At 36.2% G+C, this 144,179-nt stretch overlaps 2 protein-coding genes and 2 long non-coding RNA genes across 4 annotated transcripts; all 4 read right to left on the bottom strand.

Annotated features, from left to right (window-relative positions):
- Positions 1-1,394: 1,394 nt before the first annotated feature.
- LOC144450602 (uncharacterized) lies at positions 1,395-2,282 on the bottom strand. Its single transcript, XM_078141245.1, has one exon. The coding sequence runs from the start codon at positions 2,280-2,282 to the stop codon at positions 1,395-1,397; it is 888 nt and encodes a 295-aa protein (XP_077997371.1).
- A 26,634-nt stretch (positions 2,283-28,916) lies between these two features.
- On the bottom strand, positions 28,917-113,617 carry LOC144450600 (polycystin-1-like protein 3). Its single transcript, XM_078141244.1, has 20 exons — positions 113,557-113,617; positions 112,977-113,278; positions 112,703-112,849; positions 46,360-46,404; positions 43,930-44,073; positions 43,087-43,201; positions 42,889-42,965; positions 41,582-41,818; positions 40,076-40,508; positions 39,571-39,674; positions 38,166-38,396; positions 37,311-37,484; positions 36,286-36,446; positions 34,795-35,467; positions 34,214-34,361; positions 33,166-33,386; positions 32,268-32,391; positions 31,145-31,834; positions 30,118-30,447; positions 28,917-29,023 (listed from the first exon to the last, which is right to left on the bottom strand). The coding sequence occupies exons 1-20, from the start codon at positions 113,615-113,617 to the stop codon at positions 28,917-28,919; spliced, it is 4,524 nt and encodes a 1,507-aa protein (XP_077997370.1).
- LOC144450458 (uncharacterized) lies at positions 48,975-51,747 on the bottom strand. Its single transcript, XR_013482247.1, has 3 exons — positions 51,680-51,747; positions 50,123-50,377; positions 48,975-49,013 (listed from the first exon to the last, which is right to left on the bottom strand). It is a non-coding gene; the product is annotated as an uncharacterized LOC144450458 (long non-coding RNA).
- A 560-nt stretch (positions 113,618-114,177) lies between the features above and the next one.
- LOC144450459 (uncharacterized) lies at positions 114,178-116,970 on the bottom strand. Its single transcript, XR_013482248.1, has 3 exons — positions 116,903-116,970; positions 115,334-115,588; positions 114,178-114,216 (listed from the first exon to the last, which is right to left on the bottom strand). It is a non-coding gene; the product is annotated as an uncharacterized LOC144450459 (long non-coding RNA).
- Between the last annotated feature and the right edge of the window lie 27,209 nt (positions 116,971-144,179).

Raw genomic sequence — 144,179 nt, 5'->3', positions numbered from 1 at the left:
TCAATTTTCTTTGCTAGGCTTTCACCTATTTGAGTGAAAAAGTCGTTAAACTGTTCAATAATATCCTGCGGTTGAGTGATAAATTCTGTACAGCTTTCAGATTTGGGTTTTATTTGATTTGGTATTTTCAAATTTTTGTGTTTTTGTTTCCCTAATAGTTCATGTATAACGTCCCACATCTCTTTGGTGTTGTTCTGATTTGTCATGAGAAGATTTGTGTAATAGTATTTCTTGGCTTTTTTGAGTAAGGAAGTCAGTGTATTTCTATACTTTTTGTATCGAGTGAACAGTGGTTCTCTAAATTTCTCTTTGATTAATTTACTGTACATTTTGTGTTTTACTTTTATCGATTTTTTTAATCCTTTTGTAATCCAATGTTTACTTTTCTTTCTTTTTCGTTTGCCATTAGCATGTAGAGGAGCGTGTTTATCACAGATACTCAAAAATATTTTGCTAAAATTTTCATATGCCTCATTGACATCATGACAATTCAGAACTCCTTCCCAAAACTCTATATGTAGATCATGATTGAAATTTTGGACTGTATAATTTGAGAAATTTCTCGAAGATGATAAGGGAGTTTCCGAAGGCAAAGTACAGAATTTATTTACAAATACAAAAATTGGTAGGTGATCGGAAATATCGGCGATAATAACACCTGCGTCAATGTGCTTATTACTTAAATTCATATAAATATGATCGATTGTGGTTTGACAGGTTTTGGTAATACGAGTTGAATTTTGAATCATTTGCTTTAAATGAAAACAAGAAAGTGTGTTAAGTAATTTCTGTGAAGTGTTAGATTTTTCGATGACATTGATGTTAAAATCGCCAACAATAATACAGCCATAGTACTTGTGATTAACTTGATTTAGAGTATTTTCGATACCATCTATAAAGGTATTTTCATCAAAATGTGGTGGTCTATATATGACACCGAGAATGTAATGTTTCCCTCTATCAACAAATTCCAACCACATTGATTCAGCAGCTGGCACTGTTATATCTGGAATAACAGTATAGTTTATAGTGGAATGTACATATGCCCCTACACCGCCACCCTTACCCCGGTCTCTACATTGAATTTCGAGAGAGTAATTTTCCAATTTATACATATCTGTATTTTGTATTTGCCAAATTTCTGTAAGAGCGATAAACTTGAAATTGGTGTTTAAACTATCTTCATATACAGATTTCAACTCTTCAAAGTGTTTACTTAGTGATCGGGTATTGATGTGGGAAACAGAAAGTACATTGCCACTATTTGAAAACTTGTCATTGAATTCTGAGATTGAGTACGTACCGTTAGATACATGAAAAATATCTGTTTCTGGTAGTATAGTCATCATATTCGTGGAAAGATGAATACAAAGAGAAGCTTACATTCGTACAGTTTATACAATTTTGGGCAGATCTGCCTCATTTCGGATAACGACCGACATAGAACTCTGGTCTTTCCTAGTATAAATGTTACCATTTTGTGTCCATAGAAATTTATAGTTCAGTGTCTTCCTTCTGTCGTTTGCTTTCTTCATTAGATTTCGTTTACGTGGTGTTAGATTCTCGTTGATGTAGATGTTATTCTTAGTTTCGTACCCAAGTTTATCTGTCGTGGTGTGCTTCATCCTTTTTCTGTCCTTGTACACTTTGTCTCGAATTCTTCTATTTAGAAATCTGACTATGATTGGTCTGTGTCTTCTTCTGTCTTGTTGTTGTTTCCCAATTCTATGTGTTACTTGGATATCATTGATGGTAATACCGGGATAGATTGGTTGAAGAACAGCTAAGGTGATGTCGTCTGTCCTTTCATCTTGGATTTCAGGGATGCCGTGGATCTCGATATTTTCCCTCCGACTATACTGGTCTTGTTCGTCTTGCGATTTCTCAAGCTCTGTGACTCGCACCATCAGACTGTTGTTTTGCTGCTTTAGTTGGTTGTTTTCACTTTCCAAGTTTGATATTTTGCCGCGCATTTCTTCAACGAGAGTGTTGAAAAATTCGAGAGATGCGGTAATGGTGGTTTGGGATTGTTGGATCTCATGAATACTATTTACGACAGATGGTAGGCAAGCTAGTTTACTTCGTATGTCGGCAAGTTGTGTTTCCAGGCTACCATTTTCATTTTGGTTGCTAGGAGTCATTGGCACTTCTTCTCTGTTTCCATGGTGGTGTTCTGCTGGTTTCTGAGGAAAACGTTTTTCTTTGCAGCCTTTGCACAGATGCAAGTCGCCTTGAGTAAACGAAACTCCTCTAGTTTTTGGGCAGTCATTGCATTTCGGCATTGTCTTGTGAAGTAATTAGCATTAATTTGCAACTAGACAATAGGTTTGTGTCCACAGAGATGTTGAATGTCAAGTACATTCGAAGGTCAAGTTGAAATCTTCAGTTCTACGCAAAAGTTACAACCATTTCCACTAAAGAGGGTTTACACCCTTACCTTTAGTATTTACGAAGATGCTGCTTAAAGATGAAGACTTCAGCTCCTTCCATAAGGTTGGGAAATCTGTCAATTCTGGAGACGATGTAGCCGCTAGTCTTGACCAGTAACAGCGCCCTCTAGTGTTCTACACACAGTTCACAGTAGTGCGATGGTCGATGTTGAGCTTGCAATCAGAAACAGACATCAGAATTTTTCAATACAGGACTCCACATCATACTAAAGCATAACAATTGTTGATCCATCACATACAAGATATTGCAGTGCAGTTTACAATGTCATTTGTATACTAAGCATATTTAACATACAATTTTGCCATAATATGTCCTTCTAATATGCTAATCTTTTGCTAGTTGATTTATATTTGACGTACACAACCCAGCCACCTGATAATATAATATGATAATTCACTAAACACTCACTGATTTGCATGCCACGTACGCACGGTCAATGTCCAGGTTAACATGTCTTCTCTTTGTGACATAAATACATTTCCGGCGAATGTAAAGTTTGATGTTGCCAACACGACGGTTTTATAAGATATTACGTCTCCTGAAATGATAGACGTCTTGCGCTGGCTGGAATGGTTCTTTTAAGAAAACTTTTTTCGTTAGATAAATTATTGTGTGAAACTTTTCAATGAATATGCATGTATTACTGTTTCTCTCATCGAAAAGGTAAATCTTTACTTATAACTGGTGCAGTAAAACCACAGCCCTATTCACAACACTCCAAAGTGCACCGCCTCAGTGGGTAAAATACGTTGGCTATTGGGAGTATGTCCATTAATGACTCGCTTGTCATTGTTGGGTAAAAATTTTTTTTAGATTATCAAGGCATATCAAAGCCATACCAAATTTATGTTAATTCAACACATTTATGCTTAGCTACTGCATAAACACAATTCCTATTTAATAAGCGAATTCTAATAACATTGAAATCTAAATTCCTAACTGCACACCAGTATGTGAGCCAGTACACCTTTATTCAACATGGTATATCAACTCGGTGAACTGCAACAATGGCTTCTAGAAACTAAGCAAAATATTATATCAACATTCCTGCACGTACAGGCAGCGATAAATAACACTCCCTTCTGAAATAATTCTTAACTTATGAAGTGAGTATGTTTTCAAACGAAAAACCAAACAATGTCACATATTAATTAAACTGTGGAGTAAGCTCATCCCTCAGGGTTGAAATAGTATACTATAGCCATGGGGAGAAAATTGAACTGTTCACAACGAATATGCCCACCATAGGCTTCTAACGTCAGTGTACATTGTGAAATTTTGCTTCCTCCTCCTTCGTTTTGTTTAGTTCAAGTGTCTCTTTTCTCATCTTTCTGTTCCGTTATAAAGTTTATGTCAGCATTTTCCATGACGGTGATAAGTTCGATCATGTATCACTCATGTTAATGTCAGTCCTTCACCGTCGATGTCGTATTTCAAACTTTTACATTTTCAGTCCATGTTTAGAGTTGTGGTATTTTTTGAGATTTTCGTCATTTTTCCGTTCGTCGACTTACTGTTGAAAAGTCCGTTCACATATTGGTGTAATTTCTCAGACGTAAATTTAACCATTTCCGAAGCGTTTCGAGCCAAAACATTAACTAGACATATTTAGCTTGGCTTTCAAGCCGTCAAAATCACTCTATTTCCAGTCAATATGAACATCACATTTTCGTAATCATTAAGAATTACAACTATGATGGAGGACATGTACTTCCTTTACTATGGTGTAAAGCATTTTTAGATTAGTCAAGGTCGTACTTCTTTCAAATTGCTGAATACCCAGCACACGTACTCTACACAGAGCAAAGATGAAACCTTTACTTTCAAGTATGGAAAGGTAAAACGTTTACAGGTAATTTACACTTAACAATATATCAAGTGTAGCTGTTTAAAATAAAATGAAAACAGCATTTAAATTGTTATTTTAAAAACTGGAAAACATTAAAAAAAATATTTTGGTACTATTACTAACGATTTAATAATAGTGGATGCTGTGAGCTGACGCTGAACTCATATATGCATATAGATAAGGCCGAGGGATTGTCAAATATGCAATATGTAGTTTGTCTTACCTTCAGTAGGCACCACAAATACCAGTGGTCCAAACAATTGAAGTATCAAAACAATCAACCCAATCATTGCTGTAGAGATTTAACTCTCTGTTGCAAAATTGCGAATCTTCTCTGTCTGTCCGTAGATATACAGGGAAATGCAATATTTTACATATGTCTCCAATAATGTTCTTCGAGAAACTGAATTATGTTTTCTCTATTACTCTGTTAAAAACTGTCAATATTTAATTAAACATATTGCACCACGGGTAATTATTTCTCACCTGATATCGAGCATGACGGCAGAGTTGATTATAATTGTATTGGGATTAGTTTCAGAATAATATTATTGAAAACACGTTGACTGATCACCATGACAACATCATACGTCTGTTTCCTCAAAGTACTGTCAGTAACCTGCGGAAACCTCTACTTGTTAAACAGTTTGTGTTGGGGTAATCGAGAACCACCACCCCCCCCCCCCCAAAGAAAAAAAAGAAGAAAAAAAATATATAATGGATGATATTGCACATTGAGATCAGTCAACATGTGTTTATAACACTACATAATTTTCAGAGGAGGTGGACGGAGGGGACGGCAACAAGTACAGTTTACAGAAAAATAAACGTTAACAAAAATTACGAAGGTAATACAAATGTATTTCCATTTTCACACTACAATAAATGCCATAATATACACAATCTCAACAACTGTCGGCTATCAGAATCGGTTTTTACAATGAAGTGAGGTTCAGTCCAATTACAAAATGGCGACACTTAGTACTGGCGCATCTTGAGGAATGTAAATAGGTTTGTAAGTGAACAAGGCACAACTTCTACTGCTAAGATCTTTTATTTAATTCAAATAAAGATATTAACAGTAGATGTTGTATCTTGTTTACTTTCAAACCCTTTCAGAATTGTGGGGTGTTTTTCAAAGTTTTTTGGGGACTGGAAGTTAAATTGTACACTCAGATCCTTGCCGCATTTCATAAACTAACAAACAAACAAACAAACATAATTGCAAAGACAATAAATTATCAGTCTTCAAATGGAAATTCACCTGTGTTGTTAAACAAAGTACTGAACTGTACTGAACTGTTGTTGCAAACACATATGTGAAAGTTTACCTCAAATTTTGACTGTACATTTAAGTCTTTGTCAACAGATTGACACACTATTCATGATCAGTACACATGTCCTGATTGACACGTTGACTGTAGCAAGTCTGAATATTACAATTTCGTATAGTTGCTAAGAAGTATCACGTGTGTACAACAAGGGAATGTAGAACATTTGATTATAATATGCAACAGATACTTATGAAAAGTGAAATAGAATTATGTATTTTAATTTCTTCGACGTATACTGACACAAGAAACTCAATTAGTAAAGTTAGTCAAATGTTTGTAATCATTGCCTAGTGGTCGTTCCATAAGTCGTTAAATATGCTGAACCTTGGAAATACACATGAAGTTGACTTTCACCCCTAAACAAACTAATATAAATTTGATTCAATTATATCATAGTTAATAAGCTATTTTAACAGACACAGTCACTATACGATATCGTAACCATGATTCATATGATTTCAGAAAAAATAAAGTCAGACACCAAACAACATTTCATATGTATGTACAGCTCATCTCAGGATAATATGACTGATAGTACACTCATATTTGAATACAAAAATATCAAGTACGGCAGATAACAAACAGTAAATGCTAGAATTGAATATCAAGGCATATCAACGCCATACCAATATTTATGTTAATTCAACATAATATAGCTACTGTATAAAAATAATTCTTATTAAGCGAACTCTAATAACATTAAAATCTACAATCCTAACTGCATACCAGTATGTGAGCTAGTACACCTTTATTCAACATTGTATTTTAACTCAGTGAACTGGAACAATAGCTTCTAGAAACTAAGCAAACAAGTATATCAACATTCCTGCACGTAAAAGCAATGATACACAACACACCGTCCAGAAATAATTCCTAACTTATGAAATGAGTATGTTTTCAAACGAAAATCCAAACAATGTCACATATTAATGAAACCGTGCAGTAATGTCACCACTTACGGTTAAAATAGTATACTATAGTCATTGGGAGAAAATTGAACGGTTCACAACGAATCATATTTCTGTGTCCACCACAGGTTTTTAACATTAGTGTACGTTGTGAAATTCAACTTTCTTCATCGTTTTTGTTTTGTTTATTTTATAATTAGTTCAAGTGTCTCTTTTGTCATCTTTGTGTTCCGTTATAAAGTTGAAGTCAACATTTTCCATGACGGTGATGAGTTTGATCATGTGTCACACATATTAATGTCAGTCCTTCACTGTCGATGTCGTATTTCAAACTTTTACATTTTCAGTCCATGTTTAGAGTTGTGGTATGTTTTCAGATTTTCTTCATTTTTCCGTTCATCGGCTTACTGTTGAAAAGTCTAGTCACATATTGGCGTAATTTCTCCGACGTACCTTTAAGAATTTCCGAAGCGTTTCTAGCGTGGCTTTCAAGCGCTTTTTTTCCAGTCAATATAAACATCACGTGTTCGTAATCGACAAGAATTACAACCATGATAGAGGGAATGTTATTCCTTTACTGTGCTGTAAGGCATTTTCAGATCAGTCAAGGTCTCACTTCTTTCAAATTGCTGCATTTTGTCAAAAAAAAATGAACTTACCCAGCACACTCTACACAAAGAAAAGATGAAACATTGATTTTTCAAGTATGAGAAGTAAAACGTTTATAGGTAATTTACCCTTAGGCATACCTAAATGTAGCTGTTTAAAATAAAATGAAAACAGCATTTATTATTATTATTTTTATTATTATTATTTATTTATAAACGGCAATGCATCCATTAAATGGCTTTTCATGCAAATGCAAGATAAACAAATACAATACAGATTTAAAATACAAATATACATAACAGACACAAATTTAAGCACTGTACAATAATGACCATCTTGAGGAAAAAGTACAAAGGGCATTAAATTTATGAACTATTTGCAGCGATGGATGCCCTGTATCTGAAGGAACGAGAGTGGGCTTTCGGAATGTGGAATTTGGTCCTTGTATTGTATTGATGAAACGTATCATTGGTTGAAATAAGTTCAGAAAGGTACGATGGTACTTTGTTAATAATACATTTTTTGACAAGTTTATTGAAGTTGTGGTTATGTCGCTCTTGAATGGTTGGCCAATCAAGTCTAAGTCTGGCGGTAGTGACATGTTCAGACTTCTTTAGCCCACATTGGATGCGGACAGCGAAATTGATTATACGTTGCAAGCTGCATTTTAATGTGATACTACAGTTTGAATAAACAGTGTCACAGTAGTCCAGGAGTGAGAAAACTGTAGCTGTGATGATATTCTTGCGAATTTTTTCAGGAATACAACGTCTTGCTCTAGCAAGGGTAATAAGTCGATAACCACAAGCTCGACGGAGGTAGGCTATATGGTTTGACCATTTGAGTTCAGGGTCAAGTCTAAGACCCAAACAAGTCGCACTGGTGGTTGCCTGAATAACATGATCGCGAGTAGAGAGGGTTTTAATGTGATCTGGTATTTTCTGCAATTGTTGACGAGTGCCAAGTAACATGAATTGGTATTTAGAAATGTTGGGTTTGAGAGAGTTGGAGTGAAACCATGTTGTGAGATTGTTGATTTCATCGATCAACTCATCGTGTAAGGCATCTAAGTTGGAGATAGGAGCTGCTTTTAAGATGTTGATATCGTCAGCATAGCCGTACATTGGTGTATTAGATTGGAGCCAGAGTGGAAGGTCGTTGATATAGAGGGAGAATAGAAGTGGGCCGCAGACGCTTCCTTGAGGTACCCCGGTTTTAACAGGAATGTGATTTGAAGTGTAAGAATCAAGTTTAACACATTGAGTGCGATCAGTCAGGTAGTTTTTAAACCATGATATGGTAGTGGGGTGGATGTTATAGCGTTGAAGTTTTTGAAGAAGAATAGCATGATTCACAGAGTCAAATGCTTTTGATAAATCCAGCATTAGAAGACACGAGATTTTCTTAGTATACATGTTGACAAGAATGTCATCAGTTACACGTTGCAACAGGGTTGCTGTAGAATGTTTTGGTCGAAAACCTGAGAAGGTTGAGTGAAGAACATTATTTCTTTCGAAAAAGGAGCTAAGTTGCTTGCAGACTAGACGTTCCATGACTTTTGATAAGGTGGGCAGTAATGAGATGGGACGATAGTTACAAATGTCTTGTTTGTCTTTCTTACCCTTCTTGAAGATGGGGACAATTGTAGCCTTTTTCCACTGTGTGGGCATAATGCCTTGGGTTATGGACATATTGAAAATACGAGTTAATGACGGAACAATCGCTGGCATAGAAAGTTTGATCAGGCGCGAGTCAATGTCATCAGTGGAAGATGATTTATTTGATGGCAGTGAGGATAATTCCGAATTTACATCCTCTTCAGAGACAGTCGAAAGTTGGAATTGAGAGCCAGGTGTTGGTATGTGATCTATCAAGGGGTCTGTCGGTTGAAGTTCATCCTGAACAAGCACACCAACATTAGCAAAGTAGTTGTTAAAGTTATTTGCGAGAGGGATGGCATTGTCGTGGACAGGGAGAGTCTTATCTGATGGTTTAAGAAGTTCATTCACCTTCTTCCAAACTTTGTGGCTATTGTTAATATTTTCAGATAGCAGTTCTTTGTAATAACGGCATTTGGCAAACTCAATCTCCTTCTTTACAAGGTTACGAAGTTTTATATATTCGCACCAGTAAACATGAAGACGAGTGCGGTGGTGCATTTTACGAACCCAGTCGCGAAATCGCATTTTTTTCTTGATGGATGTAGTTATCCAGGGATTGGCTTTCGGACGAATGCGTACTTTAGTTATTGGAGCATGAGAGTCGAGAACTTTGTAATACAGGGAAGTCCAAGTGTTTAATGCTTCGTTTACTTCACTGCAATGATCAATGTTCTCCCAGGGTACACGCTGGAGGTCATTTAAGAATTTAGTGGTGTCTATTTTCTTAATACAGCGTATATGGTGGACAGTTCGGGGAGGACGTCTTCGGCGTCGTTGTAGTGGTAGAACTGTGTAAATCATGTAATGATCACTTAATGAAGAGTGTATAACTGATGATTTAATTGGTTGCAGGGATGTAGGAGTTATGATGAGATCGATCAATGATCTTGTATTGGCAGTGACACGAGTAGCATCATCAATATGTTGGGTTAAGTTGTGGATATCAAGAATTTCACGTAGCTTTTTTGATTCAGGTTTGTTACTTAATAGGTCGCAATTAAAGTCGCCGAGGATCGCAAAATTCGAGGCGAAAGATTGATATGCGTATGCAATATTTGCAGAGAGTTGTTCGAGACTTGAGACGGGAAGACGTGGTGGTTTGTACACACAACCGACTGTGATTTTGAATGGTTTACTAATCTTGACCCACAGCTGTTCAATCTGATGGGGATCATTGTTATCGGAACATAAATTAGGTATTGTATTAATGACGAGATCATTACGGTAATAAATTGCAAGACCGCCATGTGAAGAATATCTTCGATCATGTCTTATGAGGTTAAATCCATCGATAGCTAAAGAATCGGAGCTTGTGTTTTCACAAATCCAAGTCTCAGTGACTAGCAGAATATCAAAAATCTTTGAGGGGTCCATGAGTTTTAATTGATCAAGTGAGTTATTTAAGGATTGAATATTAAGATGACCACAGGTGAGGTGAGGATTGTCTCGTAGTTGAAGATTGATATCTTCAGGTGGCAACAGCGAATCAGCATCTAGCATTGAATAGACGTCATCAGGGTTATCTTGTGGAATAAAATACGCATCACTAATTAAGTCAGATCCAGGGCCTGGATTTGACTCAATGTCACCAGCAATTGACAGAAACTTATAATTGAACGATGATATCGAATTTGGATAGTAACGAATGCGTCTGTGGCTGTATTTTTCTTTCACAGAGATATAGGTGGATAGCTTACTCACTGTAGTTGCAGCTAGGTCAGGTCTTGTTGTGCTTACAATGAGAGTTGATGATATATGTTGGTAATAGGAGTGGTGACAGGTGGTGGATGTGACCAGCACTATCAGGATGAATAACGAGGGCATTCTGGAGTAGTAGATATTAGCATAAGTTGACGAGGTATGGAATGTCAATGAGTCTATGTAAATTACTATACCATAGAATGGGATTATCCTACCATCCTGGACAGGTCCAAAAATTGGCACAAATTGGCAAAAACCACTTCAATACTGTTCAAAAGTCAGCGGAAATTGGAATGGAGGTTCCTCAAATATTCATGAAACAAAGTCTGATAAAATTGCGGAGTAGGAACACCAAAATACAAGGAAACTCGGCAATTACAGGAGAGCTGACATTGACAACTGTTCACACTGCGATATGACGAGTGTATATTGTTGTTTTTTAAAAAATGAGAGATTTTGGCTACTGTTACTATCGCTGTTAATAATGGATGTTGTGACTTTACGTTGCATTCATATAGGCATACATATAAGGGTGGGGGGGGGGTGCGGGGGCGCAGCCTAAGCTTCAGTAGGTACAACAAATACCAGTGGTCCAAACAATTGAAGTATCAAAACAATCAACACAATCAATGCTGTAGAGATATTTAGCACCTGTAGCAAAATTGCGCATCTTCTCTGTCCGTCCGAAGATATACAGGGAAATGGAATATTTTACATACGTCTCCAATAATGTTCTTTGATCAACGGAATTTATTACTGTGTTAAAAAAACTAATCATCAGTTTAATATATTGCACCACAGGTAATTATCTCTTCCCTGAGATCGTGCATGAAAGGAGAGTTAATTATAATTGTCGTGATATTAGATTTATTGAAAACACGTTGACTGGTTACCATGGCAACATCATACGTCGGTTTCCTTGAAGTACTGTGAAATACCTGCGGGAACCTCTACTAAGGGAAAAATGTGTTTGGGTAATCCACGGGCCCAAAAGAAAAGTGATGGGTGATATTTTACATTGAGATCAGTCAACATGTGTTTATAATAGTACCTAATTTTCTGAGGGGAGGGGGGGGGGGGTCATAAAGTACAGTTTACACAAAAATAAACGTTCAGAAAAATTATGAAAAATTTATTTCCATTTTCACACTAAAATAAATACAATAATTTACACAATCTCAACAACTGTCGGCTATCAGAATCGTCTTTTATAATGAAGTGAGGTTCAGTCCAATTACAAAATGGCGACACCTAGTACTGGCGCATCTTGAGGAATGTAAATGGGTTTGTAAGTGAACAAGACACAACGTCTACTGCTAAGATCTTTACTTAATTAAAATAAACATCTTAACAGTAGATGTCAGGTCTTCCTTTCAGAATGGTGGGGTGTCTTTTTACGTTTTTTTTTTTTTTTTTTGGGGGGGTGGTTAAATTGTACACTCAGATCCTTGCCGCACTTACTAAACAAACAAACAAACAAACACACAAACACACAAACAAACAAACAAACAAAATAATGATAATTAAATTGTTAAATGACTTTGTAATATTGCACATACATGTTTTATGAATAACATATAGTGGATTAATTTACACAACACAAATTATTGTCTCTAATTTCAAAGCTTATTGATTTTACCCGAGGACAGGAAATGTACGAGGTGAATTTGGATAATATATATGGTTTAAATCCATTGTAATGAGAATGTTCAAATTAAAAAATTAATTCATAACTTGAAACAAAGGTAAATGCTCCTGAGACAGTGTTTTGTATATAACCTAATGGAAAGACTTTAGGATTGTGAGTAGCAGCAGAAACTGAGTAAACCTAATAAACTGATGTCTTACACTAGTCTGTGTTTAATAATAATGATCATATTGCAAATCTATAACAGGCCTTTCCTCCCGATAGCTCAAAGCGCTCACAATTATTACCCCTGGAACAGATCAATGGCAGCGCAATGTCCCTTTATACTTCCTCAACTACCTGGGGAGCATGCAATCTATTGAAGCCTTTATAAGCGCATATGATTTAAGCACTAACATTGCAACCTCTATCCTACCAGGTCCCCAATTATACAGCTTGGTTGACTTTAGCACAATCATGGTTCAAATCTTGCCCAAGGACTTCAGCCATTCAGAAACAAACATCAGCGAAGGGCCTGTTTAAGACAACATGTATTTCATCATATGTTGGGTAAAAAGACAAGTGAATCCACGAAAGACATCATTATGTTGCTTACTGGTGTATATGTATAAAAATTCTGATCCGAAATTCAAATAAAAAGATCTCGTAGAAGACATCCCCTAATAATTCTTTGAGACAATTGGATGACATAAATGCCTGACAGTGTGTATTTACTTTGTTTATTTAATGTGCCCAACATAAAGTCAAAAAGGTCACACTTAAATAACACTGTCTGCAATATGTATTTGAGTTATGTATCAAATATCTAATTTAACCACAAATATGGTCACCATTCACTAAATAGTTATATGATCACTAAAAGTAATGCTAGTATATATTTTTTTTCTGTATTACCTACAAACATGATAGGAAATTAGTAGTGAGATACATACAAGGAAGTGTCGATGATATGGAAGCAATGGTTTGATTTTGGTAATTGACCCTACAATATGCCAAGGTCAATGTCTCAAAAGAAGTATTCTACCTGCAGGGGCGCGCTCGATTTGCACAAACATGATTGTGATTAATCTGATGTCAATTCTGAAAACGAGGTTGTAAACAAAATGCTCAATCACGACCATGAGTTTCACACATTTCATTTAAATCAAAGTATTTTAACCGAAAAGAATAATTGCAAAGACAACAAATTATCAGTCTTCAAATGGAAATTCACCTGTGTTGTTAAACAAAGTACTGAACTGAACTGAATTGTTGTTGCAAACACATATTTGAAAGTTTACCTCAAACTTTTGACTGTACACTTAAGTCTTTGTCAACAGATTGACACACTATTCATGATCAGTACACATGTCCTGATTGACACGTTGACTGTAGCAAGTCTGAATATTACAATTTCGTATAGTTGCTAAGAAGTATCACGTGTGTACAACAAGGGAATGTAGAACATTTGATTATAATATGCAACAGATACTTATGAAAAGTGAAATTGAATTATGTATTTTAATTTCTTCGACGTATACTGACACAAGAAACTCAATTAGTAAAGTTAGTCAAATGTTTGTAATCATTGCCTAGTGGTCGTTCCATAAGTCGTTAAATATGCTGAACCTTGGAAATACACATGAAGTTGACTTTCACCCCTAAACAAACTAATATAAATTTGATTCAATTATATCATAGTTAATAAGCTATTTTAACAGACACAGTCACTATACGATATCGTAACCATGATTCATATGATTTCAGAAAAAATAAAGTCCGACACCAAACATTTCATATGTATGTACAGCTCATCTCAGGATAATATGACTGATAGTACACTCATATTTGAATACAAATATATCAAGTACGGCAGATAACAAACAGTAAATGCTAGAATTGAATATCAAGGCATATCAACGCCATACCAATATTTATGTTAATTCAACATAATATAGCTACTGTATAAAAATAATTCTTATTAAGCGAACTCTAATAACATTAAAATCTACAATCCTAACTGCATACCAGTATGTGAGCTAGTACACCTTTATTTAACATTGTATTTCAACTCAGTGAACTGGAACAATAGCTTCTAGAAACTAAGCAAACAATTATATCAACATTCCTGCACGTATGAGCAGTGATACATAACACACCGTCCAGAAATAATTCCTAACTTATGAAATAAGTATGTTTTCAAACGAAAATCCAAACAATGTCACATATTAATCAAACCGTGCAGTAATGTCACCACTTACGGTTAAAAGAGTATACTATAGCCATGGGGAGAAAAGTGAACTGTTCACAACGAATCATATTTCTGTGTCCACCACAGGCTTTTAACATTAGTGTACGTTGTGAAATTCTACTTTCTTCATCCTTTTAGTTTTGTTTATTTTATAATTAGTTCAAGTGTCTCTTTTATCATCTTTGTTTTCCGTTATAAAGTTGAAGTCAACATTTTCCATGACGGTGATGAGTTTGATCATGTGTCACACATGTTAATGTCAATCCTTCACTGTCGATGTCGTATTTCAAACGTTTACATTTTCAGTCCATGTTTAGTGTTGTGGTATTTTTTCAGATTTTTCGTCCGTTCGTCGGCTTACTGTTGAAAAGTCAACTCACATTGGTGTAATTTCTCCGAGGTACCTTTAACAATTCCCGAAGCGTTTCGAGCCAAAACATTAACTAGACATATTTACAATGTAGCTTTGCTTTCAAGCCTTCAACGTCGCCCGTTTTTCGTGATCAACAAGAATTACAATCATGATAAGGACACGTACTTCCTTTACTATGCTGTAAAACATTTTTAGATCAGTCAAGGTCGTACTTCTTTCAAATTGCTGAATACCCAGCACACTCTACACAGAGCAAAGATGAAACCTTTACTTTTAAGTATGGAAAGTAAAACGTTTACAGGTAATTTATACTAACAGTATATCAAGTGTAGCTGTTTGAAATAAAATAAAAACAGCATTTAAATTGTTCTTCAAAAATCTGAAACAAAACCTTGAGATTTTGGCTACTGTTACTAACGCTATTAATAATGGATGTTGTGAGCTGACGCTGCACTCATATATGCATGCAGGTAAGGGTGGGTGTGGGGGTCGTCAAACATGCAATATGTAGTTGTCTTACCTTCAGTAGGCACCACAAATACCAGTGGTCCAAACAATTGAAGTATCAAAACAATTAACCCAATCATTGCTGTAGAGATTTAACTCCCTGTAGCAAAATTGCGAATCTTCTCTGTTTGTCCGTAGATACACAGGGAAATGCAATATTTTTACATATTACGTCTCCAATGATGTTCTTCTATCAACTGAATGATATGTTTAACCTATTACTGTGTAAAAAATATGAATAATTAATTAAAACATATTGCATATTGGAAATTATCTCTCCCCTGGTATCAAGCATGACGGAAGAGTTGATTATAATTATCGTGATATTAGTTTCACAATTACCATTATTGAAAACACGTTGACTGATCACCATGGCAACATCACACGTCTGTTTCCTCAAAGCGCTCTCAATAACCTGCGGAAACCTCTACTTGTTAAACAGTTTGTGTTGGGGTAATCCACACCTCCCCCCCCCTACTAAAAATAAATAAAAATATAGTGGATGACATTCCACATTGAGATCAGTAAACATGTGTTTATAACACTCCATAATGTTCTGAGGAGGTGAGTGGGGGGGGGGGGCGTCATGAAGTACAGTTTACAGTTTACAGAAAATTACGCGTTCACAAAAATTACGAAGGTAATACAAAAATTAATGTATATCTTTTTTTCACAATAAAATGAATACCATAATTTACATAATCTCAACAACTGTCAGCTATCAGAATTGGTTTTTATTATGAAGCACGATTCAGTCCAACCACAAAATAATGACACCTAGTACAGGCGCATCTTGAGGAATGTAAATGGGTAGGTAAGTAAACAAGACACTACTTCTACTGCTAAGATCTTTACTTAATTGAAATAAACATCTTAACAGTAGATGTCGTATCTTGTTCACTTTCAAACCCTTTCAGAATGGTGGTGTTTTTTTTTTTTTTTTGTTTTTTTTTTTTGTTTTTTTTTTTTTTTTTGGGGGGGTGGTTAAATTGTACCCTCAGATCCTTCCTGGATTTATTAAACAAACCGACAAACGAACGAACGAACGAACAAACAAACAAACAAACAAACAAACAACATCACAATTTGCCTTTTTACAAATTGTGATGTTGTTCTAAAAGTCTTGTGAAAACGATGAGGGCGCAGTACATGGTATCTGAAGAATTTCAAAATTTGTCCCTCTGGCCATAATGTCGTCAAAATTACTTCGTCAACTGCTTTTGAATGATTCTCAACACTTGGATAAGTTGTATAAATGGTTTTTGTCCCTTCGAGTAGTTCATTTACATAACGATGAGAATACTAACCTTGTATGGAAAAGTATCAACACAGTAACTAGAGAACTCAAACTGCGTGAATTCGAATGAAAACTACTTCACAGGATTTTACTATGTAAAAAGTATTTGTTTTATTGGAATAAGGTCGATTTTATTATATGTAAATTTCGCTCAAATGTCGATACTAAATCGTGATACCAAATAGTCTGCGGTGTGAGGGCGCTTTATAGAAAAAAAGGGTTCATAATATTATAACATTAGGATTCCTCAATTTAACACTGTCCTACGCATCGACAATAACAAACACCCTACATTTATTATTTATTGTTATGGCAACGAAGGTTCTTTTTTACCCATGTTGAGTTGCACGCTGCGAAGAATTGAAACCATACCCAAAGCCAGCAACCAGGGAAGCCTGATTTCGTGTACAAAATTGTGACATTGGTCAGTAAAATGTCTCAGCATGCTACACCAAAATACCAGCAGCATTAACGACCACAAGTTTTTGTCAATTTCACACTAGTACCTTTTAGCAAAAACACTTCACTTGTACTCCAGATTGCCTGCTGTGCCTCCCTTGGGACAGTTTGGTGTCAAGCTGAGCCAAACAAAAATAATTCACAAAAAATAATTGTGGTCTGTATGACTATGTACAAATTAGTATCGCTGCATGGCCGAATTTATATTTGTGTCCAAATTTTAGCGCTTTTGTAAATTCTCTGTTCACCATCCATGTTACATGTCATCATGCCGAGAATAAATGAGGTCATTCAGGTATTGTTAGCTACCGTTCCTTTGGAGCATTACTCCAAAGATCTAATTCGGTGCACGGTGCGTGGTAAGTGTCACCATCCCAGCTGTCAATCATGGCTGTCGCAGTCCATCCCCTAGCTGGATGTGGCGCTAATACAATACTGCGCTTTTCTTGTTATCTTGAGACTGTATTCGGTGAAAGAAAAGCACCCGGGCTAGGCTGTCACCATTCCCTTGGGAGGTTTGTTTAGGTCTCATAATCAACAAATGTTTTGAATTTGTTATTGATTTCAAAGTCTGGGAAGGATAATGTGGTCACCCCCCCCCCGTTACAAGTAGTCTCAATGGGCTTAGCCTTCACCCGACTGTTCGCAATCACTCACTCAGGTCGCTATTTTGCACAAATGGACACAATTGTGTGACGAATAAAGAAAGAAAAAAAGCCTAGAGACTTCAACAAGTCTACACCCTACCATTATCTATGAAAGAACTGAAACTTTGACGAGCTCGAGTTTTCAACAATGCCTTTACTGTACTCATACTACACCGTCACACATACCAGTCATGTTACTGGGCACACCGTAGTGGTGACTACAATATCTAACAATATTAAAGAGTGGTACAGATTTGCAGAAATGGTTGCTATAAATAGAAACCCCTTACGTTGGAATGAAAATGACCACTCAGTAACTAAAATGCCCAGTTTAAAATTATCTAGGCAACCGCTAAGTAATCTGATTACCAGTTCAGACTTGATTATTTTTTGTTAATATTTTTTTACAGTCCACGAATATAAAGCGATTACATTGACGTAGTACCACTTGCTTACCCCTCTTATGCCTCTTGTCATACAGCGCATAGCAGGATACTGTTAACTCACGCTGTTTGACACAGTCACGCATAAATTGATAAGAAACTGTACATTCTACACTTTAAGATAACAAGATTGAAATTCTTGCTACATTTAGTCTGAATGGAATAAATATACTGCAATTAGGAGCAGACATGTGGATGGACAGACAGACGTCAGTATTTTGATATACATGTATGTATAATTGAATATGATTTTTGCATGCTGGTATGTTAGCTCGTTCTATTTAGACAAAAAGTAACAAGACATACTGATATCTTAAAGTGTAGCATGTGCAGTTTCTTATAGGTTTCTGCATGGTTGTGTCAAACAGAACGAGTAAACAGTAACCTGCAGCACCCTGTACTTCATTTTCTCTTATCCTTAAACGTACCATTCCATTATTGTTGCAGTCATTCCTTTGTCGGCAGTTGTTGTATTGTTCCGATATAATTGTCCTTGACTTGAAGTACAGTTTCACTGTGTTGTACTCCATGTTAACGTTTCACGCTGTCCGGGTTAAAATACTCTTTGTCCACCTTTGTTAAGGCTCACTGTTCCCCAATCACTCTCACCATCCCGGAATAATCATATTGACACTTGAGAGAACCACAGTAAATTCCTTTGAGATGTTGCTTTACTTTGCTGAAACAGTTTGAACAAGTGACCTGTATTGGCAAAGATTGTCACTTTTATTTCTGAAAGCTCCATGTTGGGACGGACAGCGAACGTATACAAATTAGGGATGAAAGCGAGACAGGGAGCGAGAGAGAGAATGTGAGCGAGAAAGCAAGAGAGAACGGGAGCAGGAGAGAGAGAGAGAGAGAGAGAGAGAGAGAGAGAGAGAGAGAGAGAGAGAGAGAGAGAGAGAGAGAGAGAGAGAGAGAGAGATGAAACTTTAGCCTGTGGAGGTATAATAGGAGTGAGGACTATACTTCATTCTTTTGTACAATATCCGTTGCTGACGCAAATACACGCCAAATCTCAGACTCTAATAGCAGGCTGGGTCAAAACAGATCTATACAATATTCTGTTTGCCGTCTAAGATTGCGAATACTACGCAAGTCACCATGAACTGACTATGATTAAAAGCACAATGTGTAGTCCAGTAATTATTTAACCATTATGGTTTGATACAATGCATCAGGACTCGTTTCTACTATATCAATATACTTAATCAACATGCTATTCGTTGAGCTTACACAGAACTTTCTTCTCAAACTTTTAGAAACTATTTCATCTTTGTAAGTTTTAGTAACTCTACTCAAACATTACACACGTACACAGACAAAAAAATGAAAGGGAAAAAGAAACACTAACAAATTTAATACAATCTATCTAGATTCTCTATTACCATATCATTATATTATATTTTCAATCGATCAAAGTACTATACATGAAATTTACGCATAAACTCAGACCACGCAATCTTAGACATAAAGTGGAATTTTCTCACCCTTGCTCTTTCAAAGACTTTTATTTATGTTTGTATGTTTGACTAACTTTACTACCCAAACCAGAAAGACTATACCGTTTTACATCTCACACAAAATGTTTTGTTACGAATGACATAAACAACATACAGCCAGGCACTGATACCGTGAACGCACTTGGAATGTTACATTTTATCTCACTGTGAACACAAATAAAGTTTTGTGTTTGAATCTCTCTGACAGTGATGTTGATTTGTGTTTACTGTGAGATAAAATGTATCATTTTAAGTGCTTGCTCGCTATCAGTGTCTATATTTTTTTTGTAATTTGTAACAAAACACCTTGTGTGAGACATACAACCCATCATGCCGTAATTGAAAATGTATTAATTAAGTAGTAATTCGTCAACACGGAATAGGGATAGAAGCGAAAAAAGAAATTGTGCGATGAGCAGAAATGTATTTTATGTAAAGTAAATCACAAAAGGAAAGAGAGAGAGCGCGCGAGAGAGAGAGAGAGAGAGAGAGAGAGAGAGAGAGAGAGAGAGAGAGAGAGAACTAAGCAAACAGGCAATGGTAGATAGATAGATAGATAGATAGATAGATAGATAGATAGATAGATAGATAGATAGATAGATAGATATAGACGGATAGATAGATCGACAGACAGACATATCGATATATAGATAGATAGATAGATAGATAGATAGATAGATAGATAGATAGATAGATAAATAAATGAACAATGAAAACTAGAATATACACTTTATATTGTCTTTTTACTTGGACTGATTTCTTTCCCATATTTTTAGGCGATCTAGAGTATATGCATACTTTGGTCTATGTATGATATATGACCGCAAGACGTAATTGTATAGTTTGTTATATTATGTAACTCTAAAGTGAAAGCCCCCTGAAAATAAGTGAACATAACATTATACAAGACACATCAAACCCTATATACCTTGTCTGTCTCAAACGAATACAACAGCACAACATAGGATACACTTCTAAGGCAAAGCCACAAATTAAAAAAAAACCAGCAAAATTAAACAAGCAAAAAAAGTAGCGACACTTCCAAAAATACCACTTTATAATATCAGAAATTGAGGACACTTTTGACAATTTCAATATATTTACTTGACATAGATGTGTCACTTATGACAATAAAGAGAATGAACCACCGAGTGACGACACGCCTGGTCTTCAAACGTCGTGTATATCGTTATTTGTACAAGTTACAGTACATGGTCAGTTTGACCTCTGTAACCTTCCACATCAACAATATCAGTGTGTTTCCAATGAAAGAATCCGATGGTGACAGTTGCTAGGGGGAATCCTGTCAACTGCTATTTAAACCTAGCCCCTTTCATCTGACCGTCTATATGCATTGACAGCGCCGCAAGCGAAGATTTGGAAGAGGATAATCGATCGAATCGGATTATTAACGAAAAGTTTACGTCGGAACTCAAAAAACAGCTTCCAAAATGTTTGGGCGATATCTTGTCATCACTTGGTTATGTTGGTACAATGCAGACTTGTCTTTTTCTGCAGAGTTAACGTGCGATGTAACCCTAGATGGTTCGTTCGAGGGGGAAATCACATACTACGACTACGCCGACGATGCAGCGAAAGGTAGCGGTGCCTGTATGATCAACACCGAGGGAGATCAGATGGTCGGAGCGATGAATTCACCAGATCTTGATGATCGAGAGGTAAGCATGAAATCGCAATGATAAACCTTATCACGACTATCCTTAAACTGCTGTCACAGTAGTTGAACTAAAATACTCGACAAGATTATCAATTAAATTGCGTCCGTGCTGACAATGCGGAAAAAAGAACGAATTTTTTTCATATACAAATGTAACAGTGTCAAGTTATGATTCGGTATAAGTATACATTTTACTGTTTTTGTCTCTGATTTTTTCATGAAATAAGTTTGTCCCTGATGGATCATATACAAAAGTCTTGAAATTGCAGTGGCGTATGACGAATGAACGATGAAGAATATAAACACTTGGTATGCGAGATATAAGCTAAAGTAACTGTGGGGGAAATATTTCGTCAATTTCTGTAAACGTCACTAAAGTCACTAACTCAAGGTTACAGCCACCTAGCAAGAGAAAGAGTATCTCATTTACTAAATGAACTGACAACTGTAATGCAATATACTTCCCCTATATGTCGTGTACCCTGCGGGACAAAATAGTCTGAGTGACAGACATGTGAATATATCTCAGTTCAAACAAGCTCGGGTCATTCTCCACAGAGCATAGAGTAAAATTGAAAAAAACACACAGTTAATATCCTTGGGCGAGATTTGAACAACGATTGTGCCTCAGCCAACCCAACTGTATAATAGGTAGGATAGCGGTTGCTCTGTGAATGCTTTGATCCTATACTCTTATAAAGGATATATTGGATTGCATTCTCCCTAGGGAGTTTCAGAAGTCAAAGCGCTATTGCGACGTAACGTTATAGATCCATACTGGGGGAACACTTGTTAAGTGAGCGCCGGGAGCTCCCAGGAGAGCAGGCGCATTATAAATACACCACCGTTATTGTTATCAAACTTACTCTACCTGCAACTGGGACATTTTTTCATCATATAGCCAAAAATATATTAACTAAAAATTAGCCAAGTGCTTAAAAAAAAGACATTGTATCTGTTAATTAGTGGTGAATTTTATCTATGGGGATGTAGTCGCAAGTTTAAATCTTGAGCGAATGCTCGATTTTAGATCTGTCACTATCGTCAAAACTGTACTAGGTGTAACTGGTGTATCATTTTACAATTGTTATATACCAATAATTAGACATTGTACATGTTAATTAGTAGTCGATATTAGCCATAAGTAGTACAGAAACAGATTCAAATAATGATTGCCATTGAGGGCGCTAATTTTTGGTGTGGACCCAAAATTTAATTTGATTTGATTGATTGTATACAGCTACAACAATACGATTACCCACAGGTGATGCAATATTGTTCACACTGTGTGTACGATTATTAGGAGTAAGTTATTGTACCTAAGCAAAATATTTTCAAAAAAACCCGTCCCAGTTGCAGCTAGTAGCACAGCTTTATAAGTTCATATTATTTAGGAAATTCCGTGGTAAAAGTTGATTGTTTGAAGTTTTAGGCGTCTGGATGTGATTATTCATTCCCTCTTTGTTCCATGTGCAGTGTATGTTTTCTCTGGATACAAGTTTTCTGGGCTGCTTACGACCACATGGCTTTTCTTCCCTAACTCCACTATAGTACACACTTATAAGATTAGACAGGAATGACACATTCAATTCGTCCTAATCAGCTCAGCTTAACTCGTGCCAAATATTGATATTTGACAATTCAAAATTGTCATTTCTACTGTTTCCACCGAGATGGGTTTTAAAACAGGGAGAGTAATTAATTAAGTAGGGCGACTTCTGCGGGAGAGCTAGAGATGTTGGTACTAGAGTTGCGCATTTTTGAAAAGTGACTTGTTGGTAGCTAGCTTGCATTGTTGGTATTTAATGTTTGCATACAGCCCTTTATGGTGAAATGAGTCTATGTAACATAGCTGGCGGTGATAATGCATCTATAGACTATATATAAGCCTTTGATCACCACTATATATGTACTCCGAGCTGACGACAATATGGTCAACCAAAATGTGGTCAAAGGGAAACTGACCGACTTACTACTATTCATTAGAGCTGAATGTTACAAACGTTCGTACAGAAATAGTGGACTTTGTAATTTTTATTCAGGAGAGTTCCGTGAGAGCACAGGCAAGTCTTACATGTCTGTGGACTGAGAACGCGTGATAAATGAATGTAGGCATGTCACTCAATATGAGTTTCATCAAGTGTGTTTGAAGAAAAGCCCAATCGATTTGGTCAAGGTGATGTAAGGACTGGGCGTACATGTACAGCGCGTCGCAGGTAACTGTTCACTCACTCTGTTTTATTACAACATTGAGTGAACTAATAAGAAACTGCACATGCTACACTTTAAGATTGCAAGATCCAATTTCTTGCTACATTACATTTAGTCTGAATGAATTAACCTCTTAAAACACGCTGCAAGTAGACGCAGACATGCGGGCACCAATTTCTTTAAGCAAAATGTAGACAACATGTAGCAAGAATCTGAATTCATGTAATCTTGCTATCTTGATGTGTTAGTATTGTGCAGTTTCTTATCGGTTTATGACCTGGTTGTGTCAAAGACAAGCAATGGACCGTAACCCGCACTGCACTGTAGGTGAGCGTGGAACCAGCTAAGCAATATATCGCCCCAATGACAGTGAGATTAGTATCATCGGATTAAATCATTGAAATAAGTCGGACAGTTACAGTGTCCTTTGGGATTCGTGATATTTTGTGTGTTCAATTCGAACCTCACGGTACCACCACCCAGTCGAGACGTAATCTATATGGACAGCTATCATCACAGTCCACATAATTCATAATACATGACTTACACAGGTTATAAACCCATGGCCATGTAGAAGAAAGGCAACTGTAGCTGTAAAAACAGTTACAAACTATACACCCCGGCCTCCCCAAGACGATCTAGTCCATCCACGAGATTTGTACTAAAGACTGTGATCATAGACAATGGTGGGACTGTCTATGGTATGATGCATGCAGTGTCACAGTTTCTACCTTCCACGAGGCCTTTTACCACATTCCTTACCAGAACATACCATCACACCATGCCACGACTGCTACAGTACCTTGTTGCCAAATAGCTTGCAATTGCCAATACATAGGCGTAATCAATCTATCATGAACTTTCTGCTAGAACTATACCGCTTACGCTGCTGTTTTTTGAAATATTTTGCTAAAATATTTGTCATATTGAACTTGAAAACTGATTAACCTTCAGGATTTGACATGATATTTAGACAGACAGACAGACAGACAGACAGACAGACAGACAGACAGACAGACAGACAGACAGACAGAAAGACAAACAAACAAATAGTGAACAATACTGACACGAAAAGATAGCTAAATAAATAAATAATTTGAAGTGCAAAAACCAATCACCCATTAACGAAAAGCGTCTAAAAGTGTCGTACTTAATTATAATGTTTCTCATGACCCGACCGACATTACATTTCACCAATCTGACGTAAACAAATGACTCTTTGTACGGTAGGATTAGAAAAAATCACACCGTCAGACTGTTAAAGTACGATTATGAAATGAAAGTATATCAAATATGTGAACATACTCTTACTTTTTTTGTACTTTAAAAAATAATTTTAATAAACCGATGGAACCATCATTTAGAGGTGTTACTGTAGAAACATAGCAATCAGAACTGGCTCGCCAATAGACAAACTCAACTTTCACATTCATTCATTTATTCAACATTATCACATTTTTCAAAGTACGGTGGTCGTTCGATACGATATTAATTAAATTGAATTAAATTCAATTCAATAACACTTACTAGTACGTACGCGTCGATAAGGTTGCCATATGAAATAACAGCCATCAACAACAAAACAAATCAAGTAATAACGGTTCTGTAGTATTTCCCTTACACTCTCAGACTGCACTTGTCGGTCACACGATATTTTGTAATTAGTATGAACATCAACAAAAAAGCATGTTGTTATATGGCGTGTTACTTTAATTGTTACCTTACTGGGTGTGGTTCTGAATTCATATTCAAATATTTATCTTTCACCGTGTTAACTTAAAGTGTACATGCAAAGGTACATACTTTTTTTCGTAATTATGTTTATTTTGCAATAAAAATAAAGGAAATCGGGTTTGTAATAGTACAATATAATTCTAACACGAGAAATTGCGCGAAAAATGAGGCACTCTTGGCTCAGCCACAGAGTACCTTCAGGTAAGTACCTCTCATTTGCATATGGATAGGACAGGATTTGGAACTTTATGACGTCACTTCGGGAACACAAACGCATTCGTTAGTGTATCTTTACATGCAAAGCCATTATGGTCGAACCAGAAGGTCAACTTCAAAACCCGTTTTCGCCAGAACCCGACGTTGAATATTGATCAGATTCCTCAAGCGTAGAGCAATACACTCCAGCATTAACATCTGATGGTGTGATTTAGCCAAATTCATTCGAACCGACCGCTAGCAGTAACGATAGTTCCTCTGGCAGTGAATGAGTATGTCCGTGTTGTTTACATAAAGTGAATGCTGTTCAGCGTCCTTTGTTGACATAACTATTCAATGGGTGGAAAACAGCTCCTGCAGACAATGTAATCGAAACGAAAATTATGTAATATTTCCATTCCCATCAAACATACAGAGAATGAGAATGGCTTCAAGAGTTCCCCATAATATTCTCTCAAGTTGTTCAAATGTAGCGTGTTGTAACAGTACATTCAATCTATGACCATTCAAAATCTTCGCGAAAGTAGACCCACAAATTCGTTAGAGCAGAACGTTTTGTTGGATAACCGTCCCTCTTGAAAGCTATGTGTACACGTACTTTATTTCATTTTTTACTGCGTTCATTACCATCCACACAGTGACATGAAGTGGTTTCATCTTCTTTCAAAGCACGGCCCATGTTCACTGAAGCCGACCGTACTGTGGTGTATTGTGTATTGTCTCCGACCATTTTTGTTTGAGTTTTTTATGGATAGACATGTCTTACGTTGTTGAAGTTATTTGACCTGGGAGCGTGATGCTTAGTGCTGACTGTACTTTGCTGTGTCCATCCACTTTTGACATGTGATTGGCATGACACAGTAATTGTTCATGTAGACAAAACAATGGAAACAAAAATAGCAACATTATAATGAGCGTTGCGTCTTTTTACTTTGATATGATTCCGACGATGTATGTGATGTATCACAATGAAAACGATCGACTCCCAGCAACATGGAAATCAAAACATACAATCGGACTACGCATTGTTTAAAAACAAATGCTATCGTAATGAAAATATTTTATGAAGCTAACTTGCTTTCTTGAAAACATCATTTCAAATTATTTTATTTGTCTTCCTTTTTTCGCTTTGATCATGGCTACACCGGTGGCGTGGAGAACCCCGGCCCCGGTAACATTTACCGACTTTCACTGTATGGCGTCACTGTCCAGTTTTTACGTGATTTCAACTGCCTTCACCCATTATTACCTACTCAGTTATATCACTCGGAAATGTGTGTAGGGTGATGTTTCACTGCGGGTGCTGCCGACAAAACACCAAGGAACCATTGTTGTCGGAAGACTAAACTGGTACACCACAATATGTACAGTTACAGATAATACTATAATGCAAGCGTAATTAGTAATTCATAAGTAAACATTACACAAAGGCTTAGAAGGCTTTTGTAACACGTGGGACCTCGACACCTTTCGTGAGCTGGTTGCGGTGCCGAAGTTAGTCGAAGCACAGGGGATTAAGGGGGCAAGTATTTTTGCGACTTTCTTGCCAATGCGCGCAATATTTAGAGGTATGAATGCAATTTCATTTATTTTTATGGCAAAATAAACATAATTACGAAAAAAAGTATGTACCTTTGCATGTACACTTTAAGAGAGGTACAATAATACATGCAACAGAGAAACACATTACAAGGAATTGACGGATAACAATTTGTCAAACATGGTTATTATATTTCTATCATGCATTTCAACCACCCCCCCCCGAAATGATGGCCATATGGTAGAGCCAATAATAATGTCACTTTTTATATTTATACCACTTCTCACATTGCGCTCAAAGTGGGAAATTTTATTATTACAGATATTATCCCTGTCACAAACCTATCACCACAACCTATGCACTTCCTTATCTCCCTAGCTGAGGAGATACAATCCATTGCAACCTCTATACTACCAGGTCCCCAATTATACAGCTGGGTTGACTGGGGCACAATCATGATTCAAATCTTGCCTAAGGACTTTAGCCATTCAGAAAAACGACCACAGTGAGGCTTGACCCAGCAACCTGCAGAATCGAAGCCAGCCACTCTAACCATTCACCTATCATGACTCCTATATGTTCCTTATAGCCATTTGTCAGGGTGTATACCTTTAACTTTGCAATGTCCATTATTGACTCTGGTTGTACTTGTCATAAATGTGACATGGTACTATTTGCTGGTGCATTTGCACATTACTTCAGTTCATGATCTGATCGAAGACTGATGCCAAAGTAAAATGCCACTTTGTCAGTTAATTCCTCATATTGTAACATAATCATGAAGTACAACACATACAAACACAACCAAGAACATATAATATACTGTAGCCTGCATCCTTTGTGACAAAGTCTGACTTTAACTAACGTTCCTCTGTAGAGGTGTTTTCGATAATTTACTTTAATGACGCATTGGGGAAAAAATGAGCAAATTTTAGAACTATTTATTTATTGATCTACCCACTGTATCAGATGATGTCAGTGACATCACCATGTGAGCATGCACAGAATCAACGAGAAGGGTGGAGCTATGTGAGGAATAATCTGCAGAGAGACGTTTAGTCAAAATCCAGATCTAGGCTAAACATACTTAAAATAGACACAACTTACATGTATAATTTCAAAAGTGAACTACATATTGACCAAAACTGTGCTGGTGATCAGTGTCCCCGCTAAGGCTTATTAGCACGCTACTTGTACAAAGTCTCCATTTTGCTCTTACAGTCAAATTTCATGTTTTGCACAACCTTATATCCAAGTATCAAGAATGCAATGAAACTATATACAAATGAAGTTAATCAATGATGAAATCAAATGTTGTCAGAGAGTTTTATTTCTCTCTATTCGGCATCGAAGAGTAGGTAAAGAGTTTTGCTTTGTATTCCGAATAAATATATGATTTTGCTTCTGGCCTTTGGCCAGAGGAGGGGGATACCCAGCTTCTGAACCCCCCCCCCCTCCCAGTTGCACAAACATGGCCACCATGTCAACTTTTCCATTTCTTTCCTTCTCCTTAAGTTGCTCAGTCTCAAAAAACTTAGAGGGAACACTGCTGGTGATACATAATGAGTAAATCAATATTTTCAAAGAAGTGAACTTTACGTTGACCATAACTGTTATGGTCATACATGGTGCATACATTGAATTTTCAAAACATGAACTTTAGAATGACCACAATAGCTATGGTTATATGTCAAATGACCGTGATTCCATGAATTGATAACAACTGAATATATATATATATGACAATAAAACACACACATTATTATCATCTTAAAACAGCAATAAAATTTCAGCCAACCTACAAAACTATTCAGAGCATAAACTTGGTTGACTGTTGTGAGGGTCGAGATTGAGTTAAACCCCTTAAACATAAACCTGGTAAAGTACGACAGGACCATACACACACTGTATGCCATCCTTATTTCATTTTGTCAACTCTTTCTTCTATCACCTTCAGACGTTCTTCTAGTTTGTTGAAGGCAGACACCTTCTTTGAAATCTTTCGAACCCTTTTACGTTTGAACACTGAATAAAAATGATAAAATTATGAATGTAGTAATTTTTTATCTGTATGATATAGAATTGTAAAATCAAAAGATTAGCTCTAGTGTACTAACCCATATTAATAGATCAAAAATCTTAGTACATTTGACGAAGAGAGCTCTAAAAGGTCAATGTCAAAAAAACTTTGAACTACTTGTGCATTATACATTTTGCATAACCTGCGTAAGACATTTGATTATGACTACCAAGTTGATGATCGTTTTTGGTCCTAAGACTAGATTTTCATGACTTTATAATTACAAATACTGCTTGGTGTAGAGATTTGAAATACATGCAAGCAACAATTTGATGTATTAGCATTGGTATTGATCTTGATAATGTCCTTTCAACTTACTGGTTGAGTAGATATTGTCAAGATCAACCCTGTAAAGGTTCTACGCTAAACCATGTCTATCTTTCTGTCAGAGAAGAAATTTTTTGTCATGTAGCAATTTCAACATCTACATTATTTGATAATGTTAAGATAGTTCTGTCGTAGGATACTTCAATACAATACAAAGTAGCAGGATGTTATACAGAGCACATGAGAAGTACAAAAAGCAAAGGGACACTGAAGGCCATCAATTAACAATTCCTCTAGTAAAGCTACATTAGCTGCAACTGGAATTTTTCTTAAAACAAAACTGTTTTCAAATTGTTTGATAAAATGACTTATACTCATAATATCATACACCTTGAAAAGTACTCAATCACCTGTTGCGATACATATTAGTGCAATGCCATCAAATTGATTTTAGTTCTGCAACCAAAAATTAATGCTCCCGATGAATTAAGATTTCAAGTTATTACTATATAGTGTTACAACATAGATAAAATAAACAAAATTGACGTGGGCAATATAAGATTTTTCGCATATTTAACAATTTTGTAAATATGATGTCAGTTGTCTTATCCAAAAAATAATACCCCAGTTACAGCAAGTGCAGGTTTAAAGAAATGAAGGATTTGAAAATGCTTGTCGATAAAATGTTCCTTTTCTTTTCGTCTTTCCTTTTATTTGACAAAACTGAATAACATTTATTAAAAAGAAAAAAGTGTTGCCCAGGAATACTTGCCTTTTCTACTAGTATCTTGTTTCCAAAGAGAAATGTAACGTCTATAAATCCAACTGTTTCGAAACCAATGGCGAATCTTATCCAGCAGGTTGTCATAGGTATTGCGTCTTTCACCCATTAGTCCTGGCTGGAGATGTGCTTCTTTGAATGCAGTATTGACAATAGACATAACAAGCACCACATAGATACAGTTCTTCAGAAAGAGAAGTGTTGAGATCATGATCTGTGCAACTACAGAGTCAGCATACTCACTGTGGTGTGAAGAAGTCAGAGGGAGAAATAACAGTTGTGTCATTGTGTCATACAGGCTAGCATATCCTAAAGTTGGTGCTATCAAGAAGTAGAACAACTGAGCATATGCAAAGAATATAATAAAGAATAGTGGTGTGAATAAGAGAAGTCGTCGCACAGCAATACCAATACATATGCCAAGAATAGACGTGGTTCGATTCAGAGAGATAATATTAATCAATCCAATAATTGAAACAAAAGATACAAGTGCAAGGACTATTGTATGGATGTCATCAATAAATGTCAGATATCGTACACTTCCATAGCAGTCTGAAATAAATATATGTCATTGCTTGTTAAAGGGGAATGACACTACAGGAGTTAAGACATTTTTGTAATTTTTGATCCTGGAGAGTTGTTTTGTACTGTTACATCACTTTCATTACACATAATTGCCAAGTAAAACCTAATTCAACCTCGCTCCTCGTTATGATTTTGGCTCGCTCCTGTGTACTGCAGAAATATGCAATGGTAGAACATGAATATTCATGAGTAGTTCATTTGACGGTAATAACCATTTGGGGGTCATGAATCTGCTAACTGAGGAGGCTGTGGTTCTCTATGTTTTTCATTGGGAATAAGCATCCACCTTGATCAGATTTTAATTGTTTATTTGTTTAATGTGTAGTAATTTGTGTACAAACAAATACCCCCTTGTAGACAGGGAGAGGATAATCAGATTGATAAGAACCCCAAAGCAGACAGTCAAGTAAATTCAACTTGGCATGTAAATTACCTTCACAGTGGCTGAGTTCTTGAAGTACCCATTTCATCACGACCAATCGTAGAATCAGCATGGCGGTGGAAATCATGCCTAAAGCCGAACCTGTCAAGTACCATGCGTTCCAGAAACTCCATGCAACTTTACAACCACACACACCTGCATCAGAGAGATATCTGAACAACAAATGTAGTGTGAGAATGCTGAACAGGGCATGACATATTACCGGAAAGACTGTGTCGTTCTTGGCTTGGAATGGATCCATTAAGACCACAGTAGAAACCTCAATCATGGTAGAGATGATACTTGTACTACGACACTCTGCTAGGAATGTTACCGCACTGAGGAGATTCGCATTTGGGTTGTATGTGGTGAACTCCAAGATAAGGACCCGTGTGTACCTATCGACCCATCCGTTATCAATTAGAGTGTCTATGGAATCTCTCGCTGCACGCCCATCTTTACCGAGTGGTGCAATGAAACCATCTGCGTTGTATCGCTTGCCACTTGGTGCCCAGACAGAGAGTGTGTACTTTAGATGGTTGTGGTGATGACTACTATGCACCCATGGCGAGTATGTAAAGTTGGTTACATTGTCTGCTTGTGATGTCGTCCATCCTGTTCTGTATGCCCCTTTATCCATCTCTTCATGAGAAATGCACTTCTCATGAATTGCTTTCAGTACTGGTTTATCTGAACAGAGGTCTGAAAAAGTATGAAATGATAGGAACAAAATGAGACTATGACATATGAAAAGGAGCAACTCTAGTATTGAAAACCTGAAATCGCTATTAATAATGTTTACTCATTAATATAACATAGTACCCACTTATTGCCTGGCTATGAGAACTAGAAGTGTCTCTTACTTTTAAAGCTATGTTTAGTTTAAACAATGACTATATCATTAAGTCTAAATGAGTTTATAGTCTAATTACTTCACATTTGTAGGAACCATGCAAAATTATACTAAGAAGATCAAATGAATGCAGATCATGTATGGCATTCAACAGCCCTGAACATGAATAAATATCTTGGTAATGTGTGCAGGTTAGCTAAGGAAGCCAGAAAGGAAATAAAAAAATTGAAAATGATTATTTTCATGTCAGAATCAAACTTGTTATCGTTTTTTCATTCCTACCTGTTGCGATACGTTGCTGTCGCAAGGTGATGTTGCTGACAACATAGGACATGTCTGTGATTTCTTTGTCAAAATATAGTGCCCGTTTGTTGATCCATTCTAGAATACAGCTAACATCCCTGCACTAAAAAACACAGACAACCACGGAAAGACGTTACATATCCAAATTAATGGTATGTAGTAATACTACATTGTAGTTTCACAAATTGAATACACAAATATAGCATTTGATGGATATAACATGTGACCGTCAGAGCTGTGGCTGGCCAACAGTTGACCAGCAATGAATTATTCTGGATGATCTGATAGATAGTCTTCTTGAAAGTGAAACTGTAGCGTGATTTCCGAGGCCTAACCCCAGAACAATAAAAAGCTAAGAAACAAACAAAATAACTGAAAAAACACTACAAGCCAGCATTGCTAATGCAAACACTCATACTAACAATCACATTACATAATCAAACATATAAACAGAACACGACAGATTATATTGGCCATATGGATGACAAATAGGTATTTAAATGGATTTTTGATCAAGAAAACAACTTTACTATTTTATTCTGCTTGAAAAATACCAAATGAGGAACAACATGGATCAAGTCCGTGTTTGTTACTTATTTATTGTAAAAGACTTGTTATTGTTTATATAGGCATAGGCATTGGAGAGCTCTCCAACGTCATAGGCAGTGAATTTTAGTCAAACATATCATTTGGGTTTTTTGCAATTGTCTTACAAATCCAGACTTGGTCTAATTGTTAACATAATAATTGTTTTTAAAAGTATAGAAACAGGATAGTAATACTTTTCATCTTTTAAACATTTTGCTCAAATAAATAACAATATCTCATCTATATGACCACTTTAACAACACAGCCTGACAAATATGTATTAAATTACCTGGAGTGCTTCTCTGCGCCCAATAGTCTGATACATGGCTTTGTTACTATAGTAATGGGATGGAGATCTGTACACTTGAGTGATCAGTACTGTCACCACAAGAAACAGTATCCAAAATATCATGTCTTTCATCGTTTTCATCAGCTTCCTATGTTTGATGTAAAGTTGTCTTGCACTCTTTATCTCCTTTGGTGTTGGGGGAGAGGCAAAGTCACTTGTGTCTGATTGGTGAAGGTTTGGAAAATAGAAAAACAACACAAAATGATATCAATAATGAGAATCTTGAAAGTTTTAGTATAAACTATAATCTGGGCAAATATCTATAAATTCCTACAGAAATAAAATACCACTATGGTATTTTGATAGTCTCTCTGAAATGTCATTAGTCTTGTAGAATAAGTAATGAAGACGGTGTCTTACGTTAAGAGAAGGGGGAGTAATTTTCTACCTTGGACATTAGAACCATTTCGTTCAGAATTAAAACAGTGTACAGTCATTCCCATCTAATATATCTTACACACTTACAGGCATGTACTTGGTTGATGTGCATGGTATGTTTAATCTAGTCAGTGCATTGATTGCTTGCAATGGTTCTAGGTTTGGTTCACCAATTTCAAATGCTCACACGTCAGCCAGATATCATTGACATTGAGCCGCTCGATCTTGCTTGCTAGAAAACATTTGTTTAAACTATTTTGTTCAAAGACATATTTAATCATTCTCACAAACCAGAGCTGTTATTTCGTCCGCTACACTTCCAGTGGGGCAGTTAAGAATTGTGCCGTAAAACAGGCCGTGGTTTGCAACAATGTATTTAATATTGTCTAAAATGACATCGATTTACTCGTACTATTGTCCCTGTTTAGTAGCATAGAACATTACATCCCATTGGATTTTGGTGATATAAATACAAATTATTTGGTTGATTGATTGATTGATTGATTGATTGATTGATTGATTGGCTTTCTTATCACCTCCAATATAAGTAGAAATATGGTCTCTATTTACATTGCTTTAACTGTATGTATACTACACATAGATTACTCACCTTTTAGTTTGCAAGTTTCTTCCACTTTAATGGAATCAAACTGAATGGGTTCTTTAATACCACGTTTATCACTGCTGTCTGGTTCCGCTTTGGTTGGTTCTTTGAGCAACTTGAACTTCAGTGTAAGCACAAAGGCTATTAGGATTGCCTGTATAAAGAGAACATGAAGAAGGATAATATAATCAGTGACATTTCCTTTTGTTAGCATTAGAGAAATGAGATAATTTGACAGATAATGTATGCTACTCTAAAAAAGATCACGTCAATAAACTGTAGCTATAAAGTTACTTATTACACTATGTCGCATAAGTCAATAAGTTGAATGTTAGAACAAAAAGGCGGTGTTTATGTCTACAGACACTCCATTGAAATGTATGCAGAAATGGATAAACAAAATATTGTACATGTATATGTGTATCATACACAATGACAATATTACATTTTATATTATTTTTAGTATGCTTACGTGTCACGTTCATTGTATATAGTATACTTGGTATGTATACAGTAATTAGGGTATAGCAGATTTACATGTACTTACACTAATAATGATACAAAAATGAAATGTTTAACTTGCTTACCTTTAATGGGTCAATTAGCAATGATGACAGAAACAAAGATGAAAGTTGAGATGTTAACCATTCCTTTGAAACATCTGGACCCCATTGTAGGCTGTACAGTACAACAAAGAATGCTGACAGAAGTACGCAAATACAAACTAAGAACCAAGCAATCCATTTACACCACCAAGGTAACGGGAAGTTTTTGTCATCGATGTCCGAGAGATTGTCTGCGGTGTTCAGAATAGTTGCTGAACCATGCCTTCTCTTTACACCATGATAAGGCTTGGATTTACTGAATAGATACACTGTGATGATGGATACTGGTAAGGTTACCAGGCAACTGATCAATCCTGTATAGATCATGCCAAGAGGAATCTCTATCGGTCCCAACTGTATTATCTTTGTTGACTGAACTCTATCATCACTGTTGTAAAACATAGCATTTGCCAACATTGTTAAAAACATGGCAGTCAGACAACAGGATAGGCGTTCGACTCGTGTAAAGGAACTTGGTATTTGCCTATTTACGACGGAACCCCATAGGTAGTCATCGGTCATTTTATCTCGACCATGGCTTGACATCAAATGCACAAATTTCGTCAATTGGGGTTTGCTGCAAACTGGTAGTACTTGTCGTAAAGTGCTGCTAGATTTGTCAATAGCAAACCATTTGTAACAGGTGAAATGGAATCTATATGTCAAAATCAAAAGATGTTCATTATGACTTCAATAGGTAAAATCAATTAGTAAAGAGAATATGAGAGAACTTCACATAATAATACTCAGTTACTAAAAATGTAAGTATGTGTACCTCTTTAAACGTATCTGCCAATCTCTTTACAGTTTATCATACTTTCATCGCTGCTAATTAGTTTAGCTTCCAGGACAAATCCTGGAGGAGCCTATATCTTTTGTTTTATAATGTTTATGTTTATCATGTGGCTTGTACATATTGTGTACATTAAGACTTTATGACTTGAAGAACGGATTGTACGGAAGGGCAAAACTTTAAGAAGGGCTGAAAACAAATACTAATGAGGTATAAAAACCCATCGTCCTGGCCAAAAAGGTATACCCAATACCCCTACTTTATGCACACATGTTTGGCATTGACAATACTATATAATAATGTTGGGCTGATTGGCAAAGGTATTGAAAACTTTGTCAGTCTTTCAAACATTTGAAAAGACAAGTTAAAGGCATTATCACAAAATGGGTTTAAGTACAATGGGCAGTGTACTGGGACACGCTATGGATAATTAGTGCATGGCATCTTGATCTTTTCATTGTAATACACAACACATTATTATAGATACATATGATAACTCACTGCAGCACATAATATAATGACCCTGATTTGAGACATGCATGGTCAACAAATAAATATGCATTATAAATAGAAATAACGAAAACAAGTTTGAAAATTACTATCTCTTGCATTGAACTTATTCAAGCATGGACTCTTAGAATGGATAATTCACTTGAAATATATCGAAATGTAACACATACTTGTGTTTCTTCTGAAGATCAAGGACTTCAATTCTCTCCAAGAACCAACCATCAACCAGCTTGCCCTTAGTAATATTCAACCAGATGTGAATGTACAGCAATGGACCAAGACACTTGGGCACTGACATAATGAAAGTTCTCACTGAACCAGTGGACAGCTTCTGCAGGAGAAATATTTCAAAAATGATTAAAAAAAGTAAAAACTGAAAATTCCAAACGTTTGTCCAGAAAAGTCGATGACAAGTTATTCTGTTTTAGTAGATGGGTCATGCCTCTAGTTATTCTTAACTCCTAATATCCTCTATTGAGAATGACATCTTTCTCATAAATTTTATGAATAAATTGGATTCTGAGATAAGAAAGCAGAAAAATCACTGACACCACCATGATATAAAATTACATACGAACATAACAAAACTAGCATATAAGACAAATACAATTTAAAATAAGAATGCTTTCATTATTATTTTGCATCAGAGATTCTCCACATGACTGTTTAAACTATGACATCAAAGTTGCAGTTCAATTTATCACATGACATTTAACAGGTGAATTATGTTGAGGCAAAAATGAAAAAGGTTGTTTCTGATAACATGACGTCACAAAATAATGTAGGTATTTTACTTTATTTTTACTGTGAGATGGTACCAATAACATGATTGTACACATTTATGCAAATGAGTGTATGTGAATATTCCTTGTATACCAAATCATGTGATTACACAGTATGATTTTTAGAGAATTTGTTGTTAACATGATTTGGGTAAACAATAGTACCACAATAGTTCCAGGGGAGAAATTAGGCTGGACGTGTGATGTGTAAGTACCAGAGCAAGTACTTTGGGGTATTTGCACTAAGTGCTTGTGGCATTTCCTGTTGCACTATCACTCACAAGGCTCGTGAAAATAGGACTGTAGAGAACATAGTACGCACTCATGCAAATACCCTGACTATTCATCGGAACACTTTTACTTATGCGTCATTGGGTTCTATCTTTAGTATTGAACAACATACAACATATTACCACAATTCTTTCCTTATCCTTGAGGAATTTGACCCCACTTTGATCTTGTTCACCAGTTATTTCAAATGAAACATCACATGTTGTCCCTGCATTTGGTCTGAGTCCAGTGTAAACAGTTATCTGGTACAAATAGTTGTCTTCAGTCTTGTTCCCAAATAAAGGAGGCGACAGCCACTGGAAAAGTAAATATTGAAATAAATATTTCTGAGCTATCACTGAGCATAATATATGACAAAACATATATTCAAAATGAGAGACACTGTCGTAAAAGCGTTTACTTAAGCGCACAACTTGGGCTAGAAATTCTGAACAAAATGATGAAAAGAAAATGTGAGAACGTCCTATAATGAAGTATACTGGTTCATACCATGCTTTAATATTGACAAACAAGAAATGCATTATAACTAAAATTGGCACAAGCTGAGTTATCTTTTTTTTCTGGGTGGGGGGGGGGGGGCATGAAAATACTTCAGCCATGATTAAATTCTAAATGCTTTTGTTGATCTGTATGCCTTCTATGATATTCTGGCTTCTGGCACTGTGGAATATTTACAATTGCATGGTAGTGGTTTTCTCAACATTTTAATAATACACGTAATATACATATAGTAAAGTATGTCAGTGATTCCATCATTATGTCTAAATACAAATTTAAGGTCAATTGTTTGCATGTGATGGTGAAGTATGCATCAGTAAGTAGAATACTATGAATGCCTAAATATGTACTGTACATTAAATTACACCCAAAGTGTATAACTCAGCTAATAGTTCCCCTTTAAACAAAGTGGATTGCACTGGATTTATTTTGCTATTACTATTAGACTTTTAGTAAGCTTAATATATAATGAAACGTACCTCAATCAAGTCATGTTTGTCCTTTCTTCGCATCCACATCACAATCAATATATAAACGATGAAGAAAGCTGATATCGTTAACAACACCACCGAGTTGTCAGTAATACCTTTAGTGAACACAGTACTGAAGTCTATTGTATTCACAGGGACAATAATATCAGCAGCAACAAATTTGGTCAGATGACTGCATTCACATACTATGGTGCCATCACTGGTTACAAGATCACTAGGCTGGAATAGAATGCAGAATCTTTGTGAGACGTCGACAAATTACGCATATCTAATATTCTTTCATCCTTTACACGTTATTTTCAAATTATTTTCATCTCCGTACAATTGGCCACATATGTAACAACCTTTCCAAAAATAACTGCTATAAGCTTGTTCAAGCATAATGTTTTTTAAAACTTGACTTTGGCAATTCTCTGCTGTATGGATTAATATATTGAGTATATTAAGCCATTGCAACACAGAGAATTCAGCTATACCTACTGGTATGATCATTACACAGTTACAAACATGAACACCAGTTCTTAAGGAACTTCACTAAGGGTCACTGTGCTAGTTAGTACTTCAATTTCCTGTACACCAGCTACAAGCATTACATGGCCAATTGCCATGATCATACTTGTTAGATATTACAACCCATAACACCAAAGTAAAGCATTTTCTGTAGATACCACAAAAGTCGATTTTCCAGTTCCAAGATGCATTGCGTGAGAGGACGTTGGTTAATACTTTGTTACATTTAGTCTTGCTTTGTCTTTATTACGTTTGAAATAACATTTACATCAGGAAATGATGGAAATTCATGTTGACCTCTTTGATTATGAGTGATGTATAGAACAAAGACTAAACACCATCATGTACTGTTTAATTTGCTAATTGACCACACAGAAAGGCCACATGCTAGGCTTGTAAATAAACCAATTGAAACAGTATACTTTTATACTTGATATGAATGCTATAAATGAGTGTACCACATACAGAAATTGCTTTTTTACCTCAGTGTTACTTGTTGTATTCAGGCTGAATGATCAGCAATGCAAAGCTGTCAAACTCTGTCATGGTTAACTAGAATCACACCCTTGTGGTCATATTCCTAACTATTTTAACATGATATAACAGCAAAAATTTAACTTATCAATTATTTCTTAGTAATATTACATCACACTGCATTATTTCAAAAGGATAATGAGAAAATCTCTCAAAAAATTTGGTGCCGACAATAAAAAATAATCACAAAACAAAAACATTCTTGATATTTGCATACACCTCAGTATAATGTTATTCATAAACAAAATTATCAGAGTTTTTGTTAAAACTAAAATACAGATGATAAATATATGATACTACAAAGTGATATTGTATTAAAATAGAAAGTGAAGTATAAACTTGTACTTACCCAGCATCCATCCGATTTCCATTCCTCATCAGTTTCATCCCAATATCGGCAGATTTTAAACCCTGCATTCAAAGTTACTGTTTGAGTATTTTGTGTCCAATTTCCTAGACATGCAAGGGAAGAGATAACAAAATTTTATTTTGTCAAATCTTATTATCATCCTTACTTTAATTCATGGAAAATACAATAGAATCCCTCTGGCGATAGAGTATACTTTTTGAGAAACATTGATATGAAGTCCAAGTCTTTAAAAGTTTGTCTGTTTTGTAACTACATGTAGTGAAAACTATTTAGGATAAATATGTGTAATAAGAACACAACCCCATCCTGCAGGAGTGTCAGTGTGAGTACTTCAGGTTTATATGTATATTTGCAGTGTTTTGTGCCTTTCAATCACTAAGCTCATGAAAGTACAACCACACTGAACACTATACACACTCATGCAAATACCCTGAGTATGCTACACATGCACTCACTCACCATGGGGTTTTGTCATATAACTCACCGAATGTAATCAACAGATTGTATGAGTGGATGTCTTTGTTATCATTGTTGTAGAACACTGTCATTGGATAGTCTCCAGTAAGTGACCACTTGTTGTCATACATGGTTTCATTAGGTAAGACATCGGTCATGACGTAGACGTCAATCTCTGAAGTCGGGTCGTCTGAATCAATGGTTAAAGTCAGTAGGCTCTCTGGCTCTGATTCGTTGATTTGAAAGTACAGCCTTTCCTCAATCAGCAGATTTGTCTCAATTGTGGTAATTACTGATTTACGTTTATCACCTCTTTCTTGACGTTTTATCTCAAGAACATTAGTTCCTGGCAGTGGATCAGCGGTTCTGGTTTCATCAAGCACTTCCAAAGACAGTAAAGGCGAACCTATTAATGGTTTGGGGGTGTTCCATGTGATTGGGTTCATGGCAACTCCTATGAACTATGACGAAAAGGGAGAAACATATTAGAATTCAAGAAAAATGAGCATTTGGTAAATGTAAAATCATTCAATTGAAGAATGTATTCTACAAAATTTGTCTAAGAGCTCATCCTAGTACTTTTTGTGTAATAGTATTTACTTGAATATCTTAATTTAGTCTCAATACTGTAATGAAAGGACGACAATGATGATGGTGATGATGATGATGATGATAATGATAAAGATGATGATGATGATGATGATGATGATGATGATGATGATGACTCGTTCTGTTAATGTGATGATGGTGATGATATTGTGAGATGGTAGTGAAGAAAAAGAAAAGAAAAAGTTTAATCGAAAACATAGTCCCCGACAGTTTGAATATTCTGAATGGCTATCGTTCGGTCATTATTGCGAAGGTAATTAAAAAGGTGATGTACATAAATTGACTACAGTAGCTGACAGCTGTGCCAGGTTTGTCCACAGGAGCTGTCACTGTTGCTAAGTTCACCACCTGAAGGGTTGCCTAGTGAGTACGAAGCACGCTAATGCTTCGCACTCGCAAGGCAACCCTTCAGGTCACCCTCTAGTGGTGAACTAAGCAACAGCGCCAGCTTCTGTGGGTTTGTCCATTCATGTCAATGGCATACATGAACACTTGGTATATTTTGGGTCATTTGAATTTAAACATAGAGTCCAAGGTCAAGGTCTCATTAAAACATTCACCATGGATAACATGGTCTGGACACTCAAATGAGGTCACTATCTATTAAGATTCCAAAGTTGGAGAGACAAACATTTAATGATACATGTGAATTTTTATGGCAGTCATTCATGCAGCGATACATGAAGGTCAAAAAATCAAAATGAAGCAAATATGCACAATATTTGATCAGAAATTGACTCATACATTCCAGAGATACATGTGGACAAGGACGCATGTATGCAAAGTTGGACAGTATGCCTTTTGCATATACTAATGCCCAAGGATAAGATGATAATTGGAATGACAATTCTGTTCCTAGTACACATTCTTCTTCTTTTGCCTCTTCCCCACCAACTAATTGTCAAATCTTTCATTTGTATCCTACCTTTACAGTCATGATTTCGATTTCATTATCATTTTCATTGCCAGAAGGAAGAGTGAAACCGCCAAATTCAGATGTTAGCTCGCTACCATGGAAATCACTTCTACTACGTCTGTCGGCCATGGCAACAATCCATTCATCTTCGTACATAGCCAAGTTATTACCAATGTCAGCTGCCATCACAGTAATATCAAGGCATGTACTAATTGCATCAAATAGAGTAGTTGTAGGTTCCTTTATCTGGATCAGAGAAAAGTGACATATATTTAGTAAAGGAATACTTCATAAATTAATGATTTGCAAAATTTAATAATTACAAGTGACCTATCATTGGAATAGCACTGCTGGGTTTTTTGGGTTTTTTTGTAACATGTGTAGAAGTGGTTCTGCTGTTCAGCTCTTCCACTATGCAGTTTCGGTTTAGCAAAGTAATAATTTAAAAGTTGTTATAGTGGTTTCATATGATGACACACACACACACACACACACACACACACACACACAAACATACACACACTATAGAACACATTTCACACAGAAAGTTGGTAAACTATAATTGTACTTTTATATTATAACAAAAAAATTCTGTTTTTACCCCTAATTTGCATATTGATAACCCAATCAACTTGTCTTGAACAAACATATCTGCTCATCACATGACACATACACACCAAATTTCAGGCCAATTGACCATCCAGTTTTAGAGGAGAAGACGAAAGTAGGGAAGTTGATGGATGGACGATGCACAGCGGAGAATAATCCTAACCCCTAAGCTCCTTGCAGCTTTTACTGAGAACGGAGCTAATACTTTGTCCGCTATCCACATAATGCATAAAAAGTTTGGACCGAGAAAATTCACTTCCACAAATTCTACATTGCTCGACTGCTCTAAATTATAGTTACACACAAATTGGGAATCTGACTTAGAAGAGGTCTACTGTAGACTGGGACCAGGCACTATGGGAATAAACATTCCACATCACTCTACTACTCTAAATATAGTCAAATTATGTTTAGGGAACCCAGAAAAGTTATTTACACCAACTTCTACATGGCTTGACTGCTTTTAAATACAAATTGGAAATCTGACGCGGAAGAGGTCTACTGTCCAAAAGGGCAAGGCATTATGGGACTAAACATTAATAGCAGCTAAACATCTACAAAATTCTCCCCATACTGACACTATTGTTGTATGCATTTTAGCTCCTAACTTTGTTTGTTTCCCCTAATGCCTTGCTCCAGTGTATAGTTGGCCGTTTCTATTAAAAACTTGTCAGATTTTGCTGGACGGCTAGCCTCTGTTCTCATACCTTGTCAACTTCACCAATATCTTGTACAGTAGAATCGAATACCACATACAACATATTTGAAGATGAATGAAGAAGATCTAAAGATAAGTGAGAAAAAAGGAGATTTGGTAAGAGACCAATGCTATCAGTAATTAATATAATTCAGCATAGCAGTTTCACTAATATAAATCTGGTTTGTACAGATATTTGATGACTTACCATTTCTGATCTTTCCTACAGCTGTCTCGTTGCTATAACTACCAGTGTTGTTTTCCATGAATCTCTGCAATGACTTTGTAGCTGTTCCAATCACGTCTGATGCTCTCTTTATCATCTATGATATAAATGATTGTTTTTGTAAATTGTATAATTTTTATTAAGTTACATGCTAGACTAGCAGATATTTTTAAATTGGGAGTTGTAAGTTAGTGTTTGTAGTGTCTTTTATGATCAAAATACAGCAGCACTTTCAGCGACTCTGTTTGATACAACCACTCAGAAATCAATATGAAATGGCATGTTCTACACTATAGCAAGATAGCAATTTCTTGTTACATTTGCCTAAATGAAATAAACCATTGAAACATAGTGCAACTAGACAGACACATAGGCACCAATGTTTTGACATTTGTTTTGCATTTGATGTCTGCATGGTGGCACATCAATTTATTTCAGTTAATAAACAAACTGTAGCAAGAAACTGTATTAAATTTTGCTATCTTAAAGTGTAGCATATGCAGTTTCTTATTGGTTTCTGCATGGCTGTATGAAATAGAGCCACTGAATGGTAAATTGGAATGGGTTGCATTTGCTCCATTTCTCACTTGATGAGGCATAATCAATGTATGGAAACATAAAATACTAATATGAACGATGGGTACAATGTACATGTAAATACATGGCATTTCTATAAACAAGAATTTATAGTAATATAATAAGTGTAATTAAACCAAAGAAAGGAAAAAGAAAACAGAGGGATTCATAACTAGACAAGTTCAGACAACTGTGATTCACAGAAGTAGTTTACTTTACATTCTTATAACTCATTTAGCTTTTACATACCTCACTTTTTGAAGTGAATCCGTCTGAAGTAAAAGTAGTTGTTATGACGGCTAAGGTTTGGGCCACCAATTCTGTATCCTGTATACTAAATTCCAAGTCAGTGCTCATGACATCTTCCAATGTATCAATTATCCACCCTGCGCCCTGTATTAAAGTGAAATGTTCTAATTTAGACTTATTTTCAGATGATTGATGACACAAACTTGTGTTGGTCTTTCTAATACTCTATTACAAGAAGGTTTCTAAACTGAGAATTGTCCTGGTATTTTCTTCATGTGTGTTAGTACTATTTTAAGCTCTAAACCAAGCCAAGACTTTGCCACTGTAGGAAAGACAAATGTTTATAATTTGAAATTACCATGACTAGCTGTGATAGTGAACCCATATTACTTGTAATTGCATTGACATGTGACTACAGGGATTAGTCGAGTTTTATCTTATTTTTAGTTGCATCATGATTCAACTGTTACTATAAAGGCTCTTAAAACTGTACAACTGGGATGGGTTTTTTGTAACCATATTTTTTTACCTATTAACAACTCAATCACGATTAATGCCAATACATGATGACTCAGAGACAAGATGTGCCGTTAAAGAAGGGGGGGACGAGCTCCATGTGCAGGTATCGTAGCGAACAGCCATGTTGTGAAGCCACTCACCTGTTTGAGTGGCCTCACATCATGGAAGGCATGACACCCAAGTGTTGCCAGCCACCAGCAGGGGTGTGTACTGCAAACAGGGCAGAGCATATCGGACGGTGCAGGTTCTGCATTTGAGTCTCTCACAGGTGTGGTCCGTGTCCCACACACCTTATTACAGCCAGCGAGCACCATAGGAGAATTGGAGCAGATAATTTTTTTTATAACTACCTATTTTGCATATTGTCCCCAGACCTTAACAACAGCACATGTTACGGCCGATAGCGGCTCTCTCCATTTACTATGTAAACATCGATATCCAATCACGTTCTCGGGAAGGTAGTTAGAAAAAATTCTCCTACATGGCATCAGAAATCGGTTGATATCTTTGGTAGGTATGGTCCGATTGTAACAACGACATGATTTATCAGAAGATTATTAAATTTGGGAGCTAGGAAGTGACAGAAGGTACAATTTTCGAAATGTTTGCTGAGTAAAAGAGCCGGGTGAAAGTTCATGTTGACGTACGGTAATGGCGGTTCTCTTTCCTACCTTGTGTTTACTTCGCGGTGAGTGAACTTGCGCAATCACAGAAGCAAGTTTAATTTTACCCCTTTCATAAATAGTTGGCTAAACACGTCTGAATTATTGATATTGTCGACATTTTATTGTATTCTGATAGAAATATTCTGAGACATATCCCGAGAAACAAGTGCCTGTGGTCAGGTCTATTAGGTAGAGATTCCTGGAATGTGGACGTTAGCGTGGTGGGATGTGTCCGGGTGTGGTCCGGACCGGTCTCCGAGGTGGGAGACAACAAGAGCGGATCCATTAATGTACGGGGTGATCGGCCGCGACCGGTGGAATTTCGATCGTGATTCCTAGAATGGTACATATGGCTGTGTCAATCCTCGCTTGTATGATGGCTTCTAATTAATCCCGGCTGATCGTAATGGTTCCGCTCAGACTCGTAGCATTACTAGTTGCTGTGGAGGGATCGTTGGCTGATGTCTGGCGATCATTTGAGTTTCTGGTAGAGCCAGAATTGTAGCGTGCAGGAATTTTATGAGCTCTCTTTGGTCGACTGCGAGCGTTACATGACATCCTGTGTGACAGTATACAGTAGGACAGGCTGGATAAGCTGGGTGGTAGGCCAAGTAGTCTGGCAAATAAAATGTTTGCCTAGAGTTATGGTGCTTGTGTTCACTGTGTGAACATTAGCAGTGAAAGGCTGAGTGGAGATGTTAGTTAGTATGTACATGGATCTATTCTCAATAACAGACCATGGTATATATATTAGTGTAACAGAATACCAGTGTTTAATTTCTGATTGCAGCCCGTGAAGTTGAAGGGAGTCATCCCCTGGCATTAACCGTGATTATATCACTTTGCCATAATCCTAAAATTATATCATATACGCTGATGGTATTGAATCATCGGTAGGCAAATCTAATTGTGTAGTTGATGTACACATGATATAGTATCATTAAGAAACTTGATCAAATTTATTTTCTGTCCACATCCTAAAACTGAACACCGCAACTCAATCATGATTTCTACAAAAAATATTGTTGATTGTCCAATTGAAAAATAATATTCCAGTTACAGCCAGTACAGTTTTAAAAAAAAGTTCAAACTGTAATTGTGTTAGATTAACAGAAATTAGATAGTGCATATGTCTGTGAAATGACATATTACGGGTGGATGCACAGATGGACGTACATTGTATGGACAGATGGTCTCCCCGCCTTGCTTGGGGAGGAGGGGAACGACGACTAAAACAATACGTTACCTTGGTCAACAGTTCAGCTTCGGCTGATTCCTCCATGCATGATTCCTGAAATTATAAACAATTGCAGTTTAATTAAAATTATACTTAGAAACAGACCTGATTGACAGTTTTTAAAAATTAATTAATGCGAATAAATGATGACTAGGAGACAAGACAGTGCAGAGCATTGGGTGTTGCAAGGTCTGCATGTGAGTCTCGCATGCCACCGTGGTATGTGCCCTACATGCCTGGTTACATCTCGCAAGAACCGTGGCAGCAGCAACCCTAACTGTGTTTACTGATAACATTTGCTCATTCTTACTCTTTTATTTGATTCTGTGGGTTTTTTTGTGTTTTTTTTCTTGTCTGATAATTGGCAGGCGTCATAGCAGATAACCATGTCATGGAGCACGCCCTAGGCGCGTGTCCTGACGATGGAGTACGTGATGCCCATTGGTGTTAGCCTGTGGTGCATATGTGAGATCAGAGCATTGTGTATGAGTAGAGTATTACATGTAGACATGGGTATGGTACATGTAAGGTGTGTATTTAGGAGTGGGTGGGTGGGAAAATTGTTTTCTAGAGTTATGGTGCTTGTGTTCACTGTGCGAACGTTGGCAATGAAAGGCTGAGTGAGGATGTGAATTGGTATATACTAGTATATTAATATTAATGTAATATGAGAACAGTGTTTGGTTTCGGATTGCAGCCCGCGCAGTTGATGGGAGTCATCCCCTGGCATTAACCGCGATTATATGACTATGCTATAATCCCAACATAAATGCCAATATGTGATGACTCGGAGACAAGATGTGCTGTTAAAGAAAGGGGGACGAGCTCCACATGCAGGTATCGTGGCGAACAGCCATGTCGTGAAGCCACTTGCCTGTTTGAGTGACGTAACATCATGGAAGGCGTGGTACCTGGGTGTTACTAACCACCAGAAGGGGCGTGTACTGCGAACAGGGCAGAGCATTGGGCGGTGCAGGGTCTGCGTGTGAGTCTCGCACCGCCGTGGTCTGTGCCCCACATGCCTGGTTACAGCCAGCGAGTCCTGTGGTGACAGACCCCAATCAATCGTGCTACTCTTCTTGCTATATATTTTGTTTTAAGAAATGTTATTTATTGAGAAATAAAGAGATTAAGACCTGAAAACATTACCTCATTACAAGTGTGGATGATATCAGCTAAGATGTACAAAACATTGTATATCAACATCTTGTCATCATTTTCCAATATTGTGTTCAGCATTTCACCGTTTCTAGCAATTTCCATCACGATTTCTGCATTAGTCATGGGTAAATTGACCTGTGACAAATCAAAATAAAACATATGTTATGTAGTAAAACTTGTACTGGTCCTGCTTCATCAAGATTTGTAAAATACATTATTATGATCTTGGCTAACAAAGCATGAACATATGATGCATACTGACCTTTACAGCTAGAGTGAAGATATCAAATGCTTGAAAAACGTCAATGACTTTGATCAGAACTGCAATGGTAAAGTTTGATTCCTGTCGACCCTGGGGTAACCATAGAGGAGGTGACGTTGAGTTGTTGGATGTGTATATAAGTTGTCCATGAGTTTCATCACCAGGAGTCTTTGCTCTTATTTCGTATGTTAAACCATTGGTGTTATTGTTGATGTCAATATTCTGAGCAGATATCGCTTTACTGTAGCCTTCATCTTTCCATCCAACACAAGTGACTTTAAATTGTTGTAAAAGATCAAAGTCTGCTAATCAAAATAAAGATCACCAAACTTTAGATGGATGCTTAACAGTTTATTCTCTCTGTGGGATGCAAAGTGTTCTATTGTAAAGTTTTGATTAAAGGGGAATATAAACGAGAGTGATTTTGTCATAGCTCTGGTCCTTTAACTGATGTCCAGTCTGAGTCTCAAAAATTCACTTTCACAACTCTACATAGCGCAAGAATAAAATTATTCAAATTTGCCATGAACTGGCCCTCTGTACACTAATGTAGGGAATTATGGGATTGGCACCCAAATACCCATGCTGATGTCACCAGTGTCCCAGTCTATCACTTTGAATTGTTTCCGCTTCATTAGCATGTAAGGTGTAACTATTAAACATTTTACATACAAATACTGTATTCTTGGTGACATCAGCATGGGTAATTTGGTGCCAATCCCAGAATTACTTACCACAGCATAGAGGCCACTTAACGTTATGACTAATTTGAATACTTTCATTTGTTTTATTTTTAGAGAAGTCGAGCAATGTAGTCCTTGTGATGAAAGTGACTTTTGAAGACTTACTGGATACCAACCAATGCAGTTAGTACAAGATCAGTCTCACCTGTGTTTTCTTTTTAAGTAATAAACTAAAGTATTACTCTTGTATCACAATAACATGTTAAATTTTGCACTTAGTTGTGTGCTTTGAGTTTTGCACACACATACAAATTTCACCTGGCAAAATGTCGCGAGGATAGTGATGCTAATTAAGTCATCTGCCATTTCTGAAAGTGTTTTTTAGGTATTCAGATAATTTATTTGGCATTTCAGTGAATAATAAACATGGAATTCAGTGGTGTATATTATTTTGTAAATTCTAAATATACCCACTTATGTTCCATATGGCCTCTTCTACATATACCTCTTACCTGTTGCTTGTATGATACACCGTCCACCATATGGCGCTTCGTTAACTAAGGAAAAAGAACATTTTTCATTAATATGAGAGAGAGAGAGAGAGAGAGAGAGAGAGAGAGAGAGAGAGAGAGAGAGAGAGAGAGAGAGAGAGAGAGAGAGAGAGAGAGAGAGAGAGAGAGAGACTCTTATTTCTTAGTTTTTTTCTGTATTCATTTCATGATTTCTTCCATCATGTAACTGCCACGGCAAAAAACGCGTCTTTGTTTCAAGTTGTGCAGTTAAGATAGAAAGATAAGAGATGATGTGAGGCCAGCTTGATTACCTTTGGAAGTTAAATTACAGTTTGACATATGCCTTTAAGTTATCACATTTCAATAACACAGCACTTGTGTGACAGCATTTTTCACTTACAAGCTGTGCAACAATCTCTGTGCAGAAACTGTGCTGCTAACTGCACAGCTGTATGCACCCAGTACAAAACCTGTGGGATACTGTGCCGATCCCAGAATGGGATACCATGTGGTAAATTTAAGAGGAGCACACATAATAAAAGCGGTGTGAATTTATCATAGCTGCGATTTTTTTAGGTTAAGTCATTTTCCCTGCCTGAGATACCCAACCTAACTCTAAAATTGATTTATAGGAATAGGCAAATCTGGCCTAGAAGAGGCCTGCTGTGAGGCATTCTGGGAAACAAACAAAGTTAGGAGCTTCATACCTCTTGAAACAATAGCCTCAGTACTGTTAAAAAGGTGTTGACTCAACTATGTATATTCGACCTCATCAATGCTCAAATTTCTGTATAAAATAGCCTAAAAAATTGTCAATTTTTAACCAACGCCAGATTATGTCTCGTGTGGAAAACATACTCGAGAAACACTACATAAAATGGCATCTGAATATACTAAAGTATCAACAACAAAAGCGACTTAAAAATTCAATTGTCAAATGGCTGTAGAGGAATCAAGGTGTGGCACGTCCCCCTGTTTATATACATGTATGTCCTTGATGAACCAGAGAGGTGCAAATTCCATGTGACCCATCCAACACATATTAGCTTTACTATGTTATTCAACTTTGTTGGCCTGGTGCCTTAAGCAGAAAGTTTGGGGACTATTGCGGGGTAATTTTGTTATCTAGTTATCAAGCTTAAATGAGAACTTACTTTCAACTTCTATGTTGAAAGAACAACTTGCAAGATAATCCAAACTTGTTTCATCCTGTACAGTATATGTTACAGTTGTATTGCCATGTGTGAAATTACTCCCTGGTTTATGTGTACATAATAATTTGATATCAGTCTGGTTGTAAGTATATGGTGGTTCCCAGCTGACTGCTACATATGCACTCTCTGGTGTAGTGAAGATATCAGGTACAGTTTTCCAAATGTTCTCCGGGCAAATCAGTTCCAATACTATACCTGATAAGAACCATAAAAACATCATTGAAAGTAAAAAATTATATTTGAAGAGTATTTGAATGACTCTCTTTTTCATCATATAATCAACTGGTGAAATAGGAAAGTTTGCTTGAACCAATCACGTATTAAGTATTCGCATCCATCATCCATACGGCCACTTCTATGTATACCTTAAACCCCATATTTTGAACAAGGTTGTTTCCACGGGTTGTTTTCAGTCATCTTTATCGGAAATAGGCACCCCCGGCAGCCAATGACCTAGCGATGACTAGAGCATGCACGTGTCATGTGAAAGTGTATCAAAAGTGTTCAAACTCATGACCACTCGGACGATTGGAGCAGCGCCGTGAATGTTGTAGTCGGTTAAATGCAGAGTTTTGACCCCCGTTTCTGGCTAAAATGTAGACTTTTGACCCCTACTTTTTGATTTTTTGTAGTATTTGTGGTTGTAAATTTTGTCCACCAGGGTACATATGTACCCATTACCCACCCGAGTACCCCCCCCCCCCCCCCAGGGCACATGCCCACATGTGACTTGGGTACTTGACTTTATTTTATGCTACTGAGGTTAACTGATTTGTACAAGCAAAATTTATAAGAAACACACAAAAGCACAAGAATACCTAAAAGAAGTTTACCGAGATTGGTGAAGAAAATGAAGGTAAGGCTGCACATTTTTCTGAAACTTTAGTACTAGATATAATGACTTAATTGTGATATCGTACAGTATTGACACATGTGTGGATAAACATATTTGTGTAAGTGATCAAATTGATTTTCAGCACCCCACCGAAACACGATTTCACCTTTATACTACATGTACATAATAATATTGCCTCTAATTAACATATACAATGTCCAATTATTGGTATTTGAACAATTTTCAATGAATATAATGTTGATCATCTGATCAAAAAAATAACACCCCAGTTACAGCTAGTGCAGCTAGGTTTAAAGAATATTGATTTCAAATTAGTATAGAGTCAAAGTAATTCAAGTATCATATAACTATTACAAAACTCATCAGCAATATTTAAGGAAATGATAGACCACTGCTGGTCATTTGATAAAAACAAGAATAACTAAACCCAACCACTTCAGCTCCAACGCCACCACCCCCCCCTACCCACCTAAGATGAATTACGCCATAAAACGGACAGCTTGACAATGCCTTCCAACACGAAGAAGCAAAACGGTACAAACACGTAGTCATAGAAACCTTGGTCGTTTAACAAGAACTACATACTGCAAGAATAAATTAAATTGAAGTAAATTTAAAGTAAAGGTCAGTGATTCACCTACCTGTAACAATAAAGTTACACTGATAAACATTGCTTGATGGGTCAGTGAAATCGCAACTGACAGGGGTGTCACCCTCAGCAAACTGACTACCTTCTGGAGGAGCACACGTCATTTCGATATCAGAATCGTCGTAAACATTGTCACTGAAACTGATGCCGCTATAGTTATTATATTCAGCAGGTAGTTTGAAACGTGGTATGCTTTGATCAACACACATCACAGTTGGCGGTTCGTTATCTATCCGAAGAATGGAATTGAAAGAAAAGTTTTGTTTTGTTTTGTTTGCAGTGATTAATTTGTTATAACTTCATCTCATTCAGACATGTACAGTTTAAAAATTTATACTTTTTCATGAAAAGTAGACAATAATTACAAGAAACTGAAACTTTTCCAAAGAAACAGACAATATTGCAAGAATTTAATTATGACTTTTTCCATAAAACTAGACAATGATTACAAGTACAAATGTAATTGAAATTTTTTTCCAGAAAAGAAGGCTCTCTCAAAAGATATTGAATCAGATATGTTTTCCAAAAAAGTCGACAATGGTTGCGAGATGTTGAAACTTTTTCCAGAAACATTAAGCGATCTTGGAAGAAAATTGGTACTTTTTCCACAAAAATTATAATTTTACTGGTGTATTTATAAAACCTCAATCAAACACCATATCATTCAACTCGTCTTGCAAGATTGTCTTTGGTAACTTTCTTGCAAAAGTACCAATTTCTAGCAAATGTTAGTCAGAATACTCCTGTGATTGTTTAATGAAATATTTACAGGCTAGGGTTGGTAGGGTTATCAGAAACACATATTTTTGTTTTTAAATGTTGCTTTATGCAAATATTACCTAGCAGTCTAATGTTACATGTTTTAATAAACAGTGTATATGAAGACTTGGTAGATTTAGTACAGCAGTAAAAATATTATAAAACGCACCTTCAACATTAACCGCAAACATACAGCTGGCATTGTTGTTAGCTCTGTCAGTGAAGTTACAAGAAACAGACGTTGTCCCGAAAAAGAATCGACTGTTTGTGTCATGAGTACAGGCTATGGTGATGTTTACTTGACCATCCACATTGTCAGTTGCTGTCACATCAAATGCAGATACTTCACCGTAGTCAACTCCAGGGAGGGTTTCTATGGTCATATCAGGGCACACGGGTATGGGTGATTCTTTGTCTGACAAATAAACAAAAATGTGACAAATAAATAAAAACAGGATAAAATAAATCAAAAAATGTGAAAATAAACACAAATATGACAAATAAACATAAAAATGTGAAAATAAACACGAATATGACAAATAAACATAAAAATGTGAAAATAAACACGAATATGACAAATAAACATAAAAATGGGAAAATAAACACCAATGTGACCAAAAGAAAAGTTAAAATCAACAAAACTGACAAATAAACAAAACCAGATTTAAACTGAATGCCTCCCATAAGGGAATTAATCATTATGCAAACTCATTAAAACTAAAATAAAAATATATGCTAACAAGCTTTTTTTTGTACAAGTGCACTTTCTTTGGTTAATGTATCTTCCAAATTATACGGAATTTGAAAAGTGCATGATACTGCTACTGAATATCGTAATTATTCACAGTACTCATTAAAGGTAAAGTTGTATCAACAAACCCACATCATAGGCCAGACAGACAGACAGACAGACAGAGAGAGAGAGAGAGACACACACACACACACACACACACACAGACGGATGAATGGACGGACATACAGACAGACAGACAGACAGAGAGACACACACACACACACACAGACGGATGGATGGACAGACAGACAGACAGACAGACAGACAGACACATACAGACAGACAGACATCGCCATTTTGATACCTCCCGTACACTTACGGGAGGTAAAAATATGAAAATAAACTAAACTGACAAAAACGTAAAAATAAACAAAAATGTAACAAGCAAAATACATATTAAAAATGTGATAACGCTTTAAAATAAACAAAATATAACAAAAAAAAACATGAAAATAAAGAAAAATGTGACAAATAAACAAAAAATCTTGAAAATATACAAAAATATGACAATGAAGATTATATCGTTTCTGAAATTATACTATTGGTAAGCCATCATACTTGATAATATCACATTTAACTAAACTTATGCTACAAGAGCCTAAGAGGATCCATGTATGCAAGGTATACAACTGAAAATCCTCATTGGTAGAACAAAACAATAGTGCTAATGGCATTGTAGCACACCTGTACAGTTTTTAAAAATGTTTACCCACATGTTGATCCATACTAGGTATAGGTGTTCATTTGCTGAATTATTTATCCAGTTGCCTATCCAGCCCTGTTGTTATCTTTGCAATATATGCGATCATTTGGCTTTTGTTATGGGTGGGGTCTTGTTGCTAGGTTTATTTGCATAAACTTTTTGAATGTTTATTCATTTGTCTATTAATCCCTCTTTGCAATATACATGATCATTTGGGTGTTGCTATGGGTGTGGTCTTGTTGCTAGCCACATTTACATACATTTTTTGAATGTTTATTCACTTGTCTATTAATCCTTGTTATCTTTGAAATATATGCGATCATTTGGCTGTTGCTATGGGCATGGTCTTGTTGTTAAGTATATTTGTATACACTTTTTGAATGTTTGTTCAATTGTCTAAGAATCCCTGTTGGTAGACAACAAAAGTAATGTCCCCACCAAATACCAAGCCAATCGGTCTGGTAGTTTTAGACTTTAAGTTGTCCACACACACACACACACACACACACACACACACACACACAGAATGACAGACGGACAGACACTGCACCATGCCTATAGCACTACTGAGAGCCTTATCAGTTCAGTTGTGCTAAAAATGAGAACTAATTAATAAGAAGAGCTGCATGCAAATCTGTAAGGCAATTATGCCACAAATACAACAATCTACTAACCTTCAATAAGTATAGTGAAATAACATGATTGGTTGTTGAAAGACGAATCAGTGGCTACACATGTAACATTGGTTTCACCAACAGGAAATGTAGCACCTTGTGAGGGATCACAGGATATCGTTATATCACTCTCAATATCCACATTGTCAGTCACCTGAATGTCAAACTCTGATATAATGTTGACATCTGAACCGGGAGATGTTGTTTTCACCATATTTGAACAATTCATTTCAGGTGGTGTATCATCTGAGAAAATAATTTATCGAGCTTAATTTATCGAGCGCTGTATTTATGTCTACTTTTTTATTATGATTATTATAGAATAATATTGATATAATTACTAGTTAGAAATAATATTTACTGCTTCTATGCATTATTGTATGCGATATGCTACATCCCCCTCCACAAAGGGGGGGGGGGGGGTCAACTCCCAAAGATTACAATACGGGGTCAGAGCCAATCTGAAAGAGATGGTTGTGCTCATAAAGAATATATGAAAAAGCTAGATGTACTTATCTGGCCCGGTTGATTTTGGAAAGAGCTGTATGCTACCTGTGACCCACCTAACTACCATCTCTGTCAAGGGGTAGTACGAGATGAAGTGACACTTTTGACTGTCTACAACCCCCAGGGGAGACATCACTGGGGGTAAAGTATGAAAAAGGTGTCACTTCGTCTCATACTCACCACATTTACACATTCTCTGCTAAAGATTTACCCCGGTGGAAAGACATGGTCAAATATGACATTTCGTATAGTGGAACGTGCGCATGCACAATTGCATGCATGCGTGCCGATGCATGCATGCATGTACACAAGCTGGAGGAAGATTTCTCACCGCCATCATAAACAACAGCATATACATCAATCGCATTGAGTGCACCTTTCCCATCCCCACAGTCAGTCGATTCTCCATTCTTATCATAAGTCAGCCAGGCAGTATCACTTGACACACACTGACCGCCATCGTGAATGCCAAAGATTGGAAACCCTTGTTTAGCAGATACAATGGCACACTTCCGAATGGCTTGTGAACGCTGCTTGTAGTCGTCTGATAATTTGTCATCAGTGCCCTCTATGGGTGGAATGGCAGGGTCTGATGCTGATTGCACGAAACAGCCAAGGTTTACAAATCTACCAGGGACACTATCTGTAAAGGGAAAACATTAATATTTTGAGATTGATCAAAGTCATGATGATATGATAAGGTTTTACAAGTACACAATTGATATTAAATTTCTAGATTGTCAACTCTCATTTCAGAGGATACCGAGAAAATTACATCAAAAATGGGAACTTATAACTACTTGTCATACCCTCAGTAAGGCTACAAATACAGATTTTCAAATTTTGAACAGAAGAAATTGATATGATTGCCATAGTTTAAATGTATCTAATGACCTAGTAAACTTTTCCAGCACAATAGTAAATTTACCAAAACTGCTAGGATAGCCAATTTGTTTGAACAAAATACACATATTTCGACCTAATTTGCATATTATCATATTACTGTTGGGATCATCATGCATGTCATGAACAATTTGTATGCAAACATATCATGTCGTGAATACACGTCCTTCATCTACACATGAACAATTCTTAAATCAACACACGGTAAGAAGTGTTCCCATAATATTTCAGATCAATCTGACCAGTAGTTTTTGAATTTGAGTTTTTTGACTAATTATAAGGACAGGTTTGACCCAAATCACACACCTGTGATCTGATCATGTTGCTTTGAACAATCTCCCAACTAGACACCACAGGTACTGTCCCCATCAAATACCAAGGCAATCGGATTGGCAGTTTTTGAGTTTAAGTTGTCCACCCACACATACATACATACATACATACATACATACATACATACATACATACATACATACATGCATGCATGCATACATACATACATACATACACACACACACATACATACGTACATACATACATACATGCATGCATACATACATACATACATACACACACACACATACATACATACATACATACATACATACACATACACGCACACATATCCACAGACATACAGACAGACATACACCGTACCATGCCTATAGCACTATTGAACGTTATCAGTTATCAATTATCGCTGCTAACATCAACATTAACAAAATATACTAGAATACTTAAACTGAGGTTTACTTTTAGCCAAACTTTTGTAAACTCAGCCTATGCTACTAAACAAAATACACTTACTTCTGAATCCATTTACTCTAAGATAAACATCAAATTCAACGCTACAATTATCGCAGCTAACGTAGATCAACATTTACATATACAAGCCACGGCTAGAAAAAATTGATTTATCGCCTGCCCAACATTTCCCTCCATTTTGTACTGAGTAAACCAGGAATCCGAGTCGATTAACAGCAAGAGAGCATTTCTTAAAAGCGTCCCTTCTGTCAACATCAACATCAACATTAACAGTAAGATCTAGAAAATAGTTCAATTGAGGTTTAAGTTCTAAAAATAGTAAAACTATTGTAAACTCAGTCTATACCACTTTAAACAAACTGTACTTACTTCTGAATCCATTTACTCTAAGATAAACATGATTCGCAAATAGTCCACCCTCTCCATCATCAGTACAAACATTAGATGTACCATACATATCGTAGATTAACCCTAATGTATCACCTGCCCAACATTTTCCTCCATTTAGTAGTGCGAAAACCAAGAATCCGAGTCGATTAGCAGCAAGAGAGCATTTATTAAATGCATCATGTCTGTCTATGTAGTCACCATCTAATAAATCTGAAACCAGGCCGTTATCTTCTAGATTACTACTTTCAGGAAAGACATGAGAATCTGGACCGTCGGCGTAGCATCCCAGGCTGACATAATGCACAAAATCTGTACAGATCAAAGAGAAAATGATGACGTGAATTTCACAAAGTAGAGAGTTGAATAAATGTCTGCTTGCTGGATACGTGACTCCACTAGTAGTACTAGTATGTACTACACACGTTCTGCAGGGCTTAGACAACATACCAAATGAGCCAAACTTTTCCCAAACGAGCCAAAACTGCCTAAAACGACAAAAAATGATCAATAAACGACCCCCCAAAAAATGAAAAACGAGCCTCGTCAGGATGTAATATTCTCCTCTACTTGGAACTACTGTGCGAACTGAATCTAGGCTCATTGACTCTACCATTTTCTACCACCAATATAATGAGGGCGCTGTTCATTGCAAAACTATTATCCCTGCTATTATTATATTATATCATGCTACTATGCGCCATTCTGATTGGATAATAACTGTGGTAAAATCCCATTTTACCACGGCTGGCAGTGGTAAAATGGGCCCCTAAACTAGCATATATGAATAGTACATACAAGCTGAATGTGTTCGTTCTTATACCAATAAATAACCACTTCCTCAGAGTAAAGATGTGTCAGGTATCCTGTACAATAGTTTTGGTTACAGTAGTCCAAATAATTCCACTGATGACCTTGCGATCGAAAGCAACGATCGATCAGTGGCTTCAACATCACTGGCCATGGCTGATAAGGTACAAGTTCTCCCATGCAACGAGCCGTCTCAGCGTCCTACTCTCGTTACGCGTTGAATCATGCAACACCAGGATTATTTCAAAACTGTACATTTTCAGGTTCGGTCAATGTTCAATTTGTTAAAGTAGACTGTGTAACGTCGCGTCTCTGATTTACTGACTCGCGCTTTCTCGATCTCTGATTCAACTGGTTCAACGCCGAGACATCTATTTTTAGAGCAGTGTACAAGATTGTATTGTTCTTATGTAAATATCCAAACAAAATTGTTACTTTCTTTGACCTCTTGCTCCGTTTTCTTTGTTGCTAGTTTTCAACGCGTTTTCGTTATGCATTATATGATGTAAATAAAGTAATTTATCAATGCAATGCAATGCAGTGTATGGTTTGTGTTCATGCAGTGTGTGTGTATGGGCGATATGAACGTATCCACTCATCAAAATATGCTCGTTCCCGACGATCTTTTTCTGTACGAGCGAATTCGGCTTTTCAGGCATATAAATAACCACAGAATCACATTTAGAAGAAATAGACACATATTTTGATATAATATAATAACAACAATAACAATAACATTATTACTTAACAACATGCTGTGGAAAGCATGGTATAGTAAACACAATACAATACAATACAATACAATACAATACAATACAATACAATACAATACAATACAATACAATACAATACAAGACAAAAATACAATACACATTACTTGTCTGCTGGGGGGATCTTTCGAGATGTATCTAAAAGAAATTTGGCAATAGCAATAACTCCCGCCGAAGGCGGGTATACACTCGAATTTGGTACAATTCGCACCATATAGCACTCGCCATTCGGCTCGTGCTATATGTCGCGAATTGTACCAAAATCTTGTGTATACCCGCCTTCGGCGGGGGTTATTGCTTAATTAGACTGTCCAAGTACAATATCACTGGGTTGATTACTTTGTTATTTTTAGAGTCTTATTAAGAAATCTGTTCAGGAAAAACAACCATAAGCCAAAATCAGTCTAAAAGAGTGATTTTTTGTGTTTAAGACAAGATATGATCACATTATTGATATGCAGATTAAGTCTACAAAGAAGGACATTTTTTTAAATAATTTTTTTTACAGCCTAAGGGCAGAACAGTCAAAAATTTGTCAAAGGTGCTTTTTGAGGTGGTTATATGGAGACTTAGTTCATGACATTAACACAACTATTCCTATCAACCAGACTCCGCCCTTAGCAACAGCCAAACGCTAGGGTATTTTGCAAAGATAACAAAATTTTTGAAATATGATTTAATTGTGCCTAGCAACAAGACCATGCCCTCACACATCAGCCAATCCCTTTCTCGATCAAGACCATGATCAAGATGCATTGACTGATCTCGTTATGCAAGTCATCGTAATTAAATCTAATTAGACAATATCTCACCGAACATGCTAGTCTTGTCAGTCACATTATTTATAGCTTTGGTGGGATTTACAGGATGATCAACACAGAATTCGTTTCGCACAAAAAATAAAGTTGTTACAGAAACTAGACAGTACATAGTGCTAGGACTGAATATTTTATAGTAAATACTTACATAAAATTAAATCTATTGTTGGGTTATTGATCGGATGCATGCCAAGAACCGATTGAAAATACATTGTCTGGCGTGAGTTCTTTTGAAGAAACGAAGTTTGCGTTGACCTTAGTACTGAACAAATGACCCGCTATGATACATAACAACTTTTGTAAGTCTACAGCAGTAAACTGGATATCAAAAGCTGTTCAAAGAAATGTGAAAAGGATGTGATCTGAACACCTAGAACTTTGGTTGGCAAGGTGATAAAAGTATGATTCAAATCAACGTTTGCATAGTTTCTTGTACCATTTGACTTGGGGGTCAAGTCAATACATCAAATGAAAAGACGTAGGACAAATGATTTCATAATGTAAATATAGTGTAGTTACACCAGCCTATATTGTAAGAGTTCTGTCGGTGATTATTGATGATGCTTAGGCATGTTTCAGTAAATAGTAATGCATAAATACATTTTTATCATAAAGCAAAAATTCACAGGAAATCCAGACCATGTCGCTTTTGAAAGAATTTTCTGTTGTCAATGATTCTTTCGAGATGTACATTTTTATGAAAACATATCCTTAAAACCAGGACCGTTTTTTTTAATCGAAGAGATTGAGGATTTAGATTGATGTTTACAGTGAAAGGTGGTATAAAATGAAGAAATGAAGAAATGAAGAATTTTTTTTTAAAGAGACATAAACCAGCAGCATTTACCTGCATACACTTCGACTTCACAGGCTCTCAGCTGACTGTATGTACCACTCTGTTCAATACTGACATATCGTCCAAATCTATCATTGCATGGGAACTCAAGGTCACTATTAGTAGTGCTTTCTAAAGCAACTTCTTCCCCACAGACTGGATTGGAACGGATGTCTGATGAGTTTCCAGCACGTATAATTGCACCATACATGAATATTGAAGTCCAGCCACCATCATCTGGAAAGAGAAATTAGACTGATTTTGATGTGGTTACCTTAAACTGGAAAACTGATTGATTCAAACGCATCTCCACAAACGCCAACGTGACAGCATGTACACTTTGCTTTACATGGTAATCATCATGTGGTATTTTACACTTGGTATTTTAATGGTTCTTACATTTGAACTCAATTCTACCAAATATCAACAATAAGCGCACACATTGAGTGTGTGTGTGTGTGTGTGTGTTTGGTGGGGGTGGGGGGAGGGGGTGTTATTTAAATTTTTATCATATCAAGTTCTGTTAGAGAGCCCTCAGTAATTCTTCGGGGGGGGGGGGGGTCTGGGAGAATTAGAGAGTGGGTCACTCTTTACTAATTGGTCCTTGGGGACGACCATATTCTAATTTTAGAAATTAAAAGTCAGGGTAGGGTAATATTTTACTTTAACCCACTTCGTTTATCTAACTTTGGATTATTTTGTGATTTTGGCATGATCCTACTGCTGCCACCAGTTCCAAATCCTCATGCTACCACACCCCACTACTGCCATAATGGTAAAGTAATATCATAACATATCAGTGAAATGCAGTGAATTTACTGTTTAGTTAGAGAGGGTCTCACATTAAGTAAAGATATTGGGGATAATGTGGTGGACTGGAGATGTTGACCTCTGTCCTGAAGTTACCAGTTGTGTGCTCATCTATTCTGTGGGAGTTCTAGCCTTCAGCTCAGCCAATTAGATGCAAACACAGGCATCGATTTAATACAAACACAAACTCACTGTGGTGGTAGTAGTGGGAAAAAACAAATGCCTTTAAAAATGTGGTGGGATCTAACAACAGAAAATTAAAATTGGTTAAAATTGAGGGAAAACAAAAAAAGAAAAAATTAACTGTCTGTGTGTATACCGGTAGTTTTAACAATCTGGATAGCCTAGAAATAACTCGTGAAGTCAAAACAATGCATATGTCAATCATTTGTTTTGTTATTTGGACAAAATTACAAAGATAGATGACAACTTTCGCCTATATATGAACTTGTTATATTGCCATCTTACTTCAATGACATCACATTTTTTTCTGGTTAACAATTCAATAATTAATAAATAATTGATTTTAATTGATTTTTCTAAAAAAAAATTTCTGGTTAATATTTTGTTTACAATCATTTTATCAAATCAAAGTAATATAGGGTCAGTCAGGGCATGAGACACATCAGAGATAAAAAATGGCCGCCTTATGCGCACTTTTTTTTGCAAGTACTAGTGTGAGATTTGAGATTTATAGTATCCATGTCCAAAGGTGACAGACATAAAAATGGTCGCCTTATGCACACTTTGTTTTGTGAGTACTAGTGTTAGATTGAAGATTTATAGTATCCATGTCAACAAGTGACAGACATAAAAAATGAAAACTAAAAGTTATTGAAAACTCTACTATTCTGTATCTAATGATGTAAATGATTGGATAATTACATATCAAAGTTGAAATTCACTGTATTTAATCTTTATCTTATCAGTATATATTATGGTAATGACTAGATGTGTACTTACCGTAAGGGAAATGTGTTGGATTAGCGATTTCATCATAGGACATTAATGTTGTGGAGGATTGCCAACAAGCAGGATTCATGTCAACTGTCCATGATTTACAATCTGGATTGTTTCTACAATTACTACAGCATTGCTCTGGTGTGGAAGGAATGGTTTCATACCATTCAGGCCCAGTATCATAGCCGCTAGTTTGAAAGAATTGCGGCACCTCAAGCCCACAATCTGTTTCCAAAGATAAAAATCAGTTACTTTGAGATATATATATATATATATATATATATATATATATATATATATATATATATATATATATATATATATATATATATATATAACTATACAGTTTTTAAAAATGTTTATCCATATGCTAGTCCATGTTAACAATAGGTGTTCATTTGCCTATCCAACCATGTTGCTCTCTTTACGATATATGCTATCATTTGGCTGTTGCTATGGGTGTCAATATTCTTTTAAAGAGGCGATGAACAATTATACTTTTTGGGCCTATATAGTCACCATTCTTTTGATGATTTACAACATGATTCTTTCCAGTCAACACTCTTGAAGGCAATTTTTAAATGGAAAATTAAATATTCTTGATCAACGTTTTTCGTATTCCCCATGTAAATCTTCCTAATTTTAAATTTTATTTATGTTTCCCTAGGCATACCCTAGCCAAGAGCTTTGGGTTGGTGGATTTAGTTGAAATCCACTGAGGCTGAAGATCAAAGTTACATGGGCAAAGAAAGCATCTGCAAATTCTTGAGTTTATATATCAATAAACAAAACTGTGTTTGCTTTACTTTGATTACGGACAGTGGCCATAAATTGCTGGAAGCAGAGCCTTCAGGTACATGTATTTGCAGGGAAAATTAAGTTGTTGTGGTGTTTCTCTAGTGCGACATACCATTTATCACACATGCTCAGACAACTTCAAATGCAAAATAAATAATTATAGGTGCCGTGCATAGTTGATTGAGATGTAGATGCACTCAAGTGATCATGCAGATTATCTGTAGGAAAGTAAACAATTGAAGCCATTAAAATTATAAAGTCCATTTGGAATCATTTTTGCAGAAGTCTGTTGATACTGGACTGTACAAGAATACAAAAATGTAGCAATTAATGCTTATTACTTTTTGATGTGATTTGCAAAAAGCATCCAGCCGTGTGGTGTCTGTTATTGTTAGTGTGGAGTTTAAATGTACTCTATGTTTATGAAAAGAATCACGTCCCATGACTGAAACTACATTTTCCCTGTAAGGGGTGCTAAGTGTGGAAAGTATGGGTCCAAAGTACTGGATCTAGGCCATGTACGAGAAAAGTGTTACCGTACATCTATAGTACTTCATCTCTTTTGACATGGCGCAGAATGTTATGGTCGAATCAGTATGTAGGGATTCGTAAGATGTAACATGTTTCTTGCACTCTTTAAAAACATGGCCTACTGTGGCTCTGTGCTTGATCTAGTACTTCACACTTGTCAAAATTTAACACCCTTACATATCCAAAGTAGAAGAAAATTTTCTGAATACTTTAGCCATGTACATGATTCTAATAAATTAGACAAGATAGTACAGTTTCATACTAACCTTGTCCAGTGAAGTCCCATCTGTTTTTGATGACAACACAACTGATACGATGAGCTGATCTTTTTTCATCCCCCAGATCTACTTTCAACAAAGGAAGAGTACCAGTACTATCAGTTTCCAGGTGATAACATGTACTATTATCACCATCCCTTAACACATCAGGAAGTATACCCTCAACAACACTATCACCCTCTTTTGTTACTTCCTTTATAGCTAAGTTTACCAGTCCTATGTTTGTCCCTAAGTGATATAAAAATAACAAGAATAAGAATACATTGTATTACATTCCAATGAAAAGTTGCACATTGTGATGAAGTGTATTTCATCTTCTATCATATTACAGATGTTACATAATCTGTTTTTATATCTATTTTTGGTCTTTTATGTCTTCCAATTTCAATCTGTAGATTATGTGAGCTCTTAAATCGGGCCGACAAAAATCCACTGACCCCCCCCCCCCCCCCCCATCTGTAAAACCAAAAACAGGCTACCCCCCCATCACTTAATTCTAGAGCATGATCACCCCTACCCCCCCCCCCACACCATATATATATATATATATATATATATATATATATATATATATATATATATATATATATATATATATATATATATATATATATATATATATAATATTCACATGACAGCTATTTTTGATCGTGACTCAGTGTGGACTGCTTGGCTGTCTTGCATCTACTTTATAAGATCCTGGGTTAGCACTATAATCATAATTATAATTATTGACTACACAGGGTAAATATATTCCAAAAGGAGTTTAATAGCATCTTGACAGTGAAAGGTAGGGGAAAGCTTAAGAAGGGAATGTGTACATCTCTTATAGGGGTCCTAGTCTCCTCCTAGAAGCCCAGAAGGTATTTTACTTTGAAAAGTCAATTTGGAAACTATTCAGGCCCTTTTAGACAATAATTTCCAAGCTTTACAAGACAGCACCAACATGTAAAAAGCAACTACATAGGGTTGAAATATTTTGAAATATAGTTTAATAGCATCTTGACAGTATGAGGTTATTGGACATTATGATTTAAAGATAGACACAATTCAACTCCAAACTAACATTAATATCGACACAGCACATACAGGATCCTTCAACCAATCACATTGAAAAGTGATGAGTACCGGTATTGCTATTCTCTCAGTGTAGCACAGAGGACCCAGGAACCGCCTGACAAACAAAACAAAACAAAGCAAAACAAAACAAAACAAAACAAAATAAAACAAAACAAAAGTAATAAAAAAAATAAAATAAAATAAAACAAAACAAAACAAACCAAACAAAACAAAACAAAACAAAACAAAACAAAACAAACAAAAAAATAAATCAACTATCATATCAAATAAATTACAAATGAACAAGCAAACGAACGACAAGTATAGGGACAAATAAAATAATAAAATAAACCAGCAAATAAACAGATACTCGTGGGGGTATACCTAGATACGTTTTTTGTACCCATCACTATGGATTACAGATCAACATTACAACACTGACTCGCCAGTGCATTGCGTGCGAGGTCACACTTTGCCGTGTCGATACTACGATCTGACCATGGAAGTAGAACCATGGAAGTAGTTCTACTTCCATGATCTGACTAATAGTTGCCCCCATATTTGCTAGTAATAACAAAACGTGTAATTGGAAACATGTTGCTTATAACAGGGCGATGGTTGCTCGGGTGGAGTTGTGTTAAGACAGGGTTTGGGTCCAATATTGACGTGGGGTCCGCTTCCAGGAGACATACCCACTCAGACCATCTCACTACATCCATGCTCGCGCTCAGACATACATGCGTTCAGTGCCAATGCCTTACACATTTCATACATGCAATTCGCCAAAGTTAGAGCGACCTCTACAAGCAGCAGAAGTACCGTAAGCCAAAATGTAAATATACGAGCCTCACACCTTCATTCCAAGGATTGTGTTTCAAAAGTATAGACAGCGATCATAACCAGTACGTACATGACCTTGTCAAACATGGCGGCCGTAGTCAACTTTTTTTATATGAAGCTAGGGAGTTAGGGACCGGTCAGTTTCTTCGGTGGTGGTGGTGGTGGGGGGGGGGGGGGTCACCCTGTTTATGAAAGCCTGGCAGTAGGGGGGGTTCATGCTGTCTTGAAAATTGTGGTTGGGGGAGGAGTCATTGTATTTTCGATTGTGATGGAATAAAAAAATCATTTTCTACAATGGCATATAGTCAATATCCAGGTGAACACAGTATTACATGTCTCCAGTTTGTGATATAAATACATTTCCGGGAAATTTAAAGTTTGACGTTATCAATGGTTTTATACATCTCCTGAAATGATAGATATTATCTAACAAAAAAGCTTTCTTTAAAAAACATTAAATATAACTTACTCGTAATATCACACACCGTGCACACTGGAGTACTGAAGTAATAACGTGCACCCTGAATATTACTGAATCGCCTATGTGTAAGTATTTGTATAGCTGTACACATACTATGGTACAATAAATTCACTTTTGGGTCCACTTTGACGTGCGTGAATACACTTTCAACCTAACCTAACTGTACTACTAATGTATGAATTGAGTCTTTCATTACTGACCTATACGACATCTAATTGTTATGTGAAACTTTTCAGTGAATATATTGCTGTTTCTATGATTGAAAAGGTAATTCTTTACTTATAACTAGTGCAGTTTTAACATCGTCATAAAACCACAGCCCTATTTACAACACTTCCCAATGTTCACCGCCCAAGTGGGTAAAATACGTTGTCCGTTATGTAATGGCACCCTTGTCATTTTGGGTAAAAAAGAGAACTCTTCCTTACCAGTATATGCATGATCGAATGTTTGCCCAGTGTGATAATCTCCCAGCAGATGAGAGATTAAGCAAACTGTTAATGTAAGTGATATCTCGCCTATTATAAGATAAGGGATGTTTTAATTAAGATAAGAGGCCAATAATGGACAAGGTGTCTTTACTTAGTCAATAAAGAAAAGAGAGAATTACATACAGCCTCAGACTGCTAGTGGTCTGAGATATAGCTGAGAGCAAAGTAACCAGGGAAAGAAAAAGAAATAGTTTTAAAACTCAATGAGTGAATTGATCAATATCGCACACAAAATAAGTTATATTGCATGACAAAAAGTGATCATTCAATCAATCAATCAATCATTCAACCAAATAATAAATCAATCAATCAACAAATCAACCGATCGATCGATCGATCGATCAATCAGTTACATGCTCGCTGCTCCCCGTGGTTTACTCGACTCCATTACTGTTTAAAAAACTAATATTATAATTAAACATATTGTACAACAGGTAATTATCTCTCCCCTAAGATCGTGCATGACGACAGAGTTGATTAAAATTGTCGTGATATTAGTATCAAAATTACCATTATTGAAAACACGTTGACTGATCACCATGGCAACACCATACGTCTGTTTCCTCGAAGTACTGTCAATAACCTGCGGAAACCTCTACTGGGGAAACAGTTTGTATTTGGGTAATCCACAAACCCAAAAGAAACATAATTGAAACATGCGTTTATAACACTACATAATTTTATGTATTGAGAGGAGATGGGCGGGGGGGGGGGGGGCATCAAGTATAGTTTGCAAAAAAGTAAACGTTCACGAAAATTACGAAGGTAATACAAATGTACTTCCATTTCACACTAAAATATATAGCATAATTCACACAATCTCAACAACTGTCAGAATCGATTTTTATAATGAAGCAAAGTTGAGTCCAACTACAAAATGATTACACCTAGCACAGGCGCATCTTGAGAAATGGGTTTGTAAGTAAACAAGACACAACTTCTACTACTAAAGATCTTTATTCAATTGAAATAAAGATGTTAATAGTGGGCGTCGTGTCTTGTTCACTTTCAGACCCTTTCAGAATTACGAGGTGTTTTTTTTTTGGGGGGAAGGGTGGTTAAGTTAAACATGCTGATCCTTGCTGCATTTCTTAAACAAACAAACAAACAAACAAACAAACAAACAAACAAACAAACAAACAAACATACATACATACATACATACATACATACATACATACATACATACATACATTTCAAAGCTAAATTACATTCATTGATTTTACCCAAGTAAAGGAAACTAATGAGATGGACTACATATTGTTTGGAGATTTTAATATCCTGACGTATGACATTTAATTTAAATTCATTTCATTAGGATGTCGACCCAAAAACATGTCAGTTCAGGACATTCATGTTTGATTGATTCATTTGAAAGTAATAAGTACTCAGGGGTCACGAGTATACAGTTCATTTCAAGTTACATGTCAGTGGCTCTGTACATGCACATGCTACACTTTGAGATAGGAAGATTGGAAAATGAAATGAATATAATAACCCAATCTAATTAAAATCCGATGTAGATGTCGGCTAATCGTTCATTGCTATTTTACCGTCGTTATTTTGCCTGAATTAACCTTTTTGGTACATGTTTACATTTTTTTATCCTGATCGCCTCCTCAAATTTTAATCAGATTGATAATACATACCTAAAAAAATTGGCGCCTGTGTACCTGCGTCTACTGGTAGTACGTATATTAAATGGTTTATTGTATTTACACAAAATGTTGTAAGAAATTGCGATTTCGCTTATCAATGGTAGGATAAAAAACTAAACTCTTATAGTTAGGCCTCAGACCCCCCTCACCCCTTCTTACTCAATTTGCCAAAATTGACAACTGCTTCCAACCGCACAATCAATCTCAAATCAGTATGTAGTGCATAAAATATAGTTCTTTTATCGATACCTTACTTTATTTTACTGCATAGCAAAATTCTTCTGTTTCTCAATTTGACATTTTAAAAAGAAATATTTGTATTTAGGGGTAGAAAACATCCATTAAAAATAAAATCGATTTTGTAGGATGAGAGCTAAAAATGGTTTAAAAAATCCCCACCCCAAGTAAAAGAATTTAGTTTTTTTTCCTACATTGAAATATTGTTCTCGTCCCTTGCTGTGAAACATACTAGTTTCTTATTGGTTTCTGTGTGGTTGTATTACATGTTAACAGAGCCGCTGAACAATAACTCAAATAGACTATATCTTGAATATTTAAGTGTGCATTTCTGTTGACCCAATGAGATGTAATGCATATCCATTTGATGAAGCTACTTTGTGCAATGAATGAGGTTTTCACTGCAGTTTCCCTTAGCAACCGCGTGTAATGTAAGTAACTTAACATAATTAGTATGATTCACTTTGCTGAGAGGTACGACCGAGTATTAGGATCTCTTGGATATTCTATAAGGGGAAACGGATTCAGTTCACACTAAGAAAAGTCCACAACACTGTTGCTTTGTGTCAAATTCAAAAGCTCCTCTTTTCATTTAATTAAATAACAGCAAGTCTTATTGAAACTCAAGTTTATATAGCGTACTTTCTTTTCGGTGGAAAATCTATTCTAACCAGATTTAAACTGAATGCCTCCCGTAAGGGAATCACTAATTATGCAAATAACTCATTATACTAAAAAAAATATGGTAACAGGTTTTGTTTTTGGACAAGGGTGCTTTCTTAGGTTAATGTATGTAAGAGTGTATGATACTGCTTAATACAGTCTTAAGATATAGCCTAATTACCGAAAATCATTAATTATGCAAATTATTCATTAACACTGTAAGGTACATCAACTAACTTAATAGGACATACACAATTTGTTATGGTTAATGTACGTACTGAATTGTATTGAAATTGAAGCATGCAGTCGTAAGATATAGCCTAATTACCAAGAATCATTAATTATACAAATTATTCATTAACACTGAAAGGTACATGTACACCAACAAACTTTACAGGACATATGCGATTGTTATGGTTAACGTGTGCACTGAATTATATTGGAATTGAAGTATGTATTCTTAAGATATAGCCTAATTACCGAAAATCATTAATTATGCAAATTATTCATTAACACTGTATGGTGCATCAACAACCTTGATAGGACATATGTGTTTCTTATGGTTAATGTATGTACTAAATTATGTTGAATTTGAAGTATGTATTCTTAAGATATAGCCTAATTACCCAAAAAAATTAATTATGCAAATTATTCATTAACGCTCAAAGATACATCAACGAATTTTATAGGACAAATGTATGTTGTTATGTTTAACGAATATACTAAATTATATTGAAATTGAAGTGTACAATCTTAAGATATTGCGTAATTAGTTGATTTCATTAATATGCAAATTTCTCTAATTAAACATTAACAGATCTGGCTCAACACCTAATCAGGTCTAGCTATTACCCAAAAGATTATATATCCCAAATTTCATTACAATTGAGCCAGCCGATTTTTAGAAAATGATGACACAGACAGACAGACAGACAGACAGACAGACAGACAGACAGACAGACACACAGACAGACATTCCCCTTTTAATACCTCCCGTACCCTTACGGGAGGTAATTGATTTCATTAATATGCAAATTTCTCTAATTAAACATTAACAGATCTGGCTCAACACCTAATCAGGTCTAGCTATTACCCAAAAGATTATATATCCCAAATTTCATTACAATTGAGCCAGCCGATTTTTAGAAAATGATGACACAGACACACAGACAGACAGACAGACAGACAGACAGACAGACAGACACACAGACAGACATTCCCCTTTTAATACCTCCCGTACCCTTACGGGAGGTAATAAAATGACATCATAGTACTGGCAGCAGTTGTTTGTCTCAACATATTGGAGAACTGCTATCATATTGAATTCGTTATGCCTGAGCAGGTCCCCTACTTTATGCCTACAGAATGTGAACAGAGTAGTTTTCTGTCAACACTATATCAAGACATATGCTCATATAATAAGATCGATTGTCTATCAATTCACTAAAACACACTTTAATTGCAAGTTAGTCGTTGTCAACTCTCTTTCGTAAACAGAGATGATCGAGTCAAGCCAATACTTCAGTTATTGCAGAATTATACCTTTGTACTAGAATATAGATTGATGAACTTTAGGAAAATAGCAAAGAGTTCCAAATTCGAGGAAAAATGTGAATTTTACTGTGTCTTACATCTATACATCACACAGTTTCTATTTTTAGACAATGGAGTCATACTCTCTTCCATATAATTGGAAAGAAAATTAAGATTGAGTTATTCGTTGGTCACAGTCTGTTAACTAACTTAATCAACTAAAAGCTACCAAAAACAGAATTCTAAACCATGTTAAAACAAGTATACAAAATTAATGCACATTATGATACAAAATTAATGCACATTATGATTCGTCACCACTTAGCGTTAACATGATGGCATGAAGTAATATGTTTTCAGTAATTTCACTGTCGACTGCACGAAGCCCAATTTACACTCAATCATCTGAATATGCATGTATGCCAACGTCTCTGCTTTCTTAAACAACCGAGCAAAGCAAACTAGACTCAGGATAAAGTGAATTTAATATAATATTATTTGTTTTAACAATTACCGTAACATTGAGTAATGTTGTTAATACTGTATAGCAAAAAATAAAGAAAAATAAAGTTGAAAATGCTCGTGCAGTATTTAATGTAAAATTATCTTTGTCTTGCGTCAAAACGCAGACCTCATACTGTCATAGATGCATAACACAACACAGAGATCGTAGATGATGTCGATAAATAGTCACACAGATGAAATTTTCTGTTCTACACACAGTTCAGATGTTGAGCTTGCAATCAGAAACAGAATTTCAGAATTTCTCAATACAGGACTCCACATCATACTAAAGCATATAAATTGTTGATCCATCACATACAAGATATTGCAGTGCAGTTTACAATGTCATTTGTATACTAAGCATATTTAACATACAATTTTGCCATAATATGTCCATCTAATATGCTAATTTTTCGCTAATTGATTTATATTTGACGTACACAACCTGGTAATATAATATGATAATTCACTAAACACTCACTGATTTACATGCCACGTAAGCATGGTCAATGTCCAGGTTAACATGTCTTCTCTTTGTGACATAAATACATTTACAGCGAATGTAAAGTTTGATGTTGCCAACACGACGGTTTTATAAGATATTACGTCTCCTGAAATGATAGACGTCTTGCGCTGGCTGGAATGGTTCTTTTAAGAAAACTTTTTTCGTTAGATAAATTATTGTGTGAAACTTTTCAATGAATATGCATGTATTACTGTTTCTCTCATCGAAAAGGTAAATCTTTACTTATAACTGGTGCAGTAAAACCACAGCCCTATTCACAACACTCCAAAGTGCACCGCCTCAGTGGGTAAAATACGTTGGCTATTGGGAGTATGTCCAGTAATGACTCGCTTGTCATTGTTGGGTAAAAATTTTTTTTAGATTATCAAGGCATATCAAAGCCATACCAAATTTATGTTAATTCAACACATTTATGCTTAGCTACTGCATAAACACAATTCCTATTTAATAAGCGAATTCTAATAACATTGAAATCTAAATTCCTAACTGCACACCAGTATGTGAGCCAGTACACCTTTATTCAACATGGTATATCAACTCGGTGAACTGCAACAATGGCTTCTAGAAACTAAGCAAAATATTATATCAACATTCCTGCACGTACAGGCAGCGATAAATAACACTCCCTTCTGAAATAATTCTTAACTTATGAAGTGAGTATGTTTTCAAACGAAAAACCAAACAATGTCACATATTAATTAAACTGTGGAGTAAGCTCATCCCTCAGGGTTGAAATAGTATACTATAGCCATGGGGAGAAAATTGAACTGTTCACAACGAATATGCCCACCATAGGCTTCTAACGTCAGTGTACATTGTGAAATTCTGCTTCCTCCTCCTTCGTTTTGTTTAGTTCAAGTGTCTCTTTTCTCATCTTTCTGTTCCGTTATAAAGTTTATGTCAGCATTTTCCATGACGGTGATAAGTTCGATCATGTATCACTCATGTTAATGTCAGTCCTTCACCGTCGATGTCGTATTTCAAACTTTTACATTTTCAGTCCATGTTTAGAGTTGTGGTATTTTTTGAGATTTTCGTCATTTTTCCGTTCGTCGACTTACTGTTGAAAAGTCCGTTCACATATTGGTGTAATTTCTCAGACGTAAATTTAACCATTTCCGAAGCGTTTCGAGCCAAAACATTAACTAGACATATTTAGCTTGGCTTTCAAGCCGTCAAAATCACTCTATTTCCAGTCAATATGAACATCACATTTTCGTAATCATTAAGAATTACAACTATGATGGAGGACATGTACTTCCTTTACTATGGTGTAAAGCATTTTTAGATTAGTCAAGGTCGTACTTCTTTCAAATTGCTGAATACCCAGCACACGTACTCTACACAGAGCAAAGATGAAACCTTTACTTTCAAGTATGGAAAGGTAAAACGTTTACAGGTAATTTACACTTAACAATATATCAAGTGTAGCTGTTTAAAATAAAATGAAAACAGCATTTAAATTGTTATTTTAAAAACTGGAAAACATTAAAAAAAATATTTTGGTACTATTACTAACGATTTAATAATAGTGGATGCTGTGAGCTGACGCTGAACTCATATATGCATACAGATAAGGCCGAGGGATTGTCAAATATGCAATATGTAGTTTGTCTTACCTTCAGTAGGCACCACAAATACCAGTGGTCCAAACAATTGAAGTATCAAAACAATCAACCCAATCATTGCTGTAGAGATTTAACTCTCTGTTGCAAAATTGCGAATCTTCTCTGTCTGTCCGTAGATATACAGGGAAATGCAATATTTTACATATGTCTCCAATAATGTTCTTCGAGAAACTGAATTATGTTTTCTCTATTACTCTGTTAAAAACTGTCAATATTTAATTAAACATATTGCACCACGGGTAATTATTTCTCACCTGATATCGAGCATGACGGCAGAGTTGATTATAATTGTATTGGGATTAGTTTCAGAATAATATTATTGAAAACACGTTGACTGATCACCATGACAACATCATACGTCTGTTTCCTCAAAGTACTGTCAGTAACCTGCGGAAACCTCTACTTGTTAAACAGTTTGTGTTGGGGTAATCGAGAACCACCACCCCCCCCCCCCAAAAGAAAAAAAAGAAGAAAAAAAATATATAATGGATGATATTGCACATTGAGATCAGTCAACATGTGTTTATAACACTACATAATTTTCAGAGGAGGTGGACGGAGGGGACGGCAACAAGTACAGTTTACAGAAAAATAAACGTTAACAAAAATTACGAAGGTAATACAAATGTATTTCCATTTTCACACTACAATAAATGCCATAATATACACAATCTCAACAACTGTCGGCTATCAGAATCGGTTTTTACAATGAAGTGAGGTTCAGTCCAATTACAAAATGGCGACACTTAGTACTGGCGCATCTTGAGGAATGTAAATAGGTTTGTAAGTGAACAAGGCACAACTTCTACTGCTAAGATCTTTTATTTAATTCAAATAAAGATATTAACAGTAGATGTTGTATCTTGTTTACTTTCAAACCCTTTCAGAATTGTGGGGTGTTTTTCAAAGTTTTTTGGGGACTGGAAGTTAAATTGTACACTCAGATCCTTGCCGCATTTCATAAACTAACAAACAAACAAACAAACATAATTGCAAAGACAATAAATTATCAGTCTTCAAATGGAAATTCACCTGTGTTGTTAAACAAAGTACTGAACTGTACTGAACTGTTGTTGCAAACACATATTTGAAAGTTTACCTCAATTTTGACTGTACACTTAAGTCTTTGTCAACAGATTGACACACTATTCATGATCAGTACACATGTCCTGATTGACACGTTGACTGTAGCAAGTCTGAATATTACAATTTCGTATAGTTGCTAAGAAGTATCACGTGTGTACAACAAGGGAATGTAGAACATTTGATTATAATATGCAACAGATACTTATGAAAAGTGAAATAGAATTATGTATTTTAATTTCTTCGACGTATACTGACACAAGAAACTCAATTAGTAAAGTTAGTCAAATGTTTGTAATCATTGCCTAGTGGTCGTTCCATAAGTCGTTAAATATGCTGAACCTTGGAAATACACATGAAGTTGACTTTCACCCCTAAACAAACTAATATAAATTTGATTCAATTATATCATAGTTAATAAGCTATTTTAACAGACACAGTCACTATACGATATCGTAACCATGATTCATATGATTTCAGAAAAAATAAAGTCAGACACCAAACAACATTTCATATGTATGTACAGCTCATCTCAGGATAATATGACTGATAGTACACTCATATTTGAATACAAAAATATCAAGTACGGCAGATAACAAACAGTAAATGCTAGAATTGAATATCAAGGCATATCAACGCCATACCAATATTTATGTTAATTCAACATAATATAGCTACTGTATAAAAACAATTCTTATTAAGCGAACTCTAATAACATTAAAATCTACAATCCTAACTGCATACCAGTATGTGAGCTAGTACACCTTTATTCAACATTGTATTTTAACTCAGTGAACTGGAACAATAGCTTCTAGAAACTAAGCAAACAATTATATCAACATTCCTGCACGTAAAAGCAATGATACACAACACACCGTCCAGAAATAATTCCTAACTTATGAAATGAGTATGTTTTCAAACGAAAATCCAAACAATGTCACATATTAATGAAACCGTGCAGTAATGTCACCACTTACGGTTAAAATAGTATACTATAGTCATTGGGAGAAAATTGAACGGTTCACAACGAATCATATTTCTGTGTCCACCACAGGTTTTTAACATTAGTGTACGTTGTGAAATTCAACTTTCTTCATCGTTTTTGTTTTGTTTATTTTATAATTAGTTCAAGTGTCTCTTTTGTCATCTTTGTGTTCCGTTATAAAGTTGAAGTCAACATTTTCCATGACGGTGATGAGTTTGATCATGTGTCACACATATTAATGTCAGTCCTTCACTGTCGATGTCGTATTTCAAACTTTTACATTTTCAGTCCATGTTTAGAGTTGTGGTATGTTTTCAGATTTTCTTCATTTTTCCGTTCATCGGCTTACTGTTGAAAAGTCTAGTCACATATTGGCGTAATTTCTCCGACGTACCTTTAAGAATTTCCGAAGCGTTTCTAGCGTGGCTTTCAAGCGCCTTTTTTCCAGTCAATATAAACATCACGTTTTCGTAATCGACAAGAATTACAACCATGATAGAGGGAATGTTATTCCTTTACTGTGCTGTAAGGCATTTTCAGATCAGTCAAGGTCTCACTTCTTTCAAATTGCTGCATTTTTTCAAAAAAAAATGAACTTACCCAGCACACTCTACACAAAGAAAAGATGAAACATTGATTTTTCAAGTATGAGAAGTAAAACGTTTATAGGTAATTTACCCTTAGGCATACCTAAATGTAGCTGTTTAAAATAAAATGAAAACAGCATTTAAATTGTTGTTTTTTAAAAAATGAGAGATTTTGGCTACTGTTACTATCGCTGTTAATAATGGATGTTGTGACTTTACGTTGCATTCATATAGGCATACATATAAGGGTGGGGGGGGGGGTGCGGGGGCGCAGCCTAAGCTTCAGTAGGTACAACAAATACCAGTGGTCCAAACAATTGAAGTATCAAAACAATCAACACAATCAATGCTGTAGAGATATTTAGCACCTGTAGCAAAATTGCGCATCTTCTCTGTCCGTCCGAAGATATACAGGGAAATGGAATATTTTACATACGTCTCCAATAATGTTCTTTGATCAACGGAATTTATTACTGTGTTAAAAAAACTAATCATCAGTTTAATATATTGCACCACAGGTAATTATCTCTTCCCTGAGATCGTGCATGAAAGGAGAGTTAATTATAATTGTCGTGATATTAGATTTATTGAAAACACGTTGACTGGTTACCATGGCAACATCATACGTCGGTTTCCTTGAAGTACTGTGAAATACCTGCGGGAACCTCTACTAAGGGAAAAATGTGTTTGGGTAATCCACGGGCCCAAAAGAAAAGTGATGGGTGATATTTTACATTGAGATCAGTCAACATGTGTTTATAATAGTACCTAATTTTCTGAGGGGAGGGGGGGGGGGTCATAAAGTACAGTTTACACAAAAATAAACGTTCAGAAAAATTATGAAAAATTTATTTCCATTTTCACACTAAAATAAATACAATAATTTACACAATCTCAACAACTGTCGGCTATCAGAATCGTCTTTTATAATGAAGTGAGGTTCAGTCCAATTACAAAATGGCGACACCTAGTACTGGCGCATCTTGAGGAATGTAAATGGGTTTGTAAGTGAACAAGACACAACGTCTACTGCTAAGATCTTTACTTAATTAAAATAAACATCTTAACAGTAGATGTCAGGTCTTCCTTTCAGAATGGTGGGGTGTCTTTTTACGTTTTTTTTTTTTTTTTTGGGGGGGTGGTTAAATTGTACACTCAGATCCTTGCCGCACTTACTAAACAAACAAACAAACAAACACACAAACACACAAACAAACAAACAAACAAACAAAATAATGATAATTAAATTGTTAAATGACTTTGTAATATTGCACATACATGTTTTATGAATAACATATAGTGGATTAATTTACACAACACAAATTATTGTCTCTAATTTCAAAGCTTATTGATTTTACCCGAGGACAGGAAATGTACGAGGTGAATTTGGATAATATATATGGTTTAAATCCATTGTAATGAGAATGTTCAAATTAAAAAATTAATTCATAACTTGAAACAAAGGTAAATGCTCCTGAGACAGTGTTTTGTATATAACCTAATGGAAAGACTTTAGGATTGTGAGTAGCAGCAGAAACTGAGTAAACCTAATAAACTGATGTCTTACACTAGTCTGTGTTTAATAATAATGATCATATTGCAAATCTATAACAGGCCTTTCCTCCCGATAGCTCAAAGCGCTCACAATTATTACCCCTGGAACAGATCAATGGCAGCGCAATGTCCCTTTATACTTCCTCAACTACCTGGGGAGCATGCAATCTATTGAAGCCTTTATAAGCGCATATGATTTAAGCACTAACATTGCAACCTCTATCCTACCAGGTCCCCAATTATACAGCTTGGTTGACTTTAGCACAATCATGGTTCAAATCTTGCCCAAGGACTTCAGCCATTCAGAAACAAACATCAGCGAAGGGCCTGTTTAAGACAACATGTATTTCATCATATGTTGGGTAAAAAGACAAGTGAATCCACGAAAGACATCATTATGTTGCTTACTGGTGTATATGTATAAAAATTCTGATCCGAAATTCAAATAAAAAGATCTCGTAGAAGACATCCCCTAATAATTCTTTGAGACAATTGGATGACATAAATGCCTGACAGTGTGTATTTACTTTGTTTATTTAATGTGCCCAACATAAAGTCAAAAAGGTCACACTTAAATAACACTGTCTGCAATATGTATTTGAGTTATGTATCAAATATCTAATTTAACCACAAATATGGTCACCATTCACTAAATAGTTATATGATCACTAAAAGTAATGCTAGTATATATTTTTTTTCTGTATTACCTACAAACATGATAGGAAATTAGTAGTGAGATACATACAAGGAAGTGTCGATGATATGGAAGCAATGGTTTGATTTTGGTAATTGACCCTACAATATGCCAAGGTCAATGTCTCAAAAGAAGTATTCTACCTGCAGGGGCGCGCTCGATTTGCACAAACATGATTGTGATTAATCTGATGTCAATTCTGAAAACGAGGTTGTAAACAAAATGCTCAATCACGACCATGAGTTTCACACATTTCATTTAAATCAAAGTATTTTAACCGAAAAGAATAATTGCAAAGACAACAAATTATCAGTCTTCAAATGGAAATTCACCTGTGTTGTTAAACAAAGTACTGAACTGAACTGAACTGTTGTTGCAAACACATATTTGAAAGTTTACCTCAAACTTTTGACTGTACACTTAAGTCTTTGTCAACAGATTGACACACTATTCATGATCAGTACACATGTCCTGATTGACACGTTGACTGTAGCAAGTCTGAATATTACAATTTCGTATAGTTGCTAAGAAGTATCACGTGTGTACAACAAGGGAATGTAGAACATTTGATTATAATATGCAACAGATACTTATGAAAAGTGAAATTGAATTATGTATTTTAATTTCTTCGACGTATACTGACACAAGAAACTCAATTAGTAAAGTTAGTCAAATGTTTGTAATCATTGCCTAGTGGTCGTTCCATAAGTCGTTAAATATGCTGAACCTTGGAAATACACATGAAGTTGACTTTCACCCCTAAACAAACTAATATAAATTTGATTCAATTATATCATAGTTAATAAGCTATTTTAACAGACACAGTCACTATACGATATCGTAACCATGATTCATATGATTTCAGAAAAAATAAAGTCCGACACCAAACATTTCATATGTATGTACAGCTCATCTCAGGATAATATGACTGATAGTACACTCATATTTGAATACAAATATATCAAGTACGGCAGATAACAAACAGTAAATGCTAGAATTGAATATCAAGGCATATCAACGCCATACCAATATTTATGTTAATTCAACATAATATAGCTACTGTATAAAAATAATTCTTATTAAGCGAACTCTAATAACATTAAAATCTACAATCCTAACTGCATACCAGTATGTGAGCTAGTACACCTTTATTTAACATTGTATTTCAACTCAGTGAACTGGAACAATAGCTTCTAGAAACTAAGCAAACAATTATATCAACATTCCTGCACGTATGAGCAGTGATACATAACACACCGTCCAGAAATAATTCCTAACTTATGAAATAAGTATGTTTTCAAACGAAAATCCAAACAATGTCACATATTAATCAAACCGTGCAGTAATGTCACCACTTACGGTTAAAAGAGTATACTATAGCCATGGGGAGAAAAGTGAACTGTTCACAACGAATCATATTTCTGTGTCCACCACAGGCTTTTAACATTAGTGTACGTTGTGAAATTCTACTTTCTTCATCCTTTTAGTTTTGTTTATTTTATAATTAGTTCAAGTGTCTCTTTTATCATCTTTGTTTTCCGTTATAAAGTTGAAGTCAACATTTTCCATGACGGTGATGAGTTTGATCATGTGTCACACATGTTAATGTCAATCCTTCACTGTCGATGTCGTATTTCAAACGTTTACATTTTCAGTCCATGTTTAGTGTTGTGGTATTTTTTCAGATTTTTCGTCCGTTCGTCGGCTTACTGTTGAAAAGTCAACTCACATTGGTGTAATTTCTCCGAGGTACCTTTAACAATTCCCGAAGCGTTTCGAGCCAAAACATTAACTAGACATATTTACAATGTAGCTTTGCTTTCAAGCCTTCAACGTCGCCCGTTTTTCGTGATCAACAAGAATTACAATCATGATAAGGACACGTACTTCCTTTACTATGCTGTAAAACATTTTTAGATCAGTCAAGGTCGTACTTCTTTCAAATTGCTGAATACCCAGCACACTCTACACAGAGCAAAGATGAAACCTTTACTTTTAAGTATGGAAAGTAAAACGTTTACAGGTAATTTATACTAACAGTATATCAAGTGTAGCTGTTTGAAATAAAATAAAAACAGCATTTAAATTGTTCTTCAAAAATCTGAAACAAAACCTTGAGATTTTGGCTACTGTTACTAACGCTATTAATAATGGATGTTGTGAGCTGACGCTGCACTCATATATGCATGCAGGTAAGGGTGGGTGTGGGGGTCGTCAAACATGCAATATGTAGTTGTCTTACCTTCAGTAGGCACCACAAATACCAGTGGTCCAAACAATTGAAGTATCAAAACAATTAACCCAATCATTGCTGTAGAGATTTAACTCCCTGTAGCAAAATTGCGAATCTTCTCTGTTTGTCCGTAGATACACAGGGAAATGCAATATTTTTACATATTACGTCTCCAATGATGTTCTTCTATCAACTGAATGATATGTTTAACCTATTACTGTGTAAAAAATATGAATAATTAATTAAAACATATTGCATATTGGAAATTATCTCTCCCCTGGTATCAAGCATGACGGAAGAGTTGATTATAATTATCGTGATATTAGTTTCACAATTACCATTATTGAAAACACGTTGACTGATCACCATGGCAACATCACACGTCTGTTTCCTCAAAGCGCTCTCAATAACCTGCGGAAACCTCTACTTGTTAAACAGTTTGTGTTGGGGTAATCCACACCTCCCCCCCCCCCTACTAAAAATAAATAAAAATATAGTGGATGACATTCCACATTGAGATCAGTAAACATGTGTTTATAACACTCCATAATGTTCTGAGGAGGTGAGTGGGGGGGGGGGGCGTCATGAAGTACAGTTTACAGTTTACAGAAAATTACGCGTTCACAAAAATTACGAAGGTAATACAAAAATTAATGTATATCTTTTTTTCACAATAAAATGAATACCATAATTTACATAATCTCAACAACTGTCAGCTATCAGAATTGGTTTTTATTATGAAGCACGATTCAGTCCAACCACAAAATAATGACACCTAGTACAGGCGCATCTTGAGGAATGTAAATGGGTAGGTAAGTAAACAAGACACTACTTCTACTGCTAAGATCTTTACTTAATTGAAATAAACATCTTAACAGTAGATGTCGTATCTTGTTCACTTTCAAACCCTTTCAGAATGGTGGTGTTTTTTTGTTTTTGTTTTGTTTTTGTTTTTTTTTTTTTTGGGGGGGGTGGTTAAATTGTACCCTCAGATCCTTCCTGGATTTATTAAACAAACCGACAAACGAACGAACGAACGAACAAACAAACAAACAAACAAACAACATCACAATTTGCCTTTTTACAAATTGTGATGTTGTTCTAAAAGTCTTGTGAAAACGATGAGGGCGCAGTACATGGTATCTGAAGAATTTCAAAATTTGTCCCTCTGGCCATAATGTCGTCAAAATTACTTCGTCAACTGCTTTTGAATGATTCTCAACACTTGGATAAGTTGTATAAATGGTTTTTGTCCCTTCGAGTAGTTCATTTACATAACGATGAGAATACTAACCTTGTATGGAAAAGTATCAACACAGTAACTAGAGAACTCAAACTGCGTGAATTCGAATGAAAACTACTTCACAGGATTTTACTATGTAAAAAGTATTTGTTTTATTGGAATAAGGTCGATTTTATTATATGTAAATTTCGCTCAAATGTCGATACTAAATCGTGATACCAAATAGTCTGCGGTGTGAGGGCGCTTTATAGAAAAAAAGGGTTCATAATATTATAACATTAGGATTCCTAAATTTAACACTGTCCTACGCATCGACAATAACAAACAACCTACATTTATTTATTGTTATGGCAACGAAGGTTCTTTTTTACCCATGTTGAGTTGCACGCTGCGAAGAATTGAAACCATACCCAAAGCCAGCAACCAGGGAAGCCTGATTTCGTGTACAAAATTGTGACATTGGTCAGTAAAATGTCTCAGCATGCTACACCAAAATACCAGCAGCATTAACGACCACAAGTTTTTGTCAATTTCACACTAGTACCTTTTAGCAAAAACACTTCACTTGTACTCCAGATTGCCTACTGTGCCTCCCTTGGGACAGTTTGGTGTCAAGCTGAGCCAAACAAAAATAATTCACAAAAAATAATTGTGGTCTGTATGACTATGTACAAATTAGTATCGCTGCATGGCCGAATTTATATTTGTGTCCAAATTTTAGCGCTTTTGTAAATTCTCTGTTCACCATCCATGTTACATGTCATCATGCCGAGAATAAATGAGGTCATTCAGGTATTGTTAGCTACCGTTCCTTTGGAGCATTACTCCAAAGATCTAATTCGGTGCACGGTGCGTGGTAAGTGTCACCATCCCAGCTGTCAATCATGGCTGTCGCAGTCCATCCCCTAGCTGGATGTGGCGCTAATACAATACTGCGCTTTTCTTGTTATCTTGAGACTGTATTCGGTGAAAGAAAAGCACCCGGGCTAGGCTGTCACCATTCCCTTGGGAGGTTTGTTTAGGTCTCATAATCAACAAATGTTTTGAATTTGTTATTGATTTCAAAGTCTGGGAAGGATAATGTGGTCACCCCCCCCCCCCCCCGTTACAAGTAGTCTCAATGGGCTTAGCCTTCACCCGACTGTTCGCAATCACTCACTCAGGTCGCTATTTTGCACAAATGGACACAATTGTGTGACAAATAAAGAAAGAAAAAAAGCCTAGAGACTTCAACAAGTCTACACCCTACCATCTTCTATGAAAGAACTGAAACTTTGACGAGCTCGAGTTTTCAACAATGCCTTTACTGTACTCATACTACACCGTCACACATACAAGGTATGTTACTGGGCACACCGTAGTGGTGACTACAATATCTAACACTATTAAAGAGTGGTACAGATTTGCAGAAATGGTTGCTATAAATAGAAACCCCTTACGTTGGAATGAAAATGACCACACTCAGTAACTAAAATGTTCAGTTCAAAAGTTAAAATTATCTAGGCAACCGCTAAGTAATCTGATTACCAGTTCAGACTTAATTATTTTTTGTCAATATTTTTTACAGTCCACGAATATAAAGCGATTACATTGACGTAGTACCACTTGCTTACCCCTCTTATGCCTCTTGTCATACAGCGCATAGCAGGATACTGTTAACTCACGCTGTTTGACACAGTCACGCATAAATTGATAAGAAACTGTACATTCTACACTTTAAGATAACAAGATTGAAATTCTTTGCTACATTTAGTCTGAATGGAATAAATATACTGCAATTAGGAGCAGACATATGGATGGACAGACAGACATCAGTATTTTGATATACATGTATGTATAATTGAATATGATGTTTGCATGCTGGTATGCTGGCTCGTTCTATTTAGACAAAAAGCAACAAGAAATATTATTCATTCAATCCAGATATCTTAAAGTGTAGCATGTGCAGTTTCTTATAGGTTTCTGCATGGTTGTGTCAAACAGAACGAGTAAACAGTAACCTGCAGCACCCTGTACTTCATTTTCTCTTATCCTTAAACGTAGCATTCCCATTATTGTTGCAGTCATTCCTTTGTCGGCAGTTGTTGTATTGTTCCGATATTGTCCTTGACTTGAAGTACAGTTTCACTGTGTTGTACTCCATGTTAACGTTTCACGCTGTCCGGGTTAAAATACTCTTTGTCCACCTTTGTTAAGGCTCACTGTTCCCCAATCACTCTCACCATCCCGGAATAATCACATTGACACTTGAGAGAACCACAGTAAATTCCTTTGAGATGTTGCTTTACTTTGCTGAAACAGTTTGAACAAGTGACCTGTATTGGCAAAGATTGTCACTTTTATTTCTGAAAGCTCCATGTTGGGACGGACAGCGAACGTATACAAATTAGGGATGAAAGCGAGACAGGGAGCGAGAGAGAGAATGTGAGCGAGAAAGCAAGAGAGAACGGGAGCAGGAGAGAGAGAGAGAGAGAGAGAGAGAGAGAGAGAGAGAGAGAGAGAGAGAGAGAGAGAGAGAGAGAGAGAGACTCAGAGACTCAGAGACTCAGAGAGAGAGAGAGAGAGAGAGAGAGAGAGAGAGAGAGAGAGAGAGAGAGAGAGAGAGAGAGAGAGAGAGAGAGAGAGAGAGAGAGAGAGAGAGAGAGAGAGAGAGAGAGAGAGAGAGAGAGAGAGAGAGAGAGAGAGATGACACTTTAGCCTGTGGAGGTATAATAGGAGTGAGGACTATACTTCATTCTTTTGTACAATATCCATTGCTGACGCAAATACACGCCAAATCTCAGACTCTAATAGCAGGCTGGGTCAAAACAGATCTATACAATATTCTGTTTGCCGTCTAAGATTGCGAATACTACGCAAGTCACCATGAACTGACTATGATTAAAAGCACAATGTGTAGTCCAGTAATTATTTAACCATTATGGTTTGATACAATGCATCAGGACTCGTTTCTACTATATCAATATACTTAATCAACATGCTATTCGTTGAGCTTACACAGAACTTTCTTCTCAAACTTTTAGAAACTATTTCATCTTTGTAAGTTTTAGTAACTCTACTCAAACATTACACACGTACACAGACAAAAAAATGAAAGGGAAAAAGAAACACTAACAAATTTAATACAATCTATCTAGATTCTCTATTACCATATCATTATATTATATTTTCAATCGATCAAAGTACTATACATGAAATTTACGCATAAACTCAGACCACGCAATCTTAGACATAAAGTGGAATTTTCTCACCCTTGCTCTTTCAAAGACTTTTATTTATGTTTGTATGTTTGACTAACTTTACTACCCAAACCAGAAAGACTATACCGTTTTACATCTCACACAAAATGTTTTGTTACGAATGACATAAACAACATACAGCCAGGCACTGATACCGTGCACGCACTTGGAATGTTGCATTTTATCTCACTGTGAACACAAATAAAGTTTTGTGTTTGAATCTCTCTGACAGTGATGTTGATTTGTGTTTACTGAGAGATAAAATGTATCATTTTAAGTGCTTGCTCGCTATCAGTGTCTATTTTTTTTTTGTAATTTGTAACAAAACACCTTGTGTGAGACATACAACCCATCATGCCGTCTAATTGAAAATTTATAGTCACACTGGTTTAAAGTAGTAATTCGTCAACATGGAATAGGGATAGAAGCGAAAAAAGAAATTGTTCGATGAGCAGAAATGTATTTTATGTAAAGTAAATCACAAAAGGAAAGAGAGCGCGCGCGACAGTGAACCAAGCAAACAGGCAAATGGTAGATATATATATATATATATATATATATATATATATATATATATATATATATATATATATATATATATATAATGTATATAGATAGATAGATAGATAGATATATAGATATAGACGGATAGATAGTTAGATATAGACGGATAGGCAGGCAGAGAGAGAGAGAGAGAGAGAGAGAGAGAGAGAGAGAGAGAGAGAGAGGGAGAGAGAGAGAGAGGGAGAGAGAGGGAGCGAGGGAGGGAGGGAGGGAGGGAGGGAGGGGCGGGCGGGCGGACGGACGGACAGACATATAGATATGACGGAGAGACAGGCAGGAAGGGACAGAGACAAACAGAAAGACGGACGGACGGACGGACGACAGACAGACAGACAGACAGAGACAGACAGACAGACAGACACAGACAGACAGACAGACAGACAGATAGATAGATAGATAGATAGAGACAGACAGACAGACAGACAGACAGACAGACAGACAGACAGACAGACAGACAGACAGACAGACAGATAGATAGATAGATAGATAGATAGATAGATAGATAGATAGATAGATAGATAGATAGATAGATAGATAGATAGATAGATAGATAAATGAACAATGAAAACTAGAATATACACTTTATATTGTCTTTTTACTTGGACTGATTTCTTTCCCATATTTTTAGGCTATCTAGAGTATATGCATACTTTGGTCTATGTATGATATATGACCGCAAGATGTAATTGTATAGTTTGTTATATTATGTAACTCTAAAGTGAAAGCCCCCTGAAAATAAGTGAACATAACATTATACAAGACACATCAAACCCTATATACCTTGTCTGTCTCAAACGAATACAACAGCACAACATAGGATACACTTCTAAGGCAAAGCCACAAATTAAAAAAAAACCAGCAAAATTAAACAAGCAAAAAAAGTAGCGACACTTCCAAAAATACCACTTTATAATATCAGAAATTGAGGACACTTTTGACAATTTCAATATATTTACTTGACATAGATGTGTCACTTATGACAATAAAGAGAATGAACCACCGAGTGACGACACGCCTGGTCTTCAAACGTCGTGTATATCGTTATTTGTACAAGTTACAGTACATGGTCAGTTTGACCTCTGTAACCTTCCACATCAACAATATCAGTGTGTTTCCAATGAAAGAATCCGATGGTGACAGTTGCTAGGGGGAATCCTGTCAACTGCTATTTAAACCTAGCCCCTTTCATCTGACCGTCTATATGCATTGACAGCGCCGCAAGCGAAGATTTGGAAGAGGATAATCGATCGAATCGGATTATTAACGAAAAGTTTACGTCGGAACTCAAAAAACAGCTTCCAAAATGTTTGGGCGATATCTTGTCATCACTTGGTTATGTTGGTACAATGCAGACTTGTCTTTTTCTGCAGAGTTAACGTGCGATGTAACCCTAGATGGTTCGTTCGAGGGGGAAATCACATACTACGACTACGCCGACGATGCAGCGAAAGGTAGCGGTGCCTGTATGATCAACACCGAGGGAGATCAGATGGTCGGAGCGATGAATTCACCAGATCTTGATGATCGAGAGGTAAGCATGAAATCGCAATGATAAACCTTATCACGACTATCCTTAAACTGCTGTCCCAGTGGTTGAACTAAAAGACTCGACAAGATTATTAATTAAATTGCGTCCGTGCTGACAATGCGGAAAAAAAGAACGAAATTTTTTCATATACAAATGTAACAGTGTCAAGTTATGATTCGGTATAAGTATACATTTCCTGTTTTTGTCTGATTTTTTCATGAAATAAGTTTGTCCCTGATGGATCGTATGCAAAAGTCTTGAAATTGCAGTGGCGTATGACGAATGAACGATGAAGAATATAAACACTTGGTATACTAGATATAAGCTAAAAGCAACTGTGGGGGAAATATTTCGTCAATTTCTGTAAAGGTCACTAAAGTCACTAACTCAAGGTTACATCACCTAGCAAGAGAAAGAGTATCTCATTTACTAAATGAACTTACAACTGTAATGCAATATACTTCCCCTATATGTCGTGTACCCTGCGGGACAAAATAGTCTGAGTGACAGACATGTGAATATATCTCAGTTCAAACAAGCTCGGGTCATTCTCCATAGAGCATAGAGTAAAATTGAAAAAAAACCCACACAGTTAATATCCTTGGGCGAGATTTGAACAACGATTGTGCCTCAGCCAACCCAACTGTATAATAGGTAGGATAGCGGTTGCTCTGTGAATGCTTTGATCCTATACTCTTATAGAGGATATATTGGATTGTATTCTCCCTAGGGAGTTTCAGAAGTCAAAGCGCTATTGCGACGTAACGTTATAGATCCATGCTGGGGGGACACTTGTTAAGTGAGCGCCGGGAGCTCCCAGGAGAGCAGGCGCATTATAAATACACCACCGTTATTGTTATCAAACTTACTCTAGCTGCAACTGGGACATTTTTTCATCATATAGCCAAAAATATATTAACTAAAAATTAGCCAAGTGCTTAAAAAAAGACATTGTATCTGTTAATTAGTGGTGAATTTTATCTGTGTGGATGTAGTCGCAAGTTTAAATCTTGAGCGAATGCTCGATTTTAGATCTGTCACTATCGTCAAAACTGTACTAGGTGTAACTGATGTATCATTTTACAATTGTTATATACCAATAATTAGACATTGTACATGTTAATCAGTGGTCGATATTAGCCATAAGTAGTACAGAAACAGATTCAAATCATGATTGCCATTGAGGGCGCTGATTTTCGGTGCGGACCCAAAATTTAATTTGATTTGATTGATTGTATACAGCTACAACAATACGATTACCCACAGGTGATACAATATTGTTCACACTGTGTGTACGATTATTAGGAGTACGTTATTGTACCTAAGCAAAAGATTTTCAAAAAAAACCGTCCCAGTTGCAGCTAGTAGCACAGCTTTATAAGTTCATATTATTTAGGAAATTCCGTGGTAAAAGTTGATTGTTTGAAATTTTAGGCGTCTGGATGTGATTATTCATTCCCTCTTTGTTCCATGTGCAGTGTATGTTTTCTCTGGATACAAGTTTTCTGGGCTGCTTACGACCACATGGCTATTCTTCCCTAACTCCACTATAGTACACACTTATAAGATTAGACAGGAATGACACATTCAATTCGTCCTAATCAGCTCAGCTTAACTCGTGCCAAATATTGATATTTGACAATTCAAAATTGTCATTTCTACTGTTTCCACCGAGATGGGTTTTAAAACAGGGAGAGTAATTAATTAAGTAGGGCGACTTCTGCGGGAGAGCTAGAGATGTTGGTACTAGAGTTGCGCATTTTTGAAAAGTGACTTGTTGGTAGCTAGCTTGCATTGTTGGTATTTAATGTTTGCATACAGCCCTTTATGGTGAAATGAGTCTATGTAACATAGCTGGCGGTGATAATGCATCTATAGACTATATATAAGCCTTTGATCACCACTATATATGTACTCCGAGCTGACGACAATAGGGTCAACCAAAATGTGGTCAAAGGGAAACTGACCGACTTACTACTATTCATTAGAGCTGAATGTTACAAACGTTCGTACAGAAATAGTGGACTTTGTAATTTTTATTCAGGAGAGTTCCGTGAGAGCACAGGCAAGTCTTACATGTCTGTGGACTGAGAACGCGTGATAAATGAATGTAGGCATGTCACTCAATATGAGTTTCATCAAGTGTGTTTGAAGAAAAGCCCAATCGATTTGGTCAAGGTGATGTAAGGACTGGGCGTACAGCGCGTCGCAGGTAACTGTTCACTCACTCTGTTTTATTACAACATTGAGTGAACTAATAAGAAACTGCACATGCTACACTTTAAGATTGCAAGATCCAATTTCTTGCTACATTACATTTAGTCTGAATGAATTAACCTCTTAAAACACGCTGCAAGTAGACGCAGACATGCGGGCACCAATTTCTTTAAGCAAAATGTAGACAACATGTAGCAAGAATCTGAATTCATGTAATCTTGCTATCTTGATGTGTTAGTATTGTGCAGTTTCTTATCGGTTTATGACCTGGTTGTGTCAAAGACAAGCAATGGACCGTAACCCGCACTGCACTGTAGGTGAGCGTGGAACCAACTAAGCAATATATCGCCCCAATGACAGTGAGATTAGTATCATCGGATTAAATCATTGAAATAAGTCGGACAGTTACAGTGTCCTTTGGGATTCGTGATATTCTGTGTGTTCAATTCGAACCTCACGGTACCACCACCCAGTCGAGACGTAATCTATATGGACAGCTATCATCACAGTCCACATAATTCATAATACATGACTTACACAGGTTATAAACCCATGGCCATGTAGAAGAAAGGCAACTGTAGCTGTAAAAACAGTTACAAACTATACACCCCGGCCTCCCCAAGACGATCTAGTCCATCCACGAGATTTGTACTAAAGACTGTGATCATAGACAATGGTGGGACTGTCTATGGTATGATGCATGCAGTGTCACAGTTTCTACCTTCCACGAGGCCTTTTACCACATTCCTTACCAGAACATACCATCACACCATGCCACGACTGCTACAGTACCTTGTTGCCAAATAGCTTGCAATTGCCAATACATAGGCGTAATCAATCTATCATGAACTTTCTGCTAGAACTATACCGCTTACGCTGCTGTTTTTTGAAATATTTTGCTAAAATATTTGTCATATTGAACTTGAAAACTGATTAACCTTCAGGATTTGACATGATATTTAGACAGACAGACAGACAGACAGACAGACAGACAGACAGACAGACAGACAGACAGACAGACAGACAGACAGACAGACAGAAAGACAAACAAACAAATAGTGAACAATACTGACACGAAAAGATAGCTAAATAAATAAATAATTTGAAGTGCAAAAACCAATCACCCACTAACGAAAAGCGTCTAAAAGTGGCGTACTTAATTATAATGTTTCTCATGACCCGACCAACATTACATTTCACCAATCTGACGTAAACAAATGACTCTTTGTACGGCAGGATTAGAAAAAAATCACACCGTCAGACTGTTAAAGTACGATTATGAAATGAAAGTATATCAAATATGTGAACACACTCTTACTTTTTTTGTACTTTAAAAAAATAATTTTAATAAACCGATAGAACCATCATTTAGAGGTGTTACTGTAGAAACATAGTGATCAGAACTGGCTCTCCAATAGACAAACTCAACTTTCACATTCATTTATTTAACATTATCACATTTTTCAAAGTACGGTGGTCGTTCGATACGATATTAATTAAATTGAATTAAATTAAATTCAATAACACTTACTAGTACGTACGCGTCGATAAGGTTGCCATATGAAATAACAGCCATCAACAACAAAACAAATCAAGTAATAACGGTTCTGTAGTATTTCCCTTACACTCTCAGACTGCACTTGTCGGTCACACGATATTTTGTAATTAGTATGAACATCAACAAAAAAGCATGTTGTTATATGGCGTGTTACTTTAATTGTTACCTTACTGGGTGTGGTTCTGAATTCATATTCAAATATTTATCTTTCACCGTGTTAACTTAAAGTGTACATGCAAAGGTACATACTTTTTTTCGTAATTATGTTTATTTTGCCATAAAAATAAAGGAAATCGGGTTTGTAATAGTACAATATAATTCTAACACGAGAAATTGCGCGAAAAATGAGGCACTCTTGGCTCAGCCACAGAGCACCTTCAGGTAAGTACCTCTCATTTGCATATGGATAGGACAGGATTTGGAACTTTATGACGTCACTTCGGGAACACAAACGCATTCGTTAGTGTATCTTTACATGCAAAGCCATTATGGTCGAACCAGAAGGTCAACTTCAAAACCCGTTTTCGCCAGAACCCGACGTTGAATATTGATCAGATTCCTCAAGCGTAGAGCAATACACTCCAGCATTAACATCTGATGGTGTGATTTAGCCAAATTCATTCGAACCGACCGCTAGCAGTAACGATAGTTCCTCTGGCAGTGAATGAGTATGTCCGTGTTGTTTACATAAAGTGAATGCTGTTCAGCGTCCTTTGTTGACATAACTATTCAATGGGTGGAAAACAGCTCCTGCAGACAATGTAATCGAAACGAAAATTATGTAATATTTCCATTCCCATCAAACATACAGAGAATGAGAATGGCTTCAAGAGTTCCCCATAATATTCTCTCAAGTTGTTCAAATGTAGCGTGTTGTAACAGTACATTCAATCTATGACCATTCAAAATCTTCGCGAAAGTAGACCCACAAATTCGTTAGAGCAGAACGTTTTGTTGGATAACCGTCCCTCTTGAAAGCTATGTGTACACGTACTTTATTTCATTTTTTACTGCGTTCATTACCATCCACACAGTGACATGAAGTGGTTTCATCTTCTTTCAAAGCACGGCCCATGTTCACTGAAGCCGACCGTACTGTGGTGTATTGTCTCCGACCATTTTTGTTTGAGTTTTTTATGGATAGACATGTCTTACGTTGTTGAAGTTATTTGACCTGGGAGCGTGATGCTTAGTGCTGACTGTACTTTGCTGTGTCCATCCACTTTTGACATGTGATTGGCATGACACAGTAATTGTTCATGTAGACAAAACAATGGAAACAAAAATAGCAACATTATAATGAGCGTTGCGTCTTTTTACTTTGATATGATTCCGACGATGTATGTGATGTATCACAATGAAAACGATCGACTCCCAGCAACATGGAAATCAAAACATACAATCGGACTACGCATTGTTTAAAAACAAATGCTATCGTAATGAAAATATTTTATGAAGCTAACTTGCTTTCTTGAAAACATCATTTCAAATTATTTTATTTGTCTTCCTTTTTTCGCTTTGATCATGGCTACACCGGTGGCGTGGAGAACCCCGGCCCCGGTAACATTTACCGACTTTCACTGTATGGCGTCACTGTCCAGTTTTTACGTGATTTCAACTGCCTTCACCCATTATTACCTACTCAGTTATATCACTCGGAAATGTGTGTAGGGTGATGTTTCACTGCGGGTGCTGCCGACAAAACACCAAGGAACCATTGTTGTCGGAAGACTAAACTGGTACACCACAATATGTACAGTTACAGATAATACTATAATGCAAGCGTAATTAGTAATTCATAAGTAAACATTACACAAAGGCTTAGAAGGCTTTTGTAACACGTGGGACCTCGACACCTTTCGTGAGCTGGTTGCGGTGCCGAAGTTAGTCGAAGCACAGGGGATTAAGGGGGCAAGTATTTTTGCGACTTTCTTGCCAATGCGCGCAATATTTAGAGGTATGAATGCAATTTCATTTATTTTTATGGCAAAATAAACATAATTACGAAAAAAAGTATGTACCTTTGCATGTACACTTTAAGAGAGGTACAATAATACATGCAACAGACAAACACATTACAAGGAATTGACGGATAACAATTTGTCAAACATGGTTATTATATTTCTATCATGCATTTCAACCACCCCCCCCCCCCGAAATGATGGCCATATGGTAGAGCCAATAATAATGTCACTTTTTATATTTATACCACTTCTCACGTTGCGCTCAAAGTGGGAAATTTTATTATTACAGATATTATCCCTGTCACAAACCTATCACCACAACCTATGCACTTCCTTATCTCCCTAGCTGAGGAGATACAATCCATTGCAACCTCTATACTACCAGGTCCCCAATTATACAGCTGGGTTGACTGGGGCACAATCACGATTCAAATCTTGCCCAAGGATTTTAGCCATTCAGAAAAATGACCACAGTGAGGCTTGACCCAGCAACCTGCAGAATCGAAGCATGCCACTCTAACCATTCACCTATCATGACTCCTATATGTTCCTTATAGCCATTTGTCAGGGTGTATACCTTTAACTTTGCAATGTCCATTATTGACTCTGGTTGTACTTGTCATAAATGTGACATGGTACTATTTGCTGGTGCATTTGCACATTACTTCAGTTCATGATCTGATCGAAGACTGATGCCAAAGTAAAATGCCACTTTGTCAGTTAATTCCTCATATTGTAACATAATCATGAAGTACAACACATACAAACACAACCAAGAACATATAATATACTGTAGCCTGCATCCTTTGTGACAAAGTCTGACTTTAACTAACGTTCCTCTGTAGAGGTGTTTTCGATAATTTACTTTAATGACGCATTGGGGAAAAAATGAGCAAATTTTAGAACTATTTATTTATTGATCTACCCACTGTATCAGATGATGTCAGTGACATCACCATGTGAGCATGCACAGAATCAACGAGAAGGGTGGAGCTATGTGAGGAATAATCTGCAGAGAGACGTTTAGTCAAAATCCAGATCTAGGCTAAACATACTTAAAATAGACACAACTTACATGTATAATTTCAAAAGTGAACTACATATTGACCAAAACTGTGCTGGTGATCAGTGTCCCCGCTAAGGCTTATTAGCACGCTACTTGTACAAAGTCTCCATTTTGCTCTTACAGTCAAATTTCATGTTTTGCACAACCTTATATCCAAGTATCAAGAATGCAATGAAACTATATACAAATGAAGTTAATCAATGATGAAATAAAATGTTGTCAGAGAGTTTTATTTCTCTCTATTCGGCATCGAAGAGTAGGTAAAGAGTTTTGCTTTGTATTCCGAATAAATATATGATTTTGCTTCTGGCCTTTGGCCAGAGGAGGGGGATACCCAGCTTCTGAACCCCCCCCCCCTCCCAGTTGCACAAACATGGCCACCATGTCAACTTTTCCATTTCTTTCCTTCTCCTTAAGTTGCTCAGTCTAAAAAAACTTAGAGGGAACACTGCTGGTGATACATAATGAGTAAATCAATATTTTCAAAGAAGTGAACTTTACGTTGACCATAACTGTTATGGTCATACATGGTGCATACATTGAATTTTCAAAACATGAACTTTAGAATGACCACAATAGCTATGGTTATATGTCAAATGACCGTGATTCCATGAATTGATAACAACTGAATATATATATATATGACAATAAAACACACACATTATTATCATCTTAAAACAGCAATAAAATTTCAGCCAACCTACAAAACTATTCAGAGCATAAACTTGGTTGATTGTTGTGAGGGTCGAGATTGAGTTAAACCCCTTAAACATAAACCTGGTAAAGTACGACAGGACCATACACACACTGTATGCCATCCTTATTTCATTTTGTCAACTCTTTCTTCTATCACCTTCAGACGTTCTTCTAGTTTGTTGAAGGCAGACACCTTCTTTGAAATCTTTCGAACCCTTTTACGTTTGAACACTGAATAAAAATGATAAAATTATGAATGTAGTAATTTTTTATCTGTATGATATAGAATTGTAAAATCAAAAGATTAGCTCTAGTGTACTAACCCATATTAATAGATCAAAAATCTTAGTACATTTGACGAAGAGAGCTCTAAAAGGTCAATGTCAAAAAACTTTGAACTACTTGTGCATTATACATTTTGCATAACCTGCGTAAGTCATTTGATTATGACTACCAAGTTGATGATCGTTTTTGGTCCTAAGACTAGATTTTCATGACTTTATAATTACAAATACTGCTTGGTGTAGAGATTTGAAATACATGCAAGCAACAATTTGATGTATTAGCATTGGTATTGATCTTGATAATGTCCTTTCAACTTACTGGTTGAGTAGATATTGTCAAGATCAACCCTGTAAAGGTTCTACGCTAAACCATGTCTATCTTTCTGTCAGAGAAGAAATTTTTTGTCATGTAGCAATTTCAACATCTACATTATTTGATAATGTTAAGATAGTTCTGTCGTAGGATACTTCAATACAATACAAAGTAGCAGGATGTTATACAGAGCACATGAGAAGTACAAAAAGCAAAGGGACACTGAAGGCCATCAATTAACAATTCCTCTAGTAAAGCTACATTAGCTGCAACTGGAATTTTTCTTAAAACAAAACTGTTTTCAAATTGTTTGATAAAATGACTTATACTCATAATATCATACACCTTGAAAAGTACTCAATCACCTGTTGCGATACATATTAGTGCAATGCCATCAAATTGATTTTAGTTCTGCAACCAAAAATTAATGCTCCCGATGAATTAAGATTTCAAGTTATTACTATATAGTGTTACAACATAGATAAAATAAACAAAATTGACGTGGGCAATATAAGATTTTTCGCATATTTAACAATTTTGTAAATATGATGTCAGTTGTCTTATCCAAAAAATAATACCCCAGTTACAGCAAGTGCAGGTTTAAAGAAATGAAGGATTTGAAAATGCTTGTCGATAAAATGTTCCTTTTCTTTTCGTCTTTCCTTTTATTTGACAAAACTGAATAACATTTATTAAAAAGAAAAAAGTGTTGCCCAGGAATACTTGCCTTTTCTACTAGTATCTTGTTTCCAAAGAGAAATGTAACGTCTATAAATCCAACTGTTTCGAAACCAATGGCGAATCTTATCCAGCAGGTTGTCATAGGTATTGCGTCTTTCACCCATTAGTCCTGGCTGGAGATGTGCTTCTTTGAATGCAGTATTGACAATAGACATAACAAGCACCACATAGATACAGTTCTTCAGAAAGAGAAGTGTTGAGATCATGATCTGTGCAACTACAGAGTCAGCATACTCACTGTGGTGTGAAGAAGTCAGAGGGAGAAATAACAGTTGTGTCATTGTGTCATACAGGCTAGCATATCCTAAAGTTGGTGCTATCAAGAAGTAGAACAACTGAGCATATGCAAAGAATATAATAAAGAATAGTGGTGTGAATAAGAGAAGTCGTCGCACAGCAATACCAATACATATGCCAAGAATAGACGTGGTTCGATTCAGAGAGATAATATTAATCAATCCAATAATTGAAACAAAAGATACAAGTGCAAGGACTATTGTATGGATGTCATCAATAAATGTCAGATATCGTACACTTCCATAGCAGTCTGAAATAAATATATGTCATTGCTTGTTAAAGGGGAATGACACTACAGGAGTTAAGACATTTTTGTAATTTTTGATCCTGGAGAGTTGTTTTGTACTGTTACATCACTTTCATTACACATAATTGCCAAGTAAAACCTAATTCAACCTCGCTCCTCGTTATGATTTTGGCTCGCTCCTGTGTACTGCAGAAATATGCAATGGTAGAACATGAATATTCATGAGTAGTTCATTTGACGGTAATAACCATTTGGGGGTCATGAATCTGATAACTAAGGAGGCTGTGGTTCTCTATGTTTTTCATTGGGAATAAGCATCCACCTTGATCAGATTTTAATTGTTTATTTGTTTAATGTGTAGTAATTTGTGTACAAACAAATACCCCCTTGTAGACAGGGAGAGGATAATCAGATTGATAAGAACCCCAAAGCAGACAGTCAAGTAAATTCAACTTGGCATGTAAATTACCTTCACAGTGGCTGAGTTCTTGAAGTACCCATTTCATCACGACCAATCGTAGAATCAGCATGGCGGTGGAAATCATGCCTAAAGCCGAACCTGTCAAGTACCATGCGTTCCAGAAACTCCATGCAACTTTACAACCACACACACCTGCATCAGAGAGATATCTGAACAACAAATGTAGTGTGAGAATGCTGAACAGGGCATGACATATTACCGGAAAGACTGCGTCGTTCTTGGCTTGGAATGGATCCATTAAGACCACAGTAGAAACCTCAATCATGGTAGAGATGATACTTGTACTACGACACTCTGCTAGGAATGTTACCGCACTGAGGAGATTCGCATTTGGGTTGTATGTGGTGAACTCCAAGATAAGGACCCGTGTGTACCTATCGACCCATCCGTTATCAATTAGAGTGTCTATGGAATCTCTCGCTGCACGCCCATCTTTACCGAGTGGTGCAATGAAACTATCTGCGTTGTATCGATTGCCACTTGGTGCCCAGACAGAGAGTGTGTACTTTAGATGGTTGTGGTGATGACTACTATGCACCCATGGAGAGTATGTAAAGTTGGTTACATTGTCTGATTGTGATGTCGTCCATCCTGTTCCGTATGCCCCTTTATCCATCTCTTCATGAGAAATGCACTTCTCATGAATTGCTTTCAGTACTGGTTTATCTGAACAGAGGTCTGAAAAAGTATGAAATGATAGGAACAAAATGAGACTATGACATATGAAAAGGAGCAACTCTAGTATTGAAAACCTGAAATCGCTATTAATAATGTTTACTCATTAATATAACATAGTACCCACTTATTGCCTGGCTATGAGAACTAGAAGTGTCTCTTACTTTTAAAGCTATGTTTAGTTTAAACAATGACTATATCATTAAGTCTAAATGAGTTTATAGTCTAATTACTTCACATTTGTAGGAACCATGCAAAATTATACTAAGAAGATCAAATGAATGCAGATCATGTATGGCATTCAACAGCCCTGAACATGAATAAATATCTTGGTAATGTGTGCAGGTTAGCTAAGGAAGCCAGAAAGGAAATAAAAAAATTGAAAATGATTATTTTCATGTCAGAATCAAACTTGTTATCGTTTTTTCATTCCTACCTGTTGCGATACGTTGCTGTCGCAAGGTGATGTTGCTGACAACATAGGACATGTCTGTGATTTCTTTGTCAAAATATAGTGCCCGTTTGTTGATCCATTCTAGAATACAGCTAACATCCCTGCACTAAAAAACACAGACAACCACGGAAAGACGTTACATATCCAAATTAATGGTATGTAGTAATACTACATTGTAGTTTCACAAATTGAATACACAAATATAGCATTTGATGGATATAACATGTGACCGTCAGAGCTGTGGCTGGCCAACAGTTGACCAGCAATGAATTATTCTGGATGATCTGATAGATAGTCTTCTTGAAAGTGAAACTGTAGCGTGATTTCCGAGGCCTAACCCCAGAACAATAAAAAGCTAAGAAACAAACAAAATAACTGAAAAAACACTACAAGCCAGCATTGCTAATGCAAACACTCATACTAACAATCACATTACATAACCAAACATATAAACAGAACACGACAGATTATATTGGCCATATGGATGACAAATAGGTATTTAAATGGATTTTTGATCAAGAAAACAACTTTACTATTTTATTCTGCTTGAAAAATACCAAATGAGGAACAACATGGATCAAGTCCGTGTTTGTTACTTATTTATTGTAAAAGACTTGTTATTGTTTATATAGGCATAGGCATTGGAGAGCTCTCCAATGTCATAGGCAGTGAATTTTAGTCAAACATATCATTTGGGTTTTTTGCAATTGTCTTACAAATCCAGACTTGGTCTAATTGTTAACATAATAATTGTTTTTAAAAGTATAGAAACAGGATAGTAATACTTTTCATCTTTTAAACATTTTGCTCAAATAAATAACAATATCTCATCTATATGACCACTTTAACAACACAGCCTGACAAATATGTATTAAATTACCTGGAGTGCTTCTCTGCGCCCAATAGTCTGATACATGGCTTTGTTACTATAGTAATGGGATGGAGATCTGTACACTTGAGTGATCAGTACTGTCACCACAAGAAACAGTATCCAAAATATCATGTCTTTCATCGTTTTCATCAGCTTCCTATGTTTGATGTAAAGTTGTCTTGCACTCTTTATCTCCTTTGGTGTTGGGGGAGAGGCAAAGTCACTTGTGTCTGATTGGTGAAGGTTTGGAAAATAGAAAAACAACACAAAATGATATCAATAATGAGAATCTTGAAAGTTTTAGTATAAACTATAATCTGGGCAAATATCTATAAATTCCTACAGAAATAAAATACCACTATGGTATTTTGATAGTCTCTCTGAAATGTCACTAGTCTCGTAGAATAAGTAATGAAGACGGTGTCTTACATTAAGAGAAGAGGGAGAAATTTTCTACCTTGGACATTAGAACCATTTAGTTCAGAATTAAAACAGTGTACAGTCATTCCCATCTAATATATCTTACACACTTACAGGCATGTACTTGGTTGATGTGTATGGTATGTTTAATCTAGTCAGTGCATTGATTGCTTGCAATGGTTCTAGGTTTGGTTCACCAATTTCAAATGCTCACACGTCAGCCAGATATCATTGACATTGAGCCGCTCGATCTTGCTTGCTAGAAAACATTTGTTTAAACTATTTTGTTCATAGACATATTTAATGATTCTCACAAACCAGAGCTGTTATTTCTTCCGCTACACTTCCAGTGGGGCAGTTAAGAATTGTGCCGTAAAACAGGCCGTGGTTTGCAACAATGTATTTAATATTGTTTAAAATGACATCGATTTACTCGTACTATTGTCCCTGTTTAGTAGCATAGAACATTACATCCCATTGGATTTTGGTGATATAAATACAAATTATTTGGTTGATTGATTGATTGATTGATTGATTGATTGATTGATTGATTGATTGATTGATTGATTGATTGGCTTTCTTATCAATTCCAATATAAGCAGAAATATGGTCTCTATTTACATTGCTTTAACTGTATGTATACTACACATAGATTACTCACATTTTAGTTTGCGAGTCTCTTCCACTTTAATGGAATCAAACTGAATGGGTTGTTTGATACCACGTTCATCACTGCTGTCTGGTTCCACTTTGGTTGGTTCTTTGAGCAACTTGAACTTCAGTGTAAGCACAAAGGCTATTAGGATTGCCTGTATAAAGAGAACATGAAGAAGGACAATATAATCAGTGACATTTCCTTTTGTTAGCATTAGAGAAATGAGATAATTTGACAGATAATGTATGCTACTCTAAAAAAGATCACGTCAATAAACTGTAGCTATAAAGTTACTTATTACACTATGTCGCATAAGTCAATAAGTTGAATGTTAGAACAAAAAGGCGGTGTTTATTTCTACAGACACTCCTATTGAAATGTATGCAGAAATGGATAAACAAAATATTGTACATGTATATGTGTATCATACACAATGACAATATTACATTTTATATTATTTTTAGTATGCTTACGTGTCACGTTCATTGTATATAGTATACTTGGTATGTATACAGTAATTAGGGTATAGCAGATTTACATGTACTTACACTAATAATGATACAAAAATGAAATGTTTAACTTGCTTACCTTTAATGGGTCAATTAGCAATGATGACAGAAACAAAGATGAAAGTTGAGATGTTAACCATTCCTTTGAAACATCTGGACCCCATTGTAGGCTGTACAGTACAACAAAGAATGCTGACAGAAGTACGCAAATACAAACTAAGAACCAAGCAATCCATTTACACCACCAAGGTAACGGGAAGTTTTTGTCATCGATGTCCGAGAGATTGTCTGCGGTGTTCAGAATAGTTGCTGAACCATGCCTTCTCTTTACACCATGATAAGGCTTGGATTTACTGAATAGATACACTGTGATGATGGATACTGGTAAGGTTACCAGGCAACTGATCAATCCTGTATAGATCATGCCAAGAGGAATCTCTATCGGTCCCAACTGTATTATCTTTGTTGACTGAACTCTATCATCACTGTTGTAAAACATAGCATTTGCCAACATTGTTAAAAACATGGCAGTCAGACAACAGGATAGGCGTTCGACTCGTGTAAAGGAACTTGGTATTTGCCTATTTACGACGGAACCCCATAGGTAGTCATCGGTCATTTTATCTCGACCATGGCTTGACATCAAATGCACAAATTTCGTCAATTGGGGTTTGCTGCAAACTGGTAGTACTTGTCGTAAAGTGCTGCTAGATTTGTCAATAGCAAACCATTTATAACAGGTGAAATGGAATCTATATGTCAAAATCAAAAGATGTTCATTATGACTTCAATAGGTAAAATCAATTAGTAAAGAGAATATGAGAGAACTTCACATAATAATACTCAGTTACTAAAAATGTAAGTATGTGTACCTCTTTAAACGTATCTGCCAATCTCTTTACAGTTTATCATACTTTCATCGCTGCTAATTAGTTTAGCTTCAAGGACAAATCTTGGAGGAGCCCATATCTTTTCCTTTATAATGTTTATGTTTATCATGTGGCTTGTACATATTGTGTACATTAAGACTTTATGACTTGAAGAAGGGATTGCGCAGAAGGGCAAAACTTTAAGAAGGGCTGAAAACAAATACTAATGAGGTATAAAAACCCATCGTCCTGGCCAAAAAGGTATACCCAATACCCCTACTTTATGCACACATGTTTGGCATTGACAATACTATATAATAATGTTGGGCTGATTGGCAAAGGTATTGAAAGCTCTGTCAGTCTTTCAAACATTTAAAAAGATAAGTTAAAGGCATTATCACAAAATGGGTTTAAGTACAATGGGCAGTGTACTGGGACACGCTACGGATAGTTAGTGCATGGCATCTTGATCTTTTCATTGTAATACACAACACATTATTATAGATACATATGATAACTCACTGCAGCACATAACTTATAATGACCCTGATTTGAGGCATGAATGGTGAAAAAATAAATATGCATTATTAAGAGAAATAACAAAAACAAATTTGAAAATGACTATCTCTCTTATGTTGAACTTATTCAAGCATGGCCTCTTAGAATGGATAATTCACTTGAAATATATTGAAATGTAACACATACTTGTGTTTCTTCTGAAGATCAAGGACTTCAATTCTCTCCAAGAACCAACCATCAACCAGCTTGCCCTTAGTAATATTCAACCAGATGTGAATGTACAGCAATGGGCCAAGACACTTGGGCACTGACATAATGAAAGTTCTCACTGAGCCAGTGGACAGCTTCTGCAGGAGAAATATTTCAAAAATGATTAAAAGGGTAAAAACTGAAAATTCCGAAAAGTTTGTCCAGAAAAGTCGATGACAAGTTATTCTGTTTTAGTAGATGGGTCATGCCTCTAGTTATTCTTAACTCCTAATATCCTCTATTGAGAATGACATCTTTCTCATAAATTTTATAAAGAAATTGGATTCTGAGATAAGAAAGCAGAAAAAGCACTGACATCACCATGATATAAAATAACATACGAACATAACAAAACTAGCATATAAGACAAATACAATTTAAAATAAGAATGCTTTAGTTATTATTTTGCATCAGAGATTCTCCACATGACTGTTTAAACTATGACATCAAAGTTGCAGTTCAATTTATCACATGACATTTAACAGGTGAATTATGTTGAGGCAAAAATGAAAAAGGTTGTTTCTTATAACACGACGTCACAAAATAAAGTAGGTATTTTACTTTATTTTTACTGTGAGATGGTACCAAAAACATTATTGTACACATTTATGCAAATGAGTGTATGTGAATGTTCCTTGCATACCAAATGATGTGATTACACAGTATGATTGTTAGAGAATTTGTTGTTAACATGTTTTAGGTAAACAATTATGTAATAATGACAGAACCTCGTGCACAGTAGTTCTAGGGGAGAAATTCCCGGGGGCAGAACCAGAGGCCAACTCTGGTAGGGATGTGTGGCTAGTGCTGGAAACCCCAGGCCCCATTTTAGACCCATTTTGACCAAAAATCAAAACCAAATTTTAGACCATTACAGGTTTCTAAAAGATGAAAGTTTAGACCTAACAACATTTTCCTTAGGAGGCAACATTTTGGGGCAATTAATGGCAATTACGATTTGGTAAGGAGAGTGGACCACATTTTAGACCAAGCAAAATAAAAAATAATGGAAAGTGGACCCCATTTTAGACTCTTCAACTCAAAAAAACACACCCCATTTTAGACCAAAAGGGCTAGAAAATGCACCCCAAAGGGCGGCACATATACGTATACTCATATAAGGGGAGTACCACCCCCCCCCCCGGGAGAAATTAGGCTGGACGCGTGACGTGTGAGTACCAGAGCGAGTACTTTGGGGTATTTGCACTAAATGCTTGTGGTGTTTTCTGTTGCATGTGAAAATAGGACTGTTGGGCAACATTGTACACATTCATGCAAATACCCCAACTATTCATCGCAACACTTTTACTTATGCTTAATTGGGTTCTATCTTTAGTATTGAACAACATACAACATATTACCACAATTCTTTCCTTATCCTTGAGGAATTTGACCCCACTTTGATCTTGTTCACCAGTTATTTCAAATGAAACATCACACGTTGTCCCTGCATTTGGTCTGAGTCCAGTGTAAACAGTTATCTGGTACAAATAGTTGTCTTCAGTCTTGTTCCCAAATAAAGGAGGCGACAGCCACTGGAAAAGTAAATATTGAGATAAATATTTCTGAGCTATCACTGGGCATAATATATGACAAAACATATATTTAAAATGAGAGACACTGTCGTAAAAACGTTTACTTAAGCACACAACTTGGGCTAGAAATTCTGAACAAAATGATGAAAAGAAAATGTGAGAACGTCCTATAATGAAGTATACTGGTTCATACCATGCTTTAATATTGACAAAGAAGAAATGCATTATAACTAAAATTGGCACAAGCTGAGTTATCTTTTTTTTCTGGGTGGGGGGCATGAAAATACTTAAGCCATGATTAAATTCTAAATGTTTTTGTTGATCTGTATGCCTTCTATGACATTCTGGCTTCTGGCACTGTGGAATATTTACAATTGCATGGTAGTGGTTTTCTCAACATTTTAATAATACACATAATATACATATAATAAAGTATGTCAGTGATTACATCATTATGTCTTAATACAAGATTTAAGTTCAATTGTTTGCATGTGATGGTGAAGTATGCATCAGTAAGTAGAATACTATGAATGCCTAAATATGTACTGTACATTAAATTACACCCAAAGTGTATAACTCAGCTAATAGTTCCCCTTTAAACAAAGTGGATTGCACTGGATTTATTTTGCTATTACTATTAGACTTTTAGTAAGCTTAATATATAATGAAACGTACCTCAATCAAGTCATGTTTGTCCTTTCTTCGCATCCACATCACAATCAATATATAAACGATGAAGAAAGCTGATATCGTTAACAACACCACCGAGTTGTCAGTAATACCTTTAGTGAACACAGTACTGAAGTCTATTGTATTCACAGGGACAATAATATCAGCAGCAACAAATTTGGTCAGATGACTGCATTCACATACTATGGTGCCATCACTGGTTACAAGATCACTAGGCTGGAATAGAATGCAGAATCTTTGTGAGACATCGACAAATTACGCATATCTAATATTCTTTCATCCTTTATACGTTATTTTCAAATTATTTTCATCTCCGTACAATTGGCCACATACGTAACAACCTTTCCAAAAATAACTGCTATAAGCTTGTTCAAGCATAATGTTTTTTAAAACTTGACTTTGGCAATTCTCTGCTGTATGGATTAATATATTGAGTATGTTAAGCCATTGCAACACAGAGAATTCAGCTATACCTACTGGTATGATCATTACACAGTTACAAACATGAACACCAGTTCTTAAGGAACTTCACTAAGGGTCACTGTGCTAGTTAGTACTTCAATTTCCTGTACACCAGCTACAAGCATTACATGGCCAATTGCCATGATCATACTTGTTAGATATTACAACCCATAACACCAAAGTAAAGCATTTTCTGTAGATACCACAAAAGTCGATTTTCCAGTTCCAAGATGCATTGCGTGAGAGGACGTTGGTTAATACTTTGTTACATTTAGTCTTACTTTGTCTTTATTACGTTTGAAATAACATTTACATCAGGAAATGATGGAAATTCATGTTGACCTCTTTGATTATGAGTGATGTATAGAACAAAGACTAAACACCATCATGTACTGTTTAATTTGCTAATTGACCACACAGAAAGGCCACATGCTAGGCTTGTAAATAAACCAATTGAAACAGTATACTTTTATACTTGATATGAATGCTATAAATGAGTGTACCACATACAGAAATTGCTTTTTTACCTCAGTGTTACTTGTTGTATTCAGGCTGAATGATCAGCAATGCAAAGCTGTCAAACTCTGTCATGGTTAACTAGAATCACACCCTTGTGGTCATATTCCTAACTATTTTAACATGATATAACAGCAAAAATTTAACTTATCAATTATTTCTTAGTAATATTACATCACACTGCATTATTTCAAAAGGATAATGAGAAAATCTCTCAAAAAAATTGGTGCCGACAATAAAAAATAATCACAAAACAAAAACATTCTTGTTATTTGCATACACCTCAGTATAATGTTATTCATAAACAAAATTATCAGAGTTTTTGTTAAAACTAAAATACAGATGATAAATATATGATACTACAAAGTGATATTGTATTAAAATAGAAAGTGAAGTATAAACTTGTACTTACCCAGCATCCATCCGATTTCCATTCCTCATCAGTTTCATCCCAATATCGGCAGATTTTAAACCCTGCATTCAAAGTTACTGTTTGAGTATTTTGTGTCCAATTTCCTAGACATGCAAGGGAAGAGATAACAAAATTTTATTTTGTCAAATCTTATTATCATCCTTACTTTAATTCATGGAAAATACAATAGAATCCCTCTGGCGATAGAGTATACTTTTTGAGAAACATTGATATGAAGTCCAAGTCTTTAAAAGTTTGTCTGTTTTGTAACTACATGTAGTGAAAACTATTTAGGATAAATATGTGTAATAAGAACACAACCCCATCCTGCAGGAGTGTCAGTGTGAGTACTTCAGGTTTATATGTATATTTGCAGTGTTTTGTGCCTTTCAATCACTAAGCTCATGAAAGTACAACCACACTGAACACTATACACACTCATGCAAATACCCTGAGTATGCTACACATGCACTCACTCACCATGGGGTTTTGTCATATAACTCACCGAATGTAATCAACAGATTGTATGAGTGGATGTCTTTGTTATCATTGTTGTAGAACACTGTCATTGGATAGTCTCCAGTAAGTGACCACTTGTTGTCATACATGGTTTCTTTAGGTAAGACATCGGTCATGACGTAGACGTCAATCACTGAAGTCGGGTTGTCTGAATCAATGGTTAAAGTCAGTAGGCTCTCTGGCTCTGATTCGTTGATTTGAAAGTACAGCCTTTCCTCAATCAGCAGATTTGTCTCAATTGTGGTAATTACTGATTTACGTTTATCACCTCTTTCTTGACGTTTTATCTCAAGAACATTAGTTCCTGGCAGTGGATCACCGGTTCTGGTTTCATCAAGCACTTCCAAAGACAGTAGAGGTGAACCTATTAATGGTTTGGGGGTGTTCCATGTGATTGGATTCATGGCAATGCCTATGAACTATGATGGAAAGGGAGAAACATATTAGAATTCAAGAAAAATGAGCATTTGGTAAATGTAAAATCATTCAATTGAAGAATGTATTCTACAAAATTTGTCTAAGAGCTCATCCTAGTACTTTTTGTGTAATAGTATTTACTTGAATATCTTAATTTAGTCTCAATACTGTAATGAAAGGACGACAATGATGATGGTGATGATGATGATGATGATAATGATAAAGATGATGATGATGATGATGATGATGATGATGATGATGATGACTCGTTCTGTTAATGTGATGATGGTGATGATATTGTGAGATGGTAGTGAAGAAAAAAAGAGGAAAATGTTTAATCGAAAACATAGTTCCCGACAGTTTGAATATTCTGAATGGCTATCGTTCGGTCATTATTGCAAAGGTAATTAAAAAGGTGATGTACATAAATTGACTACAGTAGCTGACAGCTGTGCCAGGTTTGTCCACAGGAGCTGTCACTGTCGCCAAGTTCACCACCAGAGTTCAACCTGAAGGGTTGCCTAGTGAGTACGAAGCACGCTAATGCAACAGCGCCAGCTTCTGTTGGTTTGTCCATGCATGTCAGTGGCAAACATGAACACTTGAGATACATGTGGACAAGGACGCATGTATGCAAAGTTGGAGAGTATGCCTTGGGCATATACTAATGCCCAAGGATAAGATGATAATTGGAATGACAATTCTGTTCCTAGTACACATTCTTCTTCTTTTGCCTCTTCCCCAACTAATTGTCAAATCTTTCATTTGTATCCTACCTTTACAGTCATGATGTCGATTTCATTATCATTTTCACTGTCAGAAGGAAGAGTGAAACCGCCAAATTCAGATGTTAGCTTGCTACCATGGAAATCACTACTACTACGTCTGTCGGCCATGGCAACAATCCATTCATCTTCGTACATAGCCAAGTTATTACCAATGTCAGCTGCCATCACAGTAATATCAAGGCATGTACTAATTGCATCAAATAGAGTAGTTGTAGGTTCCTTTATCTGGATCAGAGAAAAGTGACATATATTTAGTGAAGTAATACTTCATAAATTAATAATTTGCAAAATTTAATAATTGCAAGCGACCTATCATCGGAATAGCACTGCTGGTTTTTTTTTGTTCTTTTTTTTGTAACATGTGTAGAAGGGGTTCTGCTGTTCAGCTCTTCCACTATGCAGTTTTGGTTTAGCAAAGTAATAATTTAAAAGTGGTTAGTGGTTTCATATGATGACACACACACACACACACTACAGAACACATTTCACACAGAAAGTTGGTAAAATATTGTACTTTTATATTATAGTCATCATTTAACAAACAATTCTGTTTTTACCCCTAATTTGCATATTAATAACCCAATCAACTTGTCTTGAACAAATATCTGCTCATCAAATGACACATACACACCAAATTTCAGGTCAAATGACCAAGCAGGAGAAGACAAAAGTAGGAATGTTGATGGATGGGCGACGGACAACGGCGAATCATATCCTAACCTGTAGGCTCTGCGCAGCTTTCACTGAGAACGGAGCTAATAGTTTGTCCGCTATCCACATAATGCATAAAAAGTTTGGACCGAGAAAATTCATTTCCAAAAATTCTACATTGTTCGACTGCTCTAAAATAGAGTTACACACAAATTGGGAACCTGACTTAGAAGAGATCTACTGTAGACTGGGACCAGGCATTATGGGAATAAACATTCCACATCACTCTACTACTCTAAATATAGTCAAATTATGTTTAGGGAACCAAGAAAAGTTATTTACACCAACTTCTACATGGCTTGACTGCTTTTAAATACAAATTGGAAATCTGACGCGGAAGAGGTCTACTGTCCACAAGGGCAAGGCATTATGGGACTAAACATTAATTGCAGCTAACTATCTACAAAACTCTCCCCAAACTGACACTATTGTTGTATGCGTTTTAGCTCCTAACTTTTTTTGTTTCCCCAAATGCCTTGCTCCAGTGTATAGTTGGCCTTTTCTATTAAAAACTAGTCAGATTTTGCTGGACGGCTAGCCTTTGTTCTCATACCTTGTCAACTTCACCAATATCTTGTACAGTAGAATCATATACCACATACAACATATTAGAAGATGAACGAAGAAGATCTAAAGATAAGTGAGAAAAAAGGAGATTTGGTAAGAGACCAATGCTATCAGTAATTAATATAATTGAGCATAGCAGTTTCACTAATACAAATCAGGTTTGTACAGATTGTACGACTTACCATTTCTGATCTTTTCTACAGCTGTGTTGTTGATATAGCTACCAGGGTTGTTTTCCATGAATCTCTGCAATGATGTTGTTGCTGTTCCAATCATATCTGATGCTTTCTTTATCATCTATGATATAAATGATTTTTTTGTAAATTGTAATTTTTATTAATTTACATGCTAGACTAGCAGATATTATTAAATTGGGAGGTGTAAATTAGTCTTTGTAGAGTCCTTTATGATCAAAACACAGCTGCAGCACTTTCAAGTTACCATTCATCGACTCTGTTTGTTACAACCACTCAGAAATCAATATGAAATGGCATGTTCTACACTATAGCAAGATAGCAATTTCTTGTTACATTTGCCTAAATGAAATAAACCATTGAAACATAATGCAACGAGAAAGACACATGGGCACCAAAGTTTTGACATTTGTTTTGCATTTGATGGTGGCATATCGATTCATTTCAGTTTGACAAAATGCCACAAGAAACTGTATTCATTTAATCTTGCTATCTTTAAAGTGTAGCATATGCAGTTTCTTATTAGTTTCTGCAAGGTTATATCAAACAGAGCCACTGAAAGGTAAATTGCAATGGGTTGTATTTGGTCCATAGTGAGAAATTTTCTCACTTGATGAGGAATAATAATGTTGAATTCTTATATAGCACTTTCCCATGCCATGTTCAAAAGCGCTTTGCAATTATTACCACAGGCTCAGATCAGAACGGCAAAACAGTCCTTTAGACTTTTTTAACTCCCGGGGGGGGGGGGGGGCATACAATCCATTGCAGCCATTTAAGTGCATAGGATTAAAGGATTAAAGCCTTCACATTGCAACGTACATCCTACCAGGTCCCCAATTATACAGCTGGGTTGACTGAGGCACAGTCGTGGTTCAAATCTTGCCCAAGGATTTTAGCCACTCAGAAACAAACAGCAGCAATGGGGCTCAAACCTGCAACCTGTAGATTCCAAGCCGGTCACGCTAACCATTCACCCATCACGACTCCACATAATATATAGAAACATCAAATACTAAATGAATGTTGGGTACAATGTAACTACATGGCATTTCTATAAACAAGCATTTATAGTAATAAGTAATTAAACCAAAGAAAGGAAAAAGAAAACAGGGATTCACAACTAGACAAGTTCAGACAACTGTGAATTAGTTTACTTTACATCCTTATAACTCATTTTGATTTTACATACCTCACTTTTTGAAGTGAATCTGTCTGAAGTACAAGTAGTTGTTATGACAGCTAAGGTTTGGGCCACAATTTCTGTATCCTGGATACTAAAGTCCAAGTCAGTGCTCATGACCTCTTCCAATGTATCAATTATCCACCATGCGCCCTGTATTAAAGTGAAATTTTCTATTTTAGACTTTTTTGACACAACATCATGTTGGTTTTACTAATACTCTATTACATGTACAAGAAGGTCTCTAAACTGAGAATTGTCCTGGTATTTTCTACATGTGTGTTAGTACTATTTTATGCACTCAACCAAGCCTAAACCTTTGCTGCTGTATGACAGACAAATGTTTAAAATTTGAAATTACCAGCTGTGATGGTGAACCCATATGAGACTCATTTGGTGAATACTGGGATTGGTCGAGTTTTACCTTATTTTCAGTTGGTATCATGACTCAACTGAATAAGGCTCTTAAAATTTGTACACCTGGGAAGTTGTTTTTGCAACATTTATTTTAACTATTAACAACTGAATCATGATTATATCATTTACTCTATACAGTATTGAATCATCTGTAGGCAATTGTGTAGTTGATGTACACATGATATGGTATAATAAATTTTATCAAATTGAATTTTCGGTCCACACCCTAAAATGAACATTGCAACTCGATCATGATTTCAATAAAATATATTGTTGATTGTCCAATCAAAAAATAATATTCCAGTTACAGCCAGTGCAGTTTTAAAGGAAAAGTCCAGTCAAACTTTAATCGTTTTAGATTAACAGAAATCAAATAGTGCATATGTCTGTGAAATGTTGTATTACAGACGGATGCACAGATGGTCTGCCTGCCTTGATTTTGGGGTTACTAAAAGTACAAGATAGTATAAGTTACCTTGGTCAACAGTTCAGCTTCGACTGATTCTTCCATGCATGATTCCTGAAATGATAAACAATTTCAGAGCAATTTAATTAAAATTGTATACAGTGTCTGACTAGATTGACAGTTTTTAAAAATTAATATAGGTACAAGTTGCCAAAATTAATATAGGTACAAGTTGCCAAAATTAATGTAGGTACAAGTTGCCAAAATTAATATAGGTACAGGTTGCCAAAATTAATATAGGTACAAGTTACCAAAATTAATATAGGTACAAGTTGCCAAAATTAATATAGGTACAAGTTGCCAAAATTAATATAGGTACAAGTTACCAAAATTAATATAGGTACAAGTTACCAAAATTAATATAGGTACAAGTTACCAAAATTAATATAGGTACAAGTTACCAAAATTAATATAGGTACAGGTTGCCAAAACTAATATAGGTACAAGTTACCAAAATTAATATAGGTACAAGTTACCAAAATTAATATAGGTACAAGTTACCAAAATTAATATAGGTACAAGTTGCCAAAATTAATATAGGTACAAGTTACCAAAATTAATATAGGTACAAGTTACCAAAATAAATATAGGTACGAGTTGCCAAAATTAATATAGGTACAAGTTACCAAAATTAATATAGGTACAAGTTGCCAAAATTAATATAGATACAAGTTGCCAAAATTAATATAGGTACGAGTTGTCAAAATTAATATAGGTACAAGTTGCCAAAATTACAAGTTGCCAAAATTAATATAGGTACAAGTTGCCAAAATTAATATAGATACAAGTTACCAAAATATATATAGGTACAAGTTGCCAAAATTAATATAGGTACTGGTTGCCAAAATTAATATAGGTACAAGTTGCCAAAATTAATATAGATACAAGTTACCAAAATAAATATAGGTACAAGTTGCCAAAATTAATATAGGTACAGGTTGCCAAAATTAATATAGGTACAAGTTACCAAAATTAATATAGGTACAAGTTACCAAAATTAATATAGGTACAAGTTGCCAAAATTAATATAGGTACAAGTTACCAAAATTAATATAGGTACAAGTTACCAAAATTAATATAGATACAAGTTACCAAAATTAATATAGGTACAAGTTACCAAAACTAATATAGGTACAAGTTGCTATCACTTCCTGGATGAAATCACTGCAAGTGAATGAGACCTATTTACAAATCGACAAATTTTGACAACCCAAGGTTGCTATAACTGGTTTCAAAGAATGTATTCTTTACATTAAGATGAAAGTTTCCATTATCCTAAATTTTGTGTTTTTTCCTTCAAATACCTCTTCAGTTTTGTTGGTGAAATCTACCATCTATAACAATATATAATATGCTAGACTAGTTGCAGTTCCAAAGGTTGATAGCTAGATACCACTACTTTAGAACTGCCAGTTAAAAACAATTGTGATGCCTATGGTCCATCTACCGAAAGCCTTGAGCAGAGATTGGTGTCACATCAACTGGTCTCATAAAGTGGAACATCACAATTATTTTAAACATGCTGTACTAATGAAGCTACATTATGTTATCTATATCAATCATGCCACTCTTCTTGCTAATTTTATTTATTGAGAAATAAAAAGAAGACCTGAAAACATTACCTCGTTACAAATATAGATGATATCAGCTAAGATGTATAAAACATTGTATATCAACATCTTGTCATCATTTTCCAATATTGTATTCAGCATTTCACCGTTTGTAGCAATTTCCATCACGATTTCTGCATTAGTCATGGGTAAATTGACCTGTGACAAATCAAAATAAAACATATGTCATGTAGTAAAACTTGTGCTGGTCCTGCTTCATCAAGATTTGTAAAATACATTATTATGATCTTGGCTAACAAAGCATGAACGTATGATGCATACTGACCTTAACAGGTATAGTGAAGATATCAAATGCTTGAAAAACGTCGATGATGCTGATCAGAACTGCAATGGTAAAGTCCGATTCCTGTCGACCCTGGGGTAACCATAGAGGAGGTGACGTTGAGTTGTTGGATGTGTATATAAGTTGTCCATGAGTTTCATCACCAGGAGTCTTTGCTCTTATTTCGTAAGTTAAACCATTGGTGTTATTGTTGATGTCAACATTCTGAGCAGATATCGCTGTACTGTAGCCTTCATCTTTCCATCCAACACAAGTGACTTTAAATTGTTGTAAAAGATCAAAGTCTGCTAATCAAAATAAAGATCACCAAACTTTAGATGGATGCTTAACAGTTTATTCTCTCTGTGGGATGCAAAGTGTTCTATTGTAAAGTTTTGATTAAAGGGGAATATAAACGAGAGTGATTTTGTCATAGCTCTGGTCCTTTAACTGATGTCCAGTCTGAGTCTCAAAAATTCACTTTCACAACTCTACATAGCGCAAGAATAAAATTATTCAAATTTGCCATGAACTGGCCCTCTGTACACTAATGTAGGGAATTATGGGATTGGCACCCAAATACCCATGCTGATGTCACCAGTGTCCCAGTCTATCACTTTGAATTGTTTCCGCTTCATTAGCATGTAAGGTGTAACTATTAAACATTTTACATACAAATACTGTATTCTTGGTGACATCAGCATGGGTAATTTGGTGCCAATCCCAGAATTACTTACCACAGCATAGAGGCCACTTAACGTTATGACTAATTTGAATACTTTCATTTGTTTTATTTTTAGAGAAGTCGAGCAATGTAGTCCTTGTGATGAAAGTGACTTTTGAAGACTTACTGGATACCAACCAATGCAGTTAGTACAAGATCAGTCTCACCTGTGTTTTCTTTTTAAGTAATAAACTAAAGTATTACTCTTGTATCACAATAACATGTTAAATTTTGCACTTAGTTGTGTGCTTTGAGTTTTGCACACACATACAAATTTCACCTGGCAAAATGTCGCGAGGATAGTGATGCTAATTAAGTCATCTGCCATTTCTGAAAGTGTTTTTTAGGTATTCAGATAATTTATTTGGCATTTCAGTGAATAATAAACATGGAATTCAGTGGTGTATATTATTTTGTAAATTCTAAATATACCCACTTATGTTCCATATGGCCTCTTCTACATATACCTCTTACCTGTTGCTTGTATGATACACCGTCCACCATATGGCGCTTCGTTAACTAAGGAAAAAGAACATTTTTCATTAATATGAGAGAGAGAGAGAGAGAGAGAGAGAGAGAGAGAGAGAGAGAGAGAGAGAGAGAGAGAGAGAGAGAGAGAGAGAGAGAGAGAGAGAGAGAGAGAGAGAGAGAGACTCTTATTTCTTAGTTTTTTTCTGTATTCATTTCATGATTTCTTCCATCATGTAACTGCCACGGCAAAAAACGCGTCTTTGTTTCAAGTTGTGCAGTTAAGATAGAAAGATAAGAGATGATGTGAGGCCAGCTTGATTACCTTTGGAAGTTAAATTACAGTTTGACATATGCCTTTAAGTTATCACATTTCAATAACACAGCACTTGTGTGACAGCATTTTTCACTTACAAGCTGTGCAACAATCTCTGTGCAGAAACTGTGCTGCTAACTGCACAGCTGTATGCACCCAGTACAAAACCTGTGGGATACTGTGCCGATCCCAGAATGGGATACCATGTGGTAAATTTAAGAGGAGCACACATAATAAAAGCGGTGTGAATTTATCATAGCTGCGATTTTTTTAGGTTAAGTCATTTTCCCTGCCTGAGATACCCAACCTAACTCTAAAATTGATTTATAGGAATAGGCAAATCTGGCCTAGAAGAGGCCTGCTGTGAGGCATTCTGGGAAACAAACAAAGTTAGGAGCTTCATACCTCTTGAAACAATAGCCTCAGTACTGTTAAAAAGGTGTTGACTCAACTATGTATATTCGACCTCATCAATGCTCAAATTTCTGTATAAAATAGCCTAAAAAATTGTCAATTTTTAACCAACGCCAGATTATGTCTCGTGTGGAAAACATACTCGAGAAACACTACATAAAATGGCATCTGAATATACTAAAGTATCAACAACAAAAGCGACTTAAAAATTCAATTGTCAAATGGCTGTAGAGGAATCAAGGTGTGGCACGTCCCCCTGTTTATATACATGTATGTCCTTGATGAACCAGAGAGGTGCAAATTCCATGTGACCCATCCAACACATATTAGCTTTACTATGTTATTCAACTTTGTTGGCCTGGTGCCTTAAGCAGAAAGTTTGGGGACTATTGCGGGGTAATTTTGTTATCTAGTTATCAAGCTTAAATGAGAACTTACTTTCAACTTCTATGTTGAAAGAACAACTTGCAAGATAATCCAAACTTGTTTCATCCTGTACAGTATATGTTACAGTTGTATTGCCATGTGTGAAATTACTCCCTGGTTTATGTGTACATAATAATTTGATATCAGTCTGGTTGTAAGTATATGGTGGTTCCCAGCTGACTGCTACATATGCACTCTCTGGTGTAGTGAAGATATCAGGTACAGTTTTCCAAATGTTCTCCGGGCAAATCAGTTCCAATACTATACCTGATAAGAACCATAAAAACATCATTGAAAGTAAAAAATTATATTTGAAGAGTATTTGAATGACTCTCTTTTTCATCATATAATCAACTGGTGAAATAGGAAAGTTTGCTTGAACCAATCACGTATTAAGTATTCGCATCCATCATCCATACGGCCACTTCTATGTATACCTTAAACCCCATATTTTGAACAAGGTTGTTTCCACGGGTTGTTTTCAGTCATCTTTATCGGAAATAGGCACCCCCGGCAGCCAATGACCTAGCGATGACTAGAGCATGCACGTGTCATGTGAAAGTGTATCAAAAGTGTTCAAACTCATGACCACTCGGACGATTGGAGCAGCGCCGTGAATGTTGTAGTCGGTTAAATGCAGAGTTTTGACCCCCGTTTCTGGCTAAAATGTAGACTTTTGACCCCTACTTTTTGATTTTTTGTAGTATTTGTGGTTGTAAATTTTGTCCACCAGGGTACATATGTACCCATTACCCACCCGAGTACCCCCCCCCCCCCCAGGGCACATGCCCACATGTGACTTGGGTACTTGACTTTATTTTATGCTACTGAGGTTAACTGATTTGTACAAGCAAAATTTATAAGAAACACACAAAAGCACAAGAATACCTAAAAGAAGTTTACCGAGATTGGTGAAGAAAATGAAGGTAAGGCTGCACTAGCTGCAACTGGTACATTTTTCTGAAACTTTAGTACTAGATATAATGACTTAATTGTGATATCGTACAGTATTGACACGTGTGGATAAACATATTTGTGTAAGTGATCAAATTGATTTTCAGCACCCCACCGAAACACGATTTCACCTTTATACTACATGTACATAATAATATTGCCTCTAATTAACATATACAATGTCCAATTATTGGTATTTGAACAATTTTCAATGAATATAATGTTGATCATCTGATCAAAAAAATAACACCCCAGTTACAGCTAGTGCAGCTAGGTTTAAAGAATATTGATTTCAAATTAGTATAGAGTCAAAGTAATTCAAGTATCATATAACTATTACAAAACTCATCAGCAATATTTAAGGAAATGATAGACCACTGCTGGTCATTTGATAAAAACAAGAATAACTAAACCCAACCACTTCAGCTCCAACGCCACCACCCCCCCCTACCCACCTAAGATGAATTACGCCATAAAACGGACAGCTTGACAATGCCTTCCAACACGAAGAAGCAAAACGGTACAAACACGTAGTCATAGAAACCTTGGTCGTTTAACAAGAACTACATACTGCAAGAATAAATTAAATTGAAGTAAATTTAAAGTAAAGGTCAGTGATTCACCTACCTGTAACAATAAAGTTACACTGATAAACATTGCTTGATGGGTCAGTGAAATCGCAACTGACAGGGGTGTCACCCTCAGCAAACTGACTACCTTCTGGAGGAGCACACGTCATTTCGATATCAGAATCGTCGTAAACATTGTCACTGAAACTGATGCCGCTATAGTTATTATATTCAGCAGGTAGTTTGAAACGTGGTATGCTTTGATCAACACACATCACAGTTGGCGGTTCGTTATCTATCCGAAGAATGGAATTGAAAGAAAAGTTTTGTTTTGTTTTGTTTGCAGTGATTAATTTGTTATAACTTCATCTCATTCAGACATGTACAGTATAAAAATTTATACGTTTTCATGAAAAGTAGACAATAATTACAAGAAACTGAAACTTTTCCAAAGAAACAGACAATATTGCAAGAATTTAATTATGACTTTTTCCATAAAACTAGACAATGATTACAAGTACAAATGTAATTGAAATTTTTTTCCAGAAAAGAAGGCTCTCTCAAAAGATATTGAATCAGATATGTTTTCCAAAAAAGTCGACAATGGTTGCGAGATGTTGAAACTTTTTCCAGAAACATTAGGCGATCTTGGAAGAAAATTGGTACTTTTTCCGCAAAAAATATAATTTTACTGGTGTATTTATAAAACCTCAATCAAACACCATATCATTCAACTCGTCTTGCAAGATTGTCTTTGGTAACTTTCTTGCAAAAGTACCAATTTCTAGCAAATGTTAGTCAGAATACTCCTTCTGTGATTGTTTAATGAAATATGTACAGGCTAGGGTTGGTAGGGTTATCAGAAACACATATTTTTGTTTTTAAATGTTGCTTTATGCAAATATTACCTAGCAGTCTAATGTTACATGTTTTAATAAACAGTGTATAAGAAGACTTGGTAGATTTAGTATAGCAGTAAAAATATTATAAAACTCACCTTCAACATTAACCGCAAACATACAGTTAGCATTGTTGTTAGCTCTGTCAGTGAAGTTACAAGAAACAGATGTTATCCCGAAACGGAATTGAATGTTTGTGTCATGAGTACAGGCTATGATGATGTTTACTTGACCATCCACATTGTCAGTTGCTGTCACATCAAATGCAGATACTTCACCGTAGTCAACTCCAGGGAGTGTTTCTATGGTCATATCAGGGCATAAGGGTATGGGTGATTCTTTGTCTGACAAGTAAACAAAAATGTCACAAATAGATAAAAACAGGATAAAATAAAATCAAAACATGTGAAAATACACAAGAAATTGACAAATAAACATAAAAATGGGAAAATAAACACCAATGTGACCAAAAGAAAAGTCAAAATCAACAAAACTGACAAATAAACAAACCAGATTTAAACTGAATGCCTCCTGTAAGGGAATCACTAATTATGCAAACTCATTTAAACTAAAATAAAGCTATATGCTAACAGTCTTTTTTTGTACAAGTGCACTTTCTTTGGTTAATGTATCTTCCAAATTATACGGAATTTGAAGAGTGCATGATACCGCTACTGAATATCATTAATTATTCACAGTACTCTTTAAAGGTAAAAGTTGTATCAACAACCCACATCATAGGCCAGACAGACACACACACACAGACACACACACACACACAGATGGACGGACAATCAGACAGACAGACAGACAGACAGACAGACACACACACATACATACATACACAGATGGATGGACGGACATACAGACAGACAGACAGACAGACAGACAGACAGACATCGCCATTTTGATACCTCCCGTACACTTACGGGAGGTAAAAATGTGAAAATAATATAAACTGACAAAAACGTAAAAATAAACAAAAATGTAACAAGCAAAATACATATTAAAAATGTGATAACACTTTAAAATAAACAAAATGTAACAAACAAAAACGTGAAAATAAAGAAAAATGTGACAAATAAACAAAAAATCTTGAAAATATACAAAAATATGACAATGAAGAATATATCGTTTCTGAAATTATACTATTGGTAAGACAACATTTTGATAATATCACATTTAACTAAACGTATGCCACAAGAGGATCCATGTATGCATGGTATACAACTGAAAATCCTCATTGGTAGAACAAAACAATAGTGCTAATTGCATTGCATCACACCTGTACAGTTTTTAAAAATGTTTACCCACATGGTGATCCATACTAGGTATAGGTGTTCATTTGCGGAATTATTTATCCAGTTGCCTATCCAGCCCTGTTGTTATCTTTGCAATATATGCGATCATTTGGCTTTTGTTACACTAGTAGACAAAATAGTACAGATTACGACATTTTCCGTACTTTAGTTCAGATCAAATATATTTCTGAACTTTAATGTTGATGAGGTGGACGTTTCTGTACTTTCCCATTAGCGCCTGTCTAATCGGATTATACTCGATCTGAAAAATAGTTCAGATTGCGAGTCGGAAGTGATTTAAATACATTTGCATTTAGTTCAGAATATATTCATGAGTTCACCCCGATAACCGGGCAGTAAACAAATGAATATTCAAATCTACCGTGCTTGCAATCAATACGTACATAAACGCTATACGTGTAGCTAGTGTATTCGATACATATATGTATGTATATAAGCAGGCTTATGATATGAACTACATGGTTAGGACGTACGTAGATTGTAATATCACAGGGCTCATTTTGAAATAAATGTCCGTAGTACGCCTTTTCATTTATATGCACTACATACCACCACCACTAAACGTGTTTCACATTTCTACGCGTTTGATGCATAGTAATACAGATTTAGATGACATGACAATCGTTTCCAATAATAGTTAAAAATTGGGCCACAAATATTGCTAGTGTATGGAGCTTCTTAACAAACCTGACCGGCCAATAGCGTCAACAAACTCACAGTAGAGACGTGCTGACAGATTTGAGTCTGTCTACATTATTTCTAGCTAAGTAAAATTGAGTGACTATTGGGAATATTATGGCAGTATCTACCCATGTCATCCATGTCGTCTATAGTTTCTGACGGACCGTGTTATGTACAACGTAACGCTGAACGAAATACGGTCCATCAGGAATTAACTAGACTAACCGCTATGGGAATAGTATTCTTGTCCATGTGTCGTTTATAGAACAATTAAGTGTTAGGGTGTGATCTTCACAGTAATAAACAAGCCTTTAGAAGAACAACAGGTATTCACGCCTCAAATATCTTGGGCATCATCCAAATTGCGATCATGAGCACCAAAGTAAAGGAAATACTTAATGACGTTCGGCATGCAGAACCCCCCCCCCCCCCCGGGCCCGTACCTATGGGTACATGCCCGGCATCCATGTAACTGTTATATCACTCTACTTGACGATTCTGAGGGCCCTCATCTCTTATTCTCTTGTTTTATTTCAATGTGGTATACTCATAACTCCTGTTTTATAGTATAACTGTACAATGCAAGCTATATACCATGTAAATCATTCATTCAATCTTTATTTACTCTACTCACTCTGTTTGAGAGTGTATGGTACAAAAGAAATGTATAGTTCTTTTCGAATGACATAGGCCTACTATAGAAGCCTTTTGTGATCCATTCATGTCAAACTACTTTGTTTGGTTGTGATTGGTTAACACTTTAAACGAGCGTGCTTCTCAGGTGAAGCTGTGAATTTTATTTTAGCGTCACTCTCTCGATCACTTTCGAAGACACGAGATAATATACAGATTGATTTATCACAATGTTCTGTGTTCGCATCATACCAAGATTACTCATTACACGAATATATCTCTCCAATCTCTATACGTTCCCTCGATAAAAGTTCATTCAGAAGAGATGCAGGTTCGTCAGCTCATTTTCCTCCATCACATTTCACAGTAAAGACAAGATAAATACACCATTTTTTTCATTACTTATGTCGAGTCTTTGTATGAAGTTGTGGTTTCTGTGGTGATTTTTTACATTTTTAACCATATTATTGATCTATACTCAAAAACTGTGTTTTTTGACGATTTTCACTAAAAGCTATTTAACTTTTACAAACAGTTGAATATAGTCCTCTTTTCGACTTTAAATGAAAGTTATGTACATAAACAAAAAAACTTTCCTCCATTGTCTTGTTATAATCATCCAAAGTTGTATTTTTGTGTTTTTTGCATAAATTACCGCTTTTCACACTTCTCAACGCAATATCTCTTGATTCCCTCAAAAACTAAACAATCCGGAGGAACGTTTTTTCGACACACTGTCTCCGAGTATTGTCTCCAAATTTGACACAGCTGGGACGTTCTGACGCAAAGTTAAATAGCTTTGAACTTCACACAGTATACAAAATAAAGAACGCAGAAAAATGCTAATTTACACAATTGGACTCCTTCCGCCCGACAAAAGCTTTCAAATTCGACTGACATTGCAACAGCTTTTTTCTGTGACTTGCAAATATGTTACTCAATCCTTGCCATTTGGTTGTGTACGTTACTTTGCTACAGACATGAAGAAAATCGGGTATTTTAGGAGGGTCATGAAATGCTACAGATAGAAACGTGTTTGTTTCCCGCGATAAAGGTGTCATGTCATCTATTATTCATCTACGAGTGGAGACTTTGGTTTAATCTTTTAATACGGTACGCGTGTCGTTCTCGACATTACAATAGTATACTTTCTGGTTTGGATTCGAAGCCCTTGCTCTACGCAGTTGGTGTTCGTGTTTTGACTCGAATATGGGCTACGTTCTGATTTGAAGCCATATTCCTGCTCATGTATTAGGCATCGCTACGCAATTGTTGTTGGTGTATCGTTGAAGACACACAATAAAAAAAGTTAACCTTTTCCCTGAGATTTCCACACCACGACACCGTACGACATCGGGAATTTTATACAAATTGTAAGGAGTGTTACAAAACTACGGTATGGTACTTGACGAACTCACGGCAACAGTTTTTCTTCCACTGCGAGTGACGTTTTATGATACTCGGAGTCGTAGTAGACATTACCTCATTTATTTAAACTACTTGTACCTTCAAAATCTCCGTGTTATAACTTTACAATAGCCTTGAGGATCGCTCGGTGGCAAATTCTTCAGACAGCGTCATCGTAGACGCAAATAAACAACGCTACGCACAGTACATGTGACTCGGTGTCGACGTGTCTCGAAAGTTCACGAAGGATCGAGCCGTGATAAGTCGATCGTTAGAGTGTGGTTGCCACAATTTATAGGACCTTAACCCTAATAATATAATATAGTATGTGAAGAGGACGTTGTCAAAATCCACCAACGCGAAAGTTCAAAGCTAGTCTACGGCCACGTTCTGTAAACTTACAGAAATGTAATACCCGGAAATCGCCGATGCAATGTCACGCATCTGACGTGAACTATCAAGTCTCGCAGATAGCGTGGTTCATTTTCGATGTGCCAACGTGTTGATTAAATCGTTTTATTTTTGTAAACATCATTTTTTTTCCGATCGGCTAAAACAATTATTGTGCAATACTGTTAGATATTCGAGATTTGTATGTTTTTTTACATGCTTGGTACTTGAAAACCGTCATCTATCGCCATCGCGTCGGGTACACTTGAAGGCTGTAGTGCAGTGTACTATGTAGGCCGCTTTACTGTAACGTTTTTAGCCGATGCACTGGTCAAAATCAACGTGCATAAGTCCGTGTTCAAAGGAGGTATTTTTTCACTTTTTATTGGTTATAACCAAATTTATCGAGTTTGATTGGTTTTGTACAACAACACAGCTAAGAGATAATGTCACGTCAATCATTGCACAGAGGCCTGCTAGCTGTGGCTCATTTGCATATGAAAAGACACTCTTCTGTAATCAACGTTCCTGTCAATCTTCTTTATGTATGCAAATCCTTGTACATAAACATTCAGGAATGAAACCATATAAACACACATCGCGTTAGAGTTCATGTCATTTTTTTTCATTTCAAATTTATTAATGGAAAAAAATAAACGATTTTCAAAAAATCTTTTAACCAAATGATGGCACATACCATGAAGCTTCATAATGAGCAAAAAAAAAAAAGGCCAAAATTCACCAACGAACCTGCATCTCATCCTTAATCATACATTTGTTTGGGTCTGGTTATCTTGGTGAAGTTTATAAGAAAAAATTCTAGTTCGACCAGTAATTGTCCCCTATTATGCATATCGCACAGTGTATATGTTTGAAACATATAAAATGTATACCTTGTGCAACTTTCGACATGAGAATATCGAATATTAGTATACATTAACAAAGATGCAACAGAATAAGATTTGACAATACATGCAATATGTTAGCAATGGAGGTACCTGTCACCTATTATTTATGGTCACTGTTCTTTTTATTTATACTTTAGAGCAAGTGTGTATGTGGTGGCAGATGTCATTTGTTTGTTCGTGATTGGCTCTGCAGTACTAGTTGTCTTCACTGAAGTAGGGAGGGTTAATTTTCTGTTTCCCAATGGATCTGCAGACTGCATGGGTTGGACAAACACGAAAAAAAAGGCCGACGCGCAGAAACAATTCGCTCCTTTTTGGCCTTTTTTATAGTAATCGTTTTGATCGGATTGAAATCTAGATGTACGATGGGTACAAATAGGCATGGAATGGGTTACCTTGTTTATGGTATTAGTCGTATTGGCTTCGATCAGTGCATTCCAGATTTTCATGAGTCATGTGTGCACATTGCACAAATATCTGCAGAATACTTAAAAGGATTATGGGTAATGTATGCATATGCGGGAAAAACAAACTGCTGTAAGGAGCACTGACTTTGCCCTCATATCTTCATCCCATTTTGCACTGAAGAAGTTTCACATGGCTCTCATATTTCATATATACTCTTTCTAAATATATGGTGATGCAACATGAGTAGAAATAACTGGGGTTAACTAAGTTTGGTAGTCAATATAGCAGGTTTACCATCAAACTGACGCAAAATTTGTTTCAAATTTGTCTAGTAAAAACCGTTGGCCCAGTTGTCGATTAGGCTTACAAGTTACACAAAGCATGATAAGACACTGTGAATGGTGCAAATAAACAACGTGCGAAATGCCAAATACCAAATGCAAACAATACAAGCGAACAAAAGGGCCTGTATGCACTCTAATAGCCCGATATTTTGCCTAAAATCAGGCTCACATGTGCGAACGGTGTGTTTTTGACGTACCTAGTAGGCAGTGATGTCGATAATAGCCGGTTACCGGTCACAACGCCCAGCTATAACTTATAAGTATAACAGTTGTGGGACCGGCTTAGGAAAGTACTCAAACCTGACGATCATTGAACAAATTCTAAGGTTGGAAAATTAAATATGAGTTGCCCGGAAGTTCTAATAGCAAGTAAAATACCCAAAGTGTAAACAAAAAGATAAATTAATTCATAATTATTTGGAAAACATTTGACGATTACGCAGTAAAACAAGACTGGCCACGCTATCGCTAGCGAAAGCCTTCGAACTAGTTTCATAACGACCGGACGTTGAAGGAAGCGCGAAGCGAAGTGTGAGGTCAATGTGACGTCTCATGATGATGTATGATGCATCAACATGACGTTTACGTAGAGTAGCACTAAATGTTTTCTAAACTTCAGTGGAAAGAAATTTTGTCGATCAGACACTGACTATGTTTAAATTCTTAAAACATCTGAGGAAACTGAAGAGGGGAAGCAAAATGTGACACTGACAGACAAGCCAGACGTACGGCACATGTACAGAAGGCGAGGCACACCCTCTGGTGCAAACTGGACAATTATCGTGCGTGTCACGTATAAGGCATTAGATGTAATACATGTAGCTAACCAAATGTTCTTGTACTGCAGTCTTTCTTGTAACAGGTATTGGAAATTGTCAGAAACCTGATGATTTTATGACTGAATAAGTTTCGATAAAGAATTCTCATACTTTCTGATGGCCGGGAAGCAAGACATTTTTGAAACATTTAGTGCAACATTTGATACTGATGATAAGCGACGTTGATGACGGGTACAGTGATATAATCCATAAACAAATCTAACGTTGGCAACTCTTTTATTTCTGTAATGATCCTCAAATCTCAAAGACAACTGTCTGTGTTGTACACATAGATCATACATCACTGCCTAGTCTAGTTCCTATAGCTGCCGACTGTTCTCTACGATCTCTAGCTCTGTGCATGTTGTGGAGATGAACGAAACGCGAACTAACTAGACTACAAGTACAATCATGGAGGCATCAGAACATATTTGTTTCATTCGAATTTGAGAGTTGAGAAATCGTATTGAATTCTTTCCAGGTAGTCAAACATACGGAGAGAGAGAGAGAGAGAGAGAGAGAGAGAGAGAGAGAGAGAGAGAGAGAGAGAGAGAGAGAGAGAGAGAGAGAGAGAGAGAGAGAGAGAGAGAGAGAGAGAGAGAGAGAGAGAGAGAGAGAGAGAGAGGCATACACTTACACAAATGTAAATTTACTTGGTAAACAACTGCTCCTGAGGTTTAATTTTGGTTCAAATCATGAGCAGAATATTCGGGGGCCCTTTCAGACCATCACAATTGTCATGCCCCCTCCCTTTGAACCTCAATTTTGCTCATGCCCCCTCCCCCCGTAAATGCCCCCCCCCCGTAAATTCTGACTCCAGAATAATTTCAAGATTATTCCGAGCTCGGTATTACAGGCATTCGACTAGAGTCTTTATACCTAAAAGATATACAACAGTCCATTTCTGTATAAGGCATATCAGAAACCAAACATTTGCAGTGTGGAGTGCCACAAAACCCTGTGCTTGGTCCACTCTTACACGCGTATGCTGTCTATACACATCACCACTTGGAAAGCTAATCCGACATCACAATCTCAATATGCAACAACATGCAGACGACAACCAGATTTACCAATATATTTCCCAATCACATACGTCAACTACAGTAACTAAGATGGAAACTGTTGCACATGATATTAAACGACCCAAAATAAGCTAGTTTAATGATGGCAAAACTGAGGTCCTCCTTATCACGTCTCAGTTCAACAGGCTTCCTCGTCTCATGAACCACATCAACATTGGATCGTCTTCTGTGCAGTTAGTGGATTCAGCATGTACCATTTGTGTAACAATTGATGACCGTTATAACCTCAAGAAGCACATCTCGTTGACATGTAGATCAGTTCTTTTTCACCTCCGAACAATAGGTCGCATCATTGACAGTGGAGGGGGCCCCTCCACTGTCTATGGTCGCATACGCCAGTATCTTACAAACGGAGTTTGTCAGAACCTTGGTCATGCACTTATATCATCGAAACCTGACTACTGAATGGCCCTTCTGTATGGGCTGCCAGCTAAAAACATTGTCCCTCTTCAACATGCCCAAAATACAGCAGCTAGGATTGTGTCAGGTACAAAGAAAACAGATCACGTCACACCGGTTCTTTCAATAACACAGTTTAGTTAGAAATCACACTGGCGTCAAGTGCAGTTACATAATATACCAGTAGGTAGGGCCTACACATGTAGTCTCAGGTCACTACATTGTGGTCTGAGATGTAGTTTACACCACTATGACCTAAGAACTTGAACCAGGGCTGAGGAGAAGTGGTCTGAGGTTAAATTTTTGCAGCTCTCGTTCAGCAATCTCAAAACATTTCAGCCTACTTCCCATAATGAACACTTGTCAAGCATTTTTGTAGCTCCCATACTCAAAGACTACATATATGTTTATATACGACTCAAAATATAACACTGAAATTTACTTTGAACACGTTCAGTTTCAGTAGACGTATTAAAACCCAAAATCTCCACCGTATAATTTAATATCGGTAATAGTTTACAGTCAAAAACTTTTAAATTTAGTTTTGACTAGGAGGTCCCCAAGTTTTGCAAGTTGACTCATGACCGCAATCATTGCTTTACTCGCTTGAGCTGCAAGCGCTAAATACTAGTACCATAGACCACTGCTTGACATAATCACGCCTAGATATTCATAAAAAGCGAACAACGTCGAGTTTATGACCACCAATAACCATTTTTCAATTTTCTTAAGAATTTCATCTCGTAGTAAATACAATAATTTTAGTTTTGACATACATGTAATTTACTTTCAAAAGACAATGTTACAAACCCCTACCCCATTGATTCCTGTGGGAACATGCCTTTCGTGAAGAAAAATGGTTACATAACATGTCTACAAGAATTGTTGGAGAATGTCTATGTAGAATGCCACACTGATCCCATATCCACACCTTGAGTTTTATTTTTATTGTTCCACGTCTAGCCAAAAGCCCCTGAAATAGCACAAAAAGTTGTTCACCCAATCAGTGAAATTTGGTGATGTAAACAGTATATAAGTAGCATCATGAGCTGACAAATATACCACATTTGAACATTACTGTCCCAATAAACACTAACTTTATGAGGGACTGTGTTATTGGTTACAGTTTTGTGATTTATTAACAAAGACATGATGTTAATGACTGCGTGGGTGGCTGTAAATGAATTTTAAATTGCATCTCATGCATTTCAAGACTTCTAGAGTAACGACGCTGACTATACTGTGAGTGGAGGTGTAAATGGTAATGATACAGTATAGGAACCAGACTATCAAAGTAATTACCTTGTCCAAAAGACTACAGTCGGATATTAATCTCACCATTAATGCCTGAATTTATGTCTATCAAGGCGGATCTGATAAGATCATGGAAATCGAGAAACTTTCATCACTTTGGACTTGAGCATTGAATACATTTGTGAAGTACTCAGACCATGATTCATGTTTTTTTTAGAGGTTAATTCCACTAGATCGTCCACTAAATCGTCCACGAAAACAAATACATTCTATCATTCCACCATGTCACTCAACAACGCGCATCACATCCGGGTACCAGTTCTTCTGTGAGTTCGAATTCTATCACTTGAATTTCCGTTATATAGTCGTCTGAAGTCGCATTCAAGCGTGAAACTCTGAGTAACGGCCTCCGTACCATAACTTGTGTACTTTGTGTAAATACAGCTCTACTTCTCAGTATTAAGCACTTTTCCTTCAGTTTATGACTTACCTCTTATATATATATATATATAATAATAATTTTATTCCGTACTGTAGGCCATGGGCCTTAAATGTACCTAACTGAACATAGAATAATGATCATGATTACAGAGGTATGTTCAACATAGCTAAATTGACAAGTCAGCTTATGTAGAGAGATTTTCTTCCAAAAGCTGTTTACGTATTTTCATGGCAAAGAAAATAAATTTCGCAAGGTTTTGAATGATGAAGGTATTTGTTGACTGCATTAATAAGATAAATTTCCAATCATATGCAGGTGAGTAATAAAATTCAGAAATAAACTTAGATCTAACAAGTTTGTACTTGGGGCACACAAGTACAAAATGGTACTCGTCCTCAATATCGTTGCACCCAAATGGGCAAATTCTTTCCTCGGGTGGTGTACCAAGATGTCTACCCTTTTCAATAGCAAGGTCGTGGGTTGACTTTCTCAAACGCGATAAAGCATTTCTAAAGTGAGACAGTGGTATGCATTCTAAGTATTTTTCACATGTTAAATGTGTTTTAAATCTACAATACATTCGTAATTTAGGTGAAGTGTTTACGTCAGAATGCCAATCCTGCATGTGAATATCATGACATCTTTGTTTAAATAGCTGTAGAAAGTACTTGTCATTTTCAGTACGTTGCTTTATATATTACCATTGCTCGGTTGACGGCAACGCGGTCAAAGATATCGGGTTCTTTGCACAATACACGTGTATATAGAAATGATGTCCCGTAAATTCCCCCTCTTTTCAGTCTTGCTCTTTTCAACTACAATATAGATTTTGATAATTTCCATAGGTCTCACGAGATATACTCTTCAAGGAAAAACAAGTTCGTGTCGGGGTTTGACACGAGAATAGTCTGTGCTTGGAGTAATTATACTGTCAGTATAATTTCTCAAAGGTATGTGTTATCGTGGAAGTTTAAACGGTATTTATACTTTAACGGTGTTATAGATTTTGACCCAAGCTATGCATGCCACGGTCACAAGCTATATTGCGTCAGATCGATTTGCCAAACAAGTTTGCCACAATATAACGCATCCCATCAAACCATGGACCCTCCACAAAGGTGGAGTGTCTATGGTCAAACAAATGACAGGTCGCAGAAACTATGGTCATGCAAGTATGAACGTCGTTTATACTTCTACGCCGTGACATACAATGAGCGCAGTGCCATGATTGACCGGATTATTCAGTGTCGATAATCCCAGTTAATATAATCCCAAAGGCAAACTTGTTTTATTTACCACCATGCCAAGCAACACAGGGTGGTGGCGAGGCGAAGTTGTAATGTACTGTCGCTTTGATATTCACGATTTTGGAAAGGAAATAGATAACATCGGGTTAGATCTTGAAAGTAAATAAGAAGAAAAGAAGAGTTAATTTGAAATCAGTGATAAATGAGTTGTCTATTTTTAAGAAACTAAATATAAGGAAAGCTATGGGTCCTGATAACATATGTGGTAGGTTACTGAATGTCTATGCATCGCAGTTAGCTAGTGTTTCCAGTAGATTGTTCAATTGGTCGTACAATGATCATACGATATCAACCATTTGGAAAACATCTACCACCTGTCCGGTCCCTAAAAACTTCCAAGGCATCGTCCTGTAGCACTGACTTCCATTGTGATGAAATGCTTCGAGCGTATTTTACTTTGTCAAAACCCACAAAAACATTCACACCTTGACCCATACCAATTTACATATTAAAGTAATAGAGGTACTGATAATGCAACTCTCACATTACTTCACGATGCGTATACACATCTTGAAAAACCAAGTTCATTTGTAAGACTATTGGTTATTGATTTTTCATCAGTCGTTAACAGAAGTCAACCAAACATGATGGCTCATAAACTTAGTTATTTAAACGTTAACCCCAAACTCATCCTCTGGATAATGGATTTTCTTGTCAACCTTTCCCAATTTGTTCGCTACCAAAAATTAAATTCAGCCTTCCATTCAACATTTAGGGGTGCCCCACAGAGCACGATACTCTCACACAAACTATTTACACTTTACACAAATGACTGCTCATCAGGTACCGATACAAATCCACTTATCAAATATTCCGATAACTCTGCATTAGTTGACCTGTCAAATTCTGACCGTACTTATTTCGATGAAGTTGATAGGTTTGTTACTTGGTGTAAAGAAAACTACTTGGACGAAAGGTCGGCTTCAGGAAGAACCCTAAAGTAGTGCCCGACCTTTTTATTGACAATGTTAAAGTTGAACAGGTGACTAAATATATATATATATATATATATATATATATATATATATATATATATATATATATATATATATATATATATATATATATATATATATATATAGGAACAGTCTTGGATAATAAATCAAATTTTAAGGCCAACACAGATTTCATTAACAAGAAGTCAATCTAGAGTTTACTGTCTACAAAAATTGAGGGGCCTACAATTTTGTAAATGCCAAGGTATTACAGACATTCTATCGGAGTTTTGAGTCGGTTTAACATTTTCTTTTTTGTGCTGGTTTGGTAGTCTAGGGACTAGCTACAAGAGTGTCTTGAACAAAATTGTAAATGTGTTTAGTAAAGTACTGAGTGAAAAGCAGACTAATTTGAATGAAATGGTTACATCTCGTGTACAAAACAAAGCTGGGAAAATGGTAAATGACAAAGGCCACATTATGTCCCAACACTTTGAACTCCTGCCATCAGGGAGACGATTTCGTGTCCCTAAATTCAGAACAGTCAGAACCAAATCAAGTTTTGTGCCCACTTCAACTAAATTTTAAACCAAACTAAATAATTCTATTTCAAAGACATCTGCTCTGCATTCCAGATTGGAAGAACAGCGTTTTTTATTGTCTTTTTTAAGTTGATGACCATTTCTGGCAAGACTTCACTCACAATTTTCGCGATTTTACTGATTTTTCTTCTTTATTAAAAAGGTTTATGGTCGGCACCGGATTTCTAGAATGGAAGCGTTTGGGGAGTTATGTGTGATTTATTTGTCGAGAAAGGTTCAAAGACAATAAATATCGCCGGAAGGTGGCACTTGCCGTTCCAGTGAGGAACGACTAGTGCCACCACGGTAGTACTCGACAATTCGATGGACCATGGCCAAGTCCGCCATTCACAATTTTCAAATCACTTGAAATAAAGCAATCTGGCAAAACTCGCCCATGTGCATTTACAATTTTGTCGCAACTAATTCTAGTAGGTAAAACCATAGACCCTCCACCCTGTCTATGGTAAAACCTAGTCGCATTCATAACTTTCATCGAGGGTAAGGTAATTTTAGTCATCAACTTCTATAAAGTCCAAAATGGAATGATAAAACATGTACATTTTGGAAATTATCCCATGTATAATGCCAGATTATAAAGTGACAAAGAGTGGTTCATCTTGACGATTTATAAACAATGGGAAATAGGCAGCTATCTCGATGTTCATTTTAACCTATTTTCATATGTACCCAGAGAATATTTTCAGAACTGGTATCCAAATTACCAAGATCACGTTTTTCATATTTACTGATATGCCGCTTTAGTTATGGCCGGTTTTGTGAGATGTTTTGCGTGCACAATGTAAACCACAGACAAGGCATGTAAACTTGTACTTGCAAACCCGTCTATTTCAGGCTTGGCCTCTTACCACTCTTGGAGGAATATAATTGTACTGACTCCTCCAAGACCACGTCTGACACAGTGGCCTGAAACCCATAGTCTATCGCGAGTATATTGTCTACCCTTCACCTTTTTAAAAATACGCTTGTTAAGCGTCTGCTCCTGGAGTTAAATTTGGTTCAACTCATGAGCAAAATATTTATACGTGACTCCGGGCCCCTTTCAGACAATCCGAATTTTCACGCACGCCCCAATTCGTTTTTCCCGTGACAACAATTTTCTCCTGAGCCTCCCCCTGCCCTAATCTAGTTCCTGACGACCGTATTCCAATTTTACACTACATCTTTACATATTACGTATAGTCAATGTCATTACTCTCGTTGCCGATGTGTTGGCAATTGTATATATATATATATATATATATATATATATATATATATATATATATATATATATATATATATATATATATATATATATAATATCCATAATCACAACATATTTCCTGCTCAAAGAAGAACTGTTTCAGCTTATTCCATTTCGATATAAACAGAGTCCAGGGATAAAATACCCATGTACTACTCCTTATATTACTGGCTAGGTAATGTCAACCGTAAAATAATCCAAGCACCAGCATCCCTAAAATCCGTGAAACAGTGTCGATATTACAGTATTTTGCTAACACTTACTACTTTCTGTAACTGGTCTATATTTGTGATATCATGGTAAATATGCTTGGAATTTATGGCCTAACAAACCAGACATTACGTAGACTTGAATATTGAATCAAGAAAATCAAAAACAAAAACAAGGCCATGGCCATGGCCGGTCAGGTACTGATATTAGTACTTTAGACATCAGTGGGGGTCACACTTGGTCATTGAAACTATATTGACCGACCAAAATTCTAAACATCACGGATAAATAATTTCACATCGAAATGTATGTACGGAGATTCAGGTTTTTAGACCACGTGGCTTTGACATGACATCATCAGCTAAATTTGCAATACGAAAGTAACGTAAAACATGGATGTATCTAGTAGGGAGCAAAGTCCGCATGTCTGTATGGATGTGTGAAGATTTACTATCGGTATATGGGAGGCATAGAGGGAAATATTTGAATAGCGTTATTTAACGTTACATAATTCATAACTGACTACTAAACTACCGTCAAGAGGATTGTTTTTGCTTCCATTTATCTGTATTAATTTTTTTAAATGCAGTGATGCTGACTGCCAATGCCGATAGTGAAAATATGGCCCGCACATTCTGAAGATTTTTGTATCATACAAGTTCAATGTTGTAGCTGAGAATGTGATTTATATTTATAACTCAGTAGAATGGGTACCGGTACTGATGCGAGGGATGTGAACCAACCTTTGTGTTGCGTGATTTTTAATATCACCGTGTGTGTGTGTGTGTGTTGTTTGTTTGTTTGTTTGTTTGTTTGTAATGTAGATTCGTCATTGATATACTGCTACTAGATCAGACCGTTGGTTATACTATACTTCCATGATCAGAACATGACCAGACACAACTCTCCACGGCATCATTTTGGTTTTGCAACTTTGATTACTTTGTTTTGAATAGCTTTTGTCAAGTTCTTGACTTTCCTGATATGACAATAAAGCAAGGGCGGCGAAATACTATTATAGTAGTCCTTCAAAAAACAAGACAATTTTGAAACTTTTAGTGGAAAATGTTAGTGAAGACACAGTTTACCCGCATAAATTAACTAACAAATAACAAAAGAATGTACACATGGTTCATTTTCTAGGTGTCGACCTCATGAATATGCACCAAGATTTAGAACCGAGTCAGCTTCAAATGCGTTCACACCTCCAAATCTGGTCTGGACAATATTGTCTGGGCTTAGTCACCCTTTTATGCGGACGACAGAGCGGCCCTGGTGCGGACTATTTCTGCCACCTATTAATGCCTGAAAGTCAAGGGAAAGAAAGGAGAGTGGCATATGCTGAGGTTGTGTACAACCAGCAACCCATAACATTTTAGCAATCTACAGTTCTACCTCAGTATGGCTATTAGCCATGCTAGGTAGTTACTGTAATGATTAATATAATGGTTGTCTTGGTAAAAGTTGTCGAACCCCCACCCCCCCCCCCAAAAAAAAAAAAAAAAAAAGATCAACAAAACATTATATGATATTGAAAGCGCTTCTGGCATGTAATTCCATAGAACAGTTTCCTGTAGGGAATGGCAGCGATTTCATTCAAACTCAAAGACAGAGATGTTGCTAACCAACGTGAACAGCCATAAAAAATTGTATGTGAATGAGTATGACTCTGAGATCCCGCTAACGGTTTCATTGTTGTCGGTCTAACCAGAGACACTGGAGAACTTCACTGTCTATGATCTAATCGTATTGTTCAGTGTGAAAACTGTACAAAGCGTTACTATTTTGGCGTTGTATTTTCGCACATTTTTTATTCACAAGGGTCCAATAATTTAAACTTGAGTTAGGAAATAGGCCTGTTGAAAAAATTGTGTTGTTCCGATTAGGCCAAATAATAGAATAGGTGGGGTAGGTAGATTTATTTTATTTCATTTTATCATATATTTGTTTTCATGTGCGAGTGTCTAATTCTGGTTTTCCATTTTTTCCAAATGGTCTCTGTGTTATTGGCTTCTTTCCATTAGATGTACAACCATTACAGATCGGAGGAACAGTTTTATATTGTCTTTTTAAGTTGATGTCAGTTTCTGCATCCACTATGTCTCGTGAGACTTCACAATAGTTGCGATTTTGTTATTTTTTCAAGAACACGTAAAAAAAGTGAAGGGTCGGCAGTGAAAAACTAGGTGGGTCGGGTAACAGAAACCAAACAGTTATTTTTTAGGCCTAAGGCATAACGTAGCATATAAATCTACCCAACCTGCGCGAGCAAGATCTGCATCGGTCAATGTAATATTTACATGGTCTATTACAATTTGATAAAGTGTACCATTGTATATGCTTGTGCGAGACGTAAAAAAACATCATGCCGTCTAATTGTATGAAACGATTTAGTCACTATGGTTTTGAAGTCAGTGAGATAATGTTTGTGAAGTACCCGGTATCGTGATGTTATCGCTTGTATAGAGAACCCATCACTGAGGCAAAATCTCACTTTTATCATCATTCATTTTTTAAAGTCTTCAATCGTGCCAATTAAAAATATCGATACTGCAGTCATTTATGTGACTTTTTTTCCAAAAATGTTTATCGTGCATCTCGATTATATATTTTTTTCGTCTTCGTAACATCTTTTTTTTTTAATTGTGCCAAAAGTAGTAGCTACCACATATAGAACAGTGGAAAAATACAGAATGAGACTCAGAAATGTAAAATCATTTACTTCAATGTCCAAAATGCGGACATCAGAAAATGATGCATGCACGTTGTGATGGACTCGTGATTAGCTCTAGTCCAGATGCCAATTGGTATCTAACTAAACCATAGACAATAGAGAGGGTCCTCTCTATTTTCTATGACTAAACCAAGTTTAGTGAGTGGAAGTGTAAATGGTAACGATACTGTTTAGGAACACGGTGATATGAACTAGACGAGATTAGCACTGACAACACACGCTCCGCGAACTCCAGCAAAGAGGCCTGGTGGGGTATATAGAGACTTGTCAGAGTTGTCGGAGCTACTGTGCATGTACATATAAGTTCCACGTATTCTCAATTTATTTCGTGCTGGATAGAAAACAGTCAGTATAGTCCTTGTGTCCTCCAGTGTATAGCCGATGGATTGGATAGTGAGAGTCATGATATGTGTGATACATTGTAGTTTATACACCAGAACTGAATTTTAGACTGATCCCGTCGGCATCTTCAGAGAAAGCATCAAGCGGGTACCACAATAAACTGAAAACGTAACGACTATAAGCATAACTATAAGTTTTAATTTACATATGAACTACGGTCATATTTGATAAGCTTATCCCCCACTTCCACATATGGTCTCATACCCCTTGGTCAGCGAACAGCCAATCATGTTCATGTCCGGACATACGAGTTATAAATGGGGCGGTCATATGGGTTAAGTTAGGGTGGAATATAATATATGGAAAAAGTCTGTGATGGGTAGTAGAGCATTTTTTAATTGTCAAAAACAGGGTTGGGGGCCGAATGATATGATTCAAAACGTCATGATTTTCTGGTATATCTTTGTTGTCATGTTGTGTGTCCAGTTGAGGATGGCTGTCTTTGACTGGCAAGTTAAGCTACAACAGTAAGTGACTGACTTTGAAAGCAAAGAAAGTGGAAGAACATTGGTGTTAGTTAAAAAACTATTGTTATTAAAGATAAACAAGTAAACACAACAAAACAATTGAGAGTCGGTACGGAAAGGAACAGATGACCACAGGAAGGTGTTCAGCTGTTCTTCATTGTTCTTTGCAATTTGACGACCGGGCGAGGCCTTGAGTAAGTCCAGAAGTTCGAGCAGTCAGTACGTCGCCATTGATAAGGCCGAATGTTTTTGGCAGTATATGAGTAGCTAGCTGTTTATCAGTAAGCTTAAGTCTCGACAAACGTTTGTAGTCGTTTAGGTATGAGCCATTCACTGGTAATGACTGACATTTTTCCCTACTTGGTCGCAACCTCACCTACAAATTAATTGTATATGGTATTAATTGTATTAACTGTCATACTCTACTGCTTTTCTACCACTAAGACTGTGCCCTGGCGTAAGGACAAGCAATGTGCATTGTCAAAAGTGATTCTCACGTGACCCCTTCGCAGGTGGCAAGAAATGAACAGAAATCAATAAACCCATACCTTGATTGACATTACCCACTATACAAAGAAGAAGTTGAAATAATTGAACTTGAAATGCCTTTTGCAGGCCGATAATGTAGGACAAAGAGGACGTAGTGCTGTTACTTTCTACTACGCAAAAACCACAGACAACTAACGCAACAACACTGTAATACTTATGCCGGTAGGATTTAAATAGATTGCTGTGTGAAAATTTCAGCTAATGACCAATTTGCACTTCAGTAAAATTGGTATCGCTGAAACGCGATACAAAAAATACAAATAATACCTCTACCTATTGGTTTTATTAAAAACAGAATGTCATCTTTGCATGGAAGGTGGTATGTCGGCAACTTAAAGCTAAAAAATGACAATATAAAATGAAGTGAGGGCAGTTAACAATCACCACATTGTAAGTGTCAAAGAGATGACACCTTCCTATAACCCCCACCTTGCTTGCTACGAAGTTCACAACCTTGTAGATAATCTTTGAAGTTTCGCAGTTGTACTTCTAAGAGGGTGAGGGACTGGTATGTGAGTAATGGTCAACAATAGCAACACAGATTCAAAACTGATAACTTTGAATATTCGAGGTAGCCTACCTCTATTTTTGAACAAACCATGGAGGTAGGAACACGTCTTTTCTACCTCCATGAACAAACCGATGTGTCTTTAATGGGCAACCGTCCTTGAATCATCAACTATACACTCACAGTCGCAGTTTTCAAACATACTTTATTTGATTTTCGGATACCGGCTCAGCCAACAACCCTCGCTGTTTTCTTCGGATATATTGTCATGCTCAGGCATTCGTACAAAAGATTCAACACTAATGTTGTGGTATATCGGTTTTGCGAGAACTAATATCGGCGATCACATACTAGTAGTTGTCAGTGTTTTCGCTAAAGCAAAATACACGGAGATGGTTCAAAATCACTTCACTATCATTTCACTCTTATTTAAATCTACAAATATCTCATTAACATTTTCTCCCAGCTTACTTCAAACTATATGACATTTTCCATGAAAAAAAGGTGCGTATCTGGAGCAAAGAAGTGTTTCAGATATCAGAGTGTTCACGTTTGCGTGACCAAGACATAGACTGGCAAGCGGCGCCATGAATTGTGATCGAATCCCAGGGTCGGATCGGTAGTAGATCAGTGTTCATGATAATTCATTTGCGTGTTCAATTACTAAGTCATCGATGTAGGGTTATAAATTCAGTGACTACACCATCAACAAAGTTACTTCTTACTATAAATCCTGTTGAAAAAGACCCTAGGAAAATGTCGGGTGTTACTCTTTTGCAGTGTTTATCCAAATAGTAATCGTCGAATAACGTGACCCTGGCTGAAAACTGCGACAGTGAATGTACCATAAATTCCCAAAACAGACTGACCAGAACAGACATATTGACACAAAAAAGTGTGCAAGTTTACATCTTGTGACAGGTTTGGTTGGGGTCACCTCCATCGGCTAATGGTCGAAATCGTCATTGTAAAATATTTTTAATTACCCTCAACTACAAATCAGCGTATCATTGACGATCATTTCAATCGTAAGTGTTTAGAACTGATTCAGAAGTAAAACGTAGAATTATTAATGACAATGGTATGCAAAGTTTTGTTGTTTAACAATCATCAGCGATTTGGCATGTTTGCACAAACCACAGATACTTGTTAGTGCATAGACTTTTGATACTTCTATTCTATAAGGTAAAGGCTAAATTTAAAAAGACATGATCCCAGTATTAACTTTTTTGTTGCGGCTATATTTCCTAAGTGAGGTGTGCCAAAGAAAGTTTTCCCATGATACTTTGCGCCAGTGCGACTTTTTGACATTGTACGTTCGACGTTCCCAATGAGTAAATGAAATTTTATCGAGAAGTCTATTCATATTTGTTTATGACAGCAAGATATTTTCAATTTTCTGTTTTTGGTCATTTTTGGGGTCAAAAACTGTCATTTGTTTTGTAAATAAAAGAATTCAATGTAAAAATGAATGACAGCCTCAAAACTAATCGATTGAATGGGCTGACATTTGGTGTGCAGGTATGTTAGAGTATCTGGATGAAGAATTCTTCAAGAAAATTTGAAGATGACATTGATATGCAAATACGTCTAAAACGTGCTGTGTAGTATCATATTATAGCCATGTTATTTTACAATACTCGTGAGAAAGTAGAATTTATTGGTGAAGTAAAGTTGCTCATACACCTAAGAAAATTTGACTACACTTGAATACATAATGAGCAAATGAAATGATCACAACAATCACATATCTTTGTAATATTATGACTATACAAGATCTAATACAGGGACGAATGGGGTACTTATCAAATAATGTCCTCCGTAACTCAGAAATAAATGTAGATGCGCTGTACCATGCAGTTACGATCAGCGGTTTTGAACTATGGAGGTAGGAAGGAAGGAGGTATGAAGGATTATAGTCCTACCACCATTTCTGAACAAAATCGTTGTCCTTGAATTGGAATGGTATGCTTTTAATACAAAAGTTGCACAAAAATATGTTCTTGCTTTCAAAAGTTTTAGAATTAACACCATGATTTTACCGTCTCCCATACTGAGGTTTTCCTGCATCTGTTGCTATGGATTTTGTTGGTGGGACTTTGCTGTACTGTATGAACACTTGTTCAGACTCAGGCCACTAAAACACAATTGCAAAAAAAACCGTAAAGACACGAAGTATCGTTTTGCACAACGTTCGGCTTGAAGCAGGCTTGAAGGGTAACCATGCATGACAGTGAAGAGATGTTTAGAGCCCCATTCACACCTAAAACAAAAAGCGATTCTAGTCTGTTCCTATTATAGTGGTCTGAGGTTCAGATCAAAGTGCCACATTCATCCACAACATAAAAAATCATAGACCCTAGACGACTGGCGTACCCAGTTAAATCCGATACACAGTTTGTAAAAGTCAGTTTTAAACCATAATTACTACACCTCTTTATCTTCTCGGCAAGAACATGCAGTTCTGCAATCCAACGTGAGGACCTCTCACCAACTTTCAGATCACTTCGCATTGGGAAGGTTGGTGAGAGTTCTACTAATATAATTCTGACTGAGGCAAAAATATAGCCTTTCCGAGTTAAAATCCGAGGTTTAAATCCTGATATCTGAAAATTCCTAATCAACCCAGATTACATTGAATAAAAAAATAAGTCTAACCAACAATTTATGATTGTTCAGTCCCGAAACTTGCTATTATCCATACACTGTATACAAAGCTAAATACACGGTGATTGGTGTATCGCACTCCTTGACTGAGTGAGTCGGAAAAAAATAGGTAGACTCACTTGTCATAAATCGATTTATAAATCCACAACGGCACTGTGACAACTAAAGCAGTCCCTTTACAAACCATTTTCCTTTAGAAGTAGGCTAGAACAATACTGAACGACAGGCAGTCCAAGGTATGCAAAACCATAAGCGAGCGCGTACTCACGATGCTAGATTAAAACACTATTTTACCTGTGCATTGAAGATGCACAGTAAAAAGACCAGTTTTCAACATTAATGCAGGAAATACAAAGCTAACAATTCAAAATTGTATAAAATGTAAGAAAACAAAAAACAGGCGACAGTCAGAGCATGCATGAACTTCGATTTACAATACCATTATTAAGTTCTTGCATTTTGGGGCTAATGAAGTCATAGAGACTAGAGTGGGCGAGTTTCATCACAGTTAGTATATTCAATGGCACCGTGATAATTCTGACTTTCACTTGAAACTGGACCAGAACGTGAACAGTCTAGGTCGGACGAGTCGTCATCATCATCAATTCAAAGGCGACGTAACCAAATATACACCGTGAATTCATCTTAGATCGCACCGAGTTGAACAATCATGTCTGTCATTGTTGTCCTCTTTGACTAACATCGAATGTATTTATCATTGTAGAATGTAGACCTTTACGCTGTTTGACCGACTATTGAAGTATAACCCATATAGGTGATATTTCATTGACCTACATGGAAATGCTTGTAAATACTTTTTGCAAGTAGTAGTAGCTCAGACCACTCTAGTATTTTAGTGGTCTGAGGTAGTAGTAAGAGTTTTTGCTAACGTTTACATGCTAGCGTAGTTGTACATGTACGTATACATGTCAGTTCGTATGTACATGTGCATTAAATGTAGCTCTCATCATATCATACACTGTACATGTGTGTAACCCTTTTCTTTTGCACCCTCCCCCTCCGCCTTCATGTGGTCAAACACAGACAACTAACTAACTAAATAGTGTTACTGTTAGTTTTCTGTGGGTCAAACAATTAGTGTACACGCCTTGAATCACATGCAGGCGAGATAGATTTGAATATTCATTTGTTTACTGCCCGGTTATCGGGGTGAACTCATGAATATATTCTGAACTAAATGCAAATGTATTTAAATCACTTCCGACTCGCAATCTGAACTATTTTTCAGATCGAGTATAATCCGATTAGACAGGCGCTAATGGGAAAGTACAGAAACGTCCACCTCATCAACATTAAAGTTCAGAAATATATTTGATCTGAACTAAAGTACGGAAAATGTCGTAATCTGTACTATTTTTGCTACTAGTGTTATTGGTGGGGTCTTGTTGCTAGGTTTATTTGCATAAACTTTTTGAATGTCTATTCATTTGTCTATTAATCCCTCTTTGCAATATACATGATCATTTGGGTGTTGCTATGGGTGTGGTCTTGTTGCTAGCCACATTAACATACATTTTTTGAATGTTTATTCACTTGTCTATTAATCCTTGTTATCTTTGAAATATATGCGATCATTTGGCTGTTGCTATGGGCATGGTCTTGTTGTTAAGTATATTTGTATACACTTTTTGAATGTTTGTTCAATTGTCTAAGAATCCCTGTTGGTAGACACCAAAAGTAATGTCCCCACCAAATACCAAGCCAATCGGTCTGGTAGTTTTTGACTTTAAGTTGTCCACACACACACACACACACACACACACACACACAGAATGACAGACGGACAGACACTGCACCATGCCTATAGCACTACTGAGAGCCTTATCAGTTCAGTTGTGCTAAAAATGAGAACTAATTAATAAGAAGAGCTGCATGCAAATCTGTAAGGCAATTATGCCACAAATACAACAATCTACTAACCTTCAATAAGTATAGTGAAATAACATGATTGGTTGTTGAAAGACGAATCAGTGGCTACACATGTAACATTGGTTTCACCAACAGGAAATGTAGCACGTTGTGAGGGATCACAGGATATCGTTATATCACTCTCAAAGTCCACATTGTCAGTCACCTGGATGTCATACTTTGATATAATGTTGACATCTAAACCGGGAGATGTTGTTTCCACCATATTTGAACAATTCATTTCAGGTGGTGTATCATCTGAGAAAATAATTTATCAAGCTTAATTTATCGAGTGCTGTATTTATGTCTACTTTATTATTATAATTAGATAAATATTGATATAATTACTAGTTAGAAATAATATTTACTGCTTCTATGCATTATTGTATGTGATATGCTGCATCCCCCTCCACACATGCCACAAGGGCGGGGGGGGGGGGTCAACTCCCAAAGATTACAATACGGGGTCAGAGCCAATCTGAAAGAGATGGTTGTGCTCATAAAGAATATATGAAAAAGCTAGATGTACTTATCTGGCCCGGTTGATTTTGGAAAGAGCTGTATGCTACCTGTGACCCACCTAACTACCATCTCTGTCAAGGGGTAGTACGAGATGAAGTGACACTTTTGACTGTCTACAACCCCCAGGGGAGACATCACTGGGGGTAAAGTATGAAAAAGGTGTCACTTCGTCTCATACTCACCACATTTACACATTCTCTGCTAAAGATTTACCCCGGTGGAAAGACATGGTAAAATATGACATTTCGTATAGTGGAACGTGCACATGCACAATTGCATGCATGCGTGCCGATGCATGCATGCATGTACACAAGCTGGAGGAAGATTTCTCACCGCCATCATAAACAACAGCATATACATCAATCGCATTGAGTGCACCTTTCCCATCCCCACAGTCAGTCGATTCTCCATTCTTATCATAAGTCAGCCAGGCAGTATCACTTGACACACACTGACCGCCATCGTGAATGCCAAAGATTGGAAACCCTTGTTTAGCAGATACAATGGCACACTTCCGAATGGCTTGTGAACGCTGCTTGTAGTCGTCTGATAATTTGTCATCAGTGCCCTCTATGGGTGGAATGGCAGGGTCTGATGCTGATTGCACGAAACAGCCAAGGTTTACAAATCTACCAGGGACACTATCTGTAAAGGGAAAACATTAATATTTTGAGATTGATCAAAGTCATGATGATATGATAAGGTTTTACAAGTACACAATTGATATTAAATTTCTAGATTGTCAACTCTTATTTCAGAGGATACCGAGAAAATTACATCAAAAATGGGAACTTATAACTACTTGTCATACCCTCAGTAAGGCTACAAATACAGATTTTCAAATTTTGAACAGAAGAAATTGATATGATTGCCATAGTTTAAATGTATCTAATGACCTAGTAAACTTTTCCAGCACAATAGTAAATTTACCAAAACTGCTAGGATAGCCAATTTGTTTGAACAAAATACACATATTTCGACCTAATTTGCATATTATCATATTACTGTTGGGATCATCATGCATGTCATGAACAATTTGTATGCAAACATATCATGTCGTGAATACACGTCCTTCATCTACACATGAACAATTCTTAAATCAACACACCCCTAAGAAGTGTTCCCATAATATTTCAGATCAATCTGACCAGTAGTTTTTGAATTTAAGTTTTTTGACTAATTATAAGGACAGGTTTGACCCAAATCACACACCTGTGATCTGATCATGTTGCTTTGAACAATCTCCCAACTAGACACCACAGGTACTGTCCCCATCAAATACCAAGGCAATCGGATTGGCAGTTTTTGAGTTTAAGTTGTCCACCCACACATACATACATACATACATACATACATACATACATACATACATACATACATACATGCATGCATGCATACATACATACATACATACACACACACACACATACATACGTACATACATACATACATGCATGCATACATACATACATACACACACACACACACATACATACATACATACATACATACACATACACGCACACATATCCACAGACATACAGACAGACATACACCGTACCATGCCTATAGCACTATTGAACGTTATCAGTTATCAATTATCACTGCTAACATCAACATTAACAAAATATACTAGAATACTTAAACTGAGGTTTACTTTTAGCCAAACTTTTGTAAACTCAGCCTATGCTACTAAACAAAATACACTTACTTCTGAATCCATTTACTCTAAGATTAACATCAAATTCAACGCTACAATTATCGCAGCTAACGTAGATCAACATTTACATATACAAGCCACGGCTAGAAAAAATTGATTTAAGTACTAATTATTTCTTTATTTGTAAAAGTGTTGATCCATTTACTCTAAGATATTAAAACATGATTTTTCCATGGTCCACCTGCTCCGTCTGCAGCACAAGAATCAGATATACCATACACATCGTAGGTTAATTCTAATGTATCGCCTGCCCAACATTTCCCTCCATTTTGTACACCAGTAAACCAGGAATCCGAGTCAATTAACAGCAAGAGAGCATTAAAAGCGTCCTCTCTGTTAATATCAACATTAACAGTAAGATCTAGAAAATAGTTCAATTGAGGTTTAAGTTCTAAAAATAGTAAAACTATTGTAAACTCAGTCTATACCACTTTAAACAAACTGTACTTACTTCTGAATCCATTTACTCTAAGATAAACATGATTCGCATGGAGTCCACCCTCTCCATCATCAGCACAAACATTAGATGTACCATACATATCATAGG

This window comes from Glandiceps talaboti, chromosome 20 (assembly GCF_964340395.1).
Source record: "Glandiceps talaboti chromosome 20, keGlaTala1.1, whole genome shotgun sequence".
Lineage (NCBI taxonomy): Eukaryota > Metazoa > Hemichordata > Enteropneusta > Spengelidae > Glandiceps > Glandiceps talaboti.
This window is presented reverse-complemented; position numbering and strand designations above follow the sequence as displayed.

Coding starts and splice junctions, on each gene's coding strand:
- LOC144450602 (XM_078141245.1), bottom strand. CDS start 2,282: ATGCCGAAATGCAATGACTGCCCAAAAACTAGAGGAGTTTCGTTTACT.
- LOC144450600 (XM_078141244.1), bottom strand. CDS start 113,617: ATGCTAATGAAGCGGAAACAATTCAAAGTGATAGACTGGGACACTGGT. Junction 113,279..113,556: donor CACTGGTGACATCAGCATGG/GTATTTGGGTGC, acceptor TTTGATTAGCAG/ACTTTGATCTTTTACAACAA. Junction 46,405..112,702: donor TCATCTATATTTGTAACGAG/GTAATGTTTTCA, acceptor TTATAATTTCAG/GAATCATGCATGGAGGAATC.